Here is a 133,793-nt window from a genome sequence, read left to right as displayed (position 1 = left end):
TGGGAAGCATCCTCATGTTCTAAAAATTTTTGTAATTAGATGAACGTTAACTATTCCTGACTTTCAGTCTAACTTTCTCTTCGCTGAAAACGTTTTCATAAAATTTCAATAGATAGAGTGACCAAGTACTATCTCTCTGACAATTTTCACCATTGGAAGAGGGCTGCTTGGACCCAACTCTTCTATGCTTTGGTAAAGGGAAAGCCACTTGTGAGTGTATTTTGAAAGGGCTTGGTAAAGATTCCTGGGATTTCTAGGTCCCCGGTGGTATCTACCCTCGTCTCTTGAGTCTGACATACCTTCCTCGGCCCCTTTCAGTGCTTTAACCAAAGCCCTGAACTTGCCCTGGCTTCCCACCCATACTGGGCCCCCACCTTGATTTCGACATGACCCATGTGCCTAAATGCAGTCATGCCCCAGTAGGAGCCTTTTATTATACATCTCCGTCATTCCCATCAGGGAGGATGTGTTGAATTCCTCCTCAAGGGCCAGGAGCAGGTTTCCATAATCCTCCATGGGTCTCAGCACCTCAGTCTACAAACCCGGGACAGTGAGGACAGCCAGCAACCCAGGGCCTCCCTGCATCTAACTGTGAGATTTTTCATCTGTCTTCTCACTTTGAAAAATCTTTTCAAGGAAGGATGTACAACCCTGGCATAAAAAATTATCTTAAAAACTTTAAAAGTAAGGATAGCTAACAATTCAGCCTCCTCCCACTGCTCTGTTGGAGATTTTATGAAATCACAAATCAGTTTACCTGGAGCCAGGAAGCCAATAAATAGCTGACTGTTTCTAGAAACACTTAGCCACTTGGCTCTGATTCAAGTTGCCTAAAATGAGAAAAGAGGTAAAGGCTCCAAATCAGTACCTCCCCCCCAAATCCTTCACTGGAGCTCACCAGGTGCTCACAGAAAGGCTGGGGACAGGACAGTGACGACGGTTTGGGTCACAGCCGGGAACACTGAGTTTAGGGAGTCACCTCCTTCAGAGCAAGCCCGCTCTTTGTCTTCGAGGAGGCGTCGCCTCATTCCTTGAGCTGCTCCCTGCAGACACAACCCTGAGAAGTGCCCTGGGAAGGGGGCTGAGAGCTTGCATTCCTGGTACACGCAGTAGGAACTTGCAGGCACCCACATGGCCGAGCACCTCTCCCGACAAGGTCAAGAACCAGTCTCAGAGGACCCGGCCCAGAGAGTTCTTCCGTGGAATAGGGAAGATCCCTTTCCTGCCCACCGGGCCTGGGTCACGGACTTACTGTTTGAACGGGAGGATGTGAAATAGCAGAAATGAAAGGTCAGAACCTGCCCCTCTGGCCTTGAAGGATTGTAGGAGGGGATAAGAGACGAAGGAGGAGAAAAGAGAGGTGAGGAGGGAGGGACTTGGGTTACACGAGACCAGGGGACGCTGAGGGCATCAGGTAGGATTCTGGGAGGGGGTTGCCTCAGACACTACCCCCTCCCACCGACCTGGGGCCACCAGAGCCAAACTGCCTCAGCCAGGCCAGGAGGAGGGAGCTGGAAGGTAGCTTTCCAGAGCTGCTCTCTGTACCACTGTGCTGGGGCTCAGACCATGCAATCCCGCAACGACCCAGAAGGGGGTGCACTGGACCTAATTTACGTGCCTCCCCGGATTGCTTTGGCCACGTGCTCCTGGGCCCAGCCATGGGGCTGCTGCCAGCTGTGCTGGACCCTTTCCACCCTCTGCCAAAAGCTAGCAGCACATCCCCACCTGTATGCCTTAGTGTCTTCATCCATGGAATAGGGATAAGAATAGCACCTACCCCATAGGCTGACATAACCACTTTGTGCCTTGGTTTCCTATCTGCAAAATGAAGATAATAATATTATCTATTTCAAGTGACCGATGTAAGAATTAAATGATTCAACATTTATAAAGCGTTTTAACCATGTCTGGCACTAATAAGGACCAAGCAAAAGTTTATTGTTACTGTTATTCTACTTGCAAGTTAGATTTGCTTCATCAAAGTTTCTGTGTGAAACTTAGGAAAGTTTCATTTCACTTAGGAAATGAAAATATTTGTGTCACAGAATCATAGCCTTTTAGAGCTGGAATGAATTTTTTAAAATTAGTCAAGCCCAACACTTTTGTGTTTCAAATGACAAAAGTCAGCTCAGAGTAGCACAGCCAAGGTCGGCCAGCCCTTAACTCAGGGCTGGGACCAGAATGAAGTTCAGAAGTTCAGAGTTCTCTCCCACATGCCACACCGCATCCGTGCTTATCAAACAAAGCACCATGTGCCAGGCACCCTGAGCAAGCCAGAGCCTTTACTGCAACAATCAAGCTTGGGTCCAGAAAGCAACACAGAAGCAGAGAGGAAGAATTTGGAAATCACCCCCAACACCACCACCATCCCACTGTCTTTGGCTTGAGATACCGCTAGAAACCTGATCGCCTAATCCCAGAACCTCCGGAGCTATTGCTGAGTCCCCCTCTGGGCTGCCCCAACCACCGCAGCTTTCAGTGGAATTCTAGGGATTAAACAGGAGAGTTCTTCCGGTTCTTCCCAAATGAGCTGTGTTTATGCTACCTCTTAATTCTCCCTAAGAAGTCTCTTGCCCTGAGGAGAGTTTATGTAACTTTCTGCTAAGGTCAAAGCACTGTTTTCTTCCAGCAGCTGGATACTAATTGGTCATTGATCTTTGAACTATGCTTTTTCAGACTGCTGGGCTGAGAAAAATGAATAACATTTGTCTTTTGGAGTGCTTTCTGCAAAAATCTCTCTCACCCATCCTTTCCTCTCCTTTGTCCCAAACCCTCATTCCAGGTGGACACTTTTTACCCTCTGGGTGATATATCACAATGTGCTCTGGTGCACTGGTGAGGAGGACATCTCTGGGGTGAGATCTCGGTTTGAGCCCTGGCTCTGCTGTTAGTGCCCAGGGAACTGCTTTGGGGGAAGTGGCCTAACTCCTGTAAGCAGACGTGCTAGTGCTGGCTCCAGTGGCGAAGGGGAGCAAATTTTGTGCCTCTCTTCCCAACTGGGGGCTCACCACCACCCCTAGTGTGGGAGGATTCTCAGGTTTAAACTGTGATGGTCGAGCTTCTCCGATGGAAGGTGCTGCCTGCCACTCAGTCTTCACGGATGCTCTCCAGGCCTTTTGCTGCTATTTCTATTTCCTGTTTGGCTTTCAGCTTTCCTCGTCTGTCAGTATCATCCCCTCCGGATGGAAGAAGAGAAAGCAGGTTACGCTGAGATGTGCCCATGAGATGCCAAAAAGCTATTGAGCCTGACTGTGTACGAAAGCTAACTTTTCCCTGAACTAACCAGCCATTTATCTAGTTTGCTGGCTTCAGAAAATCTGCTTTGTGATTTGCTCTGAGCTCTAGCAGAGTGGTGGAAGGAAGATAGACCATTAACTGTCCTTACTTTTATTAGAGTTTGCAAGGTTAATCATGTATGCCAAGGCTCTGCACACTCCCTTGAAAAGAGGGAAGGGAGAGGTGTTTGGCCACTTATTCTTTCCAACTTAACCTTTCTGCCCACATCCTTACCACAGCTTACTTAGCTCTTCCATGATTTTCCAGTTGGCCAGCTGCTCACCATCCCCCCTCCCTGACTCCCCACTAAGCCCATACACCTTATCTAAGCCACTTTGTTTTCCTTAGCTAACTTGTTCCAGATACAAACAAATCTCCTCCCTCCGCAGTTCAGTGCAGCAGAGTTTCATAATTTTTTGAAAGACCTTTATTAAGAACCTAATGGACAAGCTAGTATTGAACTGGTATTCACCAGTGTGATCCTCCTGGTTATAAAGACATTGAAATATTGCAAATGACATGATCTTATATATAGAAATCCCTAAAGACTCCACTAAAAAACAATTAGAAGTGATAAACAAATTCAGCAGAATTGCAGGATTCAAAATCAACATACAAAAAGCAGTAGCATTTGTATACACTAACAGCAAACTATCTGAGAAATAATCTTTTAAAAAATCCCATTTACAATAGCGTCAAAACCAAAAAATATTCAGAAATAAATTGAACCAAGGAGATGAAATATCTATATACCGAAAACTATAAAACATTGATGAAAGAAATTGAAGAAGACACAGGTAAATGGAAATATATCTCATGTTCATGGATTGGAAGAATTAATATTATTATTATTTTTATTTTTTTGTGGTATGCGGGCCTCTCACTGTTGTGGCCTCTCCCGTTGCGGGAGTCAGAGAAGAAAAAGAAATAAAAAGAATACAAATTGGAAAAGAAGAAGTAAAACTGTCACTGTTTGCAGATGACATGATACTATACATAGAGATGCCACCAGAAAACTACTAGAGCTAATCAATGAATTTGGTAAAGTTGTAGGATAAAAAATTAATGCACAGAAATCTCTTGCAATCCTATATACTAATGATGAAAAATCTGAAAGAGAAATTAAAGAAACACTCCCATTTACCATTGCAACAAAAAGAATAAAATACCTAGGAATAAACCTACCTAGGGAGACAAAAGACCTGTATGCAGAAAACTATAAGACACTGATGAAAGAAATTAAAGACGATACAAACAGATGGAGAGATATACCATGTTCTTGGATTGGAAGAATCAATATTGTGAAAATGACTCTACTACCCAAAGCAGTCCCTATCAAATTACCAATGGCATTTTTTACAGAACTAGAACAAAAAGTCTTAAAATTTGTATGGAGACACAAAAGACTCCAAGTACCCAAAGTGGTCTTGTGGGAACAAAACAGAGCTGGAGGAATCAGACTCCCTGACTTCAGACTATACTACAGACCTCAGTAACCAAGACTATATGGTACTGGCACAAAAACAGAAATACAGATCAATGGAACAGGATAGAAAGCCCGGAGATAAACCCACGCACCTGCGGTCAACTAATCTATGGCAAAGGAGGCAAGGATATACAATGGAGAAAAGACAGTCTCTTCAATAAGTGGTGCTGGGAAAACTGGACAGCTACATGTAAAAGAATGAAATTAGAACACTCCCTAACACCATACACAAAAATAAACTCAAAATGGATTAGAGACCTAAATGTAAGACTGGACACTATAAAACTCTTAGAGGAAAACATAGGAAGACACTCTTTGACATAAATCACAGCAAGATCTTTTTTGATCCACCTCCTAGAGTAGTGGAAATAAAACCAAAAATAAACAAATGGGACCTAATGAAACTTAAAAGCTTTTGCACAGCAAAGGAAACTACAAACAAGACGAAAAGACAACCCTCAGAATGGGAGAAAATATTTGCAAATGAATCAACGGACAAAGGATTAATCTCCAAAATATATAAACAGCTTATGCAGCTCAGTATCAAAAAAACATACAACCCAATCAAAAAATGGGCAGAAGACCTAAGTAGACATTTCTCCAAAGAAGACATACAGATGGCCAAGAAGCACATGAAAAGCTGCTCAACATCACTAATTATTAGAGAAATGCAAATCAAAACTACAATGAGGTATCACCTCACACCAGTTAGAATGGGCATCATCAGAAAATCTACAAACAACAAATGTTGGAGGGGGTGTGGAGAAGAGGGAACCCTCTTGCACTGTTGGTGGGAATGTAAATTGATACAGCCACCGTGAAGAACGGTATGGAGGTTCCTTAAAAAACTAAAAATAGAACTACCATATGACCCAGCAATCCCACTACTGGGCATATACCCAGAGAAAACCATAATTCCAAAAGATACTGCACCCCAGTGTTCATTGCAGCACTATTTACAATAGCCAGGACATGGAAGCAACCTAAATGCCCATCGACAGATGAATGGATAAAGAAGATGTGGTACATATATATAATGGAATTTTACTTGGCCATAAAAAGGAATGAAATTGGGTCATTTGTAGAGACGTGGATGGATCTAGAGACTGTCATACAGAGTGAAGTAAGTCAGGACGAGAAAAACAAATATTGTATATTAATGCATATATGTGGAACCTAGAACAATGGTACAGATGAACCGGTTTGCAGGGCAGTAATTGAGACACAGATGTAGAGAGCAAACGTATGGACACTAAAGGGGGAAAGTGGCATGGGGTGTGGTGGTGGGATGAATTGGGAGACTGGGGTTGACATGTATACACTAATATGTATAAAATGGATAACTAATAAGAACCTGCTGTATAAATAAATAAATTAAATTAAATTTAGAAAAAAATTCCAAAGGCATTTTTCACTGAAATAGAAAAGACAATCTTAAAATTTATATGGAACCATGAAAGACCCCAAATAGTCAAATCAATCTTAAACAAAAAGATCAAAACTGGAGGCACCACACTTTCTGATTTCAAAATGTTCCACAAAGCTATAGTAATCAAAACAGTATGGTAATGGCATAACAGCAGATAAATAGACCAGTGGAACAGAATAGAGACTCTAGAAATAAATCCATGCATTTTCAGGCAATTGATCTTTGGCAAAGGTCCAAGAACACACAATAGGAAAGGAATAAACTCTTCAATACACGGTGTTGAGAAAACTGGATAGCCACATACAGAAGAATGAAACTAGACCCTTGTCCCATACCATATAAAAAAATTATCTTAAAATGGATTAAAGACATAAATATAAGACCTGAAACTATAAAACTATTAGAAGAAAACATAGGGGAGAAGCTTCTTGACCTTGGTCTGGACAATTATTTTTTGGATATGACCCCAAAAATCACAGGTAACAAAAACAAAAATAGACAAATGGGACTGAATCAAGCTAAAAAGCTTTTGCATAGCAAAGAAATCAACAGAGTAAATAGACAATCTATGGAACAGGAAAAAATATTTGCAAACTGTACCTCGGCTAAGGAGCTAATATTCAAAATATACAAGGCATCCAAACAACTCAATAGCAAGAAAACAAATAACTCTATTAAAAAATAGGCAAAGGACCTAAAACGTCATAAAGAAGACATATATGAAAAAATACAACATCACTTATCATTAGAAAAATACAAACCAAAACCACAATAAGGTGTCACCTCCATGTGTTAGAATGGCTATTATCAAAAGACAAGTTTTGGGTGTAGAGAAAAGGAACACTTACACACTGTTGATAGGAAAGTAAATTGGTACAGCCATTATGGAAAACAGTATGGAGGTTCTTCAAAAAGTTAAAAATTTAACTATCTGTTGTCGACAGAAAAAAAATGCACAACATGAGTTAATGAGTTAAGTTTATTTGGGGCAAAATGAGAACTATAGCCCAGTAGACAGCATTTCGGATAGCTCTGAGAAACTGCTCCAAAGAGGTAGGGGAGAGGTCAGTATTATATACGATTTTAGTGAAGGGGGTTATATGCAGTCGAGCACACATGTTGGCAGAGGCTTGCTAGTAGTCACGAGGAGCAAAGGTCACCACTAATGATTTTAGTGCTTTTCCAGATATGAGGAGATGCAAGAATTGGGCTCATAAAATCATCTCCTGAAAATATCTAACTATCTGAAGGCCTGTTCTGCCAGATTTTCCCAGAGCAGAGTGCCTCATTGCTGATCTCCACCCTGACCTCCTTTCAGAGTGCATTGAAGGTCGGCTGTACAGCAGTTTGTGACTTAATCCTTGTAGAAGCAGATGCAAATGCCTATTTTTAGTTGGCACTATGATCCAGAAATCCCACTTCTGGGTATATATCCAAAGGAGATGAAATCAGGATCTTGAAGAGATATCTGCATTCCCATGTTCATGGCAGCATTATTCACAATAGCCAAGATATGGCATTAACGAAGTGTCTATGATGGATGAATAAATAAAGCAAATGTAGTGTATATATACAATGGAATATTATTCAGCCTTAAAAAAAAATGAAGGAAATCCTGTCATTTGTGATAACATGGATGAACCTAGAAGACATTATGCTAAGGGAAATACGCAAGGCACAGAAAGACAAATGCTGCATGATCTCACCTATATGTGGAATCTAAAAAAGTCATACTCACTAGCAGAGAGTACTGAGTATGGTGGTTGCCAGGGAGTGGGGTGGGGAAGGAAAAATGAGGTGATGTTGGTAAAATGGTACCAGTTATGCAGGATAAGTAAATTGTGGAGATCTAATGTATAGCATGGTGACTACAGGTAACAATATCATATACTTGAAATTTGGTCAGGCAAAATGTTCTCATCACACACACACACACACACACACACACACACAAATGGTAACTATGTGAAGTGATGGATATGTTGAGTTGATCATGGTTATCATTTCACAATGTATCCATATATCAAAACATCACACTGTATACTGTAAATACTAGTAATTTTTATTTGTCAATTTTACCTTAATAAAGCTGGGAGGGGCGCGTGTAAGATATTGAAACACTGGTATTCATTCAGCAGTTTCCCCAAGCCTCCTGAAACCCTCCAGCAAAGGCAGAGCACCCGGTAAAGCAGCAGGGGGCGCTCCAGATCCCTGCCCCAACACTCAGCCAGCATCCATTTCACTGATGAATGGTTGTCCTTAAAAGAGTTGACTGTTACCACATGCTGAGGGAAATAAATAAGATTACACATTCCAGAGTCAGATTCCTCAACTGAAATTGAGTGGCCAGAGACTGGCAGACTTCCACTGCCTGGGGGACATAGCCAGGCTCCTCCCACAGAGCTGCCCTGTCCCAGGTAAACTCCCTTGTTGGTTGAGGCAAGGGACATTTCACTGCTCCTTCTCTGTTTCTAGCATAGAACCTTGGCTCCCTCCTAGAAGCATGAGGCCTCTTGGCCCAATGATTCCCAAACAGCCACTGAAGATCAGTGCCCAACTGCGATGAAGTTTTACCAGCCTGCTGAGATATGAGTGATGCAAGAGATACACTCACATAGGGTGGGTTTTGTTCTGTTTTGAAGAGGAGAATGATGGTTTCATTTATTTTATTTTACTTTTTATTTTTAATTGTGATATAAAACATAAAATTTTCCATCTTAACACTTTTAAGTGTGCAGTTCAGTAGTGTTAAACATATTCACATTATTGTGCAACACATCTCCAGAATTTTTCCTTGTGCAAAATTGAAACTCTGTTCCTGTTAAACAATAACTCCCATATCCTCCTCTCCCCAGCCCCTGGCAACCACCATTCTACTTTCTGTCTCTGAGTTTGACTACTCTAGGTCCCTAATATAAGTGGAATCATACAGTATTTGTCTTTTTGTGATTGGCTTATTTTACTTAGCATAATATTCTCAAGTTTCATTTATGTTGTAGCATGTGTCAGAATTTCATTCTCTTTTAATATATTATCTGGTATCTATATACCACATTTTGTTCATCTCTTTACCTGTCAATGGACAATTTGGTTGCTTCCACCTTTTGGCTATTGTGAATAGCGCTGCTATGAACATGGGTGTACAAATCTCTTCAAGACCTTGCTTTCAATTCTTATGGGTATTTACCCAGAAGTAGAATAGTTGGATCATATGAAAATTTTAATTTTTTGAGGAACCACTGTATTGTTTTCTATAGCAGCGGCATCATTTTACATTGCCACCAACAGGGAACATGGGTTACAATATCTCCACATTCCCACCAACGCTTGTTATTTTCTTTTCAAGAATGGGTGTGATCATGTAGGGTGTGAAGAGATAAATCTCTTTCATCATCCTTTATTTTAGGATTGTGTCTTCTTTTACTTTTTTAAAGGTTAAAATCACCTTTCTTTCATCAAATGGTGGCAATCATAGATGGTATTTTTTTTAATATCCTTATGTGGAAAAATTAAAAGTTGACATTGCTATGTCAATCCCTGCCATTAAAAGAAAAATTTCAGGTCATAAAATCCAAGTCTAGAAACTGTTGGGCAGGAAACAGCAATAAATGCACTAATACTTGCTTAGGGTAAGAAGAAGATGGGTTTAAAATACAAAAAGAAAATCCATGGATTCTAGCATAGATGCAATAGAGACAGAATAACACCTCCTAGCTGGAAACCAGTCTTACTCACTCTAATCCAGAAGGGGGAGCAGGTCGGATCTGAGTACGCCCTGCCTCCCCTACCCCACTTCCGGGGAGGCTGTGAGTTGAGAATGGATGCAACAGAAACAGGATGATCTGTCCAACCGGCCACTGCTGCTGTTCCTCTTTATTTCATATTCCTCTGTAGTTTCTTTCCCATTTAAATAACTTATGGAAAACTGCACTCTCTATGCGGCTAGTTACTACACTGGAATTTGTTTCAGATCACAAAACTGCACATAACAGGTGCATTTAGAAATGCTGTGCTGCACAGAGCCACCTCGTACATAGCAAAAAGCCTAGAAAAAGTAAACTAATGCACACTGTTCATCTTTTCAAGATCTCAGATATTATCCTATTGTAGACCTAAACCATTTAAATCTGTACCTTGTCATAATTCTTAGCACCAAAGAGAGAGAGAAAGAGAGATGATTGATTGCGTACGGCAGAATTTACAAGGGATAATATCTTACCATCTCTCCAAATGTCTGACCCAGCTAATATAAATGAGATGAAGCCTGATATTAGTGGCTGGTTTTTTAACCAATAAGAACACGTAGGGATGAATTGGTGTGTCCTTTTAAATGTCGTTATCCTGAAAGCTATAAACTTATTTTAATGATTTTTGAAACACATTCTTCTGAATGATTCCCCTGGCAGTAAGTCGCCATGCACTAGGAATGCATGTGATTTCTGGAAATAACTGAAAGTGGTTCAGAGCCACATCTGGTGAAGATGATTGGACTCACGCAGGGAAGTGCTAGTTTCATCAAAAAAGGAGATACGGTTACAAAATAACATAGCTGGTTTATAAACCTTTCTGAAGGCAATTCCAAAAGAAGAATTCCGGAAATGTGTTGGGCAATGAAAGCACTGTTGGTAAGAGTGTGTAGGTGCCCAACGTGACTGCTCTGAAGAGAAACACACAAGTTTAAACACTGCTATGAATATCTGAGGGAAAAACCCGAAAACTTTGCTTTCCAAGGATACTGCCTAACTTACACTCATGGAAGGCCAAACACATGCTGGCGACCCACAGGCCATATCTTGGCCCACACTTCGGTCTTCTTTGGCTTGCAGAGTATTTTTCTTTTTAACTCTGACTATTTAAATTGGGAGATTTAAAATGTTTTATTTTTAATTAAAAAATTTTTTTATTTTATATTGGAGTATAGTTGATTTACAACGTTGTGTTAGTTTCAGGTGTACAGCAAAGTGATTCAGTTATACATATACATGTATCTATTCTTTTTCAGATTCTTTTCCCATGTAGGCTTTTACAGAATACTGAGTGGAGTTCCCTGTGCTATATAGTAGGTCCTCGTTGATGATCTATTTTATATATAATAGTGTGTATCTGTTAATCCCAAACTCCTAATTTATCCATCCCCACCTTTCCCCTTTGGTAACCGTAAGTTTGTTTTCTAAGTGTGTGAGTCTGCCTCTATTCTGTAAATAAGTTCATTTTTAAATATCTGTATCATTTTTGGAATTTTTTTAAAATCTCCATTTCCAAATAATCATGCAAAATCAGCAGAATTGTGTTATCATTACCGGGCATGTTCTGGAGCCCAACTTCTCGAGTCTGAAGCCCAGCTCGGCAACTTTTCTACTTGTTTGGCCTTCAGATTACTTCACCTCTCTGTGCCTCAGGACTCAAAGCAACTCAAGTTATCATCCCCATCCGAAAAACAGGGATATAGTGATAGTAGCTCCTGCATAGGGTTATTGTGAGCTTAAAATGAGAATGAGGTGGATAGACCTAGAGTCTGTCATACAGAGTGAAGTAAGTCAGAAAGAGAAAGACAAATACCGTATGCTAACACCTATATATGGAATTTAAGAAAAAGAAATGTCATGAAGAACCTAGGGGTAAGACAGGAATAAAGACACAGACCTACTAGAGAATGAACTTGAGGATATGGGGAGGGGGAAGGGTAAGCTGTGACAAAGTGAGAGAGTGGCATGGACATATATACACTACCAAAGGTAAAATAGATAGCTAGTGGGAAGCAGCTGCATAGCACAGGGAGATCAGCTCGGTGCTTTGTGACCGCCTGGAGGGGTGGGATAGGGAGGGTGGGAGGGAGGGAGACGCAAGAGGGAGGAGATATGGGGATATATGTATATGTATAACTGATTCACTTTGTTATAAAGCAGAAACTAACACACCATTGTAAAGTAATTATACTCTAATAAAGAAGTAAAAAAAAAAAAATGAGATCATCTATTTGCCTCAGTAAATGTAAGCTATTACCTGGGAACACCACACCCTCTTTTCTGTGGGAGTCGAGGAGTGGCTGCCTGTTCATACGGGCCAAACATACTCCAGTTCACACAGTTCCCATCGGGTCCTCTTCACCCATTTCATTACCTGCCTGGCCCCTGTGGGCACCTGCAGTCTGCAACCTCTGCCTTAGAACCACGGATCTGGCCAAACAGCCACATTTCAAGATAAGAAAGAATGACCTCCCAGTCACGAAGTTAGTGAACAGCAGTGCTGGCCAGCTGTCTGCCCATCCAGGGCCACTTCTGATGTTCCTTAGACCTATAATCTTGGCTCTCACCTAGTACTCCCGTGAATTATAGCAGGGCCACAAAATCACTCAAAAGCCACGCAGACTTGGAGAGTAAATGCGCTTTCTTTCTTTCGTCTGTAACTGATATTCTTCTGGGCTAGCAGGAATGACTTAGATTTGCCAATAAAAAAATATTTCTACCTCTTCCAATCTAAATTGTCTTCTTTCTGAATAAAATTTTAGTCTGTTGAAAAGTAATTGAACTCTCTGTCAGGACTGGTTTGAGCAGCCTCGTTAGAATGACTTTCTCTCTCTGATTTTTGTCTCCTCTCTGTTCTCTTCCTCCTGTCAGTGCCTGGGTATATGAGGGACACGCTCTGTCTTTGGGGCTTTTGGGAGAAAGGGTTCTCAAACTGGGCTTTGCAGAAGGTGTCCCTTGACTGCCCAGTGGCCGCACATCTTATTGTCATTCTCTGGCTGTCCCTTCCTTGGCTTTGTCAAGGTCTGTCCCTCACAGGCCGATCCTCACCCAGGCTCTCACAAACACTGAGGTCGGCCTGACTTGCCTGCGCTTCTAGCCCTAAAGCCCTCCACTGAGGGCCACCCAGCGCAATGTCTATGATCTGCTTTGGGGCGAGATCCCCAGGAAAAACCTTAACCAACCTCTACACTTGCTGCCTGAGCCTGGGGTCCCTAAAAACACGGGTATGCAGGAAAACTTAAAAGCCGGTGTATTATTGGCAGGGAGGGATGGGGTTGGAGAACAATCCGCGGGATATACCAGAGTGAGAGGAAAAGGTCACTGAAGCCAGGGACAGGGAATGTAAATATCAGACAATGCTCACGGAAACATAGCTGGCTGCCCAGGCACATGGACATCTCCAGAGAGGCTGCTTAGATCTTGGAGTCATGAACTAGTCAAGAGGTGGGGTGGGGAGGGGGTGGGTTGAGGGGAAAGGAGGAAAGGCAAGGAATGCATCCGCTGGCTCCTTCCGCTTCCTGCCCCTCCCTGTTCAAAATCTACCTCACAAGCCAAGACTCTCCTGCGCTTCTGCGTTGTGTTCCAGGCCCCTCGGTTCAGCACTCAGGGAAGCCAAATCCCTTGTCAAATCATGCTGCATCTGGACTTGAAAATGGTGGGGCCCTGGCTTCAGCCACAATGGCTCCCATGGGGCCCACATTTCAACAGTTACGGGGTGAGGTCAGTAACAGGTCACTAACAATAACAGGCTTGCTGGAGCTGTGCATTACTGGCGCAGGCTGCCTACCACGAGAAAAGAGCAGCAGAGGGTGGAAAGGGTCCAGCACGGCTGGCAGCAGCCCCATGACTGGGCCCAGGAGTACATGGCCAAAGCAATCCGAGGAGGCACGTAAGTTAGGTCCAGTGCACCCCCTTCTGGGTCGTTGCGGGATTGCCTGGTCTGAGCCACGGCACAGTGGTACAGAGAGCAGCTCTGGAAAGCTACCTTCCAGCTCCCTCCTCCTGGCCTGGCTGAGGCAGTTTGGCTCTGGTGGCCCCAGGTCGGTGGGAGGGGGTAGTGTCTGAGGCAACCCCCTCCCAGAATCCTACCTGATGCCCTCAGCGTCCCCTGGTCTCGTGTAACCCAAGTCCCTCCCTCCTCACCTCTCTTTTCTCCTCCTTCTTCGTCTCTTATCTCCTCCTACAATCCTTCAAGGCCAGAGGGGCAGGTTCTGACCTTTCATTTCCACTATTTCACATCCTCCCGTTCAAACAGTAAGCCCGTGGCCCAGGCCCAGTGGGCAGGAAAGGGATCTTCCCTATTCCACGGAAGAACTCTCTGGGCCGGGTCCTCTGAGACTGGTTCTTGACCTTGTCGGGAGAGGTGCTCGGCCATGTGGGTGCCTGCAAGTTCCTACTGCGTGTACCAGGAATGCAAGCTCTCAGCCCCCTTCCCAGGGCACTTCTCAGGGTTGTGTCTGCAGGGAGCAGCTCAAGGAATGAGGCGACGCCTCCTCGAAGACAAAGAGCAGGCTTGCTCTGAAGGAGGTGACTCCCTAAACTCAGTGTTCCTGGCCGTGACCCAAACCGTCATCACCGTCCTGTCCGCAGCCTTTCTGTGAGCACCTGGTGAGCTCCAGTGAAGAACCTGCAAATCGGTGCAAATTCTGTAGCTCCAAGGAGTTTCATATTTTTATGCTAGTCGCATTCAGCCCTTAGCAATTCATTAAAAATCTTAGTTGGATTCTTCTTACCAACTTGTACTGTATCTAGAAGCATCTGCCCTGGCCAAGCAAGTGCTCACAGCCCATTCCTCCTTGGAGGTGCCTGTCTTTCCTTAGATTTCTTTTTTTCTTTTTTGGCCGCGCTGCCCAGCTTGCGGGATCTTAGTTCTCCGACCAGGGATTGAACCCAGGCCATGTCAGTGCAAGCGTGGAGTCCTAACCACTGGACCACCAGGGAATTCCCTAGATTTCAAGATAGTTGGTTGACCTGCAACCTCAGCTCTCTGATAGGTTCAAGAAAAGGGAATTTGCAGATTTTCTGCCAGGTCATCACGTATTTGATTAAGGCCCAAAACATTAAAGAGAAAGATAGGATAAACCAACTGAATGACATGACTCAGTAGTAAACAGAGAAATTGGAGAACAAACCATCAAACAGCAAGAGAAAACTCTTGCATATTAACTCTTGAATATTAAGCTGTTAAGCACATTCTTGCATTTGCAAAGTTTCACAGTTTGGCTTGAACTGAGCTGGGAATGAATGAGTGATGCAGGTGACTGTTGGTTTTCATTAGGATCCTCTCTGAATTATATAATTCATAACCATGCTCACTTATTATTTAAAAAAAAATTAAATTTAGGTAAGGGACAAGACATTTTATCACTAGGTAATAAGCAAAGCATCCCAGTCGTATGTTCTTGGTTGCTGCTGCAATCTGGGGACGTAACAGGAAAACAACAGAATCCAAATTCTGTTCCACTGAGAACACTGGAATCAGCTCTTCTCCAAGAAACAGAAACTAGAATCTGGGAAGGGCTGGCTCATAGTAAACTTGTCATTCTATGCCTCTTCTTTTTTTTTTCAATAAATTTATTTACTTATTTATTTATTTTTGGCTGCATTGGGTCTTCGTTGCTGCACACGGGTTTTCTCTTGTTGCGGCGAGCGGGGGGCTACTCTTAGTTGCGGTGCGCGCGCTTCTCATTGCGGTGGCATCTCTTGCTGTGGAGCACGGGCGCATGAGCTTCAGTAGTTGTGGTGCACGGGCTTAGTTGCTCCGCGGCACGTGGGATCTTTCTGGACCAGGGATCGAACCCGTGCCCCCTGCATTGGCCGGTGGATTCTTAACCACTGTGCCCCCAGGGAAGTCCTCTATGCCTCTTCTTTTTTTTTTTTTATGCCTCTTCTTAACCTATTTGATGACATTTGAGTTGTTTGTGGCACCAAGTAGGCATCTAAGAGAATCCATACAATTAGTATTCATATAATGAAGTTGCATGAAATGAGCCAGACTGGCAGGTCTCACATATTGAGATCGCTGCCCAGACAAGCAGAAACACCGCAGCAGTTACAATTCACATTGGCTTCAGTCAGACTTTACCCCGGCAAACACTTTGCCATCTGCTGACACCCAACAGTTACCTGGGCTGGAATCAGACTTCCCAGACAGCCCGGCACCCCTAAACAATCTGAGCTGTGTCAGGGTTGACTTATCTTCTCTTAAGTCACTTTCTTTAATCAACTATTTCCAGAAACACATTTCCAGAAAGAAATGAGTCATAAGGACATGATGCATAATATTTTAGCTATTAGTGTATCCTTGGACACTTACTTGCTTAGAACTTAATTTGAAGTAACTAGCTTTCAGTTACTATAAGATAAAGTCAGATCAAGCCAAAATGTGAAACTTTAGAAATGCAGAATGTTTTTAACAGCTTAAAGGAGGAGGGAAAGTGTCAAAATCTGGATTTCTGGTCCCTACATTGGCCCAGTTGCTCATCAGAGAAACAAAAAACAGATTCACAGAATTTCAGGTATCTTCAAATAAAGAGATAAATAAAAACCAAAAAAGCCCAGACCAAAAAACCCAAAAACACTTAAATGGTGTTCCACTGAGGAAAGTCTGATGTTACAAAATGATTCACAGCCTATAATCTCTCTTCTTCCTGAAGAATTAGGGTTTGAACTGGACAGGCGGCTGAGCAGAACAGGGCTTTGTAAAGAGAGGCTTTCTATTGCTTCCAGAAACGGGTAGAGTTACTCACTGTCACAGCCAAGCTCTCCTGAGGTCAGAAGCTTCTAGTGGGTCAGCAGCCTCCCCTAATCGCAAGCCTCCCCCCTCGACTAGGCAGGAAGATGAGTTTTCTATTGTAAAGCTTGCTAAAGCAAGGGCTTTCCACGCAGATGAGTTTCTAACCACAGCCAACAGAGGAAAAAATATATAATATTTTCTTTGGGAGGGAAAAACGTTCTACCAGTGCACACAAAAAATTGTATTCCTTCCATCCCATTACTGAGACGTGTGCAAGAGTAGTTTGTAAAGCTGTTAATTAGCCTGGAGCAGCTACGTGGATAGAAGTTAGGCACAGGGACCCTGTGGCCAGATTGGTGGGTTCAAACCTTGTCTCTTCACCCTGTGGGAATAGTTACACCAGTCTGTGCCTCTGATATTTTCATCCACGTCATGAGAATAATAAGGTTCTAGTGAGGACTAAGAAAGTTATTGCCTGCAAAGTGGGCCTGGACCATAAAAAGAGCTCAGCAGATATTACGTAATTTTGGCAGCAAACTTTTCATGCCTCGATTGCTCATGACCCATGACGACCAGTCAGCAGAGGAGGAGAGTGCCCATAGGATGTTTGTTAACTGAGACTTCTTCGAAGCTCTTGGCCCATAAAGGATTTTCTTAAATCATCTTCTGGTCCTTGAGGTTCCTGGCAGCCCTGTGGCTCTCTTGTGACAGCCTAGGGAATCTATCTGGATGCTTCACATTCCACATACATTGCGCCCACTGCCTTGATTCTTGGGCTATGTTAGGGTTTATATACTCACAGGATGAATTGTTGCTGCCTTTCAGAAAAAGAAGCCAGGATAGGGAATTCCCTGGTGGCGCAGTGGTTAAGAATCCGCCTTCCAATGCAGGGGACACGGTTCAATCCCTGGTCTGGGAAGATACCACACGCCGCGGAGCAACTAAGTCCGTGTGCCACAACTACTGAAGCCCGCGCATCTAGAGCTCGTGCTCTGCAACAAGAAAAGCCACCGCGATGAGAAGCCCACGCACCGCAACGAAGAGTAGCCCCAGCTCACCGCAACTAGAGAAAGCCTGCGCGCAGCAACAAAGACCCAACGCAGCCAAAAATGAATTAATTAATTAAAAAAAAAAAGAAACCAAGACAGTATTTGTATGGCAATGCAAAGATTTTACAGCTTCAGTAAAATGGACAATTTCCTATGCTATTATGTTAATATAAATTATTTTATTGAAGCAGAATATAGATACCTAAAAAGGGCACAAATATTGTGTACATCTCTACGAGTTATTCCAAGTGAAAAAAGACAATCATCCTAAGACAAACAAGTCACTACCAGAACCTTAGAACTTCATCCCCGCCCACCACCTATTCTCTCTCCAAATGACGAGTCCTTCCCTCTTCCTCAGAGGTAACGACTGCCCTGACTTCTAACACTACAAATTAGTTTTTCTGGTTTTGAAGGGAATTACAGAGAGTGAGGTGCACCTTGTTTCTTTCACTTGGTAGTAGAATTGTAATAATCACCAATGCTGTTGCACGTAGGGGTGGTTTGCTCTGAACTTGCATTTCAGTATCATTTGGCACAGGTGCGTGAGCATGTCTGGTGAGTTATACCTGGGGGGGAAATGATGAATCACAGGGATTGTGTATGTTCAAGTTTAATTGATAATGACAAATGATTTCCCATGGCATTTGTACCAAGTTTACTCACACCAGCCATGGATAAGAGTTTCAGTTGTTCCATCTCCTCACTAACCTGGGGATGGTCAGTCATTTTATGTTTCATCGTAGCCACTCCAGGGTTTGAATAAAAGCATCTCACTGGGTTCTAATTTGTATTTCTCAGATGATTAGCTGTATGAATCATCAGATACATAATTAATGAACCTCAGATGCTTGAGTGAAATTTTTTTTAACTCTTGAGATTATTACATGATTTTCCCCTTCATGTTGTAAATATAGTAGATTGCATTGATTGATTTTCAAAAGTAACTTCTCACTCTTGGAATAAACCCAACTTTATACTCTTTATCAAATTTGATTTAATATTTTAAGATTTTGCACATATGCCACAAAAGAAGTTGACCTATAGTATTCTTTCTTGTAAAGTTCTTAGATTACACTGATTATAAAACAAGATTCAAAATGTTAGTGTAATCTCTTCCTCAAATGTTGGGAAGAATTCATTGGTGGGGTTATCCAAGCTTGAAGGTTTGCTTCATTTTTTTTCGTAGGAAGGTTTTTCTGTTGTTGACTTCTTATTAAGAAGAACATACAGGGAAGTGCACAAAAGGATACAGTACTTTTTTTTTTTTTGCGGTATGCGGGCCTTTCACTGTTGTGGCCTCTCCCGCTGTGGAGCACAGGCTCCGGACGCGCAGGCTCAGCGGCCATGGCCCACGGGCCCAGCCGCTCCGCGGCATGTGGGATCTTCCTGGACCCCGGGGCATGAACCCGTGTCCCCTGCATCGGCAGGTGGACCCTCAATCACTGCGCCACCAGGGAAGCCCTCAGTTTTGAATTTTTTTAATCCTAGAATTCTCATTTTGTTGTATTTACAAGATATTCTAATTTCTCTGTTGCGATTTCCTATCCTTTCCCTTATTATGACCACATTTTCTTCTATGTTGAGCTAGTTATAATATCCACTTTAAAATTCTTGTCTACTAATTCTAATATCTGGATCATCTCAGGACCAGTCTCTGCTGATAGTCATCTTTTGAGATTCCGTTATATTTTCTGGGTTCTTCATAAGTAATTTTAGACTGTATCCTGGATATTGTGACTGTTTTGTTGTGGAAACTCTGGGTTCTGTTAAGTTCCTCCATAGAGTGTTAACTTGCTTCCATTCAAATGGCAAACTCTATTGTGTGGCAACTCAAAATTCATTTCAGCAGTTTTATCTTGAGCTGGGCTCCTTGCCAACTGCACTGCACATGCATGGTTCAGGGATTAGGTGAAGATTTGGGCCGAGTTTATACTCAGAATTTGGGCTTTCTCCTTTTGGCTCTGTTTCTGGGATTCCCCTCTTACTTTCTAGGGGCTATGGTTGCCCTGAAATCTTTCCTCTGGTTATTTGAAAGATTGCAGGATTTCTAACAAAGTTTTACTCATCCCACGTGGTACAGACTTTGGCATGCCCTAGACTAAACGCTATAAAAAATGGCATCAACTTCCCTTCAGACTCTGCTTTTGCTTACTCTCCAGTGCCTCTGGTTGTTGTTTGTTTTTAATTTGTCTATAATATTTTACAGTTGCTACCTACAGGTGTGGCTACTTTTTAAGATTTTCTTTGTTTTTTCAGAAGTTTTCCTTGTATGTACTTAAGTCTGGTTCCTTCATATTTGTCCTGCTTGGGTGTTTGTAGGACTCTTTAATTGGGGCTTGTCATCTTTCATTAGTTTTGGGAAATTATTGAACATTATTTCTTTAAATATTGCTTCTGCTTTCTCTCTCCTCTTTTTCTAGGACTCAAATTATGTGTATTTTAGAGCTTTTCACTGTGCCATAAATCTCTTGACTTGTCTCTATATTTTCTACATTTTTTTAAGTTTCTCTGTGCTTTCATCTAGATTTTTTCTGACATCATCTTCTAGTCACTAATTCTGTCTATGTCATGTTTAATCTTCTGTTAAATCCGATCCACTGAGTTGTTAGTTTCATCGAATTAAGTTTTCCAGTTTTAGAATTTCCATTTGATTCTTTTTTAGAGTTTCCGGTTCTCTGCTGAAATGGTCTTATAAATATTCATTTACAGTTATTTAAATTCCATGTCAGATAACCCTAATATCTGAATCTCTGATGGATCTTTTTTCTATGGATTTTTCCCCCTTAAAAAAATCCTTGTCCTTTTTGTAGGCCTGGTTATTTTTTACTGATTGCTAACATTGTGTACAAGAAATTGTAGACATAGCATGAGGTTCTGTATGATATTTTTTTAACTAATAAAAGACAGTTTATTTCAAGTCTTCAGTAGTCTTATGGATATTAAAAAGACATTGAAAAGCAGAACAAAGAGCTGGGGAAATGGGTTATGGACCTGGAACTGTGGGCACAAAGCTGCCCCATCCGTCTCTCAGGCAACTGTACATCCCATACCTGCTTCTTACTGTTGCTCTTTGCTAAACAGCTTTTACTTCTGACTTATTGACATGTAAACAGTGTAAAATGTCAAGCTACCCCAAATCTTCATGATATTATAGATCTCATACTCACCTATTTCCTCCTGACTGATTCAGTAGATCTTAGTTCAAATTCCTGAGGAAAAGAATAGGAAAGACTCAGCCAAGGTGGTGGACTGGTACCTGTCGGGACAGGTTTGTACCCGAGGTCCAGTCACCGTAGCTGGAGAGGTGTGAACTCACATGTTCCAAAAAGGCAGCAAGATCAAGCTTAGAAGTAAGTCTCAACAGAAACCAAAGATACTCATATCTAGTATGAAAACACCAATGTCAGCATCACTAGATTTTGTGTTATTTTCTTCGTCTGTTAGCGTTCCTGAAGATAAATTACATCTCTTTGCTTTCCGTTTTAATTCTCTTTTCATGAGTGAATAGAATTTTACTTCATTTATGTATCACTGTGGATGACGTATTTTTTCCAGAGAAAATTTACTTCTGGTTCTGTCAGGCAGTTAGACTGAGGCAATTAACCTAATCCCATGAGGGACTGAATTGATTTGGAACTGAGCTCTAGTCCTGTGAGTACTGGTCTATTTCTAGCTCATCCTTACTCGTAGACCTCACCATGCCCCCAGCTTCTCAGGGTCCTAACCATAAGTCTGGTTACCAGAGCCCATCCTCCCTGGGACACTCCGAACTCTAGTTTTGTCCCCCTTGTCCCTGTGAAACCCCAAAAAGGTCTTCTGAGCCCCTCAGCCTCTGCTTTCGCTTTCAGAATTGACAACTGTCTGAAATGAAAAAGATGAGCCTCGGATACTAGGCTCATTTCTCTTGGCTTCTTTCTTCCTCTAGATCTTACCTAACAAATGTTCACTTCCTTAGTAGCTTTTCAATCCCTTCAAACAGATTTTTATTATTTTGCCTAACTTTTCTAGTTATTCTTAGCAGGAGGTTGTCCAAAACAACTTAGCCACCGCAGGAAGCCAAACTTCATATGATATCCACATACTTCCCAAGAGTGTTATCATTTTAGAATAAGAATTGGTCTTATTTCCCAGGGTCTTTGGTCCCTCCGTATTAGGAAAGGTCTTAGAGCTAACTTTTACATTAATTGTTGCACCTGATGGTTTTTCTCAAGAGCCTTCTGAAAACATAGGCCAATACGGTACATTCTCTGCTCTTTTCCCATTGTCTCAAAGAGAGACCCCAAGTGCAGGCAGTGTTATCTAGTGTGAACACTTGAATGAATGTGAAATATGGAATATGAATAAGAATGAAGGAATATGGAAGTGTTATCTAGTGTGATATATACGTCCTCCTCTACACAACCACCACTTTTGTTTTTGATGAGGGCTGTGATTTCCTCCACTCTGCCTGCTGTATAGGTAATGACAAAGTGTTAAACTGATGGGACAGTTGAGGTAAGGTGAGAAGTTTTGAGTGGACCTGACCCACCATTATGACATGGATTTTCATGTAAGAGAAGAAACTGTCACTCCCCCACTTGTTCCCTAATAGGGTCCACAATGCATGCTGGCTGGTCTCCCACAATCACAACCACCAGATAATGGGTTCTAGACAATCTGGCTCTTATGCAATGTGTCCTTCCAGCTTCTCATCAAATAGGAGACACATTTTGAAAATGACAGAGGTTATTCAGCTATCATTTGACTTCTCGTATTGAAAAAAACCCCAGAATATGTTTTCCAACCCCTCCACTTTACTAACACCTTGAAAGAGGTACAGTCTCCTGTCTTCTGATGGGCCTGATATTAGGACCACCTGGGTCCATGGAGCTCATCCAGCTAGTCTCATCCAGCTTGGATTTGGGGAGTACAGGATGGGATAATGATGGAGAAGGTCAAGCTTTGCTTCTTCTTTCTATATTTCTTAAATGTGTTGTCATGCTTATGACGATGTCATAGTCCTGGGGTCAGGCCACCAGACCCATTCTTCCGTTTCCTCCCACTGACCGTCAGTTCCATTTCTAGATTGCTCCCCACCAGACTGACTGTCTCCTACCTAGTTAGAGTCTTGGTCTCCTACACTTCCTTCCTCCAGAACATCCTTCAAGATCTCCTAGATGTCAGGCAGGAATCTAGCCCTGGAGATGGCCCACTGGAGCACCACTGGATGAGTCCTCTTTACCTAAGCGGTCCTTAATTGTCCTTCTACCTTAGTATCTCACTCTGTGCCTTGGAAAAATGTGACCTCCTCTGATGTTTGTTCCAAATTAGTAAGGAGTAGTCTGGTATTCCTGGAATTGTAATTCTGAGGCACAGCATGCCCCTTGTCCCACTTTTCCTTTTTAATCCACCAGCTGATCCCCTCCAGTGCCCCCAAATAATCACACAGATGCCATCTTCCAACGTGCCTGCAGCTCAAAAGCCACAGAAAGCCCTGGCTGGATTACAGCACTCCAGGAACTTAGGAAGTTTCTCATGCCTGCCTCAGTCTTTCCCTGCTAACTTCTTACACTTGAGGTCATTCTGCCCCAGTCTTTTGGCCATTCCACAGGAACAGGGATGACCACAGGGCTGGTCTGGATTTGAAGACTGGTAGGAATGGCAACCCAGCTATGGAAACTTCTACTTTGTTTCGCCGTCCCTTCACCTAGAAAACAATGCAAAGTATATGCAAGCCTTCAAGGATGTCAGGGGCCATGGCTTCACTGGGTCTCCCTTATTTCTCAAAAGGCATGTCCAGAGGTGGGTAGTCTCAGCAGTCTGCAAAGAAGACAGGAGCTTCCCAGGTCAGAGGAGCCCAACGTCCAAATCCTGCCGCCTTTTATATCAATTCCAGCTGGGGGCTGGAGCCTGCTGGCCATGCCACCTGGACCTAATGTCCTGGACCCTTCACTTCTTCCTGTGCCACAGTTACAGAGCCTAGTCTTATTTTTACTTTTTATTTCTCTCAGGGCAATGAGGCCTCTTCCTTAATCATCTGTTCTCATTCTCCCCAGAGGCTCTTCCAAACTTTCATCTCTTTCCTTGAAACTCCTACCTCTTCTTTCTCCCTCTCAGCAGAAATCTTTGAGTCAGTCTCTGAGAAAATCAAGGCCGTAAGGCGAGAACTCTTTACTACGTCCTACCCATTTACAAACATCTGCTGTCTCGGGGAAAACTGGTCCCTCTCCTAAACCTCCACCTGTGCTTTGGGGTCCTTCCTCCTTCTTCCTTCAGTCCTTCACTCCATCACCATCTCTTTTCTCCTCTTTATCTTGAAAATACTCCGAATTCGAAACAGGAGGGAAAAGCGGATTGTTCATTGGCCATAGAATGTGTAACTGCTAGAACTCATTTTAAACTTGTCTCTCTTGATCAGTGACAGCCTTGTATCAGGATCCACATAAGATATTGGGATTTATAGGAAACACCTATTTGGTCTTCATCCCAGTTCCTGACACAGAGCTCCTAACATCCTTCGAATTTCTCTAGGTGACTAGAAACTATGGTGTCTTGCTATGTTAATAAGATGGGTTTTAGAAAGCCCCTAGGTAACTTAAGGAGGGGCTGGTTGCCAAGGGAACCAGCCCTGTGATTAGAGGGTTGGAACTTTCAGACTTACCCCCTCATCTTCAGAGAGGGTCTGGAGATGGAGTTCAATCACCAATAGCCAATGATTTAACTAATCAGGCCTATTATTATGAAGCCTCCTTAAAAACCCAAAAGGACAGAGTTCAGAGAGCTTTCAGGTTGATGGACACGTGAAGATTTGGGGACGGTGGTGCTCAGGAAGCATGGAAGCTCCCCGTGCCCCACATACCTTGTCCTAAGCATCTCTTCCATTGGCTGTTCCTGAGTTATATTCTTTTACACTAAACTGGTAATGGAAGTAAGTGTTTCTCTAAGTTCTATGAGCCACTCTAGCAAATTAATCGAACCTGAGAAAGCGGTGTGGGAAATTTAGCAAATTTATAGCCAGTTAACTAGAAGCCCAGGTGATAACCTGGATTTGGGATTAGCATCTGAAGTGCGGGTGCAGTCCTGTGGGACTGAGCCCTTAACCTGTGGGATCGGATGCTGTCTCTGGATAGACAATGTCAGAATTAATTGCTTGGTGCTGTTGGCCAACAGCCACACATCCCACCATGCCTCTGGAAGGCAGCCCCAAACTTCTGAAATCGGTCAGTCGGCAACAGCCTCGCTCCAGTGACTTCAATTCCGTGGCTGACGCTCACCCAATCCCTAAACAACCCCACCTCTGAAAAATTGGCCAAAACTCTCTATAAAGTTAGCAGGAGAGGGGCAACAGTAAGTCCATCAGAGAAACAAGCAGCACACGTAGGGCTTACACGCTTCCATCCGCCTCCTGGCCAACTTTCTCCATACCACGTGGGCACCCCAGCAAATTGCTGGGTGGAGACGTCCACCTGGGCTCAAACCTCAGCTCCCCCACCTTCCAGCTATGTCACTTAGGACAAGTTACTCAGAGACTAACTGATCTCCTGGAAGATCAGTTAGTAGATCTTCAGTGTAGATCAGTGTAGAGCACATTGCCTGGCTGGCCGCCTTATCTTCTGAAAGGAGCTCCACGATGTTATTAAGCCAACAACTGGCCTTCTTCACTGCACCCCTCGAATCCATTACAGCCTGCTGGCAACCAACTCTCAAGACAAAATCCACGTGTCTGCACGTGGTATCAGTGTGCTAAAGTCACGACGGTGACCGCGATGAACCAGAAAGACGAAAAGTCTCATTTTCTCTTGTTCAGGATCCTGCAATGTCATCTCATGTGGCCAGAATTTTAAAAATACTCTGCCTAAAAAGACCCATGGAAGTCTGCTCCCTTATCTCTGAATCTCCACCTCTGGAGCAAGAGATGGTTACAGGTGCCTTCAGCAACCTATTCTTTTATAGTAGCAGGGAGGGTGGGGCTGGGGGGCAGGGGGAGTTCTCAGCAATGCAGCTGCCTAGCTGCAAAGATTTTGACACTCATTGCACAGAAAAACATATGCTGTATGAAAATTATGCCCTTTCTGATGAAGAGGGAAGAGCACAGGATCTCCGCTAGCCTGCATGCCCTCTCTGTAACTGAATGCGGGCAGTCAATGCCTCTGTGGGAGGTTTGACCCAAACACAATACAAGCTCCGGGTCTCAGGTGAACTTGCTGCTCGCCCAGCACTGGCCTCCCATTGCTCCCCACCTCTCCCCACGGAGGTGCCCTCCACTAAGCTGTGCTGTCTGACCCTTCTCACCTCCCAGCACCTCGGCTCCCCACTCCCCTTCCAGAACCTTTGGGGTCTTCCTCTCATGTGTGTCTTCCCCTCTATGAAATGCCTAGCAGCTGGGCCTGGGGAGGGTGCTCCTGGAGAACTGGCCTTCCACCCCCTTCTGCAGGGACCGTGCTGGGGTGTCCTGCATCAACTCCTCCCATCAGGTGGGTGGGCAGGCTTATGGCCAAAGGCTCCAGAGGACAGCAGACGGTTATGCACCCCCTGCCTCCCGTGAGAGGGCAAAGAGAGCATCTCGTGCCTGCTGGAATCCTTGCACTCAACTAGAGCTGGACATCCCCATGGTGAACTCTGGGGATCTGGGAAGCAGATCCTCCACCAGGGACCACCAGGGAACATGCTTTATTGTCTCTTGCTTTAGGCGGCTGCCTCAGTACATTCCATATGCTTTACCATTAAAGGAGATTTCTTCTGTCGGCATCTTTTCATCAATTATATTGCTATCTCTTGGTGACAACCACAAACTCTTCAGTCAACCTCTCTGCCACCTCCATCGCTATCTTTGTGTGCACTGCTGCACCTCCCTAGGGACAGTCCTTGGATGAGTCCCCATCTGTCCCTATAATGCTCAACTCTCCAAAAGGAACTCTCAGCTCCAACTGAGTCAGTGTCTTTCTGGTCTACCATTTATAAGTGGTTGATGCCACTTATGCCCAATTAGCAGAAGACCACCCATCCAGAGGTCCTTCCTAATTCTTCAGTCTGTTGATTTTCTATTTACCCTGGTCCTCTCTCTGCACGCTTATACATTTTAATGCTTATGGTCCCAATTTCACATAGGAATTCTGCCTAAACATACAATTAAAGTTAATAAAGATGATTATATTGAGAATCTGAAAATCAACCTTGATGGAGGAGGAATAAGGTTTGGAAGGATTTACAAGCACTTTAAGACATGCATAATAGGTTGTTAAAAGGTACCTATTATTTTATGCGGTGACTCTGGGAGTACATGCGAAGGATAACCCTTGTCCAAGTCCTACTCTTGAGACGGAACATGTAGGAGCCACGACAGGTTATGAAGCCAAAATAAATAATAAGCAATTAGAGACAAAATGCAGCGGCTTTCAATATACTATTAAAAGTTGGTCCAAAACTCTTTGGTGAGTTAGTTCATTGGTAACGACTACAGCTGCAGCTCTCTTTAATCACCATACATTTATCCTAAGACTTCTAGAGAACAGTAGTTTGAATTTCAGATATTCAAATTTAGGCAATTCTGAGATGTCTCTGCTGGAAAGTGTCAGAGGAAAAACCAAACTTCCTCAGCTTACCTTCTCATGGCCAGGGTTCTTCACAATCCACATTCTTCAGAGTGATTACAAAAGAATTTCCTTCAATGGACTGAATACATTTCTTTGGGAAAAGAGATTTACATTTTAAACGGTGTTTTAAAAAAATTTCCATTTAATTACTAGAGTCACTTTTTTTCAGTTTCCCATTATTATTCTCAGCACATCCTACTTACTCACTCACCATAATTTCTAAGCAAGTACTTCTATACTTGGGATGATTTTTCCTTAAGGCAATCGAAGATAAATGTTAGGAACAAATTCAGGGGGAAAAAAACCAAACTATTTTCTGCTGAATGTGCCAAAAGTGGCGAACGTGCCTTACTTTGGATAATCTTCTGCCCTGCAAGCTTAGCTAAGTAGACAGGGCCAGAAAGCTTGATGTATTATTTCCTCACGTGATAGTTTTTTTTTTCCCTTCTAGCTATAGCAAAGTTCCACAGGCAATTCTTTTCTAAAGGAATCACAAAAGCTTTTCTCTAAGCTTCTGCCTAAAAGCTATTTTTCACATCAGAATTTGGGGATAACATTCAAATGAGTCATTTCAGTATGATGTAACCCACCTTACAGCATCATGGAAAACAGGTCCTGCCTTCCTGTACGTTCAGACATATGAAGAAAGTCCAGAAGTAGCTATTTTCCTCCTCACTTTTATAGCCCTGGAGCCGACTCAATGATCTTCCCTTTTTTTTGGGAAGGGGGCAGGGGGTTATGTGGTTCATCTTTTGGTTCTCTTTCCTCTTTGTTCCATCATTTCAAAAAGCTATCTTTAAAAACACCCTTCCTTTAGAATGACCTCCTTGTAAATTTTTCCCTTATAGGTCTGTCTGCAATGCACTTCAGCTGGGTTTTTCATCTGGAGCAGGCATTAGTGACTTAATCTCTCTACAGTCTACCTTGTTCCAAACACCTTGCTGGAGAACTTTATTTCAATTCCTGTTAATTTTTAGGTGGACCACTAGTATTGCCTGGAGAATACACCTCGTGTTCTTATTTTCTGTTAGTGGATAATTGCCTCATGACTTCCTACTGTTTGCTGTAGCCCAGGTTAAGAATTCCCTGTCTTAAGATTTGTTACCTCCCACTACTTTCCATCAATTTAGGGTCAGAATTTTCCTTTATCTACATCTACCACCCATCCCCAATCTTTGTGGATGTCTGGAAGACCAGAGATTTTCCTGGTCTGACCCATAGCTTTTGGCCCAAGCTATAGTTGAACGAACCAGCTACATCACCAATTAAAAGAGTGAGGACTTCCGGTCACGCCATCACTGTGTCGCGGTGTTTCTTCATCAAGCCGTGTGGCTGACAGTGACTTGGTGCTCTGGCCGGGTGTCAGGCCTAAGGCTCTGAGGTGGGAGAGCCGAGTTCAGGACACTGGACCACCAGAGACCTCCTGGCCCCACATAATATCAATTGGCAACAGCTCTCCCAGAGATCTCCATCTCAACGCTAAGACCCAGCTCCACTCAACGACCAGAGAGCTCCAGTGCTGGACACCCTATGCCAAACAACTAGCAAGACAGTAACACAACCCCACCCATTAGCAGAGAGGCTGCCTAAAATCATAAGTTCACAGACACCCCAAAACACACCACCGGACACGGTCCTGTCCACCAGAAAGCCAAGATCCAGCCTCATCCACCAGACCACAGGCACCAGTCCCCTCCACCAGGAAGCCTACACAACCCACTGAGCCAAGCTTACCCACTGGGGGCAGACACCAAAACAACAGGAATTACAAACCTGCAGCCTGAGAAAAGGAGACCTCAAATGCAGTAAGTTAAACAAAATGAGAAGACATAGAAATATGTGGCAGATGAAGGAGCAAGATGAAAACCCACCAGACCAAACAAACGAAGAGGAAATATGCAGTCTACCTGAAAAAGAATTCAGAGTAATGACAGTAAAGATGATCCAAAATCATGGAAATAGAATGGAGAAAATACAAGAAACGTTTAACAACCACCTAGAAGAACTAAAGAGCAAACAAACAATGATGAACAACACAATAAATGAAATTAAAAATTCTCTAGAAGGCATCAATAGCAGAATAACTGAGGCAGAAGAAAGGATAAGTGACCTGGAAGATAAAATAGTGGAAATAATTACCATACCACAGAGCAGAATAAAGAAAAAAGAATGAAAAGAATTGAGGACAGTCTCAGAGACTTCTGGGACAACATTAAACACACCAACATTCAAATTATATGGGTCCCAGAAGAAGAAGAGAAAAAGAAAGGACTGAGAAAATGTTTGAAGAGATTATAGTTGAAAACTTCCCTAATATGGGAAAGGAAACGCAGCAAGTCCCATACAGGAAAATCCAGAAGAAACATGCCAAGACACATATTAATCAAGTGATCAAAAATTAAACACAAAGAAAAAATATTAAAAACAGCAAGTTGGAAAAGCAACAAATATCATACAAGGGAATTCCCATAAGGTTAACAGCTGATCTTTCAGCAGAAACTCTGCAAGCCAGAAGGGACTGGCAGGACATATTTAAAGTGATGAAAGGGAAAAACCTACAACCAAGATTACTCTACCCAGCAAGGATCTCATTCAGATTTGACAGAGAAATTAAAACCTTTACAGAAAAGCAAAAGCTAAGAGAATTCAGCACCACCAAACCAGCTTTACAACAAATGCTAAAGGAACTTCTCTAGGCAGGAAACACAAGAGAAGGAAAAGACCTACAATAAAAAACCCAAAACAATTAAGAAAATGGTAAAAGGAACATACATAATTACCTTAAATGTAAATGGATTAAATGCTCCAACCAAAAGACATAGACTGGCTGAATGGATACAAAAACAAGACCCACATATATGCTGTCTACAAGACACCCACTTCAGACCTAGGGACACATACAGACTGAAAGTGAGGGGATGGAAAAAGATATTCCATGCAAATGGAAGTCAAAAGAAAGCTGGAGTAGCATTCTCATATCAGACAAAATAGACTTTAAAATAAAGACTATTAAAAGAGACAAAGAAGGACACTACATAATGATCAAGGGATCAATCCAAGAAGAAGATACAACAATTGTAAATATTTATGCACCCAACATAGGAGCACCTCAATACATAAGGCAGATGCTAACAGCCATAAAAGGGGAAATTGAGAGTAACACAATCATAGTGGGGGACTTTAACACCCCACTTTCACCAATGCACAGATCATCCAAAATGAAAATAAATAAGGAAACACAAGCTTTAAATGATACATTAAACAAGATGGACTTAATTGATATTTATAGGACATTCCATCCAAAAACAACAGAATACACTTTCTTTTCAAGTGCTCATGGAACATTCTCCAGGATAGATCATGTCTTGGGTCACAAATCAAGCCTTGGTATATTTAAGAAAACTGAAATCATATCAAGTATCTTTTCCAACCACAACGCTATGAGACTAGGTATCAATTACAGGAAAAAAAAATGTAAAAAATACAAACACATGGAGGCTAAACAATACACTACTTAATAACCAAGAGATCACTGAAGAAATCAAAGAGGAAAACAAAAAATACCTAGAAACAAATGACAATGAAAACACGATGACCGAAAACCTATGGGATGCAGCAAAAGCAGCTCTAAGAGGGAAGTTTATAGCAATACAATCCTACCTCAAGGAACAAGAAACATCTCAAATAAACAGCCTAACCTTACACCTAAAGCAATTAAAGAAACAAGAACAAAAAAACCGCAAAGTTAGCAGAAGGAAAGAAATCATAAAGATCAGATCAGAAATAAATGAAAAAGAAATGAAGGAAACAAGAGCAAAGATCAATAAAACTACAAGCTGGTTATTTGAGAAGATAAACAAAATTGATAAACCATTAGCCAGACTCATCAAAGAAAAAAAGGAAGAAGACTCAAATCAACAGAATTAGAAATGAAAAAGGAAAAGTAATAACTGACACTGCAGAAATACAAAGGATCATGAGAGATTACTACAAGCAACTATATGGCAATAAAATGGACAACCTGGAAGAAATGGACACATTCTCAGAAAAGCACAACCTTCTGAGACTGAACCAGGAAGAAATAGAAAATATAAACAGACCAATCACAAGCACTGTGATTGAAACTGTGATTAAAAATCTCCCAACAAACAAAAGTCCAGGACCAGATGGATTCACAGGCGAATTCTATCAAACATTTAGGGAAGAGCTAACACCTATCCTTCTCCAATTCTTCCAAAATACAGCAGAGGGAGGAACACTCCCAAACACATTCTACGAGGCCACCATCACCCTGATACCAAAACCACACAAAGACGTCACAAAAAAAGAAAACTACAAGCCAGTATCACTGATGAACATAGATGCAAAAATCCTCAAAAAAATACTAGCAAACAGAATCCAGCAGCACATCAAAAGGATCACACACCATGATCAAGTGGGGTTTATCCCAGGAAAGCAAGGATTCTTCATTATACACAAATCAATCAATGTGATACACCATATTAACAAACTGAAGGATAAAAACCATATGGTAATCTCAATAGATGCAGAAAAAGCTTTCAACAAAATTCAACACCCATTTATGATAAAAATTCTCCAGAAAGTAGGCATAGAGGGAACTTACCTCAACATAATAAAGCCATATATGACAAACCCACAGCCAACATCGTTCTCAATGGTGAAAAACTGAAACCATTTCCACTAAGATCAGGAACAAGACAAGGTTACCCACTCTCACCACTATTATTCAACATAGTTTTGGAAGTTTTAGCCACAGCAATCAGAGAAGAAGAAGAAATAAAAGGAATCCAAATCGGAAAAGAAGAAGTAAAACTGTCACTATTTGCAGATGACATGATACTGTACATAGAGAATCCTAAAGATGCTACCAGAAAACTACTAGAGCTAATCAATGAATTTGGTGAAGTAGCAGGATACAAAATTAATGCACAGAATTCTCTTGCATTCCTATACACTAATGATGAAAAATCTGAAAGACAAATTAAGGAAACACTCCCATTTACCACTGCAACAAAAAGATCAAATACCTAGGAATAAACCTACCTAAGGAGACAAAAGATCTGTATGCAGAAAACTATAAGACACTGATGAAAGAAATTAAAGATGATACAAACAGATAGAGAGATATACCATGTTCTTGAATTGGAAGAATCAACATTGTGAAAATGACTATACCACCCAAAGCAATCTACAGAGTCAATGCAATCCCTATCAAACTACCAGTGGCACTTTTCACAGAACTAGAACAAAAAATTTCACAATTTGTATGCAAACACAAAAGACCCCGAATAGCCAAAGCAATGTTGAGAAAAAAAAAAAGAGCTGGAGGAATCAGGCTCCCTGACTTCAGACTATACTACAGAGCTACAGTAATCAAGATAGTATGGTATTGGCACAAAAACAGAAATACAGATCAATGGACCAGGACAGAAAGCCCAGAGATAAACCCATGTACATATGGTCACCTTATCTTTGATAAAGGAGGCAAAAGTATACAATAGAGCAAAGACAGCCTCTTCAATAAGTGGTGCTGGGAAAACTGACAGCTACATGTAAAAGAATGAAATTAGAACACTTCTTAACACCATACACAGAAATAAACTCAAAATGGATTGAAGACCTACATGTAAAGCCAGACACTATCAAACTCTTAGAGGAAAACATAGGCATAACACTCTAGGACATAAATCACAGCAAGATCCTTTTTGACCCACCTCCTAGAGAAAGGGAAATTAAAACAAAAATAAGCAAATGGAAGATAATGAAACTTAAAAGCTTTTGCACATCAAAGGAAACCATAAACAAGACGAAAAGACAACCCTCAGAATGGGAGAAAATATTTGCAAACGAAGCAACTGACAAAGGATTAATCTCCAAAATATACAAGCAGCTCATGCAGCTCAATATCAAAAAAAATACAACCCAATCCAAAAATGGGCAGAAGACCTAAATGGACATTTCTCCAAAGAAGATACACAGATTGCCAACAAACACATGAAAGGATGCTCAACATCACTAATCATTAGAGAAATGCAAATCAAAACTACAATGAGGTATCACCTCACACCAGTCAGAATGGCCATCATCAAAAAATCTACAAACAATAAAGGCTGGAGAGGGTGTGGAGAAAAGGGAACCCTCTTGCACTGTTGGTGGGAATGTCAATTGATACAGCCACTATGGAGAACAGTATGGAGATTCCTTAAAAAACTAAAAGTAGAACTACCATACGACCCAGCAATCCCACTACTGGGCATATACCCTGAGAAAACCATAATTCAAAAAGAGTCATGTACCACAATGTTCACTGCAGCACTATTTACAATAGCCAGGACATGGAAGCAACCTAAGAGTCCATTGACAGATGCATGGATAAAGAAGATGTGGCACATATATACAATGGAATATTACTCAGCCATCAAAAGAAACGAAATTGAGTTACTTGTAGTGAGGTGGATGGACCTAGAGACTGTCATACAGAGTGAAGTAAGTCAGAAAGAGAAAAACAAATACTGTATGCTGACACATATATATGGATTCTAAAAGAAAAATGGTTCTGCAGAACCTAGGGGCAGGACAGGAATAAAGATGACGTAGAGAATCGACTTGAGGACATGGGAAGGGGGAAGGGTAAGCTGAGACGAAGTGAGAGAGAGGCATGGACATATATATACTACCAAATGTAAAATAGCTAGCTAGTGGGAGGCAGCCACACAGCACAGGGAGATCAGCTCGGTGCTCTGTGACCACCTAGAGGGGTGGGGTAGGGAGGGTGGGAGGGAGATGCAAGAGGGAGGAGATATGGGGATACATGTGTATGTATAGCTGATTCACCTTGTTATACAGCAGAAACTAACACAACATTATAAAGCAACTATACTCCAATAAAGATGTTAAAGAAATAAAATGGCCCCCAAGGAAAAAATAAATAAAAGTGTGTACCTGGATCCTGTTTTTTAGGAATCTTGTTCTCTACCTCCTCTCTTGCTTTCAAGTTTCTAAAAATCTTAACATCTGTATCAGTCCTTCCTGGATTCTCTGATCTCTACACGAGGTTTCTTATGTCCTGACAATTCCTGGCCATGTGACTTGCTTCCTTCCTCATCCATTTTCTGGGCATCCACTCTGAGCTGGAGGCCCCGCCACAGGGAAGTAAGATTCTAGTGTAGGACAGTTTTAGAAAGTGGTGACCAATGCTGACACACACTTACAAACTAAGTGGGTGGTAGCCTTGGAGATAGTAAAAATGGTCATTTCTACCTGGCTCCTGGCACATGGTAAGCACTAGGTTATTAGCTCGATGTTTAGAAATACTCCACAGTAGTAAATTTTAAATTTTATTAAAAGAATTTTAGTTTTTTTCCTCTTTGGCTGAGGACTGTTTGTACTGTCTTATTAAAATACTGTATCTGGAACTATTCTAAGTTAAAGGAAACTGAAGATGCATGACCACTAAATGCATTGCTTACCCCTGGATTAAAAATAAAATAATTCTCACGGCCATTCTTGGTACCAAGGGGGAGGTTTTCATCTGGACTGTATATTAGGTAATAGTATTGTATCAGTGTTATATTTCTTGAGTGTGAGCAGTGTATTGTGGTTATAAGAATGCCCTTGTTTCAAAATATGGAGTGTCATAATGTAACTTACTTTAGGATAGTTCAGAAAAAATTCCGTCTCTGTATCTATAGGGAGAAGTACACACATACACACACACACACACACACACACACACACACTCAGAGTGGCACAGAGAATGTGGCAAAATGTGAACAACGGAAAACGTAGGTGATAGGTATATGAGTGTTCATTATGTTATTCTTGCGTTTTTTCCGTAGCTTTGAAATTTTTCCATATAAAAAGTTGGGGAAAAGCAAAAAAGATTAAAAAACGAAATACTTTGAAACTACCGTAAGTGATTTTTAAAGAAAAAGTCAGAGAAGAGAAGAAAAAATTGACAAATCAGTTCTGAAACCAAACACAAATACTTTTTATTTATGGGGTATCGTTTTACATCAATTCCATTAAAACCTAAAACCAGTTTGCTGTACTCAAGTTAGATGGCATAACAGTATTTCAGTTAAGCTGGGAGTCACAGGACTTGCACACGTTTATGAAGGTAATGCAAATACTGACGACACGAAGCATTCACAGTTACAGGTTAGCTGCTGTTCACTAACAGTAACCCCCAAGAGAAATGACTTCATGAAAAAAAGCAACCCACGTTTTGGTCTCATTTACAGACACCCAACCTTTCAGTTGGTCAATGAATTCTATACATTTATTATACAATGTATGAAAGAATAAAAGATAAGGCGTACAGAGGTATTTTAGCAGTTGTAAGAATAAAAACCAAGGGCACAAACTAACTTTTAAAGCTTTCTGTATAAACTTCAAAAGCACTGTTAAGATGGAGACTGAGAGGCAACAGAAGTTTGTTGTTAATCCAGAATCTAGAGGTCTGTCTAGTCAGATTTATAAAAACTTAATTCAGAGGTCATGCTTCAAATAAGCTGCATGTAATGTTATAGAAGGTGTTTATGGCAAATCAAATAAGGAAATTTCCAACCTACCGCAGCAGTAAACATCTAAAAGTTGCATTCTATTATGACAGAGTATTGCAACGTGGAGTTCAAAACATGATGGAAAGAGAAAGGGGGGAAACGTAGGTGAGAAAGAAAAACCAGAAAAAGGCACCCTCATTCACTTGGCATTCACCCATAAACAAGTGCTTATGTAACTGAGGGACATTTTTAAGAAAAAGTGTCTTATTACCCTGGCCCCTCTTCTTCCCCTTAAAAATAACTGCACAGAATCAAGAAAACCAAGGGCAAGCACTCTGCAGTCACAAAGATTTATTTTTCAAGGGAGTTCAAAGATTACTTGGACTTCTCTAAATATGCAAGATTATCCCTTTGGAATACTTATTTCCATATTAGGTACATCATGAAATAGTTTTTACTTGGCTTTTCCAAAACCCCTATCATCAAAATGTCCATTGTGGTTAAAATGTAACATCTTCCCTGTAACAATCCTTTTATTTTAGGATTAACTGTGCTTTAGTGTTTAAAAAAGTCTCCAGTTTCTAACAATACCTTTTAAACCAATTTCATCTATGATTTTATATTTGCTTTAAACAAAACTAGAGTTGATCAAATTTAAGAACTGCTGCCTTTAAGGTGTAATTTTTAAACTTTATTGGATCCTTCTGAAAATGACTCAAGTTTTCAACAGATTGGAACCTGCCTACGGCCAATCGCCACTGGAGTAGCAGGTGCCCGTCAGAACGGAAGCCCTTTCAACGCGTTGGTCTCAGGAGCAGTGCTTGCTCAACATCTTCTATGCTTTGCAGATAGGAATCTGTGCAAACTGGTGCAAACTGGTGTGAATGTGTAAGGTAGAAGGGAGTCTACAACGTCTCAACAAGGAATGGTTAAGTATGCTTAATCACTACAGAGTTTTTCCAACTTCTGGTTTATTTCACAGCAAACCAAACCTTTCTATTCGGTAGAAAAAGGAAGTAATTTCATTCTACCATATCATGATTTTGTATATGCACACACACTGTATATACATACAAAATTCCTGTCTTTGGTGGTTCAGTTAGGGAAAAAAATAATATATGAAAATCTGAACACTGTTGGCAAAGAAACTGTGAAATCATGGTCAAGAGTAGCACTGTCCGTGTGCTTTACTCATTTAATGCCATTTAGAGGTTCACATTTGACCCAAAAGGTTTGGGGGCCAGATTTTGAAATAATCGGAACCTCTTCCAACTGCTGCACGTTCAATCATGGATTTTGCTCACAACTAGGCATTCACTTGTTTAAATGCACCATTAGCTTTCACTTGGTTTAAGTCGTTAGACTTTTGTGTTTTCACAAAACTTTAGGGACTAAATTAGTCATTCAATAGCACCAGATAGTTGAGGGAGAAACATGTTATTTATACATTTCCTTGAGAAGGGTAAGACAAGGGGGAAAAAAAAAGAAGACATAAAGTACAAACCTAAAACTATCGTCCTGTTTACTCTTGTTTCCTCATCCACATAAATAATGGCTATCACCTCTCTGTACACATTACTCAGGTAATGATGAGCGGCCCCTCCAGGAAAGGTCCTACCGTGCAATAGAGATTTTAGCCCAATGCTGGTGGTGTCGTGTCCACTGCCTGCAATGGACATTCTGCCAGTAAAAGCCTAGCGTGAAAGAAACAAAAATGGAAAACAAAACACCTCTCACTTATAGTATAGTTCTTTCCCCCTCAAAACTAGAGAACTAAACACCATGAAAGCTTAACTAAAAATTCAAGCCACAAGTAAAGGTGCTCTGCAGTTATAAACTGCCAGCAAACCACTAGGTTATCGTGGAGGCGGAAAAATAAATTTTACTTAGAACAGCATAGAAAGCATCAGCAGACCAAACACTGACTAGAAGAATGCACAAGAAAAAGAGAAAAAAACACGCTAAAGTTGTTTACAAAAGTTTAAAACCAATGAAAAATAAAAAGATGCAATTTTAATTTGTTCATCTGTACCTATAGGCAAACCACGCTAGCTTTCACATTAGAAAATCAAAACCTATACCCTGCATGGTGGAAATGACTTGTGGCATAGTATGTATCTGTGTGTTCAATTATTCTAACTTCCATCATTTAAAAATGCTAATATTTAAGTACACCAAATTATATTTGGCATATGCCTCTGAAAAGTTATGACTCCCACCTCCTTCCAAAGTTGGCCTCTTAAACAGTAAGGTTAATTCTGGCAACATTTGCATATGGTAACAGTTGTTCTGTCTTGTTTTCTGAAATGCTACATTTGAGACCAAATAAATGTATAATTGGTTCATCTGAAAAAAGGGACTAGAAATATGCCACAAAAATTATTTTACAATACATTTTTGCAGAAATAATCTCTAGGTGAAGCTTCTTCTTTTTATACACATATACAAAATTTAAACAGCAATATACACATAATCACAGTGAGGACGTTGGCAAATTCACCAATCTGTAGTGTAAATACAAACTGCAAAGCAGCCTTCCAAGAGAACAATGCTACACAGCAAGCAGAGCTGGCCCATTCAATAGCAAACACCAACACGTCCCTGCCAAAGGGAGACAGTGCAAGAAAAGCAGCATGCGCTTGGATACAAACAGCAATTTATGGCTAATGGTTGACATAACTGTGGTAACAGTGACTCTCTCGCTGCTATGCATAAAGTCCTAGGACATCTGTTTGTCTTTATACCATTCCACAAACTCGTCCAACAAAACTGGCCCTGAAGAGAGAGAGAGAACAACACGGCTATGAGGCTTCTCACAATGAGGCAGATGAGCAACTGTGCAGGGGCGGGGGGAGGGCAGGGGAACACCTGCCCCGTACTTACATGCTCCATCTTCATCGTAGTTGCTGAGGTCAAGGTTAATTGTTCTGCTAAACTCTAGCACATTGCACCACTGGTCTTTGTTAATAACTTTATATTTTGATTGCTGGTGGAGGGAAAAGTAGTATGAATTACTGACACACACAATTAACAAATGAGATGGTTTCAACTGCTGTAACAATCAACTTAATAAAGTTCACGAAGGTTAACTCTTTCCATCTGAGGTACGCTAAGCACCAATCTAACCACTGGACCACCAGGGAAGGCAGCCCTAATCTAGGAGAAGGGTGAGAGAGAGCAAGAGGGGAGCTTCAGATGACAATTTTCATTACAAAAATATTATGGGGGCTCAACACAAAACAACAAATACATCAAAAAACACAATTTTACATCCCCCAGAAGTGAAATTTCTAAACTGGCAGAAACCCTTTTACGTAAAAGAACGATAATTCCTATCCCACAGAGATGTGGCAAGCATTTAAAGAGATAACTTCTCTAATTCACGTAAAGTACTTTATTTAGTGCTTGGCACACAGTAAGTGCTAAATAAAGAGTTGCTCCCATTAATAGCCCCTGACATGAACGGCATGCTCACTGTCAACTGTTAGCTTACAGCGCACGCAGTGGTGGGCTGACTCAGCAAGACCTCGCTAAGTGCTGCAAGCGGTCTCAGGACCAGGCGGTCTAGCCACTGAAGGGTTACTCCTCTAATAATTCAGAACTTGACTCTGATCATAAAAGAACTCAGAATAGCGATGAACTAGTTTTTCTCTTCCTCCCAGACAAGAAATATGCCACGTGCATATTTTAAAATACAGTATTCCTGTATAAAGATTTAAAAATAAAACCCAGTCCAACAATGTTTAAAAATCCTCGCCACTAAAATCAGGAACACTGGAAAACAAAACAAGTACTTAAAAGCAAAGAGAGCTGCACCAACGGTTTGGAGGATGCAAACACAAGAAAAGCTCAAATGAAAGGATTATTGTGCCCTTTTCAAAGAAAAATGCAAACTAATATAAGAGAGAGAACAAAGCACAGACCACAAGTTTAACTTTCTAAGCAACTAAAAGCAAAACCCAGTCACCGAAACAGTTGATGGTGCCCCTGGAACTGTGCGAAGTCAAATTTGCTGGCGGCAAGGTCTTCAGCTACAGAACCCTTCACACCCGGGCTCAAATTCTGCCCAACTCTCTGAGAACAGGAACCTGTTTCTACTCATTTTCCAAACAAAGCTAACACTTCTTAAGGCTGTCAGAGAAACTGGAACAGATCACCGGTAAATATGGGTTGTCACAAGTACAAGTAAACAAGTACTTCTTATATTAAAAACTAGTTTTTATACCTTTCTTTGGGAGTCCCAGTTAGTAATGCGAAAAGCAATTTTTAGTAATAGTTCTCAAAGAATCCTTTCAGTTGGAAGTTTTTCTGGACCATTACACCAAGTAAGTTGTAAGGAAGATCATTTCAAGAGTGAAGCTGGAGTCAGGGGAAGGCCCAGGATCTTCTCAAAGATGCAACACCCTCATCCTTTCAAGCAGAAAGCATTTTTTAAAGGGGCCTGGGACTGGAGGGCAAGAAGGATGCTCTATATGACATGACAACCCATGTAACTCAAACTTACATCTCAGATTCTTTCAGGTCCTGCAGAGTTATTACACTGCAACAAAGCCAGTTCTTAATAACCAACAGCTCAAAATTTCTATCACTAATACTTAAAGCAAACGAACGACAATGAGAGAGGAAAGTGCTGGATTACTTCTTATACAAATGTGAAGAAAATTTAAACTGCAGGAGATGCTGTCTGAAGGAGTTTGCCACTTAGATTGATCTAGGTCCCCAAGTTACTTGGAGATAAGCATAGATAAGAATACATTACAAACTTAATTTAGTGAGAAGGCAGGTGGCTGTTCTCTAACCTTTGCTTCAGAAAAGTAGAAGTTCACCTAAAGCCACAAAAGAAAGTAAATCTTGTTTTACTCTTTTTATGAAGAGCAGGAAATCTAAACAAAAACTAGCTTTTAAAATGGGGACAAGAGAGGAAAGGACACAGCCGCGCTGTCTCTGATGTGTTTGTACTGGGGAGCGATGCGGCACATGCAATGCACACACGGGCACACTCAGAACGCAGGGAAGTGCTCACTGACAGCAATTACATCACCACAGTTCCTACAGGCAGAAAAGTACAACAAACAGAAAATTACATAAAAGAGTTAAATAAAGTATACTTGGTTGTTCTAAGCAAGCAAACATACATTCCATAAAATAACAATTTAGTACCTCTAAGAATTGGTGAAAAACTGGAAAAAGGGGCCAGATTTTTCCTAATAACAGTCCCAACATGCACTTGGCAGTGTTTATGTCTAGGCTGCGCTGGTCCTTTTCCTGTTTAACAAACAAAAACAAGGATGAGCCAGGTGCCCCCAAATAATAAATCCCAATAATCCAAATTTCTGTTTTACTTCAACAAAAAAATTAGTAAACAGCTCATTTATCATACACTATAAAAACCCTGAATTCAGACTAAGGTGGGGGAGGGGAGGTAGTCAGGACACAGTGGGAAGAGTAAACGGTTTTGTACTATATAATTTTACTGTGAGAAAGAGTCATGTCAACTGATTGATCACCCTAATGCAAAATACATTAGTTACATGGTAACAATCTCTATATGATTATTTCATGCGATAAATAAAAATCTGTAACTTGCTGTTTGACATTTATGATTATTATCAACATCATAATTACTGATCCCAAAGCCCGTAACTTGACTAAATGGAGTTTAAAGGTTTCTAATTCCATGCTTAGGAATCAGGTTTCCTTGATAAAAATCATTTTTCCACCAATTTTTATTTCTTTGGTAAATGTTTTTCTTGTAACCTAAAAATGTTGTTAAATTGAGCTCATAATGAATGCTGGGGCTCTGGAGGGTCTTCCCAAATCAGAGGATGCATTCACTCCCCCACTCTGGGAGAAAGCAGTCTGTCTACCTGTTACAGTCCTTACCTTGGAGTCGCTGGATGTGAAATCTCCTAGCAGAACACCCCTGACTAACAGTCAAGTGAAAGACAACATTGCATAAGGAATCCAGAAAACACATTTACATAAACCTGAATATGGGCAGATTAAGCTCATTTTACTTATACTCGCAATTAAGAATCCTAATTTCTCACTGAGCTTTCTTACAAAGTTCCATTCGGGAACTACAGGTGGGCAGTTTCTATGCAAAAGGACAGAGGACGTGGGACCCTAGGTGGTAACTTTATATATCCAGAGCTAGCCTCCTCGTGGTATCTCAACTTCAAAGAAAGTTTGCAAAAGTACTTTTCTACAAAGGGAAAAGGAAAAGTGCCTGGCTATCCCACATGGGGTGGAATCTAGATGTTCACCAAATTACGGGGTGATGCCGTGACCACCACTGTCAGCCACATATGCAGCTACACACACCTCCTCAAAAAATTGTTACCGCAAGGATTCTAACAGTGAAGTGCTCTTTAGTATACAGAGAATTTCTGGCCGTGACACTGAATTTTAAAGTGACGGACTTAAACAATACAGCAAATGTAAGGGCCTAGCTCAACAGCCAACAAAGTAGATGAAGATTCGGGAAGATGTGTGATGGGTCTGTCTTTTGGTCCTGGTGGTACAGCACAACGACCGTTCACCCACCGAGACCAGGTCAGATGGCTCCGAGTCAGCCTTCCCTGTTCTGGCCACACAACTGAAGTCTGAGGATGGCGGGGGACCCCCACTCCACAGTGCAGTGCCAATAGGGGCCTCCTCTCTACAGCCTGCTCTGCGGTCCCCGGCCACGCATATCATCCTGCTCAGGGCTGCAGTACTCACTCCGTGGAGAGGACGACGGCAGGCAGGAAAGGTGCCCTCGAGGGGGCCCACCTTCTGCCACCAAGCCTCACAGGTCTGTGGCACTGCACGGGCTCTTGCTTCTGCGGTGCACCGTGCAAGGAAACGGAAAGCTTCCTCTCACCGTGTCACGTGGGTGTGGCAGCAACAGCACACCCCACTATGGAGCATCCACAAGGAAAACGAGGGGACTGTTGAAAACACACGCGGCACCTCAGGACCGGGCCCCCAGGTCACCTGCTGAACAACAGCTCCGGCAGCACTGGGCTGAGGGCACGGGCGCTCTGGAAATGCTCTCCCTTGGAGGAGTTCGTAATCCTTCACTCAACCTAAAGTCGCTAGTCTCGCCCTGATAACATACTGTGCCTTCTTCCAACATCATCCATGTCCCCGTCACAATGGACATACACTAAGGTGACAAAAAAAAAAGATACAAAGGACCTGGACAGACTCTTTGAAACAGTGCAATCATCTGACAAACTGATGATCATGAAGGATTTCAATGCATGTGTTTGGCAGCGATGCCAAAACATGGATGAAAGGCATCAGACTCACAGGACTGGAAAGCTGAACAGCACTCACTTACTCCTGCTCTGCAAGGGTGCCAGCCAGCAGCTCGCAATCACTAACACCATCTTCTGCCTAGCAAATAAGAGAGAGATATTATGGATGCACTCTCGATCTCAACAGTGGCATCTCGCTGATAACCAACATTGCCTGTGGGTGGACGTGAGGCTACGTGCAAATGACCATGACTGGGGGCATTCCGAATTCCTGGGGACAGCACAGCTGAGAGACCCCAGAGCAAACAGCTACTGAACAGCGAAATGGAGACATGCCCGGGGGTTCTCTGACAATGATCCTAATGGCATTCTCAAAGGGCTTCCCAATTAAAAGTGAAATGAATCTCCCAGAATTCTATGAAGCAGCCATCAACATTACAAGTATTTAAAAAAAAAAAAAATCACCTTAACAAATTCAAGGAATACAGCAAAGACATCTAGAAACCCCTCGCAGGAAATTCAAATAGTACACTGTCAACACCAACGCTGTGGACTCTGCTCGTGGAGCACCATGGAGCGAGTGGCAGATTTCTGCATCTCCAGGTCAGAATTTAAGCAGAAAGTACCTTGAGACAGGCTGTCCAGAGTCAATAAGCATCCCCAGAAGGCCCACTGAGGTTAAAGGAGAAGAAGTGAAACTTTTCTCCCTGCCTGCCTCTTAACTCAACTTTCATTTTCGAAGATAACAAAATAAAAAGCAATTTTATTTTTCAAATAATAATAGGAACTGAACAGGTTCTATGCACACACCAAAGATGCACTAACCCCATACAATACACAACTAGATTCTGCCTTGTGGTCTTCCTTAAACACAGATTTTAAAATTCAGTTACAGATGAGATCAGTCCTCTTATTTGCAGCTGCAAGACCAAAGGATCCTTCTCTGAATATTCTATGAAGTTATGTTTCGTATATGGAATGCACTACTCAAGCTAAAGACTACTAACACCTAATGTAGAGTAGAGAATAATGAAGTTTTACCAAGTTCTGATTTGACGTTCAAAAATGAAAACAAATATTGCCTTTGTTTATGTTAGACTGTGTCTCCAACACAGGTCTTCCTGCAAGATGTGAAAACTAAGCATTTTTTTTCTTAAATGGCACCAATGACACAAACTGAATCAAAGTAATTAAACAGTTAATTGTCAATATGCAAATATAAATATATTACAAAATTTAATCTTCAAACATCTAGGTATCCAGATATGCTGTATCATCGACCCTTGTGTCAAATGATCTACTTCCAATTTTCACAGTTTTAATAGCTTAAAGACTTGCACTTGAAAAGGGGAATGTTGAATTACTAAAATTATAAAGAAAAAATCTTCAACATTAAAAAAGAAATCCTTAAGATTTTCGAGAGAGACTAGATGAACTTGAGAAACAGTGTATAAATGCCCATGATCACAAACATTTTAAATGGCGACAACCAAGTCATAAATCAGTACATGAAATCAAAAGGTCTTCACTGAAGACCTGTAATATAGGTCACGGAACTCTCATTTGAGACCACAGGATTACAAAATAGAAAGAGAAAATGCAGTCTTCCTTACCACAGTTCAACAAACATAAGGCAAAAATAGCGCTAAAGAACTCAAATCTTAAAGTGGTTGTTTACAAAGCTGAAAATACAGCAAATCAGTTTTTTGAATGAGAGTTTTTTTTTTTAATACACATTAAAAACAAGCAAAAAGGTCATAAAACCCATGAGTGCCCTCCCACTGGGAAAAGTGAAACTAAACCATGATGCTCTCAGAACTTACCCCAGCATAGTTTTCAAATAACAATGTTTGCAAGGCAATTACTTGATTAAGCTCAACTACTGACAATTCCTTTAAAACAAAAGAAAAAGAAAGATCTGCCAACAGGCATAGCCTCTCCACAGTGTTTTGTATGGCATAGATTCTATTACTGTATGCACTACTCTTGGAAGGTAAATTATTATTTGAAACCTAAGTAATGTCAGCGAAGAATAATTCAACAACTATTTCTAATTCTGTGGTTAACTTTTACTGAGAACTTAAACTGAGCCAGAAACTGTTTTAAGTGCCTCATACTTCAAACTCATTTAATACAACAACCGTATTAGGATAGGCATTGTTATAATCCCCAATTTATAAATAAGGAAACTGAGGCAGAGGAATGAAATGACAATCGATAAGAGCTGGGGCTTGAACCAGGAGTCTGATTCCAAGCCTGAGCATTTCATCGTGTACTACCAATCCACCTCCCCGAGAAGGAAGGGGGGAAGACAGCTCTCAATGTTAAGAGACACACAGTCCAATTCGCTTCACAAACAACTGCTGAGCAAATCTGGGCAATAACCGAACAGTAATCTTAAAGGTAAAGCTGACAAGATGTCCAGGGTAACAGACCTCAGATTAGATGACCACATATTCTTCCTACTTCTGTCCTCGCCCAGGCCCACCTTCTGTTTTCCTCATAATTTACAATGAAAGTACAAGGTAGAAGCAGAGAGAAGTACGTACGTGTGTGTGTCTGGTGCGTTGGGGGGTGTGTGGAAAGGGAAATTAGACAAACACATCGGTTAAGAAGTAAGAAACTGACTCAGGTTAGAAGAGAAAATGAATCAAATGGTCAGAGCAGATGTCAGATTAGAGCTAGGCAGAGTTCTCTGATAACAGGGGGTGTTGAACACAAGACCCAGCAAAATTTTCCTTCGCAAATTCTATGAGTAACATCCACAACCATTCCATTAAATGGAAGCAATGTAGACGTTGGCTTTCACCTGTGACCTCTTACACTTTCTTGAAACACCTCCTCAGAAACTAAACAAAAGCACTGGTACCTGGAAAAGTGGGTGCATCAAGGGACAGGCTGTGAGGACTGACTTGTAACAAGAGATTAACTGTCACAGGATCACCTCTCAGGAAGGGGGATTCCCACTGGTACCTTCGGCCTCCACAAAACCCTCCGTTACAACTTCTTCAAGCTTTACTGCAAGGAATGAAAAACAAGGACTTGCCCCTAGAGGAATCTCCCATTCTTCTCTTGCTCACTGCCCTTCCTCTCCTTCACCCTGAAGGCCTCCCTTCTCTCCATCCAGCAATTCTCCACCTCAGTCACGTGGGAGGGCTCCACTCAGCTCCCATCTCCCCAACCCCACCTCCGAGCCCACTGAGGCCTTGCCTCAGTCCTCCCCATCATTCTCGCCTTCCTACACCAAGGCTGTCGGATGCAGCACTGTTGGAAGATCTCCAATAACGGCATCACCGTCAATTCATGGTGTCCACTCTCAGCCAGATGCCAAGATGCGCTGCTGCTATCAGCACTTCACTCAGCCCAACATTCATCCTTCTCAGAACCCCAAGAGGCAACCCTCTGTGGCTTTCAGCACAGTACCCTGTCTCTGCCCCAGAGAATGCAGAAAAAACAAATTTAACTCATATTTAATAACTAGTCCCAGATCAACCAAAAAATTCACTATATTTAGTCTTTTTATCTCATTCTATTTGTCCAATCTTATTCTCACTAGGTCCTTTTAAAGGAGTCAAGGCAAAAACGGCTGTTTTACTTAAGGAATCCATACAACCATATTTGTTTATACAATAAATAAAATCTACATTAGGGGGAAAATGCTAAGCATAAAAGGGTTCAGACAAAATTCCACTTGCAGAAGGAACTGGCCATTTCAGCTCTTGAGTCTCTACCCCACCATCTTCCTGGAACAGGACACCACAGGACGGTGGACAGTTTGAGTCAGGAAGGTGGTGTGGCTCCACGGAGAGGACACGGTCTGCACTCAGGGGCAGAGCCCAGGCCCTCGTGTTGTCCCCTCCTCTCTGGCCCTCAGCCTTGTCGTCTGCATTGTGACAAGACTGGACCAAGTGTCCTCTTGTGGTTTCTTTCAACTCTCAAGTTTCAAGATTCTCTGCCATCCCTAAGACTACACATAAGTTCAAGTCAAAGTAAAATCAGGAGAAAAATAATATAACTTTACAACCAAGTACTATTTTTAATTGCCTACAAGGTTCTAAGGTGAGGGGAAAACAATCACACTCTTAGGATTATAATTTTGGTGGAGAGATGTTAAAAGGGGCATTTTATCACTTTCTGGTACTACAGTTTCTTTCCTGGTAATGTTAAAGGGTAATTCAGAATATTTAACATATGTCATTGTTATTTCCAATAGAGAATACTTAGGATATTAAGACTATAACAGGGATTCTCTGGTGGCGCAGCAGTTGGGAGTCCGCCTGCCAGTGCAGGGGACGCGGGTTCGTGCCCCGGTCCGGGAGGATCCCGCGTGCCGCGGAGCAGCTGGGCCCGTGAGCCATGGCCGCTGAGCCTGCGCGTCCGGAGTCTGTGCTCCGCAGCGGGAGGGGCTGCATCAGTGAGAGGCCCGCGTACCGCAAAACAAACAAACAAACAACAAAAAAAAAACTATAACAAAGTTCAGTTCTTACTAAAAGTTTAATTTTAAAAGATCTGCTGTGTAATTATGCGTTATTACCTCTACGAGTCATTTTTCTAGTAGGAAAAGAAAAGGATTGGAGGGAAGAAGGGGGTGGGGGGTTGAATTCTGCTTCCAACCAAGACAGAGTTAGAGAAACCAGATTCTCACCCCCCGTGCACGTCAAACAACCAGAAAACTGAACAAAATACATGAGACAATGGCTCTCACGCACTGGTCAGTGTGAAGAACAGGAGTGTTGACCCCTGAGAAAAAGGATAAGTCCCCAGTGACAGCAGCATACTGTGCGGGGGTGGCTTCCAGGCCCCAGCACAGGAGGGGGACCCAGCCCCAGCCCAGTGGAACCCCAATCGACTGAGCTGGAAAGGACAGAGTTGGTGGAGTTCAAGGAGGCATATAATTGGTGGGGCAAAATACCAGCATGGGGGGAGCTGCACAGAGAGACCTGGAGACCCGCAGAATGTCTCCCCAGCCGCTGGATGAGGACTTGTCTGTGCACATGTGAGAGGAAACCACCTGAGTCTGGGAAAGAATCACTGCAGAAGAGTACGCAGAAGTTGCCAGAGCTCACATGGGGCTGGGAATAGTTTCTATTTCCACCAGCCACAGTGGAAGAAATCTCCTAATACATAGTGCCTGGGAGAGGATCCTCAGAAGGGTATTACTGTCTTACTAGTGGGGCTAAGTCATCCCTAGACTGAGGCTGCTCTGGTCCAGTCCTTTCAAAGGATCGATCTGATTCCAAGCAACTTAACTATATACCAGAAAAAAATTTAAATCCAACATTATTTAAAGGAATACAACAAACCCCAGCAACCAGCAACATAAAACTCACAATACCCAGCATCCAACAAAAAAAGAAAAAACAACTACTAGGAATGCAAAGAAGCGGTAACATATCGCCCACAACCAAGATAAAAATTTTAACCAAGAGAAAGAGAGATAGAAATGACAGATATGATGGAACCAGAAGACAATGCTGTTAAAACACCTGTTATAAACACATTCTAGATGTTCAAGAAGGTAGAAGAAAATATTACCATGATTAGAGAAATGGATATAAAAAGACACAAATGGAATTTCTAGAGATGAAAAATATAGTATCTGAAATGAAAAATATACTGGGGCTACTAGGATTAGCAGAAGAAAAGATTAGTATTAGAAGATATAGTAATAAATATTATCCAAAGGGAAAACAAAAACAAAAAAATTGAACACAGTATCAGTAGCCTGGGGGACAATATCAAGCATCTAACATAGGTACAACTGTAGTCCCAGAAGGAAGAGAGGGGGAGAACAGAAGAAGTATTTGAAGAAATAACAGCGGAGAAATTTCCTGATTTAATACAAACTATAAGTCCAAAGACCTAAAAAACTCAACAAACCTTAACCAGAATAAACATAAGTAAAATTATGCCAAGGCACACCACAGTCAACTTGCTGAAAAGCAGTGAAAAGAGAATAAAAGCAGTCAGAAAACAAAACAAGACAGTATGCTCAAAGGAATAATGAATGACACCAGACTTATCATCAGAAACTCCACAAGACAGAAGACAATGGAGAACTATCACTAAAGTACTACAAAAATAAATGGTCCATCTAGAATCTTTTATCCAGAGAAGTAGCTTCCAAATTGAAGGCAAAATAAAAGCTTAGAGATTCATCACCAGAAAATCTGTACTATGAGAAATGCTGTAGGAATTTTTTTAGGCAGAAGGTAAATGATACCAGATAGAAATCTGGATCCACACAAAAGGAAGAAAGAGCACACAAGTGGTGTATATGTGGGTAAATATAAAAGATATTTTTGCCTACTTAAAGCAAAAATGATATTAATATATACTATGATCTGAATGTGTCTGCCCCACCACTAATTCCTATGTTGAAACCCTGATCGCCAAGATGATGGTAATAGGAGGTGGGGTCCTCAGCTGCAGAGAGCTCCCTCCTCCCTTCCACCATGTGAGCTTACGGCAGAAAGACACCTATCCTGCTGGCACTGTGATCGTGGACTTTCCAGCCTCCTGAATTATGAGAAATAAATTTCCATTATTTATAAGCTACTGAGTCTCTCGTATTTTGTTACAGCAGCCTGAACAGACTAAAACAATAGATTGTGAGATGTATAATACATGTATAAGTAAAATGTATGACAGCAGCAAAAAGTACAGAAGGGCAAGATGAAAGTGCACTATTGTAAAGGCTCCTGCATTATACATGAAGTGGTATAATATTATCGGAAGATGGACTGTGAAAATTTAAAGATGTATACTGTAAAGCCTAGAGCAATCACAAAAAAAAAATGAAACAGAGACACAGCTAATAAGACAATAGTGGAAAAGAATGATTAAAATGGAATCTAAAAAAAACCCCTCAATTCAAAAGAAGTCATGAAAAGAGGAAAAAAGGAACAAAAACAAATGGGACAGGGCTTCCCTGGTGGCACAGTGGTTGAGAGTCCGCCTGCCGATGCAGGGGACACGGGTTTGTGCCCCGGTCCGGGAAGATCCCACATGCCGTGGAGCGGCTAGGCCTGTGAGCCATGGCCGCTGAGCCTGCATGTCCAGAGCCTGTGCTCCACAACGGGAGAGGCCACAACACTGAGAGGCCCGTGTACCGCAAAAAAAAAAAAGGGACAAAAAGAGAAATGAATAGCAGGTTAGGAGATGTAAACTTTACCATATCAATAAATACATTAAATGTAAATGGTTTAAGCATCTCAAGACATATACTGTCAGACCCAACTATGCATATGCTATATATAAGAAACCCACTTTAAATATAAAGGCACAAATAAGTTTTTAAAGAGGATGGAAGAAGATATATCATACAGACTTTAATAAAAAAAAGCAGAAATGGCTATATTTGTATCAAAGTAGACTTCAGAACAAGGAATATTAACAAGGAATATTATCTTTATCAAGATAAAAAACATTTCATAATGCTAGAGGGTCAATTCTTCAAGAGGACATAATAATACTAAGTCTATCTAAACCTAATGCCTGAGCTTCAAAATACATGAAACAAGAAATGATACAAATGACAGAAGTAATTATAGTCGGAGAGTCCAACATTCCTCCCTCAGTAAATGATAGAACAGTAGGGAGAAATCAATAAGGATACAGAAGACCTCAACAACACTATCAACCAACTTGACCTAACTGACGTTTATAAAACATTTCACCAAACAGCAGCAAAATATTCATTCTTTTCAGGTACACATAAAACATTCATCACAGCAGACCATATTCTGGACCACAGATCAAGCCTCCCTGCATTTTAAGTGGACTGAAACTGTCCAGAGTATGTTCTCTGACCACAGCAGAATTAACGATAGAAAGATTACTTGGAAAGTCCTAATAGTTGGCAAATAACACAAGCAACACACTTCTAAATAACCAATGAGTCCAAAACAACCACAAGGGAAACTGGAAAATATTCTGAACTGAATGCAAATGAATACACAACACCTCGACACTTGTGGGATACAGCTAAACCAAACAAAACAAAGGATTCAATAACAAACTCATCTTAGAGCATATTTTAGCTAAACTGAAATCTATTTGGTAATGATTAAATATGGGTGGTTGTTATTCATCATTACATAAAGGGGTTTAATTTGCTGATATTTACGGATACTCTCCTTAAACGGCAAAGATCTCTGTGGGCTGCTCCCAGGGATATGACGAAAGAAAACACGCACTCCCTTAACCTGTCAGAAAAAATGTGGGCCTGTACCCAAACTCCAAGGCCAAGCTAGAGGGATACGAGGGCCATGTAAGTGAGGGCACATGTTCTCTCCGGGGCAGGATGATTCTGTGTGACAGTGGAGGCACGTGGCTTGGGCCCAGAAGCCCGATGCTGCGGAGAGCAGTCAGGGGAGAGCCTTGGCGGCACAAAAGGCAGGGAGCAGAGAGGTGGGGGCAGGCGGCAGGTTCAGCGAACTGCTCGTTCGATGTCAGCACAACACAGGCGTCTTGTGGGAGAGGAAGCCTGGGACTGGACTACGAGGGCCTGGAGGGAGCCGCAGACGCGACCTGGAGCCAGAACCTGAGTCTGAGTCCTGAACCTACTGCTGAGCAACGAGGCAGCCCTGCTCCAAGTTCCCTGCTCCCCTGTGAAGGAGGACAAAACCAGCCCGTCTGTCCCTCAGCTGCAGGGGGCGCAACCGTACCACCCACACGGTGGGTGAAGCACTACATTCACGCGGAGGCGACGGGTGTAGTGGCTTGGTGAGCTGAAGGTGCCCGAGTGGTCCCAGATGAAGGAAGATGGAGGACACCCTACCGGGGTGAGTGTGGGTGAGAAGGAAGAGAATGTGGACGCAAGGCCACGGCAGCAGTACAGGCGAGGAGCACGGCCTCAACCCCAAGGCTGTGGTGGAAGCACCGAGAAAGAGGCAACAGAAGGGGCCTCGGTGACCAGCAGAGAAGGGGATGGAAAGCCAGGGAGGAGGAAAATGGAACCCGGTTCTAAAGCAGTGGATATGTGGGAAAATTGGACCCTCAAACAAGGAAGTTAGAAAATATTTTCGTGAGAAGGCGTGATGCTTCTAAACAAACTTTTGCCCATACAATAGGACACTGCTGACTTCGGAAGGAAAAAAATCTCATGAAACAAAACATTTAATCCTAAAAACTATGCATCTATTCTAAAAAGCATCTGGCAAACAAATTCTATATACAACTACACAAACGCTGTTTAGTAAAACACTGCAACTGAATTTCACCATGTTACTTCTAACATCTATACATTTTCATGCATGTCCTGATTTTACTTGAAGGCTGCAAAAATTCACAAGTGAGGACATCACAGTGTACTACTAATGTGTTATTATAGATGCGCCGGATGTACAGATGCACCGGATGTACAGATGCACAGATGTAATAATGTGTTATTACAGATGCTCATCAGCAAATAAACCTTTGGCTGAGCTAACAGAGCCAAAGCGAAGAAAAAGTGAAAAGATCAACATGGAGGTAAGAAAAAAGAATTATTTGTCACTGAGTTCTCTGCTTAAAAAAAAAAAAAGATTAAAAAGAAATCATCAATCAAGAAAGCCTAGTCACCTGAACCCACCAGACACACAAACATAACAGAAACCACCATTCTGCAATAAAGTGTAATCGTACATATGGGCCGTGGACAGTGAATGAACACAACGCCAACTTATACCTCAGGATTCGTTACCTTACGGTGACCAGGCTGAAAAATACAGCTTTATGTCACTCCAGTAGAACCACCTATTCACCTACTTGGACTGGCTCACTGCGTGACAAACAAGATGATCACTTTTCAAAATGATGACTAGAAACTATGTTTGAATAACGTCCACTGAAATTAGCTTACGTTTGAAATTCAAACGATTTTCAGATACGATATAGCACCCAAAATGAAACTGGCTTTGATCTGACTAACTTATTCCAGTCAACTCAATGGGTGAAGCTTTGCTGTTTCGTGAGAAGGAAAAGATTTGTCAAGCTTACCTAAGAGACATTTAGAACAGTGTCTATTACGTGCCCATTTACAAGTTACTTCCTAAGCCAATCTCAAGAGCTATTAATAGTCTGTCACTAGAGCTTTTTGCTGACATACTACATTCTTGCCCAGAATCAGTTAGTATAGAAAGGGTACACATAGAGAAATTCTAACTAGCATCCTGGGAGTAGCTTATTCAACTTCCTTGCTGTAGTACGTAAAACAAACCTCAAAAGGGGAGGGAGAGAGAGGGAAACATCTGGATAGGCTCCAGAGAACTCACCCGTGCAAAGTCAAACGCATATCTGTAAATAAGTTTAAAGTTTGTAGAATCATTTAATAATGATCTTAAGTAATCCAAAGTATTTCTGAGTTTTTCTGTTGTATCACATCTAGAAAAACAGAATAAAGGCAAATTATAACCCGAGTTTTTTTTTTTTTAACGTGGGGCAGTAATATAAAACACAATACCAAAAGACAATAAAAACCCTGGAGTTGGAACATGTCCACGATGAGCTATTTTCTTCCTACACTTTTTATTTTAAGAAATTTCAAATGTACAGAAAAACTGAAGGCCTAGTAAATACACACCCACATACCCATCCCCTGGGCTCACCATGAGCACTGTCACATTTGTGCTCACTCTCTCACATACATGCACTTTTTTCTGTACCATTTGAAAGTAAGTTGCCAACATAATGCCACTTTACTCCTAAACACTTCAATGCCATCATCACTCTTAATATCCTAGAAATGTTAACTTTCTGAGCTAATATATGACCCATGCGCAAATTTCCCAATTTTCCCCCAGCTGTTCCTTTTCATCCGGGATCCAATCAAGGCTCGTGCACTGCTTTCAGGTATCTATCTCCTTAGCATCTAGAAGGTGTCCTGCCTTTTTTCTGTCTTTCTTGACAATGTCATTTTTTCAAAGACCAGACTAGTTGTTTTGCAGAATCTCAGTCTGTCAGATAATTTCCCTATGATTATATTTAGATTAAGTACTCATGATAAGAACTCTCCACGTGATGTCCTTCTCAGTATACCCTGTGAGGAGGCTCATAACGTCAGTCTGTCCCATTACTGGTGATATTAAGTTGATTCATTTGGTGAAGGTAGCGTCCACCAGATTCTCCACTTAAATGGTACTCTTCGCCCTTCTGAAATGGTGTGTAATCTGGGGGATGATACCTTGAGACTGACAATCCTGTTCCTCAACAACATTTCACCAGGTGTAACATTTTAGCATCTGTTGATGAGCCCTGCCTGAATCAGTTTTAACATCTGAAGGTACAAAATAGTGATTTTTCTAATTCTATCATGCTTTTACACTTACAGGCTGGAATTGTTCTATAAAGAGTTCTACTCACCATCTTTCTTACTTTCTAGACTTAAGGATTTTTGCCTTTTACTCAGTGTTATAATCTGCTACTGTCTTCATTCTTTTTGATGCATAAATTGTCCGTGTTTGGGCACTGGCCCCTTCAAGCTGGCTCCAGTGTCCTTCTGACATGTCCCCGTCAGTCTCTGAGCACGTACGTCCTCACTTTCTGGCACAAGATATTCTAGTTCACCTTGTACTCTCTCTACCCTAAACGTGAAATCAGCTATTTCTCCAGGGAGCCCCTAGTGATAACCATCTATTTTCACAGGTAAGAGACACACTGTTTAGTTTTCTTAAGTAGACTGATTGGTTATTTTTACAAACTAATTTTCTGTTCATAACATCTAGCCCTTAAAAATGAGAACAAAGAGTCATCATTTTCACTGACAATATTAAAGCTTTTCAATGCTGCATGTGTACCCTTGCGTTTCTCTGTAGAGCTTTTACCTCCTACTAAGTATAGACAATACATATTACAAGTATTATCAATGTAAATATTTTACGTACTTTATAAACTAAAATATGGTTCGTAATAGAGCATACCAATGTATTTTTAGCAATAAATTTGTGAAAGCTTTTTTTTTTTTTTTTGTAGCTATCTACAAAAAACTCCCCAGGATCTACTGAGATGATAAAATAACTAAAAGTCAAAAGCTACAGTAAATATTTCATTTCTATAAGTCTACAACAATTTAGAATGTGCTTTATTTCTTCCTGATGTTTTTGAAAACTAGAAAAGATTAAAATTAGACTATTTTAGATGTCAGAAAACCCTGCTTTAAGGGACTGACATGTAAGCTGAGAGCTGAAAGACAGGTGGAAACTAGATGTTTTTGGAGGCGAGGGCCTTCCACATTAAAGGAACGGTATGTGCAAAGGCCCAGTAGCAGAAGGGAGCATGCTAAGTCCAAAGACTAAAAGAAAACCACTGTGACTAGACTGGGTAGAGTAAGAGGGAAAGTGGTCCAAGATGAAGCTGAAAGGGAGGTAGGGCCAGACCACAAAGGGTTTTTGTGGTCCACAGTGGGTTTTTTTGTTTGTTTGTTTTGGGAGGTTTTTTTCGAATCCTAGAAACAATGGAAGCCACCTCCTATCATGGGAGAGACCGTGATCAGGCTTCCATCTTGAAAAGCCCACTATGGATCTCTGTGGAGAAAGGTTAAGGAAGGAAAAAAAGAGACACTGATTGATAGCCTAGTTATAGAGATTTACTGCCAGAACCCAAATTTAGGTTGCTGGAGGCTAAAAGGATGCACAAGAAAGCAGTAAGCAGAGCCTGTGAGGCAGGAGTGGGAACAGGGCTTACCTTGCACTGGGCACTCAACTGTATGGCTCGATTTTCTTACCAGGTATATAAATAATGAATAATATTTTATTAGTAATAATATGGGGGAGGATCAAAGAGGAGGGAAACCAGCTAACCCCAAAACATCTAAGGCCAAGGTTCCCCTCTTCATTTGGAAAGAAGGTTAAGGATGAAAACCACAGGAAACTGGCCAGATTTGGGCCAGTGGTTTAGTTTAGTTAGTCCTGCCCAATGAAAGGAAGAAGAGCAGTTGTTTGTTTCAACAGATTCTAGAGCAGGAACCACTCATTTAGATGACCACTGCATAGCTAAAAGAAAATAAAGTCGCTACAGGTCAATATGACGTTCTGCAGCGTGCCTGGAAGCAAGTCCAGCCACACTGGCAAAGACGTCCCTATGTCTGCAAGACGCTCAGAGAGCTCACCTGGAGTGTCAAGCATAAAATGCCCAAAGTAAAATTTTCACTTCATGTATCTATTAAGGATGGGTTAGAGACGATACTGTCAATAAAGGGTTTAATCTGCTTTAAAAGGGGTCCTGTCCTGCAGAGACTGTGGACTAACCCCCATCAGGGAGACAGGCCGTTGAGTCACCCTGTCTGAACCGCAGGTTGCCATCTAGTGGCCACTCAACAAGGCCATCTGCAGAGGGGCTCAGTTCAAACAGAGGGCCTGTGAAGAAACAGGCTTGGTCTGAGACTTTTCAGAAAGCAGCCACATCATTCAACACATTTCCCCCTGCTTTTCTGTGTACCACGTATAAGAAAACTTGTGGTAGTCATACAGTGACAGTGCCACACCACTAAGGGGCATCTTTTCCCATGAGAAAATATGCATATACTGTGGAATGAAATCATTGCTTATTTGAACTTTGCTGCTGTAACACAGTCCAAAGCAACAGGAATCAGGATAATAATCCTCAAAGGTTATAAAATCAAAGGTAGCTCTCTCCCATTACCCTGGGACAGCCTTTGCCCCTTCACTTGGTCAGCCCAAAGGTATTTTTCCAGCCCATCATCAGTTCTCTACAAAGTTAGCTACAACTCTAACACACTTTTTTGGGGTTTTGTTTTGTTTAGCTTAAACACTCTATAAGCTTAATTCATCAGAGGTAACCTTAAACCACATGTTGGAACAAGGCAATAAAAAAAACAGTCAATTAAAACAAGAGTTGGGAATTCCCTGGCAGTCCAGCGGTTAGGACTCGGTGCTCTCACTGACAAGTGCACGGGCTCAATCCCTGGCCGGAGAACTAAGATCCCACAAGCCGTGTGGCCAATAAATAAATACATAAATCAATCAATCAAGAGCTGTGCCTTCTCTGAGAACGACTGCGGGAACTTGGGGATAGATGTTCCCTACCAGCTGCTGTCACTGCTTCCAAGAGTCACAAAACATGGCCCTGGAGAGGCCAAGCACACAACTCCAGATGGCATACAGAAGACTGGTTTCTGGGTGCCTGGGGAAAGCCACATTACATCACTTCAACGTTCCTGGTTTTAGGGACATTACCAGGGACACCCAGAAAGTGGCAGACCGATTCAAAACTCTCTGGTTCCAAAACCCATGGGTTTCCTATTGCTAGCATGCGCTCACTGTACAGTTGTAATTTTTTTAGAAGAGGTTTTGTTATATACACTTTAATTCCAGCTTGAGTCCGTAAAACTTCACTGGACAGGTTTAATAAAGCCAAAAATAAGAAAAAAATCCAAATAGAAGACAAAATAGATCATTCAAAAGATGGACTACTTTCCATCTTTAGAGCATATAAAGGATTAGCCTCTGAGTTTTCTTATTTATTGGGTGCAAATACCTTATAAATACAAGTAGCATAAAGAGAAGTGACCTTATTACTTTTGGATATTTTGCCTGAACACTGCTTCCAAGCTCCTGCCTCAAATGGACTTTGTCTTGTTCATGGCTTTTGTTTCCCCAGGACCTAGAATTCTGTGCCTGGCACACCACTGCCACTCAAATATTTGCTGAACAAATGACGAATCTAGGGAGGCAGGAGGGAAAGGGGGAGGAAGCTCTTAAAACTTGAAATTGTACTATTTTTGAACTACAAAGAACCTTAAAGGTTATTGTGAGTAATCATCTTCACCTCACTGATGAGGAAACTAACCTCAGAGTTTCATCTCACAGAAGAAAGCAGATTCCTCAATTCCTTTACAGTGGATCAGGTCTGTTACTATACCGTAAATTGCGAGGGCCAAGTGGCAGCATTCTATGGGAATCCACCTGCCACTACCCGTGTCACACAAAGTGGCGAGCAGAGTTCCCCACAAAGAGCTTGTGGAGCGCCCCCCAGCCCATGAACATACGCGTAGGCCTCTTCCAGGAAACTGTGTATTTCAATTCCCAGGCAATGCAATCCTCAAAACATGGGCAAGGCCTGGCACGGGGTAATATTCTTTTGTAAAGGCGAATGTAAAAACGAATCTAGAGCTGTCCAGAAACGGACACTACACCCTCTTAAGACACATGACACTGTGCCTGAAGAAGTGCTGATGGTGCCTCCTCTAAAGCCATGAATAAAATCTTGCTTTGGCTGTGCATTCATCATTACAAGGATACTTCAAAAGGAGCCGCCATCACGTGCTCTATCCGGAAAGCAACAAAGGGAGGCAGCACGGAGAACAATGCAGGAGTTAGTAGGCTGAAAACTGTAAGGAGGAGTTTCCCTACATGACATACACAATTTTAGGAGATCCCAGAGACTTAAACCTAAAATTCGAGAGCATGCTGAGAGGAAAGCGTACCTGTAAAAGGGTGATCTGGCTTTTACCTAAAACGCACTTGTCATCAGACAATAGTTGTCAGAGGAAGAATGTGACTGAAGAATCAGAAGTCTTAGGTTTTCCTCCCATCCTACCACTTTCTTTCACAAATCACATACCCCTTCTAAGCCTCAGTTTCCCCATCTGTAAAACGTGCAGGGTAAATAAAGCCTGATCTGCCTAGGTAGCCATGAGGCGCGAACGAAAGAACAGTGAACAGGCCTCATAAAACTACTAAAGCACAACAAAAATGAAGCACTGTTACCAATGACAAAGGGACAATGATATTGAAAGTTGACAAATTACGAAATTATTTAAATAAAACCATAAAACCATTTCAATTCCAATTTTAATCCAGTAAAAACTTAAGCCTATCATTCCTAGTTAAAGGAAGAAGAAAAAGAGAAGCCATTCAAGTACTTTAGATCAGTTACTATATTAAGAATTAGCACTTCCTCTTCAAATATCATTTGAAATGTTTCATCATCCACCTCAAGTGTATCTTTCAATGAGTAACAGAGAATGACAATTTGTTTTCTTGAGTGAAACTCTTAGCAAGCACACACACGTAAACACACACGCACAGACACACATGCATGTAAGCACGAAGTAAACACATAAAACCAGTGATTTTTTTCCCCTCAATTCTGGCCCAGGTAACATAAACAGAATCTTTATTATTATTATTTTTTTAATCACTAGAGTAATGAAGTTCTAACTTTGCCCAAAGCTAGTATCAGAATATATCAAATAAAAGATACTGAATATCTTTACTTACAAGTTATACTTCACTCAACTTTTCTCACTAATTATAAACCAGATGATAATACTTTGATTTTAAACCTGCGCTATCCAATACGGTAGCCACTAGACACATGTGGCTACTGGGCACCTGAAATGCAGCTAATGAAGATTGAGATGTACCATAAATGTAAAATATACACCAGATTTTCAAGATTCAATACGAAAAAGAAGGTAAAACAGCTTTTAAAACTATTGGTTACATGTTGGAATGATAATATTTTGGATATTCTGGATTTAAGTACAATATATTAAAATAAATTTTACCTGTTTCTTTTTACTTTTTTAAACGTGGGTATTAGAAAATTTTAAATTATGTACGTGGCTCATATATATGAGAAAAGGATGGCCTATTTCTATTGAGCTGCTCTAGAAGAATACTAAAATAAACAATATATTATATAAAAACTTTAATTTCTAAAATTCATCCGTTATAGCCCTCCTCATCATAGGAAAATGGGGCTTGGTCTTCATACCTATGCACAGGTGAAGCCTGCCCGGATCCCCTGGCGGTCCTCCAGTCACCCAAGCCAGGCTCCACGAGACCCCAGGGGTGAGGTAGGCAGCCAGGGGAGGGCAAGGACACCCACCCCCCACCCTTGCCCCAGGGTAGCCTCAGGACTTACTGTAGAGACGTCATTCCTTTTAACCATTCCTGTAGAGTAAAATAACCCATGTTTTGTGCATCCAATTTCCAAGCTAGGACAAGCATAACTACCTGTTTAAAACAAAAACAAAACAAAGCAGAAAGACCAATCAAATAAGGAGGACAGACCTCAGTAATTAAATACATTAACATCAGCCAAATGCTTCGGTTCACAGTAGTTTAGTCACTGAAATATGAACAAGGTAACTTCAAAAATGAGTTCTAGTTTGGCAAACATCTAAAAGTTTGATAATTCAGTCTGCTGACAAGGGTTTGGAGAAACATGACTTCTTATGCCTGATGGTGGAAGTGTAAAGCCATTAACCTCTCCCAAGGGCAGTTCTGCAGTATGTATCAAAACTGAAACCAGCAGTTCCATCTATGGAAAGTTATCTCATAGATACACCTGCACATATACACAAAGCTGTATAGTCAACAAGACTGACTACAGTACTATTTGTAGTAGCAGAAGACTGAAAACAACCAAACATCTACTAATAAGGGACTACTTAAATACTTCTTTGCTAAACACGTTCCGTACGAAAGAATACTATGTCACCACTGAGACAAATGAAGTGGAGCCATCGGTACAAACACGGAACAGTTTCCAAGATTTATTAAGTGAAAATGAAAAGAGTGAGGTGCAGAACAGAGTGTTAAAAACCCAAACAGTAGGTGGTGGGACACGGACAGTGGATTCGACGTTTGTGAGTTCAACTACATACACTGGGGAAATGATTTTAAAGTAGTCCAACACTCCACTTCGATAGCACTGTGCCTGCAATGAGCGCAGGATGAGCGGACAATCACTCAATCACTTCTCAGTGGGGCGTCATCCTTGCTTTCAGTGCACCTTCTGAAACTGGGCAGACATGAGGAACTGTGACAACTCGGGTTTTTGACACCGCTCGTCACTTTTTCACTCAGCTGCTTTAGAGAAAAGGTGGCACCGAGGCAGTGATGGTGAGTTTAATAAATACCTAAAGGTATAAAAGACAAAATTACATTTCCAAGATGCCTCCAACTGCAAACTCTCCAGGGCTCTTTCTTACACAGGGACAGAGCTGAGGCCACCTGGACTGGGGGATGAGGAGGAAGCTCTCCCATCCTGTCTACCTCAAAGACCCAAGACAAGGTGAGGGGTAACTAAAAAAGAAAGTATGCCACTCCTAAAGAGGTAAAGAAGAGGGACAGGGCCTTCCTAGGACCGTCCTAGGAAGCTTTGCCACTCTGCAAGGCTGGCTATCTCTGGAGAGTCATTCACACAAAAGGGAACCCGAGTACAAAAGAGGAGCTCACATATACACTGCTGAATGGCTTATACGTCCATTTGTTGTAATAAAAAAAAGAAGGCAATGGGAAGGAAATAAATGTTCCTGCATACAGCTGGCCGGGGACTAGCATACTCTGCATTTGGCAGTTAATCTGATTTCTTTACCCAGGACCTAAATGCTTCATTTCATCTAACAGAAGAACTGCCCCAAACCATTAAACTACAATCCATGTGCCCAAATGGGTCAGAGGGTGGTGACGGTGAAAGGAATCCGGGTGACATAACATAAAAAACTGAGGCAAGCCAAGACATGGAAGCAACCTAAATGTCCATCGACAGATGAATGGATAAAGAAGATGCAGTACATATAGATAATGGAATACTACTCAGTCATAAAAAAGAATGAAATAATGCCATTTGCAGCAACATGGATGGACCTGGAGATCATCATACTAAGTGAAGTAAGTCAGACAGAGGAAGACAAATACTATGTGATATCACTTATATATGGAATCTAAAGTATGACACCAATGAACCTATCTATGAAGCAGAAACAGATTCACAGACACAGAGAGCAGACTTACGGCTACCAAAGGGGAAAGGTGGGGGCAGGGAGGGATAAATTAGGAGTTTGGGATTAACATATACACACTACTATATATAAAATAGATCATCAACAAGGACCTACTGTATAGCACAGGGAACTCTACTCAATATTCTGTAATAACCTACATGGGAAAAGAATCTGAAAAAGAATAGATACATGTATGTGTACAACTGAATCACTCTGCTGTACACCTGAAACTAACACCATGTTGTAAATCAACTATACTCCAATATAAAATAAAAATTAAAAAAAAAGAGCATCAACATATTTTTAGGCTGTTATCCCTGAAAATGAATCAAAAAATACAATTTCACACCTGCCTTATATTACTTTTTGTAATAGAACCAAAGTTTTTAAAATCCCAAACAACAACAAAAGGCAAAATAAAAGCATAACACTCCCCACCATAATGAGGCAAGCAGCCACTCAGACATCACTTTAGATGATTTAATTAGGCCCTGAGAGCCAAAGGGCACATGAAGGACTCCAGAACAACAGCACTCAGGAGGTTCAGAAGGTCTGTCCTTTCAACTGCCAATGAGCTCGTCTGTAGACTAAAAATCTCCAGCTTTGTTTAATTTATAACTGGAAGATTAATGCAAAGCTTTCTCTTGGTGCTGACTTTATGGTTTTCTACTTTGGAGATCAGTATCAGTGAGAACCCAGTAAATCTCTAGGACCTATCAATCAAATATCAATTCAATCAGTACTTACACCCATTTTTTTAAAGTCACTAGGTTTTTTAGGTTTTAAAAATCTAGATTACTAGGTAGATAACTAGAACTGATAAGTGAACCAATTTTTCTACATATTATGCACATCACCATAAAACATGATTGTTAAATTGGTCAGAAAATGGTGACTTAAGAGACCAGGGGCCTACTAGGAAGGATTTTCCAAAAAGAAGGCGTTACATGTTCTTCAAACTATTCACACATTAGTGGATTTTCTCCTCATCCCTAAGCTTTTCTTGGAATTCTGACTCTTATGTATCTATTTACATATTTTCTAATTCAAACTTTGTATGTTCTCAAACATTATCTATACTCAATCCTCTATTAGAAGGATTAAAAATTCCACATAAATACTTGTTAAGCTAAAAAAAAAAAAACGGTTACGGTAAAGGAACACACATACAAGTATGCATGTAATGTGGCCTAACAGCCACAGCAGATATTCACAATGGGCACTTCTTTACACAAACAGACCTTTCCCTAGCACAGCGAATAAGGAAGCTAGCTACTTAAAGGATTTTTCTGTTACCTTAGTAAATGGAAGTTGAACTGAATTTTACAAGCCTGCTTAAATTTCATAAGCTATAAATATCAGGCAAGGTGAGGGTTTTAAATACTTTAAAGTGCTCACTCATCAATGCAGACAAGCCTCTAAAAAACTATTTTTGTGCTGGTTGTTCAAACAATTTCTGAAATTGGGAAGTATCCACAATTGATGGCTTATCAGAATTTACTTTACAACATTTTTCCTTTTTAATGATGAATAAAATAATAAAAATTCTATTAGTGGCATCTTAGGCTTGAAGTACAGGAATCAATACTTTGGAATAACAGTCTGAACTCGGTCGTTCAATCTTCTATGTGATTCAACATTTCAAGACTATTTCTACTGCTACAGAAATAGAAAACTAAAGACTCATAATTGCCAAAAAACGATAATAACAGTAGCTATTTTTTACTGAGTACTGGTATTTGGGGCTGAGGAACTTTGAAGAGCTGGGCCTCCCTGTTTTCTCGGTTAGAATCGGTGTCAGCACTCCTCCCACCCGACAGGCCTTTCTGGCCCTGAGAGTAGATGCCCACCTGATCCCTCTCACACTGGCGGCCTGAGGCCTCCCAGCCTCCCCACCATTGGGCCCTGCTACCCACCCCTCTGATCACATGCCGATTACTGCCCCCTGGGTGGAACCTCTGGATCTCCTCTCAGGCCCAGCTCACTCTCGCCGCTTTTATACTACTGTCCAGAAAACACTGCCAACCTTGGCCCAGCCCCTGTCAGAAAACTTCCTTCTTAAAGTCCATGAAATGTTTTTGTCTGTCTATGACCAGGCTATGGACTAGATCAGGCAAAATACTACTGACCCACCTGTCCCCAAACCTCTGTACCAAACTCAATAATTTATCAAGACACCTGAACTAGATTACATTAAAATAAAAATACAAGACTAAAATACATGTAGTAAGTTAAAGACAGTCCAAAGGCTCTTTAGAAAATTTACAGTGTTACTGGGGGTGGGGGAGTGGGGAGACAAAAAAAAATTTTTTTTAATTAATTAGTTTGTTTGTTTGTTTTTATTTTTGGCTGCGTTGGGTCTTCACTGCTGCGCACCGCCTTTCTCTAGTTGTGGTGAGCGGGGGCTACTCTTTGTTGCGGTGCGTGGGCTCCTCTTGCTGCGGAGCACAGGCTCTAGGCACACGGGCTTCAGTAGTTGTGGCTTGCGGGCTCAGTAGTTGTGGCTCACGGGCTCTAGAGCGCAGGCTCAGTAGTTGTGGCGTGTGGGCTTAGTTGCTCCGTGGCATGTGGGATCTTCCCGGGCCAGGGGTCGAACCCGTGTCCCCTGCATTGGCAGGCAGATTCTTAACCACTGCGTCACCATGGAAGCCCAACAAAATTTTTTTAAAGAAAAAAGTGTGACGTCTCGAGGAGCATGATATGCATGGGTACCAGATATCTCACCAACAGTCTGAATGAAAGGGATGATCCCTTGAGAGCTCTTCCAGAGCATAAATTCATTTAGGATATAAGAGGTATTTGTTAAATTGGAGGCTGTTGTAATATTAAGCTGCATAGTTAATGAGTCAGAGCATTTGTATGTTTCATTTTGCAGTAAGACAAATGTGAGAATAGGAAAAAATATTCAAAAATAACATGATGATAAGACTTATGCAAAAATAATGAAGCATATAAAAAAACTTCTAATTAAATGTTTTAAAGGAAATACTTAGGGGCTTTACAATAAAAAGCAATCACTTTCTGAGCTAAATTCAACTGGAAGTGAAGGAGCTGTGAAAAAGCCTTTTTAATTATAACCTATTCAAAACCCTTATGAATAATTAATTATTCAAAGTCCTGGACAAATTCTACATTAGGCTGGAACAACTACTACGGAGGGGGACAAAGATACACAAAGCCCTCAGTCCCCCAGTCCCCAGTTATCCGTCATGGTAGGCACACATGCCCACACCACTTTTTAAACATCTAGTTTAATTACTTTATTACTATACCTTTTAGAGACAAGAAATTAAATGAGAGAATTAAATGACTGACTGTAGTTACACCATACCAATTGCAAAAAAACTTTTGCTTACAAACCAATTTAGAATTGGAACTTATTTCTTAGATTGCCTCATAAAAACTAATGCACCCTTACTTCTTCACTGTTGCTTTATTTGCCAAGAGACAAAATCAGATCAACTGATCTACCCAAATTAGTAAGTTAGACTTACATTTTCTGGTTCAACACCAATGTCTTCACAAAATTTCTCCATGCCTTCGGGACCTACAACATCATCAGTACCTGTGATAAAATGCAATTTATAGAAATTAAATCTAACCATGTACATACACTGTTACTACTATAGTAGCAGTATACTGTTAAAATACTTATTATTAAAGTAAACTTAGATCAAATAACACTTAAAGACCATAAATCCTTTCTGAAGGAAGAAATCACCAAGAATATATTGAAAATGTTCTAGAATTTCAGTTCTATCTTTAAAGGATTCTGTTCTGCACATTTAAGTCAGTTTACGGCCAAGTCCTTCAACCTGTGGCTAGATGGACACATAATTTATGTCTAAAGATAAGGCTACAGGCATTCAATTCCTGTTCTTTAAAGTAGCTTAAATCTCTATTCTTATTTTGGTAATAATTTCAACACATACAATAATTTTTGGAAACACAGCAAAGAACCACCTAATATTCTTTATAAAATTAACTGGGAGATAACATAATTGTTTCTTTTACACAGAAAAAAAAAGCAAGCAGTCTTTTTGTTCTAGACAAGGCAACCCCTTCCTTCACATTCCACGTTATCTCTGTTTCTTCCTGAAAGAACTGTCCACATGTCCCAGCTCTACTGTAGCCCCCATTCATTCTTCAACCACTGCAATCTGGTTTTTGCTCATCTCCCTCCACTGCAACTCTTCTTGCCAAGGTCATCAATAAACTCCTAATCGCCACATCCAGTAGACACAGGCAATCTTTATTTTATGTGGCTTCTCTGTGTAGCTGAGATTATCCTCCTGTAGCATCTCAACGGGGGCACCACCAGAAATAGAAACTGAGGCATCATCCTGGAGTCCCCCCTTCTCCTACATTCTCCAGAGCCAATCAGTTACCAAGTGCGCTGCCAATTTTACTTTCCAAATATTTCTTAACTGCACTGACCTGTTCAGATGTCATTCTCTCACTTAGATGACCACAGCAGTCCCCTCAGGATCTCCCTAATTCCAGAGCCTCATCCCCCTCGGACCCATCCCTTACAAAGCCACCTGGAGGGTCCACACCTCAAACACAAACTCCTTCGATTTTAAGTTCCCTACTACCTACGGATAAAGTCCAAAGTCTCTGGCATATCAAATAAGGTTCTCTATGATCTAGTGCGTCCCTTCCTCTTCAGCCTCATAGCTTTCCACCTTCATATCAAGTTTCTTGGAAATAAAAGAATCAAATAGATATTGCTGAATGAACAAAAATTAAGATCCAGAAACACCTACCCATTGTTTGCTATGCACACACATCCTGACACATACCCAACGCAGTACTAACTCTTTGTGGCCTCAGCCCATCTCCCTCTCCCCTCCCCCCATCTTCCCATGCCAGCTTCTTCAATCTTTAAGACAGGAACCATACAGGCAGTCCTCCCAATCTCCCCACCCCCAGCAGCACAGGCTGGATCAGGCAGTCTTGTGTGACTCCGTGCAATGCTAGGAATGCTTTTCTCACATTTGCATTAAGTCCCAACTCATCTACCTTTCCTTCTAAATTCCTCAAGTGTAAGAACTATTTATTCTTTTAAAAAAAAAATTATTTATTTGGCTGCGTTGGGTCTGAGTTGTGGCACACGGGATCTTTTACTTGCGGCATGCGGGATCTTTAGTTGCGGCATGCGGGATCTAGTTCCCTGACCAGGGATCGAACCTGGGCCCCCCTGCACTGGGAGCACAGAGTCTTAGCCACTGGACCACACAAGAATCACTCTACAATCTTCCATAGCCTTCAGATCTAGCAAGCTGCCAAGACCAGCAGGATCCACCATCTGAAAATGTCTCAGTTTCTTTCAAATATTATCTACTGGGCACACCCTGGAGCGATGCACTGTAGAAGTGGCTAAAGAGGAGTAATCCATGGTCCTTGCCCTCCAGGAAGGGAGACAAAGCATAAGAGTAATTTCAATACAGTAATAACTAGATCACAATAAAAGTGTAAGGTGGTTGTTCTCAACAAAGGATGACCATTAAAATCACCTTGGACAGTCTTGTGTCACTTTTCTGCTTCTAATCCTTGGCTCCCCTTGAAGTCCAAACTCAGGCTTTTCCACATAATCTAGCCAGAGCAAATACTTTTTCTGCATGTGTTGTTTTCCTTTTAATCAGAAATGTGCTACTTTGTTACAAAGAGTTTTATTTCACATATTCAAATCTGTTACTTTTCTGGGACTTTCTTTTTTCTCCTTTTATTTTACATGTTTTTCTATGAATTCTTAATTTTTTTATCTTGATTATGGAGGGAAAATCAAAGTTTACTTAGTTTTTTGGGCAACATTAATACATGAACATGATATAAAATTTCATTTAAAAGTAAAACTGTCCCTATGAAACTACCACTGGCATTTTTCACAGAACTAGAACAAAAAATTTCACAATTTGTATGGAAACACAAAAGACCCCGAATAGCCAAAGCAATCTTGAGAACGAAAAATGGAACTGGAGGAATCAGGCTTCCTGACTTCAGACTATACTACAAAGCTACAGTAATCAAGACAGTATGGTACTGGCACAAAAACAGAAATACAGATCAATGGAACAGGATAGAAAGCCCAGAGATAAACCCACGCACATACGGTCACCTTATCTTTGACAAAGGAGGCAGAAATGTACAGTGGAGAAAGGACAGCCTCTTCAATAAGTGGTGCTGGGAAAACTGGACAGCTACATGTAAAAGTATGAGATTAGATCACTCCCTAACACCATACACAAAAATAAGCTCAAAATGGATTAAAGACCTAAATGTAAGGCCAGAAACTATCCAACTCTTAGAGGAAAACATAGGCAGAACACTCTATGACATAAATCACAGCAAGGTTCTTTTTGACCCACCTCCTAGAGAAATGGAAATAAAAACAAAAGTAAACAAATGGGACCTAATGAAACTTAAAAGCTTTTGCGCAGCAAAGGAAACCATAAAGAAGACCAAAAGACAACCCTCAGAATGGGAGAAAATATTTGCAAATGAAGCAACTGACAAAGGATTAATCTCCAAAATTTATAAGCAGCTCATGCAGCTTAATAACAAAAAAACAAACAACCCAATCCAAAAATGGGCAGAAGACCTAAATAGACATTTCTCCAAAGAAGATATACAGAGTGCCAACAAACACATGAAAGAATGCTCAACATCACTAATCATTAGAGAAATGCAAATCAAAACTACAATGAGATATCATCTCACACCAGTCAGAATGGCCATCATCAAAAAATCTAGAAACAATAAATGCTGGAGAGGGTGTGGAGAAAAGGGAACCCTCTTACACTGTTGGTGGGAATGTAAATTGATACAGCCACTGTGGAGAACAGTATGGAGGTTCCTTAAAAAGCTACAAATAGAACTACCATATGACCCAGCAATCCCACTACTGGGCATATACCCTGAGAAAACCAAAATTCAAAAAGACTCATGTACCAAAATGTTCATTGCAGCTCTATTTACAATAGTCCAGAGATGGAAACAACCTAAGTGTCCATTATCGGATGAATGGATAAAGAAGATGTGGCACATATATACAATGGAATATTACTCAGCCATAAAAAGAGACGAAATTGAGCTATTTGTAATGAGGTAGATAGACCTAGAGTCTGTCATACAGAGTGAAGTAAGTCAGAAGGAGAGAGACAAATACCGTATGCTGACACATATATATGGAATTTAAGGGAAAAAAATGTCATGAAAAACCTAGGGGTGAAACAGGAATAAAGACACAGACTTACTAGAGAGTGGACTTAGGGCTATGGGGAGGGGGAAGGGTAAACGGTGACAAAGCGATAAAGAGGCATGGACATATATACACTACCAAACGTGGGGTAGATGGCTGGTGGGAAGCAGCCGCATAGCACAGGGAGATCAGCTCGGTGCTTTGTGACCGCCTGGAGGGGTGGGATAGGGAGGGTGGGAGGGAGGGAGACGCAAGCAGGAAGAGATATGGGAATATATGTATATGTATAACTGATTCATTTTGTTGTGAAGCTGAAACTAACATACCATTGTGAAGCAATTATACTCCAATAAAGATGTTAAAAAAAAAAAAAAAGTGAAAAGACAACCCACACAACGGGAGAAAATATTTGCAAATCATATATCTGGACTAGTATATATCATATATTATACATGGACTAGTATCCAAAATAAAGAACTCTTACAACACAATTAAAAAAAAAAAAAAAAAGTAATACTGAAAATAAAAATGTTAAAAAAGCAGAAGTTTCCTCCTAACTTCTCTCTACTCCCCAGAGACGACCACTTATTAAAGAATTTCTGGGACTTCCCTGGTGGTCCAGTGGTAAAGAATCCGCTTTCCAATGCAGGGGACACGGGTTCGATCCCTGGTCAGGGAACTGAAATCCCACATGCCGCGGAGCAACTAAGCCAGCACGCCACAACTACCGAGCCCACACGCCTCAACCAGACAGCCCACGTGCCGCAAACTACAGAGTCCATAAATAAATAAAAGAATTTCTTTAAGAACCCTTCCCCAAATAAGCCATTTTATAAATTCTACCTGCAGAATATATATACATATTTATTTAGTTTTTCAGGCAATTCTCTTTGGCTTTCCAGGTACACAACAATTCAATCATTTCACCTTCAACGAATGATCATTTTTGCCTCCTCCTTTCCTGTATTCATGCCCCTTCTTTCTTTCTCTTACCTAACAGCATTAGTTAATAACTCCCAAAACAATGGCAAATAAGAAGAGTGAGAGTGGGCATCTTTATCTCATTCCTGACTCAAATGAAAATACAGTTAGCATTTTATCACTTGGGTTTGAGTGTGCACAGCCCCGCATGTGGGCACTCATGTGTATATTACACACAAATGATATATGAAGACATTCACCCGATGAAATGTTCAAATAAAGAAGCCCAAGAAAATAGAGTAAAAAGAGAAAGCCTGCCTTCTTCCTTTCCTTACAAGACAGGCATGTATCCTCCCAGACCTTTTTGCTGTGTTTTTATGTATGTACAAATATACGGTGAAATGTACCCCTGAATTTGTTTATCTATACACTTGGGTTCATACTGTACCTACAAATTCTACACCTTGCTTTTTTCACCAACTGTGTCTGATAATTTTCCTGTGAGAGCACCTAGCTGACATACTTTACATTACCCCCCTGTAGGTGACTGTGTGTGTGTGTATACCATGTTTCATGGTTCTTTTCCTCATTCCACTACTGTAAAGTATTTAGGCTGTGACATTAAAGAGTAATTATTCTCATATGGAAGTATCCATCTATTACTATTTTGCTAAGAGGTTTGGTTGTAGGAACAGATGACTCTTTGGTATCTACTGATGGAACTCATTGGCAGTTGGTTGCACAGAGCTGAGAAAAAAGAAAGGTACTTATAATCTTAAAAAAATTTTTGTCTTTGGCTTCTATTCTTCGTGATTTAAAAAAGCTCTTTTACTGCAACCTATTCTTGAGCCTGGCAAGTCACCTGCCCTTCCTCTGCCTGTGCACAGGGCCCTGGGGTCTCCCAGCTGGCTGTCCCACTCACACCCCCTCCAACCTGGCCTCCTCTCCCTGTCAGTGCTCATTACAATGACAATGCTTCTCATTTGTTTGTCTGTTTGCCACACCAGAAAATTAAGCTCTGAGTACAGTGCTTCTGTCATCCACACACCAGAGCCTGGCACGTAGCAGGCCCGCAAAGGTTGGCTGAGGTACACTGGGCAGTGGTAAACATTAAGTTAGCCATGCTTTTTTCTTTTTTCCACATTTTATGCAATGCCATTGTCAGGTTACTTATATACACATACATGCACCTGTGCATTTGAAAAGAGCAAGGTTTTAACAATATGATCTGCAACGGCATGACTCATGTTACTTTAATATTTTATCCTAAAAATATTAAATATAGCTTATCAGTCAACATTACTTAAAGGCTACCCATAATCTGATATCTACAACAACTTTCCCTTTTTTCTCATTATCATTCCCTTGTACACATTTAGATCTATTTGTAATCACACTGTTCATTGGGATTATGGGTATATTTACACTAGATGTGTCATTTTACCTGTAGAACTGAACAATCTTAATCTAATAAGTAGGCCACTGGTTAACACAAAGTGGATTAAAAGTGGGTTTGAGGGAGATGGTTTAAAAGCTATAGAACGCCCTGGTGAAAGATACTAGAGATACATTTACAAGGCGGATGTACTGACAATAATCTAGAAAAAAGTGGTCCTCCCACTTTCACTGCCATTTTAAGCAGGGGCCCCTAACTAAATATACTTTATACTAAGTAAACCCTTTCATGAGAGCCCAAGATGCTCATGGCAGAGTTTCCATAATCACACCATGCTGCATCTCTGGGGCAAACGGGGCCACACTGTCTCCTTTGCCAAGAAACCTTGTCAGCAAAACTTTTGTCTCCTTTGTCACTTAGCACCTACTCCTGGTCCCAAATCTCACTTTGGTAAACCAAGAAACAATTCTGCTATAGAACCTAATCGAAAGTAGAGATGAAGGGCCTACAGTCAGGATTTGTAGAACTTTTATGACCTACATGTGTGAGCTTCAGTGTGACTCTGAAATGCTGGTACTTGTGTATCTGGTCTCATCTCTTACTCTTAGATATATTTCAGAAAGTGGAAGTTATTAGACAAATCATTTATGTAAAACTGGTTATTTTAATGAAAAGAAATGGGATTCCAGTTTCAGACGGAGGTCTAAATAAGACACTCCCCCAATCTTACCCCCAGCAATCCTTTCTAAAGTCACAGAGGACTCAAGTACCAAAGTACAAAAGGGAGTAAGCCTATAACCACAGAGAACAGGACAAGAGCCCCAGTGGAGAGCATTTCATTTATTAAATCTCTGAGAATCAGAAACTGAGTTGACAGGGATTTAAAAAGGTGAGAGGCTGCAGCACAGGATGTGCAAAAGAGGGCTGGGACTAACTGGCCAGGCAGGATCTGGGAGGAGCTGGGCTCAGGCTAAAGGAGTGCAGAGGACAGGGCAAGCGTGGAACTGAGGACTCTGGGAAGAACTAAGGTCCATCTGTGTAGCACAACTGCAGCACCAAGGCCCCTACCACCCTCCACTGCACTCCGGATTCAGTGCAGGGAGTCAACCAAAAGCAGATGGCTCTCTCCGAGGGAACAGGAGCACAGTGAGGGGGGACAGGCCCTCACTCTAGCACAGGGGGCCCACGGCCTCACTGTCTGCTCCCACAGACTTGCCCAGAGCACAACCTTCCAGGGACTTCTCGCCATGCATTTTTCTTGAATAATACTTATCTTCAGTTTTTATTCATGTAGTTGGGATATTAAAAAATGAGGACTTCCCTGGTGGCGCAGTGGTTAAGAATCCGCCTGTCAATGCAGGAGACACAGGTTCGAGTCCTGGTCCGGGAAGATCCCACATGTCGCGGAGCAACTAAGCCCGTGCATCACGACTACTGAGCCTGCGCTCTACAGCCCGCATGCCACAGCTACTGAAGCCTGCACACCTAGAGCCAGTGCTCCACAACAAAGAGAAGCCACCACAATGAGAAGCCTGCGCACCGCAAGGAAGAGTAGCCCCCCGCTCACCGCAGCTAGAGAAAAGCCCACGCCCAGCAACGAAGACCCAATGCAGTCAAAAATAAATTAATTAATTTTAAAAAAAAGAAAGCAGGTGCCAGTTGTTCTCAATTTCAAGCTATTTTCCCTGATAAAATACAAAAAAAGCAAAAACTAAAAGGGGGGGCATTAATAAAAATAGGGGTAGCCACACCCACATAAACTTCTCGCAGTGATGAAATCCCAAGGAACCACCTGGCAGGGGCCTCAAGGAACCTAAAGAATGTGGCTTAATCTTTATCCCAAATGTCACCTTTCTGAGCCAGAGAAAAGCAAACAAGTAGGAAAACTGTACCTTGCTTCCTTTTAAAAGAAAACAGAAGTGTGGCTTTTACTATGGAAAAATTCATATTTGCTTATAAAGGAAGACACAAAGAATATCAAAATAGCTGTGCTATGGTGGTGGGATTAAGTATACTTTTTCTGTTTAAACTTTCCTTTTTATAATATATTTCATAACAATAAATGTGAACCAATATGAGAAAGCAAGAGATCTTCATAATCAAAGTGATATGAACATGAGAAAACGTTCCATCATTCAGACCCAAGTACTGAACACCTGGAAACGTGCTAACCACTTTCACAAAACGTCTTCAAGAGATTCATGTTCTCAAGACCTAAAAACAGATAAATTCTAATACTACAGAAGTGTCTGTACCATGTGTCTGTGCCCTGCAAACAAAATCCAGCTCAAACTAGTTCAAATAATGAAAGAGAATTCACTAGAAGGATATTGGGGTAGCTCACAAAAATCCAAAAAACTACAGGAATCAGGATCGCATCCTTTCAAGTCTACCACCAGAAGAGAAAGATGCTCTTCTCGCAGCTTCAGTCTGAAAACCCTAGGAAATTTTATCTGATTGTCCTGACCTGGGTTACCTGGCAGCCCCTGGAACAATCTCTGTGGCCAAAGGGGCAAGATTTTTATCAGAAAAAGGGTAAGGTAGGGGTAGGAGGAAAACACTGGCCCCAGGAGGAATCCTCATTTTGATACCCAATAAAAGGGTATCAAAACCAGCTATGGGGCTTCCCTGGTGGCACAGTGGTTGGGAGACTGCCTGCCGATGCAGGGGACGCGGGTTCGTGCCCGGGTCCGGGAGGATCCCACATGCCGCGGAGCGGCTGCGCCCGTGAGCCATGGCCGCTGAGCCTGCGTGTCCGGAGCCTGTTGCTCCGCGGCAGGAGAGGCCACAACAGTGAGAGGCCCGCATGCCACAAAAAAGAAAAACAGTTATGAACAATGTCCTTCCTTTAAGAGTTCAACGAAGGCTATTAAGCTAAGTAAGCTAAGAGATGCATAGCAGCTTGTCATATGGAAAAGTGGAGAAAAACACTCCAGGCAAAGGGATGGCACTGAGTTAGTTGTCTTTTATCCTGTAGGTAGCAGGGATTTTTAAGTGGGGGGCAAGGGTGCAGCAGATTGTTAGGAAATGACATGTATGATCTGTTCCGTTTATTTATTTTTTTTTTCAAATAATACAACAGGAAACACATAGAACCTGACTGGGAGTAGAGACTGATGTCAAGAAAACTAGTTTGAAGGTCACTGGAAATGTCAAGTTGATAAGTTATGATAGGGCCAGAAATATGGTGGGGAAGAGGAAAGGTAAAAGAGCCTTCAGTTCAAACTTGTCTGAAAATTTTTCTTTCCCCCTTTTTTACACATACACAGCCACAAAAACAAACAAACCCTTTATTTCAGTATTACATTATCCAACCAATTATAATAAGTTGCAAAAATGGGATTGGATTTAAGACATTTTAAATGACAAAACAAACACTGTCTGCCAAATGATCTTTCAAACTAGAGACACAATATAAGAAATTCCATCGCGCTACATAAAGGTTCAAAGCAGCAAAGCTTATTTTAACTTGGATGCATAAACCAAATAGTCACCCATTACCAGCATTCTCAAGAGGTTTCCTAGCAATCCAAAGTATTTCTCCCAAGTACATTTCATCTTTTCAGTTCCCTTCTAGTGTTCTGAATTCTTTGGCTTAGCTGCTGGCTATAAATAGGACATTTGGTCATTTGTTTCAACAGTGTTCCCTCCCGAAAACAGGGAGACGGACGGACACACACACACACACACACACACACACACACACACACACACCGAAATTCGAAAAGTACTCCTTTTTAATTCTTTAATCTCCTCTAAGGCACTCCTTATTTTTATGAGGCTCAGTCTTAGATGATATAAATGATTACCTACCTGCATATTCATAGAACCATTCTAAGCACCTCTTACTTGAAAAGGCTTCTTCTTCAGTCTTTATTCTAGTTGTATCATATTTTCTATACATGCTAGAAATCAAGAAAGGGGTTTTAAGTTATTTAAAGTAAAGATACTGAGTTTTTTTAAGTAGCAAATAGTTTTTATTCTTTTACCCAACCAAACATCTATTCAGTCAGTATTTCATGTATATTTAAAATATTTCACTTCTTGCATTTGGAAGCTTCAGCTGTTATAACTATAGTTTTAAACACAGTCACACCCAGTATAAAATTAAATGGTAAGCACTTAATACAGGTTTTTCTCTGATGAACAAATAATCAGTAAAAACTGAAGAGAACAAGTATTTAATATACTCCTTTCTACCTCTCTAGCCAGAACTAACTACAGAACACTAGTGATACAGCAAGAAATGTGGACGGTGTTTCTTCAACTGGTGGCCCTAGGACTCGCTCATGTCTCTGCATCAAGTTCTCCTGACTCCCGTGCCGTACGAGTCAGGTTGGGCGACACATGGTCTAAGGAAGAACCTGGCAGTATTAGACACCTCCAAGGAACTTGTCAAGCAAATAAAAAGAAACATCAAATTATGTCCAAGCCTCCAGGAAAAGAACCTCAGGAAAACGAAGTACAGAGAGTCCTTGGCTTCTGCCCTTCTCCTATCATGCCCTAGCATTGTGGAGACAGACACATAAGCTGGAGAACTGAGTCAGCAAGCACAGCAGCCTCCTCCTGCCAACACTGTGACCCTTGGCAGGGACTCCTTATTTCATGATGACACGGGGCTGAGAACCAAGACAGGCCCTACTTGGGGAGGGGAGAAGCAGCAGTACTTTTAAAATAGTGATTTTGATAGAAAAATTATGAGTATTTATATATAAATTGTCTAAATAGTTATATAAACATTTATGAATACAGTTTTTATTTACATAGCATATAATATAAAATCATGTATAATTCTTTTTAAAAGAGCATTTATTCATGATCAAGACTTTCACCAGAATATCTGTATATACCGCTGATCAGAGATTCTGGGTTTCAATACCCAGAAAACGCTCAAAACATGGTTATAAAGTATTAAGATACTGAAACCGCAAACCACCACTTTTGTATTTCTTCTATAAAAAGTAGCCATCCCACCTGGAAACAAAGGTGGATACTGTCCAGGGGTTCAAACAGATTTGCTCCAACCCTGGGCCTGGACATCCTATCTCAGCTCAAAGTCTGTAACTAGTCAATATCCTGGAGACCTCTATATGACACTGTAATGACTGAATCACTTAAAAATACTCTACCTAAAAAAGGACAATGGAATAACATCACCAAAAAAAAAAAGATACCAATACATGCTATTACATGGATGAACCTCAAAAAAATTATGCTAAGTGAAAGAAGCAAGGCACAAAAAGACCATTGACGTGAACTGTTCAGAAAAGGCAAATCGTAGGGACAGAAAGTGAATCTGTGGTTTCCTGGGGCTGGGAATAAGCACAGGGATGGACTGTGAATGGGCGTCAAGGCTCCAACTGGGGTGATGGGAATCTTCTAACATTGGTTTGCAGTGATGGCTGCACAGCTCCAACAACTCCGTAATGATCACTGAACTGTACACTTAAAATCGTATACATTGTGGTATGTAAATGAAGTTGTTTTTCAAAAAAGACCAAGAATGAAACTCGGATAACGTTACAGCTCCCCATCCCCTAGGTGACCGATGAAATGCTATTCATGAGAGTAACTCGCACCCTTCTGCAACTCAATTACCAGTTTTTAAACTGGCTTCAGGGCTTCCCTGGTGGTGCAGTGGTTAAGAATCCGCCACGGGTTCGAGCCCTGGTCCGGGAAGATCCCACATGCCGCGGAGCAACTAAGCCCGTGCACCACAGCTTCTGAGCCTGCGATCTAGAGCCCGCGGGCCACAACTACTGAGCCCGCGTGCCACAGCTACTGAAGCCCGCCCGCCTAGAGCCCGTGCTCCACAACAAGAGAAGCCACCGCAATGAGAAGCCCATGCACCACAACGAAGAGTAGCCCCCACTCGCTGCAACTAGAGAAAAGCCCGCGCAGCAACGAAGACCAAACGCAGCCAAAAATAAATAAATAAATTTATTTTTTAAAAAAAGAAAGAAGCAGAAAAATCTCATCTAATTCCCTTGATTTATCGATGTGGCAATTCAGGCCACATAAGTGAAGTGAAGTGACCTACAGAGCCAGAATGGAGGCAGATGGGAAAAGGCAGAAAAGATTAAAACTATGATGTTTATTCATTGTTTTTTTTTAAAAAAAAAGAGAGAGAGAGAAAGAACCAAGAGATGTCTAATAAAATCTGGTTGAAATAGTAAAGATGCCTAAAATAAGCAAGTTTAATGGACCTTGGGAGTTACCAAAATTAACAGTTCACTTGTCTGAAAGAGAAGTGGTTTCAACAGTCTTGTTTTTCATGGTTTCTAACAAATGCTCACTCTTTTGAGAAGAAATGTCAGCTCAGCTAATATTCCAGGCAGGCTTAGAGCACTTGGTGCAGGCAGTTCTCTCCAGCCACGCAACCCAGGTCCTGGCAAAGGCAGCTACAGGATTCCTGTGGTTGTAGGTAGTGAGTGAGACCCCCTTAAAGAAGAGAAAAGTACCAATCCTGAGGTCCTCAACAGGCACAGAGGGCAAGCTCTTAAAAGCAAAGAAAGAAACACGACACCAGTTCTGGTGGATCAATGGACTGAGATAAAATTTGAATTTCTATGAACTCAGGTTACCTAACTTGTTTTTGTTTCATGAGCCCACACGTTAAGTAAGTATCACAAAAAATTACACTTTGAAGTTTTCCTGGCAGAACCAAAACAATATTCTGGTTGGCATTTGTACGCTTAGAAGACCCACACTGGGCTTGGGTAGAAAGGTGCCTCTTCAACACATATGCCACCAATGTGGTTCCACTGTCTCTGTGACGTACCTATCGTGTCTACTTTTCTTGGCAGATAAATCATCTCCAGAGGCAGGTCTTCTCTTTTTCCTCGGCGGCATCACTTTACTAAAGCAGTCCGAAGAACTGCAAGACCGCAGACTTCCTACAAAACAGAGTGAAGAGCACAAAAGTAAGGAATGCCACATTGAAACCCTTCCAAAGAATATCAGCGCTAAACGAAGAGCTTTCACAACTTACACCGCAAAGGGTTTAGATGTTCTCTGTAAACATGAAAAAATGAAAAGTGAAAAACTGGTTTTCAGTTCTTCTTTGAGAAAATGTTAGAGTCAAGAAATAAACCTAGCAATGACACAAATTAGTTAATAGTCCCCCCAAAACACACACCAGAAATGAAGTTATCATAACTTCAGTTTACTCTCCAAAAATACTAATATAAATCATCTAAGCTTCCAGCTCCCTTTACACGTCAATGTTCCTTCAGAAGGAATTGCACTGCTATCTCATTTCTGTACTTCATTAGGCAAGGCCAGCTCGACTGGTGACCTTGGGTCTAAAATACATACAAGTACATCAGTCCAAACACTCTTAAGCTTCAAGGAATATCTGATTAAAAAAAAAACAAAACAAAACAGAATTTGGATTTTTGGGGCAAAAGCCTGACATGATCTTGAACAAAACTTCCATAAATATTTTTAATTTGTTTCTGCCACTTTCAGTCAGGGTTTTTGGAAGCATTAACTTTCATTTGGTAAAAGATATTAAAATGTAACAACAACATGGAACACCTATGGAAACCTTATGGTGAGCCAGGCCCTGCTCTTAACACTTACATGTACGACACCTCACTTAACCTCACAACAAGCTTACGAAAAAAGAATAATCATTACTGCTTATGCAGATAAGAAAACGGAGGCAGAGAGGGGTCAGGTAAGGGGCAAAATTGGAATTCAAACCCAGATAAGTCTCACTTCAGACTGCCTTAAACCATTATAAATTACTAGACAATTATAACATAATTAAAATACCCATCTTGGCACAAGTACTATCAGAGATATTATGTCATTTGGTTCCCACAATAACCCTGAACGACAGGCAGGGCAGAGTTAATTATCTCTACTGACTGATGGTAAAAAGTAAGGCTTAGGCATTCAAGAGACTTTCCAAGGTCTCAGAAGTGCTAAGTGGTGAAATCTGGACTGCACGTCCTCCTCCTTGCACTGGTGCCGTGGTGGGAGGGCCCAGGGCCCTCAGTGAGCCTCTGGGACAAGGCAGCACCGGGTGATAGGGTCTGAGTGTTCTGCATTCAGTGGATGAGCTCCAGCTCCTCACCTAGTCATGTGGCTCAGTCAGTGACCTATTCTGGGTCTCTGGTTCATCATCTGAAGAATGAGAACTGTGAGATCTACCTCTCCAGAGTTTTATGAGGGAAAAATATCCATTCAACACGTGCTCACGTGGCCAAGTGTTGCGAGTAGACAGATGTTGGGATCTGAGTGCCACCAGGGAGGTGCGCGCTCAGGCTGGACCTCCACGTTGACCCAATCCTCACAACCACCCCATTCTTACGAATGAGGAAACTCAGGCAGAGAGATGAAGCAGCAGCTGGAAGGCAGGCAGGTGAAGTCGAGGATGGAACCCAAGCAGCTCGGCGACGAGGCCAAGCTCCCCACCACCACTCACTGCCGCCTCCACGCAGCCTCAGCAGCAGAGACTGAGAAGCTGGGGACTAAGGCCAGAGCCCAGGGAGTGTGGATATTCGGGGGCTGGGAAAAGAGGGTGAAGACCTGGGTGGGGAGAAAACCTGGGCGAGTGTACACTCCAGGAAGCCAAAGCAGGAGGAGTGCACAGGGCAGTGGCAGCAGTCAGATGCAGAAGCAAGAGGCTGGGGACAGGGCTGCAACAGGCTGGGGAAGGACGTGAGCGGAGGGTGTGATCTCAGTGAATGTGGACAGTTCTCTCTAGAAAGCTGTTCAGAAGGCAGGGACAGAGTTGTCAGTAGCTAACAGTCCCAACCTGGTAAGCGCAACGGTCGGGACTGGAACCTCAATCTCAGGACATACTCAGGCTTCCACCACCACGCTAAGTTCCCAGGCGATGCGCTTCAGGAACAGAATAGCCAAAACCACCTCTTCTGCCACAAAACAGGACAACAGCACGAACGAGGCGTGGGCCCAGCACCGGGTACTGGACCCTGCCTGCTCCTTCAGCCAGAGGCAGCGCCTACCAGGCTGAAAAGACAACGATCCTCAACCACCCTTCCCAGAGCCCAACAACGGAGGGAGTAGGAGGTTCTTCAGAGACACAAGGCACGCCCATATCTCTCTCCCCACAACAGCAGCAAAATCAGGAAGAGAAAGAGCCAGACAACGTGCTGCCCACCACACACGCCCCGCTCGTCCTCCTGGTGAAACGGCAGTCCTGTTTACGCTGAAGCGCGCAGAAAGGTCTGAAGAGGTGCATGGAGACCCAAGCTTTTGCAGACTGCCAACGGTCAAGATTTATTCTTGTCCGTTAATGCCTCAGGGTGGAGCTTGCAGAATGAAAAAGTGGGTCCCGCCTTGCCGGAAAGCCTGCCACGCTGCTCAGAAACAGAGTCTGCCTTCAACTTCGAGGCTTGCTTCTCCCACCTTGGACGTGCACGTCTGAAGGAAAGACACTGTCTCCTGGTACTGGTCACGGTCGGGTTCTGAGCATCTGTTCCGGGAGGAACCTCTCCCTCCCACCAGCGTTTGCAGAACACAGAGGAAATGCACTCATCTCCTCAGCGCGTGGGAAGATGAACACCATTTAAAATAATGTCTTCACCAATATTCACCAATAAAGATAAATCCACCGGCTCCTCTACTATTTGCCTCTTCATAGAAACACTGGCATAATGTCTTGCTTTCACGGATTCCTACTTGACAAGAGTATCATGTTTCTGGTAAACATACAAACATCATAAAGTAACTTTTTCAACTTAATTTTTTTTCTTACTGTTGAAGTTCCACAAATCGTTTCTCCTGGTGTAAAACTTACTCATATTTTAGCCCCAAAGCATCCCAAATTTGGCGTTTTATTCTTTCACTTATTCCCATGGCGTTCGTTCAGACCTCTCTGCTCCAATCATCGGCATAAGCGAGTGACTGTTAGGGGCCACCCTTCACAATGAAACGGCATCTGTTCGTCCCCGGTGCCCATTACAGCCCAGGCACCCACTGGCTCACTGAGCCTCTCGCCACCCACCCCCACCTCACAGGAAGGACGAGTCCAACTCGCACGACGCAGCACAGCTCCACAGGTAGAACCCTGGAACCCATGATGACAGTGAAAAGTTCCAGGCTATCTCAAAAGCAATTTTTTTTTTTTTTTTTTTTTGCGGTACGCGGGCCTCTCCCTGTTGTGGCCTCTCCCGTTGCGGAGCACAGGCTCCGGACGCGCAGGCTCAGCGGCCATGGCTCACGGGCCCAGCCGCTCCGTGGCATATGGGATCTTCCCGGACCGAGGCACGAACCCATATCCCCTACATCGGCAGGCGGACTCTCAACCACTGTGCCACCAGGGAAGCCCAAAAGCAATTTTTTAACGCTGAGGAAAACAAGTTTACCTAAAATAATCTGCCAACATGAACCAAGTCAACAAAAATACACGAAGAGCACACAACTCACGGCTCGGTGGCCCCGAAGCTGCTCCCCCAACCCCGCATGGCTCCAGGGATCCTACCTGAGCAAGAGCAACAACTCAGGTTTTTAGGTTCATGCACAAAAGTACACCTTGGTTTGCAGGGTTCTGATTTGTTCACCTGTGCAGACACAGCAGCTAATATATCATCTTAGTACAGTAGTAATACAGTATATACAGTACTGAGAGTCCCACAGTAGACTCGCAAATATTTGTTGAATAAATGTGTTCCTAAAACAAGCGTAAATCAAATTCTGCTTAGAGATCAGTATGTTTCCAGAAATTTGAAACATCTACGAATAGATAATATACCACCATTTCAGATTTTCTTTCCCATTTGTCAGTTAAGAAAAGCACTTGATTCTAAGTTTCCTGGCAGGTCGGATTTTTTTTAAACACAAATATTCTAGAATGTCTGCTTCTTAAAATAACTCTGTGATGTCTTTTTATAATAAAAACACTTACACCTAAATGAATGTTTTACAAATTTGTATTTACTCATATCATTAAATTTAGACTTTACTGCTTTAGAACTTGTATCACTTTATCTACCTTAATTAAACTTTATTTTTAGAGTAAAAAGAAAATTCAGTAAGCAAATACTGTAAACAACAATGTTATGGAACGTTTATGTTTCAAAGAAGCTTTAGCTATTTTAACCTGTTACAAGTATGTACTTAGGTATAAACGATCTGACGTTACAGGTAGAGGCAAAATATTAAGGCTGAAGTTTTAAATTAGTAACTACAAATCACTTTCAAATTTATCTTCATAAATCTGAGGTATTATTACCACCCCAATTCTACAGATAAGACAACGGGCCAATAAGTGGAGCACCTGAAAGTTCCTATTCAATAAATAGTTAACAAATTAAAGCGACTTAACCCATAAACTGATTTGAAATCATCAGAGCTGCAAGTTTTCAATATTTGCCAATCACCCAAGAAAAAACAGTGATGAAAAAGATTTTAAGGATCCATCTTAAATCTCATTAGAAACGTCTGGCAGGTACTTATGAAAGAGAAAAAGCCTTTTTATTATAATAATAAAGAAGTAGGAAGAGGAAGAGATGAATAATCTCAACTAGGAATCCCAAACTATGGTTCAGGCTCCTTCACATTATCGTGATAGATATTCTGGTGTTCAGTCTATAATATTTCTACATTGTGACAGTGACTCCGAAATTGCCTCTCCCATCGTTAGAAGCTCTTTCTTGAAGCTGAAGTGTTTAAATGATCCTTAGGAAGGCAATAAAAATTGTTTCTATTTTTTAACCAAAGGTTATGATTTGAGTTCAGGGTCATTTCTTTTTGGTTCAGTTTTTAAGAGGAACAAATAAATTATTCTATTAACTGACCATATTTTCAAATAAATCAGGAGGTCAATGAATATAGCTATTCTTCTTACATTAAACAACTAGAAATACCGCCAACATTTTTAACATATCTATTCCAATATTTGGTCCCATAAAAAATCAATTTTTAAAGAGCAATTTAAGTTCACCTGGATCAAACCAAAGGTCTTTTAATGCCTATGCAGCTGGCTGTTTTGATAATAATTTAACTAACCATGTTATTCTTAATAAATGGTATCTAAATCACTGCTCCACTGTTCTGTTCTGTTTTTTTTTTTTTAATTTAATCTTCCTGCTGTGGGCCTCAAGTGAAAAAAGGTCCTGTTCAGGATTCATTTTTTGTAAGACATATTAAATTGTGTGCCCAGTTTCTAGTCATCCTCAAAGAGGTTTATACAATTAGAGAATTTTTCTGACTTTTCCGAACTTAGTATAAATGCATGTTCCAATACAAAAATCTCACTAATTTTCATTATAATGAGTTTGTTGTATCATATAGCCTTGACTCACTTAATAACATTTTACACGTTCATTCTGCCATTTCAATACTTTTCATATAGCCATTTCACCTCACTTTTCACTGAATAATGTCACAAAGGTATAGTAATTTAAGTTGGTAAATAGGATGCATTTTAAGACATCTTACCAGTACCTAAATATTTTATTTCATTTTCTTGAACAGAGCATTGAACTACTTGCTTGCTTCAGTAAAACTAGTAGTGTCCAAATGCGCAATTTTTATCCTACTATTTAAGACCAAAAAATTTCCTTTCCTTTCTCTCTAAACAATACTGACTTTTGACATCTACCATCCTCCATCATTTTTTTTGGGTCCTCTCTGGTTTTTTAAATTCACTCCCAGTATTTTGTGCTGCTTCGCCAATTTTAACATACACACTCTCTCTCCTTTTTTTTTTTTCTTTCTTCTTTTTCTGGTGGAAGACTGAAAGCACCAAAGGAAAGTGTTAAAGGAAACAGAGCAGGAAGATACAGTCCTCTTTTGCACTTAGTTTGGCTCTTCCATATACAGTTGTTATAGAAATGGCTCAGACTACTGATGGGCCAAGAAATTCAAGGAGGCACTACAAAGAGGCACTATAGTGATTAACTTTCTCAGGTTTCCAAACACTACGGATTTTATGTTACTTAATTTTTAAAGTATACTCTGTCAGGTATGGTAATCACAAGTGATGCTATAACCAGATGGGGAAATGGACCACTCTGAGAAATTACTAATGTTAACTGACATTGACTGGCACGTATGAGGTACGAGGAACTGCACCAGCAAGTCATATACCAAATATCAGGCACATCCACTGTCCCCAAGGGCGAAAGAGGAGGCATGAGGCCAAACACACTCTCCACTTTCGTTTTCCTTAATTATAGCTTATAGTTATTAAATTGCCACATTCAGGTTAAATATTTAAATGTGAAATTACCACAGTAACAATACTCATTCAAATCCAAAGTTCAACTTTAACTACAGAATGTACAAGACTCAGCACTTAGATGTTTTATTACCTTAGCCAAGGGAAAGACAATTTAAAGGCTTTACAAACACAAAATTCAGTTTTAAAAAATCAAAACTACACTAACTCTTAAGTTTAAAAAATCTCTGATGTCTACCAATATATTGTTCCAGAACAGTAGAGAGAAATGTGTTTTTTTTTTAACTTTTAAAACTGGCCCTGAAAATTAGCTAAAAGTTAAACACACTTAAATGTGTATCAATAGAAACATATTATGATATATCCATGAAACAGAAAATCATGCAGTCATTGAAAAATAAAGCTTTATAAATGTGCTGCAATGAAAAGATCTCCAAGATATACTGAGTGACAAAAACAAGAGGCACATACAAAGGTATACTTGCATTTGGGGAAAAACATATATCATCGTCATTTGGGAAACAAATACAAGAATATAAGAGTTATCTCTGGAGAGTCAAGGGTGTAGTACTAGTGGGCATGGGAGCTAGGGCTCATAAAATGGGCCAGCAACCTTCGCTTCTTTACACCTTTCTGACATTTCTTTTAAAACCATGTGCATACACTGCTTCTAAAATTAAGGAGCTATAATCAATCAATAAATAAAATTATTAAGCAAACTGTTTTTGACTGCCTTGAGTTGACCTATATTTACTAAAACAGAAAGATCAGGTGAAGGGACCCTCCGTGGCCTGGCCTTCTAGAATACATTCCCCCTTCTCTCATTCCTTCCTCTGGAAGAAGGAATGTCTGATCTAACTGGTGATTGGGGCAGGGAGGAACTGAGCAGAGGGGCCCAGCCCCTTCTGAACTCCCTTTCAGATCAACCTGCCAGCAGAAGCTGATACCCTTCCACCATAAGTGGTGGGTTAGAGAGGGGCCGGGAGAAGTGCTGTGCTTAACTAGCTGTGGCAGTGATTGCGTGTAAGGCTATCTAATTAAGTTGAAATACTGAAAAGCCTCTGCATTTTTGTTGCTCTTCTAAGCTGTGCTTTCCAACACAACTGTTACTTCAATCTCCATCTTGTGCCTAATTTTCAATTGATCCTGAACCAATCTGGAGGGGAAGGGCGGGGAGAGTTCTAAATCCCAACAACCTCAAAGATACACCATTAAGTTAAAAAATTAAATGAAAAAAGAACGATGCTATATAGTATGTAGAGTATGAGCTCATCAATGATAAATTAAAAAAAACACTACTATAAAAATATATGCAGGTACAAAAATGTCTGAAAGAACAAACATTAAGCGGCAAACTGGGGGAAGGCTGGACTGGGAGACGTGAAGGAGGATTGTGGCTTTTTACTTCCTTTGCTTCTGTGCTATTCATAATTCTCTAACAATCATGTATTACTGTGATAATTTTCAAAAACTTTAAAATATATTTTAATCATTTTTGCTGGAAGTTTTCGTAACTACAGATCAAGTGCAAGTTTCTGAACTTTATGATCATTACAGTTTAGAGAAGTGGTTCTCAAGGTGTGGTCTCCAGACCAGCTGCATCAGCATCATCTGGGAGCTGGTTAGAAATGCAAACTCTAGGGCCCCACCCCGAACCTACAGAATCAAAAACTCTGGGGGTGGAGCCCAGCAATCCATTGGAACTACCCCCCACCTCCGTGATTATAATGCCAGCTACAGTTTGAGAACCACAGGGCTAGAGAACTGTTTACGATTATCAACTTTCAGTTTTCCCATTCATAAATCCTCAAGACCTATACAACACATACACACACAAGCCCCTACCAACCTATCAACTCATTTTACATCTCAAGTCAACAAATATTTATGCAATACCTTCCAAACTGCACAACTGTAGCAACTTTTTAGTATAAACTAAACACTTCAGTAGAGAAATGATTATTTTGAAACCACTGGGGAGACTCCCCAGCCCCTTTAAAGGAACTGAAGTACTCTGTAAGCCAGAGCCCTAGAACAGATATCCTCCAGGGAAGGAGCTGTGAGATGGCTACCTCCATACACCCTGAAGAACAATCCTCAACCAAGTAACAACTTGCTAATGGAATGCATTATAACTTTATATTAGGAAGTTTATTTAAAATTAAGTAGTGTTAGCATTTATAGATACCTGTTTGGTGATCGTCTTGGCCAACGTCTTCTGTTAGATTCTGCAAGAAATATGTTCATCATTACCAAGAAATCACATACCATACAGCAAGCTTTAAAATTCAATATTTTCATAAACAGCTGATATCTTAATATCCATAATCTAAATTTTATCAAATCCACTTAAAACTACTACTTTAAACGGCTGGTAGTTTTGTCTTTAAAAGATTGACTTACTAGCTTATTAAGGGTGTGGTAGATCTTATGAATATTTGCCAGTGTTGAGAGATGAGAGTTCAGCTGAAAGTCTTTAAAAGAAAAGGGGAAAATTCAGTGTCATTTACTTCTCATATTGCAAAAAGACTATTAAAAAAGAAAGCTCAGAAGTGAAGATAAACAAATGTTTTGATACAACTGAATTCTATCTCCATTAATTTGATACTTATTAAATAAGATACAACATGCAACTACCAACCTATCTGCTAGAAATAAAGTCTGACAATTAAATTCCCAACCACATGTTAAAATAAAGTTCATGACATTTTCATGTGAATTGTAAGGTAAAACAAAAATACTTCAGTAGTTATAATAGCCTATCAGCAATAAACTTGAGCTTAAAAGAAAAATATCAATAATGCTAGCAAATTAAACAAGTCACAAAAATAGAAGACAGATCTCAAATGAAACTTGTTCACTTTCTCTTTCTCTTCCCCAGAATTACTAGCACAATATCAAGCTCCTGGCAAGAAAATAATAGGAAAGCATCTCAACCATTCGGCATTTCTTACAATATACTTATTTTGTTGGCTCTTATATAACATAGAGCAGAAATGGAATCTAAGCCCCTCCCCTTCCTAATTTAACAAACACAGACAGATCAAAGGACTATCCTGCAAGCTCCCAGTCTGAAAGGCCAGGGCTCTGGGATGTATAGTCTATAGTTAGCTGCATGGCAACAGTAAAATGTGCCACAGAACCAGAAACACAGAGGCAGAACTCACACTCACAGAGAAACATGGCCAAATCAAAGACTGTCTCCACATGCCATCTCTAATAACTGCACAATGAATCACACACACAAGACGAATTAAGTTGCTCCATCATACAATCCTGCACAACATAAAACTTTAAGTTAAACTGTTAGGCTTTTGAATCTCCAATTTCAAATGTTTTTTATAAAGTTAAGTATGCTTGCCTACATATTAGGCTATGCAAATATGGGTTAAAAGTCTCTGAATAATTTCATATTTGAACAAGCAATAGAAGTATTTTCATAAAGTATCAAGATTTACAGTAGTTCCTTTTCTTTACTATCATAAAGACTAGTAAAGGTTAGTCTGAAAATAACCTTGAAAAGATACTGTAACTTTCCAAGTTATGCCGTTCGGATAAAAAAGAAAATAATCTCCCTTCACTGGAATTTTATGTGGGACACATATCAGATGCAAAGCGCGGACACTACAGCACGAATTGTCTCTGCTGGGGCTGGACTCTCTGGGCTGCTGCTCCGAATCTGGAAAGCAAGCAGACTTGTCAGCATTTAGAAAGCTTCACTTTCTTTTCTAAATTGTGCCAGGAATCCAGGTCTAGGCTGGCCTGGAGGGCAGAGGGGCCAGCAGGCAGCGGAGACCCTAACATGCACACGCCGCTGCCGGGAGCAGCGGGCTGCACGTGTACATGCGCACATGCACGGCTCTGGCACATGCACGCCGCAGGCACAGCCACCGAGAATGGTCCAAAGAATCAGAGTTGTTGGCTGAGAGGCAACCAGAGCAGGGCCTCAAATATAGACGTGTTAACTATTTTGCATTATTAATTATTTGGCATCTGAATGGTTTAGCCATATTTAAGGTAAATGATGACATAATGTACACAGACCTTGATTTTCCATCTTAATTAGTACGACTGCACAGAAAAGGATTAAAAATCATTTGGGGTATCCGAGTGTCTACATGTGTGTGTATTTATTTACTTATGCTTCTATTTCATAAAGCTGTGTAGGGGGCTCTAAAACTAGAAGCAACAGCCTCCTCCTGACCTGCAAAGGCTTTGGGGAGCTTATTCTTACACTGCCCCCCTCCCCTGGCACCTACGACCAAGCCATAAACCCCCTTTTTGTACTCTCTCAATTTAAAATTTGGAAGACAAATGATATACTACATTAACATCCTGAAATATTAATTAAGCTCCTGGGCCCCCCAAAAAAACAAAACCAGAAAACTTAAGGGTCTAGATTCTCTCTCACTGAGGCCACACAGGAGGGGTTTGCCAAAGATCATTGCAGCAATGAGGTCTCCAGAACTCATGCCATACCACCCTGATGTTAATTCAACTGTCAAGATTCACACAGGAGAATCTAAACAAAACTGCTAAATCCTTCTATATACATGCGCGCGCGCGCGCATACACACACACACACACGGTTTCTGCCAAAACACCACTCACTGAGCTTTACAACCTGACTCTGGAGTCTAACAGTCAATTTGAATCTCAGGCCTACCAGTTATTTAACCTAAATTTCAACGTCCTCAGTTGTGAAGTGAGATTACAATGCCTAGATGTGGCAGACAGCCAATGTAATGCCTGGATCACAGTGAGTGCCGAATAAAAGACATCAATTATCACACTATTCGATCATACCATTTTCCACACCACACAGCTATCTACAATGGTTTCTACTTTCTGTCGGTCCAAGTCAAGCCCCACATCAAAGATCTCAAAGTTGGAGCTCCCTCTGTGACTGAGGCATGTGGCCTGATACATCTCTACTGTGTATGATGGCATTTCTATCTATATTCATATACCACCAACTGACGTTCATAATGATGGTGGAAAAAAATATACAAAAGCATATAAGATCAGGTTCTATACATGAAGCTTCACTTTACAGATAACACAAGCAACAAGGTTCATTTCACAAGTCACATAATATATGTCAGCAATTCTCTATTTCCATATCCGGCGTCTACTACCATAACCACCTTATCATCGCTTCACCAAAAAGAAAGGGAAAAAGAAAAGGAACAGCAGCATGAACAGAATAGTTCTTCTTTAGTTTCACCAAGGTAAGAAGCTGGGGAGTAGACACAAATTCAGGAAAAAAAGACCAAAATGGCATTAAAAGATAAACCCACAAAGGTTAACACATTGAATTTACGGTTCATCTGTTCAGTGCTCAGGGCAAGTAAGAGACCTTGAAATCTAAAATAGATTTCACATCCTTTAGGAATAGATGTTAAGGATAAAGATCAAATGCTTTACAGAGAACATATTTAGGAAAGTACTAACTCATTCATAAAATCTCCTTCTGCTCATATTTTAATTCCAAAGTATAAATGCTTGGTTAAGTAAACTTTAGTCCATGATCAAAAGGCCCTCCACAGTAGTCACTGGGTTTGACTCTCCTGTCTGACATGCGAACCCTACATTCTGTATTAAAAGCGACAAATGGCTCTGCAGAAAGGCATAGCCTGCTTGATAAATGGTCTGCCTAAATTATCTTCTGGGCATTCTTAAAAATGATCAACAAATGCTGACTGGGCATAAAGTTTTCCGGGGGGGTTTTTTTTTGGTTGGTTTGTTTGGGTTTTTACATAATTACCATTTGCTGTGACCTACATAATGGAAGAAAGTGAACGTCAATGAGAGTCAAAATTCACTTCCCCCAAACTACTCTTGGTATAGAATCCCACAACATAGGCAGAGACATAAATATTAGGAATAAAACAATTATTGGTAAGTTCAGACAATGACCATCAACCAAAAGAATCAAATTTCAGAATTAACAGTCCTAAGAGGAGTTTACTTCCATAAGAGGGTCAGAAACAATTTAAATACATAAAAATCCAAACCTTTCTTTTATGACATAAATAGTCACTTGTTAAATATAGCTGGGAGGTGATCTTAATTACAACAGCAATGAAAAGCAATAATACACATAGGAATAAACTTAAACATGCAACAACCGAATGAAGAAACAATGAAAGTTTCCTGAAAGACAAAAATGCAGAGATATTATATTCCTGGAATGGAAAGACCCAGTATTATAAGGCGATCACTTCACCCTTTACTAAAGTATTAATTAAATGCAGTCAAATTCCTATTCTCCCTGCCTCCCACTTCCCTACCCCAAAAAAGAGGTGGGGGAAAAGGAAGGGAGTCAGGCAAGCTTGGCAGATTGATTCTAAAGTTCATCTGAAAAGAACAAACGTGCTTGACTTGCCAAGAAATTGTTGAAAAAGAAGAATGAGGAAGAACTTGCCCTATCAGACAATACATAATATAAAGCAGAGGTTGGTAAATTCTCTGCAGAGGGCCAAATCTTAAAATATTTTAGGCTTTGTGGGCCATCCAACCTCTGTTATAACTACCCTGCCATTGTAGCTCAAAAGCAGCCATAAACAATACACAAGCAAATGAGTGTGGCTGTATTCCAATAAACCTTTATTTATAAAACTTTATTTATAAAAACTTGGTGGTGGGCCTGACTGGGGCCATGGGCTGTAGTTTGCCAATGCCTGGTATAGAGGTAATTATAATTATAATACAAATCAACGGAAGAGCGCTAATAAACATATGTCTGTATGTTTGTAAGTATGCATAAACACATATAATTAATATGATTAACTGGCATTTCAAATCAATGTAATACTCTGGTTTCTCTTCAGATCGAATAAATCTTTTGCCTTTTTTTTTTCCAAACCAATGGGCAAGAGATAATTATTTAGCAAACTGAGGGGCAACCAACTACCATGTGGAACAAATTAAAATTAATTTCAACCTCACCCAAAGCATGGAAGGGGAAGGCATCCAAAGCAAAAGAAAAGTCCTCCGTATCATGGACTCAGGGCTCTCTCTGCACATTCCGCCTCTACCCATGTACCCAATCTCGTCTCTTACTCATCTTCCCCTTGCTCACTCTTCTCAGTTGCAGTGAGCTTCCTGCTATTCTGTGAACACTCCAAACATGCTCCTACCTCAGGGCCTTTGCACGTGCTATTCTCGTTGCATTGAGCACTCTTTCCTCTAATAATAACATGGCTTGCTCTCACACTTAATCAGGTTGCCACTAAAATATCACCTTCTTACAGAACCTTGCCAGACCCAACAAACAGGACCCCTTCTTCACTATCACTTTACCATGCTTTACTTCTCTTTATGGCATTAGTACCTCGTCATATATGTCATATTTGTGTGTCATCTTCCTCTTGCATTAGAATGTAAGCTTCACAAAGGCCAGAACTTGCTTGCTCTTGTCCACTGCTGTATCCCTCGTACCTAAAGCAATACCTGGGAAACATCAGGTGCTCAATAAATACTCAAGGAATAAATGAATGCAGGTACAGAGGCATCAAGACTTAAATTCAATATGTTCAGGGTATTTCAGTGCATTCACACCATTAGATCTTCATATGTGAGAAGCAGCATGGTATCAGGAGACTCAAAAGGCAGGCAAGGTCAGAAAAAGGCAGCTCTGAATCCTGCTTGAGAGTTTAATCTCCTAAGGACTTGTATTTCCAATTGGACCATCAGAGGGTATGCAAATGTAACAGATAAACATGGCACATTCAAGCAGCATCAGTCCTACTCAAAGGTAATCCATGTACAAGTGTTTCACATGAAAACAAAAAAATGACTATGGCACAAAATTTGAAAGAAATTTCACCAGACCAAGTTACGCTCCCAGAACCCAGAGAGTCCTTAATTCTGCCATAGCAGAACGCTGGCGGAGGAGTCTGAGAAGCACTGCTGTGAGCCTGGGTGCCGTGAAAGTGTTTTAATCAGTTTTTTAGATAAATTTCCCTACGGCGGGTGTGTGGCCTGGATTTAGAGCGGCCTTTCATGAAGACTGCTGGAAGTGGCTGAGGTGGGAAATGATTAGGGTCTTAAGGTAGACTGTGGCAGCAAAAGTGGAGGGAAGACATCCCGAGTACAACCGGATTGCAGGACATCCACATTCAACTCACACAAATTCAACTCAATTGCTTGGCAAAATGAAGAGGGAGAGAGAAGAAAAGTCAATTGTCCCAGTAACTGCCCTCAAGGCCTCTACTTAATGAGTGGGAGCTGGGCAACAGGAATCTGAAGGTCACTGGGTCGGCTCAGTTTCCACGTGGATCTCACAACCTTGTATGAGTCAAGTATTTAAAGAAATGTATTCTTCATAAAACACAGTCCCTAAACATAAGCCAGCTGCTGCGACTGTGCTCAACTGAAGAGCCTGCGACCTGTCCTAACGCTAGAGGAAAGAACTGCTGTGTTGGAGACAACCTCTGAGGAGGGGCACCTTCTGAAAGTATTTCCAGTGATATTTTTAATACAGGTGATTTTCACCTTACATGTGGACTTTAGAACTAACCTCTACACAAAATGTGATGGTACTGGGAGGAAAACCAACAAGATTGTTTTTAGGGGCTGAGAGGGAAGCTCAACATTTCATGTCCTTTTGTCCAAGTCTCAAAAATTCTCCTTGAGCCACGAAAATTAGCCCAAGCAGGGTCAGGTAACTAGTTGTGGCCAAGCTGGGGATAATTCACATCTTCTAATTCCCAATCCAAAGCCCCTTCCTCTATTCTAGCTTATTTCTGATGGGAGCAAGTGTCCATGTATCTTCACACTCCATCTGGGGTAAAAAGCATTTCCCACCCAAGGTTGTTAATAAGCAAGCACACAAAGTTAGAGAACTTTAATATTAAATAAAAAGATACTAAAGCTGGTAAAATCTAAAACAACCTACCAACTTCTTTTTTTCCTTTTTGGAGAAAAGATGGTGCAGAAAAGATACACAACGCCTATATTATTTCTATTAAGTACACCTCTTTCCTCTTGTCCCTAAAGATTCACAGAAGTATTTTATTATTAGCTAAACTCCAGGTGGCCAATCAGTGAGCAATGCTGTCGGGTATAAAAATTTTTAATAAGCCCTATGCACAGATATGTACTAATAAATACATTCTGATGACAATGAAAATGAAGAACTAAATCAGTGGTGGCTTTTGGGGTGCGGGTGGGGGACTGAGGGACTGCTGAGTTTGGGCTTTATGATGGCGAGACTGGAGCACGTTTAAAATGCTGAGATTCGATTTGCTTAGTACCCTGGAAGGTTACAGAAGCCAGTGTAAAGAGGGGGTCAGCTTACAAGTCAGGGAGGATCTATACACGAGCTCAAGCATACAGAGTATAAGTCATTTTACAAGACAAGTACAAAATGCAATTTTAAGTAAAAAAGGTCATTAGAAATGAGTTTTATCTCAAAATAACTTGACAGACAAAATCTACCATAAAATGAACTCTACTTTTGACGCTGTAAAAAGTAGTATTTTCAACTGGGATTACAGACACCACTTTACACTTCTGCATACCAACTGATCGTCATTTAGCCATGTGAGATGGCACAAGTACACATCTCACTCGTTAAAACAAACATATTCACATGTGAGGCCAAATTATTAAAACAAAAAGATCCGAAACGAGTTTTCCACAGCTAGGAAAAAACCAAAAGCCAGGCTGTGGGTCAGCTTCATACCACACGCCTGTCTAACTTGTCAGAAGTAGGAATTTCTTGGTCTATAAAATGGATGGTAATAGTGCTTGCCTCCTAAGGACGCTGTGAGGATCAAACTAACCCGTGCCGCAAGGTGCCCAGCACGGTGCCTGGCACACGGCAGGCGCCACCTGAGCGGCAGCTCCGCGGCACTCTGCTTCACTTGCACAGCGAGCGGGGTGGCCTGTGCTCTCCGCCCAGGGCAGGGCCCGAGGGGGGCAGCCGCAGCTTTGGAGTCCTCTGACCCCCAGCCCAAACCAAACCCCAAGCACCCAGGAAGCTCCTGAGCATTAATCCAGTCGCTGCACATCAGAGTCACCTGGGCAGTGCGAATACCTGCCAGGGCCCGGGCCCCAATCCAGACCAACTAAATAAAAACAGGAGTGGGGTTGTCAAAGGCTTCTCAAGCAGTCCAGGTGCCTCTACCGTGCAACCAGAGAGGAGAGTTCCGTCCCCACCCTCGCCTCGACCCCCAGCCTGCCGCAGCCAATCCATACCCACATCACAATCTCAGCACGGGCCAGAGGGGAGTTCAACTCATTCACCGCAAGCCCTGCAGCGAGAAAAAAAGATCAAGATCCAGGCTTTTCACGGTCGAAAAGCTAGGTGAAAACCAAATGAAGCAAAGTAGCAGTGAGGAAGGTGTTAATATCATTCTCCTCATCAATAAATATTTGCTATTTATAAGGCACAAAGCCAAAAAGGTGAGCATGGAAAGGGGAAAACTGACAAGGAAAGGGAGCAGGTCATCACAGGTGACTCGGCGCTTTCACGGAACACAAGATCTGAAGTTAAAACCAACCAAGCACACCACTGCTGCTGGCTTTTTCCTCCTAACTCTCACAGGACCTGTAGAAGCGGCTGGGAGAGAAGCCACCCGCCCAAGACAGGCGGCGTGCCACCTAACACCCGTCATCCACTGCACAGCCTGTGCCTGCTGGTGGTGTCATCTCAACGGAGTCGGCCACTCCAGGACAGCCGGTCTGGCTGCTCTCCCACCGTAACAAGGTACACAGGGCCCTAGATTCACTCTCTTCACCCTACCCTACCCACGGAAGAAGAGAGATCCGTCCACTCCATCGCTCAGAGTAAAAATCACCCTCTCACCTCACTAATGTCAGAAGAGGCCAGATTTACGGTAAAGAGTGCAGCTCTGGCCTCGGAAAGCCCTGGGTTAGAGTCCCTGCTCTGCGGCGTCCTAGCTGAGGGCCCTGCCTATAACCCAACCTCACTAGACCAGAACAGCAGGCCCCTCCTCACAAGGGCTTGTGAGGACTCCTGAGACGGTGCATGCCAAGCACTCAGCACAGTGCTGGCCCATACTGTGCACTAATGAAGGTTTATTATTTTAATCCCTATTATTATTCAACATAGAAGAGACTAAGACAGACTGAACCCAGAAGATCAAAGAGTAAAGACGGGGCAGAAGGGATGACAAGAGGACAGGTCTTTAAAACTCTCACTTCAATAGCCAGTTGCCTGGACTTGAATGTACAACACTCCTTCTCAGTTTCCTGTTTAATTAAGAAGAGTAATCTGCGGTCTAATAATTTTGGGAATGGAATCTGTACAAAGAGATCTTAAAGGGGAAAAAGACTTAAACTCACCCTCAACTACAGGAAAAGGAAAGAGAATCATTTCAAAGATGTTACGCAAAAACTACATTAGTAGCTCTACTGAAAGAAGCTTTCTGGCTTTTCTGCAATCTTGTTAGGTATCTCCTATATATAAAAATTATGTGTTTAAAAAGTGCTTAATACAAACGTCTGTTTAAAATAAAATCTAAGACTAAAAATGACTATTTCATTAGTGAGTAACGAAAAAGTATGGAAATACTCTTCTTTGCCACAATCAGTTGCCCAGCGAGAATCCATTTTTAAACGCCCACTGTCACTGTGAGATGGCAGAAATGAGGGGAAGAAGAGCAGTGGGAAGGGAGGAATTCATCCTACACCTTATTCTGTTGGGACCCATTCCAAGAAGAAAAGAACCAACTGCAAAACAAAGATAACAGTGACAAAATATGGAATTCCAATATACCTGCCAGGTTACCACAGGATTAAATGAAAAGCACAGATAAAACAGTGAGTATTATTTCATAGGCAGTGGAGGGAACCTAAACCCCGGAGTCAGAATGCCTGAGTTAGAATCTCAGTTCACCACCTATCAGCTGTGTGACCTTGAGAAGGCTAGTTAACCTTTCTGTATCTCAGCTTCCTCATCTGGAAAGTGGGGATGATAACAGTACCTACGTAACGTACTTCAGAGCGCTGTGGTGAGGATCACATGAGTTAAGGCAGGCACGGCAGCTGGAGCAGCCCAAGAATAATCACTGCATATAAACACGTGTCACTCCCTCCCCTCCCCATCCCACTTTGTTCCTCTTCTCTCCCCACGCCCCACCTCCTCTAACTTCTCTCTCTCCCCTCACTTCCTTTCCACTCATAAGCCCTCCCTGGTGCCTCTTTTCAGCCCTTCCCCCATGGCTCCTGACCATCCCTCCACCTCGCCTCCCTTCGCTCTGGCCTATCCAAAACCCATGCTATTGCCAGGCTGTTCCCTCTGCTTGGAAAGCACCCTCCCACCTCACCCCTCAGGCACACACCCATCTTTTTCTTCACATAATAAAACTTCAAAAGCTAAACCCACATGACAATAGCTAACCCTTCCCTGAAGTATAATTTTAATGACTCCCTATTTGTTCCCAAAGCACCCTGGGCATCCAAATAACCTTGCCCTGCCCCATACTTCAACTGTGCAGGACCTCTCTGCATCCACCACTAAGCCTGCTGGAAGGAAGCTCCTTAAACACGAGGACCAGGCTCAGTCATGCTGTTACAGCAGCACCCAGCAGCAAGAAAAAAGGTTTGGTGAGTGACTAAGTGAGGGAACGCTTCACTTGCTTCTTTTCTTTCTTATAACCTGTTTTCCTCTCAAGGGTCTCCTTTTAAAGCCTAATGAAGGAATTGTCATTACACAGTAATCATTAGAAAAGGGCCAAGCGTTTCTCTAAATACTTTGTGTTCTATCTAATTTAATGCTCAGGATCACTTCTGATCTTGCCTCCTACTTCTTTCTCTCTGCCCAGTCCCCAACTCTACTCCTAGCACACCAGCCTCTTTGCTGTTCCTCATTTACAGCCTTGCTCCCCTCCTCAGTCTCTGAATTTGTGTCCCCTCTCCCTGGAATGCCCCCTCACCTCCACCAGCGCTTGCCCGACAACCCTCTTAGTGAGGCCTTCCCTGACTGAGCCTCGTACAACTACAACGTCCCTGCTCTTGCTCCTCTGCCCCCTGCACACACAGGGGCACCTGTGCACTGCCCTTCCCTGCTTGAGTTTTCTCAAATGAACCGCTCACCATCTGACATACTACATGATTTACCTGCTTGTTATCTGCATCTTCCCCCACACTGGAAGGGGAACTTCATGACAGATGAAGAAGACGGCCTGGTACGTAGTAGGTGTTCAATAAACACTGTTGACTGAACAACTCCATACCATACAGGAGGTATTCTTTATGCATGAGGAATCTGAAGCTTATACAGAGTAGTTGAGTAATTTACCCACGGTCACACAACTAACAGAGGCAGAACCTAGAACCAGGGCCCACGCTTAACTACTATGCTTTCCTGCTTCTCAGCCTGACCCAGATAACAACTAAAAGAAATCGTGGTATCCAAGGAGCAAATCCTAGCATTGTATGCCTTTGGCCCACAGAGAAGCAAGAAAAGCCATCCACCAGAAAATCTTTCAAGGGAACAAGTCATCTAATTCAAGCCCATTCTATGTGGTAAAGTATTAATTACCAGATTTATAATTTATATAGCACTGATAGTTTTTCTTTGGATTTAACAGTTCAGTAAAAAGACAGAGAGAGATTATTACACCTTTTTATACTGTACTATCCCCATGAACAGCAAAATGACAAATCATCAACTAACACAGAGGAGGCCTAAGATGATATATATTAAAAGCCAAATATTGTGGTGGGGGACTTCCCTGGCGGTCCAGGGGTTGAGACTTCACCTTCCAATGCAGGGGGTGCGGGTTCGATCCCTGGTTGGGGAGCTAAGATCCCACATGCCTCTGTGGCCAAAAAACCAAAACATAAAACAGAAGCAATACTGTAACAAATTCCATAAAGACTTTAAAAAAAAAATGGTCCACATCAAAAAAATCTTTAAAAAAACTGTGGTGGGAGGTAGAGAAGTACAGACTGCAAGGGGATACAAGGGAACTTTAAGGAGATAGGAAACCATTCTATATCTTAATTATAGTAGTGGTTACACACACACGTATTTATCAAATGGGTACAATTTTATAGAATGTAAATTATACTCAATAAAGTCAATTAAAAAGCAATTAAGACTGTCAGATATAATTTTGGATAAACAAAATAAATATTCTACCAATATTATTTCCATACCTAATATTCTCAAGAATTTTGGGGAGGGGGTGGGGGGACAAAGATGGAATCAGGCAAAGACAGCAGTAAGACCTCCATAGAGTGCGATTGGTGGGGTGACTGATGCGTGCCTCAGAGTCCTGCCTGACCACTGGCAAAGGCAGCTCCGACTGACACTGCCTGTGTCCCCCTTTAGCCTTTTGGGTCACCTCGAGCCAGTACTCTTGGACTCTGAACAGAGACCAACCAGGGTGGAAAGGCAGACCACTGCTCTTCTCCACAAGGGCCTCGGCCAAGTACCAACCCAAGACGGGTCTGGATGTTGGATTTGTCCGAATTCTTAGTTGTGCGCATCAGAAACCAACTAGCTATATGAACAGTGGTTTTTTTTTTTTAAAGGTTATTGGGTAGTTCACAGAATCTCTAGGAAAACCAGAGGACCAAGCACATCAGCTGTACAACCAAAATAATGCCTAAGGGCATACTGCACCATTGACACAGCCTGGACCTGCCTGGACTGCAGCTCCCACGGCCTCTAGAAACAGCGGTCACCACTGTCCATCCTCTTTAAATGGCCCCCAGGCACTTCCAATTTCTTCCCATGTCTTGCCTTCAGCTTCAGATTCACACCCTGGTGTGGGTGTATCTGGGCAGCTCTGCCTTTGATGGTAAGAATTCCCCAACCAGAGGAAGAGCCTGGGCCCCGAAGACTGGCAAAGGCCATCATGGACATAGATGGATGACACACCATCTCTGCAAGTACTACTGATACAGCCAGCAAGTAATGAAAGGTTTTCAAAAAATATTCACAAGGAAAATATCTTTAAAGATGGAACTAAAAAAAATCATACCCAGAGGTAATGTTATTTGGGGAGGGTGGGGATCTTCTTCTGCATCATTTAGTGTTTTACTCAATATATTAATTAGTAGTTTCAAAAACTACAAGCCTACCTTCCTAGATGGAAAATAACTCATTAACGGCATCTTCTGATTAAAAGAAAAACAATTAAAATCTAAAGCAGCAGTTACTTTGTCTACTAGAATACTGAACATGATAGAAAAAAGATCCTTAGATCTGAAACAGTCATGCAACAATTGCTAAAATATATGATTCTATTTAAAATTTCAATACTTTTTCTATTTAAAACATAAGCCACAAATTATAGCCTCTTTTATAGCCACAAATATTTTTAAATGTACATTCTGCTTAACAGAATAACCCTCAAGAGGTACTTCTCCTAACTTGAATCTCAGAATAAGAAAAAAGAATAAGCTGTGGAAAGCTATTAACTCTAATTTAAGCTGACCACTTACGAAGAGATGTTAGCATTAACATCAGAGGCTCAGAAACTTCACCTCCAACTAACATAGTTCACTTTCTAAAGAAAGCAAGCCTTTAGTGAGCCTCAATGTATTGTTAACATTAAGAAATAAGCCCTTTGGACCAGAATCTGGTCATAAAACAAGAAGAGGGGAAAAACAGACACATCCAGGCCGTCCAAGCCCTGCCCAAGCCTTCCCCACCTCGGCGGCCTGTTACACACCAGGTCAGAAGCAGACGCGCGTACTCTCACACGCACGCTCTCGGCCCCTCAGCATATCACCAGCACTCCGCTCCCTCTCTGAGAACTGCTCCATGCCACAGACATTCTTCAAAACTGGTATCTGCATGTATTTAAACATATATATTACTTAAATTGGTTTGCACAGGACAACTTTGTCAAAAAAGGGCATAGAATGAATAAGCATAAGTTTGTATGCCTGGAAGATAAATCTAAAGACAATGAAAGACACCTCGGAAGCATGCAGGATAGCAGGAGGAAACATTAAAATTTTCCAGATAGTTCACCAACTGCTCAAGAGTTGACCATTTAAGTTCAATTCATTACATATCTGAGGTCCTAAGCGAGGCATTCTGAAGAACCATAAAGTGGTTACTAAGTAAGACACAGTCCCAGATCTCAGGGGGCTTATCATCTAATTGGGGAGGGGACAAATAAGTGAACAAGCAGCTACTGTTAAATAAGATAAAACTGAGAACAGAAGTAAACAGTCTTTGGAGATTCAATGGAAGGAGAGAGCCTTCAAGAGAGGGAACAAGGAACACAAAACTCCCACTGAAGTAGCACTGAAGGCAGTGGGGAGGGAGCAGTGCTGGGGGAATTCAAAACTGAGCTTAAACTACAGAACAGGTTCAACCCCAGCTTCTGAGGAGTCTTATTTCAGTAAGCAACTAGGAGCCTCTGAGGTTTTGGAGTAGGGGGATAGTAAGGACAAAGATATTCAACTGGTGATGGAGAGGATAAAAAGGAGGCTGAGCCTGGCAAAAGGATTACTGGTTATTACAACATAAGAAAGAATGGATCAGACCTAGGGCAATGGCAATAGGTATGGAAAAGAAAGGACAGGCATGGGAAGAGATACAGCCTCTCTCTCGCTACTGACCAGGGAAAGAGGATGAGAAATGTCTAAGCTTCCAGCTTGGGTTATTAAATGAACTGCAGTTTCATTAACCAAATGAATAAAATTAATTGGTCTTGTTTTCCTCTTTATTTTGGCTACTAGGAAGCTCAGAACCAAATATATGGCCCATTTCTAACATACGGCAAGCATTTATGTGTAGCCTGTAAATCTGTATTTTTCTCTCGACAGAATTTTATCTATATTTAGTAAGTCACCTCTATTTTAGAATGAAACAGAAAATAAATCAACAGATTAAAAAAACTGAGTCTAAGCCAGAGACAACTGGACAAAGTAGCTGATTCAGGGAAATAACTGCAGGCTACTAACCCAGAGCATTCTCCTCACCCTTCTTCCACCCTAGCAAAGTCCACATCCCACAACAGAAGCTGAAAATGCCAGACTTTCACTTTCTCCACCTCCCTCACAACTAGCAGTGGCATGAGGTCAATTCTACCCAGTGAGACTAAAGAGGAAGTCACCAAGGTGAGAAAAAGACTCCACTCTGTTAAGAGGGAACTGTAAGGAAGTATGTTCCTTCCCTCCTTTTCTTACATAGGCATGATGTCTGGTGCTGCAGCAACCATATTGCACACATGAGGCAATGAGCCTGAGGCTCTTGATAAACCAAATACTAAGAGAGGAAAAAAGTATACAAAGAGCCTAGATTCTTAAGACATCATTAGGACTCTGCACCAGCCTTAGAACCATCTATCACTAAACTTCTTGCTAACAATAATAAGTTCTACTACTTAAGCCATGTTTGATTGAATATTGTTATTTGCCAAAGGCATCCTAACTGATACAACAAAAGTCATCATGAGGTCAGTTTCTGAAACCATGATTTTTACACTGCTAAGCAAGACTGTTATTATCAAGATGAGAAAAATGCAAGCATATATTATTGTCAGGAAGCAAGCAATAAGCTAATAAGAGCTTCTGGGAGCAGTTAAAGATGAAAAGAGAAAAGGATATAATGATAAATAATATTTGAAAAAAATGTGATCAAGTGTTAATAGGGGTAATTCTTGGAGGCAAGAACTGAGGAAGAAAAGAGTACAAGTACAGAAATCCTCTGAAGTGGAGAAAATGAAGGGCTTTCTTTCCTGGCAACGTTATTGACAAGATAACCTGAAAATTCTTACCAGTACAGATCCTCCTCCACTTACCTTGAGTAAGACCACTGCAAACTGAAAATATCCTAGGTCGAAAATGCATTTAATATGCCTAACCTACAGATAACCGCTTAGCCTACCCTATCTTAAACATGACCAGAACCCTTATTACCTTAGCATATACTTGGGTAAAATCATCTCACGCAAAGCCTATTTTATAATAAAATGTTGAATATCTCAGGTAATTTATTGAAAACTGTATTGAAAGTGAAAAACAGGAGGGTTGTCTGGGTACAAAATGGTAATAAGCGTATTGTGTCTGACTGGGAGCTGCTGTGTCTGACGGGATGCCGCCTGCTGCCCAGCATCAAGAGAGTTATCATACATCACCAGTCTGGGAAAAGATCAAAATCCAAAATTCGAGGTACAGCTTTTATCAAATGCATATTGCTTTAGCACCAGTGTAAAGTCGAACCATCATTAAGTTGGAACCATCTGTTTAAAACAGTCAAAAAATTTTGTTCATAAGAAAACACAGAACCTCCCCAAAGGCCAAAAATCAAAGAGGAACCTAAAAACCAGAGCAGAAAGTATAAGGTGATTATGTACAGGAACCCAGGGTTTGGGGGCTGGGGGAGAGGGAGTGTTGTGTGTGTATAGGGCACCTGCCCTTTGGGATGAAATTGAAAAAAAAGAAAAGGGAAAAAAATGACTAGCCTAATATTTTCTTTAAAAACACCATCTTGTACAGCTCTTGTTTTCAACCTCACACACTTCACCCTTTACAAGAGCAAATTCCAGTGATACATGCACATTAAAACAAACAAACAAACATGACCATGTTACATATCACAAAGGATTTCCTGGGTATTTCACCATAAGCTTAAGTAAAATATAAAATAGATATAAATCTTTTCCTGATAAAATCACACAAGTACTCAAGTTCAGTTCATTTGTAACCATACCAGTTTCCAAATCTTTGGACTTCTTGGTAAAATTTTTATCATTAGGGTCATCATAATACTCTTCTAGTGACCATGCTACCAACAGTTTCAAAATACCCTATACAACACATAAAAATACTCTGTCATCTCTGAGTTAATCATTACAGGTTTTGGAGTCATCGCATATAAATGGTAAAGAAAACTTGGCAAAGGATGTGATGTTTGGAGAGTCTACAGTCTAAATGGATGGTTTCTAATATTAAAGAACAGAAACGAAAAAACATGGAAACCTCTTAAGGTCCTGCACTGAGTTTACCTTCCTCTAGTCTCATTTGCTTCCCATGCTTCTTTGAAAACTGAAGACATCAAATATACCCTTCCCTCATCTTCACATTTTCACGCTGGCTTAAATGAATGGGACCATGTCCACCCTCAATTCCATTAAGCCGTCTCCAACAGTCATTCATTTCAAGCCCATCCTTTTTCCAAAAGTCCCCTTCTCCTTTGGCAATCCAAACAGCCCAAGAACTACAAACACATAATTTATACTATCTTCAAAAGGTTTACATGTGTCTCCACTGCATTCCCAGATTTGTCTAAGATGGAACATTTTAACCTAGTGTTTATATACTAGGATGGCACAAATATACACCATCCTAAACGCTGCTTTAGATTGTGTTGCATCTTGAACGTTTTTCCACAACCTATGGACTAGATGGTTCAAAACCAAGCATTTATTCTATAAGTAAGGCCACCAAACGCAGAGGGAAATAGTCAACTCGGGGATCAAGAACCTAAGTGCGAAAGGACTGCGTCTGGCTTGGTTCTCTCCCCCAGCCGCTGACACAGGGAGAAGGTCCCAAGGGACAGGAGCACCGCCCTACAACGCGCTCGAGTCCGCGGGGAATAAAGCACGAGTTAGCAGAGCTGGGAAGCTCTGAGGGGCGCGCTGCATTCTGGGACTCGTTTCCACAGTTACCCACGTGCACCCAACCCAACCGCGGCCCGGACTACAAGTCCCAGAATGCCGCAGGACTGCTTTTCCCCTTTCCGCGGGACTGCCTTTCGCCTCACACCCGGCGACTGGAGCCAGACCCTAAGGGAAACCCCTAAAGCGCCTTCTCCGCAAGGCTGGGAGAGGTCGCGCCCCGCGGGCGCTGCGCGGGGCCTGTAGTCCGACCCTCCCGACAGGGAATTGGGTCCCGAGGCACCAGCCTCCACACCTGACGACCAGAAATTAGACAACTGCGTCACAGACTGCCAAATCCACGGACCGCCAGGGACCACCCTCCGCCCCACGCTCCTGGCCTCCAGGGCCGACCCCTCCGTCTCCCGCCACGGAAAACCCGCAGCCCGCTCCCCTGCCCCGCCTCCCACTCCCGCAGCCAGAGCCCGCGCCAGCGCTGACCTCGCTTCCCGCCGCTCGGGGGAAACCGCGGCCAGCGCCAACCTCTGGGCACCTCCCCCGCCCCCTCCACCTCAGCCCCGCCCCCTCCTTTCCAAGCACCCCAAACCTCAGAGCTCCCCCTCAAGGAACCCGGCCCTAATCCGGGGGAAGATACACCTCCCCCAAACGCGTAGTCTGACACCTTCCCCCCAGCCCCACGCGGACCGAATCTGGACAAGACAGTTTTACCCCTGCCCCGGCCCCTCCCAACCTCCCTTCCCTCCCAACCAGCTCTTCACCCCCACTGCACCTCCTCTACCCCTACCTCCAACCCGTCACCCCAAACCCTCCCCACCTTCTTCCTCTCCACTCCCAATTACCCTACCTTCCCAACACCTGCTCCATCCTATTACCCCGACGTCTGCCTCCTCTCACCACTCCCAGTTACCCCTCCACGCTTCCTAAGGCCCTACCGCCCGCCGGACTCCCCAACTATCCCATCACACCCCAATCCCTCCCACCATTCGCTTTCCCATTACATCAGCCCTCATCTCCTCGCCCGCCCTCCTGCCCCGCACGGCCGCTGCCCCCAATCCCCCACCCCATTGTTCCCCCCCCACCCCCGCCATCCAGCCCTTCTTCCCATTGTCCCCGCCCCCGCGCTCCCCTAGCACTCACCCGCCTTTCTCACGGAGCCGCCCGCACCGCTCGGCCCCTAGGAGAAATCCTCACCCCTGCGCCCCGCTCGCTCGCTCTCTCTCTCTCCTCCGCCGCCGGTGCCAACCCCCAGCCCTGCTCGCTAGCGCCCGCCGCCGCCTCCACCTCCATTCACCCGGGACACTCTGGTCCCGGCCCTTCATCGCACGTCCCGCCCCCCCTTCCCCCAACACTGAAATGGAGCCAGTCCCCACCCCCCTCACCTCCGCCCTCCCCCGGCAGGCCGGCCCCTTCCCCCCACGCCCGCCCCCGCCCCGCGCCGCCCGCAGCGTCACCGCCCGCCCTGGCCCCGGGAGGGGAAGGGGTGGCTCCCGGGCAGGGTCTCCCGGTGCGTTTTGGGACTGGAGGCGCAGAGCGGGGACTGTGGGAGATGAGCAGAGAGTGTTGGCAGCCGCCCGCTCCCGGCCGGCTAGCTCTCTGTTACTCACTGACAGCGGCGGCATCCGAGTGCATTTTCGGGTAGCTCACACCGCGCTCGCCGCCCAGGCTCCCGCGCTCGCCTCGCGGTCCCCCCACCGGCTCGCCGCACCTCGGCTGGGAGCTGAGGACCCGCCGCCAGGCACTCCCGACCCGCCCACCTCTCCTCCTCCAGTGGCTGAACTTTGACTGAACGACCGCCCCTCCTCATCTCTCATTTGGCAAAGGGAGTGCGGAGAGCGCCGGTCTGGAGCTGGCAAAGAGGCCCCGCCCCCCTAGGTCCAATGCGATTGGTTCCGGCGCCTCGTTCCCTAACGCCCCTGGCGGAGGCCACGTTCTGGGAGAGCAGGTTGGACCCGACCAGTGTCACTCAGCCCCGGGGGTCCGAAAGCGCGTGTAGGGGCGAGGCTGGGGAATTGGTCCACCTTGACCCTGAGGCCCCGCCCTGGGCGGGCGGGATTGGTGGAGCTGTAGACCAACCGAGAAAGATGGGTTGGCGTCTGAAACAAAGCACGCGAAGTGTTTCCCGAAGAACCGAACAGGGGAAGAGCAGTTGGGGCGGCTTGCATCCCGCTGCACAGAGTAGGGGAATCAGCTCTTCCCTCGCGCCTGGCGCGACGCGTCGGAGTCTCCTGCTTGTCTCCACGCCTCCGAGCGGCTCTCTGAAGGAGCCCAGTCCGCGCCGAACTTGGACTGGGACTTCTCTTGCTAGCCGTTTCGTACAGCTAGAAACTGGATAAAGCATCGCCGCGTCTTCATTTCCAGCAAACTCTCTGGTGAGGAACAAATTCTTTCTTGTACAACAGCCCATCCTCTCCTCGTTTTCGAAATGCACTTTTCCGGAGACAGCACATTTCTTCCTCCTTCATCACAAATGGGCTGTTCTAAAGGCTTCAAATGCTGCGTTGTCGGTGATACACAATGTGCGCTCCCCCAGACAGCGTGCAGGAAACCCAGGGCCACCCTCTGAGCTTCGGGCTCAGTCTGGCACGTCGGCGAGTTCAGGGGCCAAGTAACCAGCCCTCAAAGGACAATTAGCGTAAGCGCATAAGTCAGTAACGCCAAGAAACTGTCCAGAAAACAAAACTGGCTGTTATTTGGCAGAGGAAGGCGTTAATTTAGGTGACTTCTGACCATTTGAGTTTCCTAAGTCAAGAATTCGCACCATTTTCATGAGTTCCGACCAGTTTTTCTTAAGGCTTTCAAACCAACTCATCACACTCAACCATATTATTGTAGCGGAATGATATTTTGAGATATTAACGGAGGACTGTCCCCCTCCTATCCCAGCCACAACACACAAACACCGCTTCTCTATATGCAGAAGCCCTGCGCCATCCTGCAGCGGGGCCAATCCACCCTCCTGCCTCAGAGGATGGATGACACTAAGAACGACCAGTAACAAAACAGTCGTTTTTGTTTTAGACTTATACAGCCAAGGCTTTTGACTTGCAGGGTTCTGAAATTTAAGTTTCAAATCAGGGCATAAATATTACGGCTAAAAGCAACATATTTGAAAGAACAAGATGAAACCAGTTCCTCTGTCCCACACCACTCCCCTTGTAATATACTCCATCCCTCTTAATCCCTAATGTCTCATTAATAAGTTACATCCTTATAATTTTATATCTATCATGTTTCTGTCATTCAAACACTTATGGATCACTTCATCAAATCATAGATTCTCAGAATTGAACCTGATTTATCCACTTCAGGTTTAGTTCAGACAAGACAAAAATCTCATCTCATCATTGGTGACCTTTAACCTGACAGAGCGTCAGCTGGGCCCTGCAGAGGTGGGTAGGTGCCTCTGGACTCTGAAATACTTGCCTGTTTCAATGATATTGCAGTAGGTGCAGTATGCTGAAGGGTGGATCATTCACAGAATCAGAAGATACTTTACATCATGACACTAGGATGTCCGGCACCTTACCGAAGGCTAGGAATAGGAACTAAAATGTTAAATCATGTCTTAAACATCTGTGAAAAAGATGGCACTTTTGACAACATCTATCTGCATGTCCAGATCAGCAATGAGTCTGCAATTGACTTCTACAGAAAGTTTGGCTTTGAGATTATTGAGACAAAGAAGAACTACTATAAGAGGATAGAGCTCGCTGATGCTCATGTGCTGCAGAAAAACCTCAAAGTCCCTTCCAGCCAGAACACAGATACGCAAAAGATAGACAACTGAACAAATTACAGATGAACTTTCTTGCACTTGCTTGTCGCCAAATAAAAGAGAGGCCCATTGATTCCCCCCTCCACCCCTTTCTTTTGAAAAAAACAAATTAGATCTTTTGGGGCAGATCTAATTGTCAGCATGTCTGTCCTTAGTCTGAGCAGAAAAACTGCTCCTGCATTCTTTACCCCATTTGTGTTTTCAACCTATTCTACATCTAGGAAACATTTATAGTTTATACAAGTTTATGATATTTTGCATATGTAATATTTGTATGGCTTTTTACGGCTTATCATGGTACTTCAAGGGCTGAGACACATTATTTTGCACAGAAATGGACTTGTTTCTTGAGACCTCTACATTAAAATAAGGCCACAATTAATTTTAGGTAGTCATTTGCTATATTGATTTATTTGCAGCAAACTGTATAATAATGTATATAATGGTTAATCTACATGAGGTACCTGCCAGCTGTTTTGCCCCAGCACCCAACACTCCTCTGGCCCATGTGGTCCATAAAAATGTATAGAATATACAACTTTTGTTATTTTCCAGCATCACTTTCAGGGTCAGTATGATTATTTTCAAAGAAAAAAACCGATGTAGAAAGTAATTTACTCAGATCTTTCTAGTGAGTTGGCTATAGCCTGAGGATTGAGAGGCAAAGCTCATAGTCTGCTAAGCCTCCCTGCCCCACATGTGTTATGAGTAATAAAACAGGTATAATTAAATGACTGCATAATATTCTGCAAATATTACCCTGCCATTTTAATAATCTATAAGATTATAAACCTTTGAGGGTAGGAAGCTTGTTGTATTTATCTTTATGTCCCTAGCACCTAGTACAGTGCTTTCAAATAGTAGGCACTAGTTAACTCTTCCTCAAAGTGAACTGAATGTTGACTGTAAGGTGTAATTTTAAATCTTGAAGGAACTTTGGAGATTATCAAATCCAACTTCCTCATTTTAGGAATATGAAACTTGAGGTCCAAAAGAGTTAAACATGTAGTCGAAGTCACTCAGCTAGTTAATAGCAAAGCATTAATTAAACTCAAGTATCCCAACTCCTAGACCAGGTCTTTCCCCTGTACCGCACTGTCCAATTAGCAAGGCTTCAAATTCCAAAGGTGGGGAAACAACTCTCCCTTTCCATTTGAAAGTTATTATATCAATCTACTTCAAATTCTGTACTTCAGAGCTGGAATATTGCCTTCTTTTTTATGAAGTTCAGTACGGAATTTTTTTAATATATAATACATTTCTATTTTTTCTCATTGGTAGCATTCCCAAATCACTCGATCCCTGTGGGGATGTCTACTGAGATAATGATGTTACGCTTCTGTGCACTTATATTCATATCCTTGGAGAAAAAAGTTAATAATTGTCTTGGGACTGTGGTGGGTAGAGATATTTGGGAATGCAGTCTCTATGCCATTTTGCTTCACCCAGTTGCTGCTTTAAGGTAATATTAAAGCAAGTTACTTTGTGTCAACCGATACCTAATTTAATTGGAATCTTTCCATATTATGTGTTGCCCAACATTAATTTTAATCATGTATTTTTAAATACCTTAAGCCTACATTGAAATTTGATATGGAAGAGTCTAGTGAGAAAGAATAGCAGTGCTCTTTAATAAAATTTTAGAACTTTTCCCCAAATTCCACAAATTCCATTATAGCTTGCTTTTCCTGCATGTATTAGGGTTGGGGTTACAGAATGGAGAATGGCACAGTCCTTAAGACTGAAATAAAGTTGGGCCTGCTCAGACAAATAGATAAATGTGCCCCGTGGAGATGTGAAGAGAATGAGAAAACAAACTGCAGGAAGGAATTAATTCAGCCTCAGATTACAGTGAGAGAGTGTGTAGAACTCCACTAGTTACAAAAAGTCCAGCTAAGTGGGTTTCCAGGATATGGGGGGTGGGGGGAGGAGTAAATATATCCATAGAGATCAGGATGCTTTATTTCTCCAAACTCATAACCAACTGACAATTTGCTGACCCAAAGGATGACGGCTTTTTTTAATGTTTCCAGTGTGATAAGCTCTACTCTTACAGTGCTTTGCTTGTTAATTATTCCACCTAACTTCACAACACCCCCAATGGAGTACTAATATTATCCTCAAATTACAGATAAGTTAACTGAGGCTTAGAGAACTTCAATAACTTGCCACTCACCTAGTAAGTAATAGTGCCCCCTAAGTAGCCAAACTCCCTGTGTTATATAGTGTCCTCATGCTGGGCTTCAGTTCTCACTCTTCGTAATCAGGTTAATATATGCCCTACATACGTGAGAGATTTATTTATAAGGATATAATAATATGGATATGAATGTGCTTTTAAAAGAGTGTGTGAAACCTGGCCTTTTTCTGGAGTTGAATATCTAGCCACTCAAGCTGTCTTTGTAGATATATATTATGAAAAATATGAGTCAGAAAGATTATTTCCAGGTTACTTCACCTTTCTTATCTATTTTATCCTTTTGATCTTATTTCAGAAGCAGCTGTCTACTTCATGGTATATTATTATTGAGGTTATTTATCCAGAGTATCTAATGAGGTCCTACTAAATGTAATAAATATATATCAGTGAGAGGGGGCAGCCTCTTCAGCCTACTGGAATTAACCTTTTAACCACTGAGGCCTGTGTTATTGGGAACCAGTTTCAGCTCTTAATTTAATTACATATGTCACTATAACATATGTTGCTTTTCACATATATACATAGAACAGTTTTGCAAATAGCCACTTGCCAGATGCTACTAGGGTAATAAAAATGTTGGTTTCATTTCTCAACACCTGCATATAGTCAGGTTCCAATTATCAGGTTAAAGGAAAAAGCATAGAAGTAGACATTTTCCTCATTGTTACCAAAAAGGACAATCTCTGCTCTTACACTAGAGGTCAGAACACTGACTATTAAACAAGTAACAGTCACTACTGGTTACTTCATAAAATTGATATGCTTCTGTCATGTGGGCTTATAATGCACATTCAAGAGACTTCCATTTTTTTCATCTGCCTCCACTGGGGCTCTAATGTGTGTCCCAGTATAAAAAAGCCTTAACAGATGGAACTTTCTGGAACCACCTCTACACCGAACATTTTTTAGCCTTGGAGCACTTTTGCCATTTTTTTCTGAAGCAGAATTTAGGCTTTCTGGAGCTAGATGGCCTGGATTAAAATCGTATTGGTTCCTCATCAACAAAATAGTGAAAATAGTAGGACCTACTTCATAGGAATGTTGTGAGGATTAAATGAATGAGTAAATACAAGTAAAGCTCTTAAAAGTGCCTGGCACATAGTAATGCTCAATAAATGATAGCTGGGCTTCCCTGGTGGCGCAGTGGTTGAGAGTCCGCCTGCCGATGCAGGGGACGCGGGTTCGTGCCCCAGTCCGGAAGGATCCCACATGCCGCAGAGCGGCTAGGCCCGTGAGCCATGGCCGCTGAGCCTGTGCGTCCGGAGCCTGTGCTCCACAACGGGAGAGGCCCCAACAGTGAGAGGCCCATACACCGCAAAAAAATAAAAAATAAAAAAAATAAAAAATAAAATAAATGATAGCTGCTGTGGTCTGTGTGACACTCTCTGGGACTCAGCACATTCTGGAATATACTCTTCCCCCTCGCAGTCAGCTTGTCATCCCAAATCTGTCTTTTCCTCTGAGCTAGTCCCTGACTCCGCAGTCACTATGTTCTGTTAGCTGGGCTTCTTTCCTCCCTTCTAGAGTTTACGGTGAACACTGAATTAGCATACAAGAGCGTCCTTCACTAGGACATGCCACCAGTGTGAAATTAGTCTAGTTTGGAACCGACATGTGAGACTTTATACATTAAAAAAAAAAATGAGTACCCAATATCAATGCCCGCCATTCAACCTCTTTAAAAACTTGCTTAATGAAAGTTGATACTGGAAGTTCAAATGGATATAGGAAATTCCTGCGACTATAGAAAGATGGTATCCCAGACAAGTAAACAGGTCGTAATAAATTACAGGGGATTCTACCTGAATAGACACATATTGTGTTCCCATAATGAATAATTTCTCTTCCTTGTACTTTGATGTAATACATTTCCCTGAAAGCCACAGTTACTGGTATAAAAGATTTTAAATCTGCTATACTGGGCCAGCCTGAATTAAGTCTCAAGCCTCACCTACACTTAAACCCTAGAACCGGCATTAAACTTGTCTGGGCCTCAGTTCCTTCATCTATAAAAAAATGGGAGTAATACCTTCAAGGGATAAATGAGATAAAATATATAAAAGCATTTATAAAAGTAGGAGGGGAGCAGGAATGACTGCTTGAGCACCAATTATGTGATGGCATCACATTTTTCTGTGTGAACCTAATGCGATCTTGTGAGATGCAGTAGGCTAATTTTTATGCTTGGGACTATTTCGGGTAAAAATGAGTCTGTATGTTTAAATACCTAGAAGATCCTAGTTTCTTCCTTTATGAAGCAGCCATCTTAGGGATCTCTCAGAAAAGCTAAGAATTTTTCAGTTACACTGAGATTTGATATCAGTGTTTAAATTTCAATTTCATTTAGCAATGAATTTTTTTTTTTTTTGCCTCTCCTAGATGTAGAGAAAATTTCATTTATTTTTGAAACTATTTCTAACCTTCAAGATTTCTTGACACATGACTATTAGGGTAGCATTAATAAGCCTTTTTTTTTTTTTTAACTAATCTTTTCTCCAGCACAGCTATAAGATGCCTAAACCGACACCTCTCTTTTTTATCCAGGGCCTTTTATTTTATGGAAATCACACCTGTCTAGGGATTTAACAGAATATTTGAATTAAAATGTATTCATTCATTACCACATGTTCTTCTCTGAATTGGGTGTTTCCACCTTAACCGCATTGAGCTAATCAAGTCCTAATGATGTCACATTAAATTCAATCTCAGAAGGTATAATTTTCCAATAGAATCTAAACAATCCATGACCTTTAGAGTGACTTTCATAAGTACAGCATTGCTTCAGTTACCCCAGCTAGCAGGGCACAGACAGAAGGAAAAACCATTTTACTCCAGCATCGGCTCCTGTGTGTTGTTGAAATGAGGCTCTTCATTTCTCCTCGCCTTTTCTAGCCTGCTTCCATGAATACAGTATCTTTAACATCCCTCTCAGGGCAGTACAGGAGGCCCCATCCATCTCCAGACGTCGTGGCTGCCGAGCATCTCATTATGGCAAAGGGAAGCATTCTGGGAGAGTGGGTGGAGCGGCAGACAGCAATAGGAAATGGGGGAGGGAAGAGGGGCACGCGCGCTGCGGAAATATATGCCCACTTCCTTGGTGATGACAGCATGCTGTGGAAGTATGAACTTCCTGTTTTAGAAAGGAAGATGATGTAGGATGTCGAAAACCCATGACTAAGCCGATTCCAGGCCCTACAACCTAGTTACACCTGCCTCAGCTACCCCATACCTCCCAACAGTCGCGCCTGAACCCCAGTTGAAGCTACCCCCGAGCCACGTTGGTGGGAGGAAAGCAGTGAATCCAAGCATTTAAGGAAAACATCTATGGTTCCAAAACAGAAACAGAAAAGCATTTGGAGACACACGTGCGCGCACACACAACACACACACACACCACTAACTTACAGAATTGAAAACTGTTTTCTTCCCACTAAGCTGAATGCTTACGTTTTACTTTATTCCTCTGCCTCAGCCAAAATAGGTCAAAGCAAATGCCTTTAACATTTGGGGAATCACAGACTCCCTTTAAGAATCATTGAAAATGATGACTTGTCTGTCAAAGGCCAGAAACCTACCAACGCCCACCCTATCACCCCCTAAATTACGAATTCCTAGATTAGAAATTCGTTTTAGTTTACGAGTTTAAACTTTTTAAAATCAAGGCACCTTAGGGACTAGTCCGTGGCTATCAGTAATTTTGTTAGTGAGAGACTAGTTCCACTCTTAGCTTTCCTCGAGGCAGGCTGACTTGGGAGCCTGCGCTCAAATAATGGGAGGTTTGTGAGGGCAGTGGAGGGGGAGGGGAGCAGTTTCAGGTGGGGACGGGGGAGGCTTGGCTCTGGAGGGCAGCATTTTCAAGGCAATGTGGAGGTATCAGACATAGAGCAAAAGACGAGCAGTGTTCTCTGGAGAGGAGATGCCAAAAATAAACTTCCTTTCTTTCCAGATTTTGCTCACCTCCAGTTCCAAACTGGTTGCAGTCAAAACTGCTCTTTCTGCAGCCAGCCACACCCAGACCCTGGGCCCTACCCTGCCCACAATCGTCCAGTGCCTTGTCTCTCCTTTAATTGTTTCTTCCCCTCCTCCCGGACCCCAGGCCCTCATCAGCCCCTGCTGAGCTCTAGGCCTCCCAGCCACCCTGCCTCCCCACACCCCCGCCCCGCACGGTCTGGTGGGTTTACCCTGAAAGTCCAGCCTCGAGCCCTTGCAACGGCTTCCATTTTATTCTCCATCCCTCCATCCTCACAATCACTTTTTCTGGCTTCCAAGCTCCATCACCACAACCTTAGTCTGTTCTAAACCTCCATTCAAAGTTTATAACTTCAGCTTTGGGAAACATTTCAAACCCACAGACAATTTTGGGGGGACTATAAATATTGGCAAACCCTTAAGTACCACTCACTTGGCACCAGGTACTGTTCTAGCACCTGTATGAACTCATTTAACCCTCCCAACAATGCCACAAGGTAGAAACTTGTGTTAAACTCATTTTACAGATGAGGGCACAGAGGCACAAGTAGGGAAAGTAACTTGCCCAAGCTAGTGAGAGGCAGGACCAGGAGACTTAAACCCTCGCAGACTGACTTCGTATCTGTATTTTCAGTCACTGCTGTATTACATCTTCGTAGAGCATTTTACAGAGGGCTGCTTACCCACCCATTCCCCTCCCCCGACACACACTCCAGGGCCTCTAATGTGGAAGCTGGACCGATTTTTCTGGTACCAGTAGGCAGTCACATCTTGCACAGTTCTAGGGGTCCAGGCAATGTCCTGTGTTCTCTCTGTCCATCATTAGTAGTAACATGAAACACAGTTTCCCCAGTTCCAGGGTATGGAATTTTATTCTCGTACTTGTGAAACAGATCCAAGGGTGCGGCAACAGGACTATGTGTTGGGGTGTGTGAGAGCAGGGCCCAAATTAGCAGAGTGTTGTTAAAGGATTGCCACTGAACCCAGCTCCAAACTGTGCCACTTGTCCCCCCTCTTGCCATATCCCCTTGGAAGCCTTCTCTCCCTCTTGCAGCCCCGCTCCCACGTTCCCAGAGCTTCCATTGTGGTGCCTGGTGGATGGCCCTCTTGGACAGACTGCTCCCACTTTCAGGACAAGGCCCATTCTTAGGGAGTGAAGGCAAACCTCGCTGTTCCCCAATAGGAACAAGATTGACAAAGATTGAAGTGAGCTTAAACAGTATCCTTAAGGAAAACCAGAGGGGTTGCTTGAAAAACTAGAAGGGGAACAGACAGGCACCGAGAGGTTATTGTACTTAATGATCATGGGAAGGGTTTAGGGCTAGTTGTGTATGTAAGAGCCTCATGCATTTTAAGCTTCATGAAAGGGGGACACTTCTTTCCTTCCTGCCCCCCTGAGTCCCCTCTCCCACTATTGGAGCAAAGCTATCCTCCACCCCCAACCAGCACACGTACAAAGCACAGTTATTCTTTGAACTACTGGGGGTGGGATCGGTTGGGGGCACCAAAAATTTGCATATAACTTTTGACTCCCCCAAAACTTAGTTGCTAATAGCCTACTGTTGACTGGAAGCCTTACTGATAAACAGTTGGCTAACATATATTGCATATTATATGTAACATATACTGTATTCTTACAATAAAGTAAGCTAGAGAAAGGAAAATGTTATTTAGAAAATCATAAGGACAAGAAAATACATTTACAGTACTGTATTTATCTATACTATAAGTTTACACCATCTGTTTACGAGTCGTCTGTCAGCACCTACATCAATATTGTCATATAATACAAAACACTGTAGATGTTATGTGTATTACTAACACTAGGCATCAAAAATGAAGAGATAATGTGAAAAAGAAGTTTGTATATATTTACAGGTATAATGATTCATGCATGGATAATGAAGAAGCAGCATTATGATTGCTTTATGGTAGCCTAGTGTAATTGATACGATGGCTTCCCAGTAGCCTAGCCTATGCACTAATGAATGAATCATTGTAAAATTTTTATGGCATATGGTGTCATATTCATAACACAGTGCTGGAAACATTGTTACATGTTTTTTAAAAACCACTTACCTGTGATGATAGGCTGATACATAGTGTCTCCAATTATGAGAGACAGAAGCATACTGTACAATAATGTAATTCTTTGAGAGCAGAGTTATAAAACAGTAAGAAAACTAACACATTATGAATTTTATACTATCACTCACTTCGTGCCTGTGTAAGGATAGGCTGTCCACTTCAATACAAGTCTTGCACACAATATTCTACATGTATATTTTTGTATATCTATTGAAAACCACATAAAAATGGACCCGTGTAGTTCAAACCATGTTGTTCAAGGGTCAACTGTATACATCGACCCCACGGTGATCAGCCTAATTCATACACGTGAGAAATGCTTGTACTCAGGACCTATTTTGATGATCAAAACTTACCTGTTCGGGGCTTCCCTGGTGGCGCAGTGATTGAGAGTCCGCCTGCCGATGCAGGGGACACGGGTTCGTGCCCCGGTCTGGGAAGATCCCACATGCCGCGGAGCGGCTGGGCCCGTGGGCCCGTGGGCCATGGCCGCTGAGCCTGCGCGTCCGGAGCCTGTGCTCCGCAACGCGAGAGGCCACAATAGCTGGAGGCCACAACAGGGAGAGGCCCGCGTACCGCCAAAAAAAAAAACCTTACCTGTTCAATGTCTCATTCCCTCAGATACTTGTGGATGACCGGCTTGCTGTTCTTGGATAAGCTAATTCAGGAGAAAATATAGTTGAGATAACATGGTACCCCTTACAAAGATATTTACTCTTAAAAAAAAAAAAAGACTTCTAGCAAACAAATGGCTCAACACCAGTCCCTAACAGACTTCTCCCAGCCAGCCTCTCACCCTGAAAAACCTCCCCTCCTCCCTGTCTCTCCATATACAACTCCCCTGCCCTTCCCACTCAGCATAAAGCTCACCTCCATTAAGCCTTCCTTGACTGAGGCTGCCCACAGTCATGTTTTTTTCCACTTGACACACGCAGCACTAGAACAGAATCTGGCAGGAGGAGACAGAACCAAAACCAGAAGCAGAACAAAAGGAAGAGAACATTGGGCCAGATGATCTCAGAGATGAGCCCAGCTCATTCCCTCGTTTCACAGGTGAGGAAACAAAGACAGAAGTGACCAGCCCACGGCAAGTCAATGGCAGTATGGGGGCCATCAGAGTTGTTTCTGCCCAGCCTTCCCCTCTTTCGCCAGGAAGAGTCTCCTCTTCTTTTGGGGTACTGCTCACCCTACCATTCACCAAAAAGAACTTTGATAGGAATTGCCAGTCAGGGTGCCTACCACTCCCAGTGGACATACGATCTCAAATGGGCCACTTAGCATCCTTCCCTGGAATTTTAAAAATCAGAATTAAAAAGAAGCAGCCTTCTCTGTCTGTGGGCTTATAAGCTGCCCTCAGCCATGGCTCCCCCCTCATTAAAAAAGCCAGTCTCAGAGGAATAAACACACACTCATTTGTTTGCTCATTCATTTATTCATGAAACAAACTATTTAGTAAGGGCTTTCCATGTGCAAGACACTTCTGGGCCCTAGGAATAACATGTTGGGCAAAAACAGGCCCAACTGCTGTCCTTGTGGGGCTTACAAGTGTGCAGGGGAGACATTCCTTAAATAAACATGCAAACAAAGTAAAACTCCCATTTTGACAAGTAGTGAGAAAAGGTAGTCTTCTGAGAATATACAATAGACTACAGGGTTTTTTTGTGAGCACCACATCACTTTATTTCTTTGGTTTTCCAACTTCTCTCTCTTCGACAATGCAAATTCAGTCTCTCGCCTGCCACTGTGTGGTCCCTCACTGAGACGGGCACAGGCTCTGAGGAGAGGCTCAACAGAAAGACTAGGGTCTCCAAGAGCCATTCAGGCTAGCTGAGAACTGCAGGGTCCACAGCTGATAAGCCAGTGCGTACACTGCGCAAAGCAGCACAGCCAAGGGGACAAGTGGGCTGAAATCCCATCTAGAGTCTTCTCACCAAGCCATGAGGCCTGGTGTGAAGCTGTATGTGCCCAGAGGAAGGGGGACCCTATTCTTCACACCCTGACGCTGTCCATGCAAAAGGGTCACCTTTTTCTAATTTGCCCCAAAGGCTTGAAGAGACCAGCCAGGTCTCTGGGTGAGATTCAGTCAGGGAGCTGAGTCAGGGGAGGGGAGGCTTTCCTGAGGAAGTGACTGGACACAAGAATAATGAGTAGCTGATAAACTAAGTGGGAGGGAAGAGCTCTCCAGACATAGCCAGTGCAGTGACCTTGTCTTGATGGCTATCTAGTCCCAATTGCTTCTGAAGCCTGGCAGATCCCCTCCCTTCCAGGGGATTGGTTTCATGACAATACATTCCCTCTTTGTAATTCAAATTAGGTTTCTATCACTTGCAACCAGGAGAGTCCTGGCTCAGAGCTAAGCTGATCCAGCTCTCCTTCCTCCCAAGTCCAGTGGGCCTCCCCACTCTGCCAGGCCCCACCCTCCTGTGTGAGAAACCTCTGCTCTGTATGGCCGCCTTACCTTCAGAACAGGAGCTTTGTCTTTGATGATCTAGCGCTGTCTCCAGCATGTAACAGAACCTCAGTAAACATTTCATCTGCTGGTGATCGTTGTGTCCACTGGGACTGGAAGAAGCGGCGAAGTATTAGAGGGCAGAGTAGATTTCTGTACTTTTCGCATCACCCACCAAGTTCCTCCATGGTTTCTGCTGGCCCTGAGCATACACAGTCTCCAGTTTATACTTACGTTACTAGATGGCTCTGATTTGTCTAGAATTTGGCTGTAGGTAGCCAGCGGGATTGATTTCACAAGGAAGAATCAACGGCTTTTATTCTGTCTCTGCGTGCTACATGCCAGTGGGCCACCTTTAAGATGAAGCACAGTCCAGATCTGAAAGTCTATAGCCGAATGTTAAAGATGGTTTTCACTCTGTGCTTAATATTTGCTAGGACCCTGTCTAGAGGTGTCGGGAAACTTGAAATCCTCCATGGTTTTATCAGCCGGGAACAGTCTGCTTTCCCACTTGGTCTTTGTATTATCCCTAAATTAAGGGCAATCACTTCTTGGTGCATATCCTTCCCTTCCAACTCCAGGATCTGAACAATTTCAGCTTCATGCTACATCTCACGCTGCTGCTGCTATTAGTTATGTTTTTTTTTTTAAATAAAAAGCTGGTATTTGAGGCTTTGTGAGACTCATGTCCCCTTTTAATAAGTCAAATTCTAATGGCTTGAGCTGCACTCTGTTCTATGGAGGTTGCTGAATGAGCCAACGTTGGGAATAAGAATCATGGAATTATCTTGCTTTTTCGTCACTCTGTCTCAAGATCCAAGGGTTGAGGAACGGCAAGGTTGGTGTGGCTGAGGAGACTTCATATATGTCACGTTAGCTGGTGTCCCTCGTGCTTTTTTTTCACACCTCTGAACCAGTTTTTGGTATGCAGGAATCAGGAATACATCATCCTATTCTCGAATCTGGACCCTTGGTCTAAAAAAGCAATTTTCAATCTTTTTTTTTTTTTTGCCATGATATTCCTGAAAAATATGTTCCCATGAGCAACTTGTTCCCACAAACTTATTAAGATTAGGAGCGAGGCAATATATACCACAGATTTATATGTATTCACATGGTCCTAACTAGGTCTTCCACTCAAGAAAGCACATCAGAACACAAGGGAGTGAAACTTATGTTAGTATAAAGATAACTGTTAGTCAATTCAACTAATCTTTTTAAAAAACAATACAGCCTACAGAATGGAGAGAGATTTTTGAATCACACATCTGATAAGAGCTTGGTATCCAGAGTATATTTTTAAAAACTCTTATAACTCAACAACAAAAAAGCAATCAACCAAATTTTAAAATGGGCAAAGAATTTGAATAGATGTTTTTCCAAATAAGATATACAAATGACCAACAAGTGCATGAAGAGATGCTCCACATCATTCGTCATTAGGGAAATGCAAATCAAAGCCACCATGATATATCACTTTATATCCACTAGGATGGCTGTAGCAAAAAATAAATAAATAAAAACTGTGGGTGATGATGTGGGGAAATTGGAACCCTCACCTTTTTCTGGTGGAGGTGTAAAATGGTTCAGCCATGGCAGGAAATAGTTTGGCAGTTCCTCAAAAGTCTAAACATAGAATTATCACGTGAACCAACAATTCCACTCCTACGCATATACCTAAAATAAGCAGATATACTTGTACACAAACAGCAGCACTATTCACGGTAGCAAAAAGGTGGAAACAACAACCCAGATGTCCATGGACAGATGAATGAATAAACAAACCGGGGTATATGCATACAGTGGAATATTCTTAGCCATTAAAAGGAATGAAGTACTGATACCTGCTACCACATGGATGAATCTTGGACACGTTATGCTAAGTGAAAGAAGCCAGACACAAAAAGGCCACATATTGCATGATTCCATTTATGCAAAACACCCAGAACAGGTAAATCTATAGAGACAGAGTAGATCTGCATTTGCCAGGAGCTGGAGAGGGGTGGGGCGGGGGTGGGTGGAGGGATTGGGGAATAACTGCTTAACGGATACATGGTTTTACTGTTGGGTGATGAAAATGTTTCAGAACTAGAGAGAGGCGGTGGTTGCACAACACTGTGAATGAACTGAATGCCGCTGAATCGTTCACTCTAAAATGTTTAATTTAATGTTATGTTAATTTCACCTCAATGAAAAGCATAATAAAGCATTCTAATTTAGGCATTTTATTATCAATAAGAAATAACCTAGTAACACAGCTTTGTCAAGACACTGTAATCTGACATGCTCTACCATGACAATATCGCTTCTATTTCTGTTTTCTTTAATTCTCAACCAAGTGTTCACCATTGTGTATCACATAAAAATCCATAGATTTTGGTGGGAAGGAGGGAGACGCAAGAGGGAAGAGACATGGCGATATACGTATATGCATAGCTGATGCACTTTGTTATGAAGCAGAAACTAACACACCTTTGTAAAGCAATTATACTCCAATAAAGATGTTAAAAAAGAAAATAGAAAAAATAAAAAGGAGTTGAAAGAGGTTAGCTCTTGGTAACAAAAATGTGTAGTAAATAAATCAAAGGATTGTTATTCATTAAAAAAATGCATAGATTTTTAGGTAGGTATGTACTTATACAGTTCATTGTGCTTCCTTTTCTATCAGCTGGCTTATTTTGAAGGGGACATAACTCTTGATTTCTTTAGTTCAATTATCAATCCTGTTTAACCAAGTCTCAAAGATACCTATACGGTCTTATTTCCTTCCACATGTTAACATCTCAAGCTCACTTTATTTATCACCATGCCACTATGTTAGTGTTTCCCAAAAGTGAAATCTGTGGACCATTTGCATCAGAATCACCTAGCCCCAAATCCAGACCTACTTAATCACACTATCTGGGGGGTGACCCCAGGAATCTGCATTTTTATTAAGCACCACTGCCAGATGCTTTTGTGTGTAGATACTTGGACCATTAGTTTTGTTCTCGATTTACCTTTAATAACTAATTTACTAATTCATTCAAACAAACATTTACTGAGTGCCCACGAGGGCACTATGCGAGATACTACAGTGAGAAAAGAAATGGAAACCACAGTTTGCAAAAAAACAAAAAACAACCTGCGTTGTGATTTGCAAAATAGATTAACTATGCCAGAATATCGTGTGTAACATAAACTATCTAACTTCAAATTATTTTAACACCTGCTTATTCGGACCCATATATCCCAATATAAGACCACAGTAACAATAACTCCACATGGACTTATGTGTTCCACAGACCACGGACAGTTCTAGCAACTTTCCAGATTTACAAATTTTGTCAATCCCTGACCTAAACCACCCTATGACTAATTCCAGCCCTCCAAACTCTACAAGTACCCTTCCCTAACTTCCCCCTTTGGACACCCTACCGAGACTCCAGAAAAGGTTGTTTTCCTTGCTCTGCAATTGCAGTAGACTCAGCTTGTATAAGCAGCAAGTTTCCCTGGTGCACTTTCTGTGGGACTTCAACAGCAGGTACAGATATAAAAGTTATTTTGCTCTATGAATGACTGTTTACCTACCTTACTGTTATTTTGCATTCTGTTGTATGTGACGCTATTCCTAGAATCTAAGTGTATAATGTTTCTGACATTTTCCTCTTTTTCTTTTTTTTAAATTTATTGAGGTTTGTTTTGTGGCCTAGCATGTGATCTATCCTGGAGAATATTTCATGTGCATTTGTAAAGAATGTGTATTCTACTCTTTGGGGATGGAAAGTTCTGTAGGTATTAAGTCCATCTGATCTAATGTGTCATTTAAGGCCAGTGTTTCTTTATTGATTTTCTGTCTGGATGATCTATCCATTGATGTAAGTGGGGTATTAAAGTCCCCTACTATTATTGTATTACTGTCAGTTTCTCCCTTCGTGCCTGTTAATATTTTCTTTAGATATTTAGGTGCTTCTGTGTTAGGTGTGTATATGTTTATGAGTGTTACACCCTCTTCTTGGGTTGACCCCTTTATCATTATTGCAGTGCCCTTCTTTGTCTTTTGTTATAGACTTTGTTTTAAAATCAATTTTATCTGATGTGAGTATTGCTACCTCGGCTTTCTTTTAGTTTCTGTTTGTGTGGAATATCTTTCCATCCCTTCACTTTCAATCTCTCTGTGTCTTTCACTCTGAAGTGAGTCTCTTGTAGGCCATGTATAGATGAGTCTTGTTTTTTTAATCCATTCAGCCACTCTGTCTTTTGATTGGGGCGTTCAGTACATTTACATTTAAAGTGATTACTGATAGGTACATACTTAATGCCATTTTGTTACTTGCTTTCTGTTTGTTTCCGTGGTTCTTTTCTGTTCTTTTCTTCTTTTGGTCTCTTCCCTTGTAGTTTGATGATTTTCTTTAGTGTTATGTTTAGGTTCCTCTTTTGCTTTTTGTGTATCTATTGTAGGTTTTTGGTTTATTGTTACCATGAGATAGATAGATGGATAGGTAGGTAGATAGATAAATTTGTTTTAAGATGATAGTTGTTTAAGACATTCTAAAAGCTCTATATTTTTCATCTCCCCCCACCCCATTTTACATTTTTGATGTCATATTTTACATCTTTTTGTGTCTCTCTTAACTATTTATCGTAACTATAGTTGATTTTACAACTTTTAACCTTGATAGTAGCTTTTAAGTTGTTGATCCACTGCCTTTACTATAAATTTGCCTTTACCAGTGAGATTTTTTTTTCCTTCATATATTTTCTTATTTCTTGTTATGGCCTTTCCTTTTTCACTTAAAGATGGCCCTTTAACATTTCTTATAAGGTCAGTTTAGTGGTGATGGACTGTTTTCTTGTTTGCTGGCCTAGGAAACTCTTTATCTCTCCTTCAGTTCTGAATGATAACCTTGTTGGGTAGAGTATCCTTGGTTGTAGATTTTTTCCTTTCAGCACTTTAAATATATCATGCTACTCCCTTCTGGCCTACAAAAGTTTCTGCTGAAAAAATCTTATGGGAGTTCCCTTGTATGTGACTCTTTGCTTTTCTCTTGCTTTCTTAAAATTTTCTCTTTAACTTGTGCCATTTTAATTATGATATGTCCTGATGTGGACCTCTTTGTCCTCAATTTGTTTGGGACTCTCTGTGCTTTCTGGACCTGAATATCTGCTTCTTTCCACAGGTTTGGGAATTTTTTAGCCATTATTTAATCAGATACATTTTCTGCCACCCTCTTTCTTTCTTCTCCTTCTGGGACCCCTATAATGCGAATGTTAGTGTGCTTGATGTTGTCCTAGAGGTCCCTTAAACTATCCTTGTTTTTTTAAATTCTTTTTTCTCTTCTGATTGGGTGATTTCCACTATTCTGTGTTATGCATTCTTCTATATCACCTAGTCTGCTGTTGATTCCCTCTAGTGCATTTTTCATTTCGGTTATTGTATTCTTCAGCTCTGATTGGTTCTTTTTTCTATTTTGTAATTCTTTGTTGACGTTATCACTGTGTTCCTCTATTCGTCTCTGGAGTTTGTTGAGCATTTTTATGACTGTTGCTTTGAACTCTTTATCAGGTAAATTACTCATTTTCCATTTCATTAGGGTTTTTTCCTGTGGTTTCATCTTGTTCTTTCATTTGGAACGTATTCCTCTGTCTTCTCATTTGGTTTGACTTTCTGTGTTTGTCTCTATGAATTAGGCAAAACAGTTACCTCTCCCAGTCTTAAAGGCATGTCCTTGTGTAGGAACGTCCCTTTGCAGATTGAATGTGCCAGTGGCTTTGATGGGAGGGCTGGACCTCAAGTGGGCACAGGACAAGGCTTCTCCTGGGGCATGTTGGGGGTCACCACCTTGGTGGGTGGGGCTGTAGCCAGAGCCTGGTGCTGACAGGGACTTCTCCTGGGGCCCACTGAGGGCTGCTCTATACCTTGGCAACAGTATAGGGGCAGTTATTTCAAGATTCAAGGTGCTGAAGCAACAACTCACAATCCCACAGTCTTAAGCCATTTGAAACCTCTCTGGATCCTGCGGCAACAAGGGCTGTGGTTTCTGAAATGGTGCCCGTGTGTCTCTTGATATTGATTTCGCCTCCTTCATCCTGTTCAGGATTTGGAGGATATGTTCAGTCAGAAGATTCCACCTTTTCTCAGCCTTGGACATTTTTCTTTCTATTATTTCTTTGATTATTTCTTCCCCTCTAGTTGGTTCTTTCCTCTGCCACCTTCAACACATACTTTCCTCATCACAGTCCAAGACGGCTGCTTTAACTTTCACCTCCCATTCCAGCCACAGAAAGGAGAAGAGGCATGCCCTCCCTTTAAGGACACTGCCTGGAAGTCTCACACACTAATTCCTCTTATATCCTATTGCCAGAAACTTAGGCCCATGATTATTCATAGCTGCAAGAGACGTTGGGAAATGTAGCCATTTCTTCCTCAATGTCCATGTGCCCAGCTAAAATGTGGAGGTTCTTACAGAGCACAGAGGAAAAGAAGTATCAGGAGACAACTAGCAGACCCTGCCACAAGGGCGTGTCTCCACTGTGATCTGTATCACCAGGAAATCTGTTACTGATAAAGTACTCAAAATTACTAATGACTTATTTCTAAAACCGGAGTAGATTCAAGATCATCTCTGTATTAACACTTTTTCTCTCTCCCTCATATTTTGATAAGTTTTCTTGAGAGGTACTGTTAAATTCCACAGTAGGGAATTGAGTAAAACACAGTCTTATCAATGCCTCGGTCTGCTGTGAATTACTGCTGCTAATAGTTGTGGCATGTTTTAGTCTTTCCCAACCTTTGTGGTTTTGTCAAATGTGAATATATTAATGAGAAAGTGTCATGCATTTATCTTAATGGCAATCATCTTGGCTTTCATGAAGGGAAAAAGGTTAAGAAATATTACACCAAATGAGCTCTAAAGTGCTAATCAGCTCTAAAACCTCTGCGATTCAGGGCATATAAAATCTACTGTGCGTGGACCCCTTGCAATAGAATCACGTGGGAAGCTTGTTAACAATACAGATTCTTAGGCCTGCCTCAAACCGATAGAATAAAAATCTCTGGGGATGAGGCCCAGAAATGTGCCAATTGCACAAGCTCTCCAGGTGATTCTTATGAACACAAAAGGTTCGGCACATTTCCCGGGTCTTGCAGAGAAAACCTTTGGCTAATACTTTTCATCATCTCCCACAAACTAACCCAGCTGTGTCTGGCTGCCAGGCTGAAGCATGCACAGCTTGAGTCGGAGGCTACTTGCTCTAGAGGATAATCAGTAATGGGTTTTACTAGCTGTTCCTCACAACAGCATGATGTTGAACTGCTACGGTCTGTAGCTGACACTGCTGACACTGACACTGCTATTCTTTGCAGCTTGGAATGTCAATGGAAAATTACACACAACTCTCGGAAAGGGTAACTATGTTGAATAAACTCATTTACTGCCCTCTCCATCTGTCTGTATTGGCACGGTGTCACAAAGTGTAATATACAAGCTTATAGTCTGTAGACCGTAAGAGATTTTTTTTTTTAGCTTCCATACATATGCTGATGTGTTTGGGGACTAATAGATCTACCAGAGCAGGAAGAAGAACTTACACTGCTGATGCTGTGGCATCCACAGCTATATGGGAAAAGAGGAACGAAGCATCTATTTTGTGCTCAAGGTTCACTACATGCTTCTGGTATACACGAGCTTACTTAGCTCTCCTCAACAGTCCTGTGAGATAAAACATCTCATTTTCCAGAGTGATTAAGTAACCTGTTTAAATTCACCTAGAAAGTACAATAAGAGGCTAAATGATACCTCCCCCCCGATCCCAGGGTTAATTAGCAAAATAGAAAAAAAGGGAAGCGTATGTTCTTGAGTCAGCAGGTTTCCATCACTGCATCATCTTCCAGCATTTTTATTTGAGCATCCCATCAGTAAAAACGTCTGAGTGCATCTCCCATGTGTATTTATTTATAAACATATACACTAAAAACCAGTTTGCTCTTCAAAGTCTCCTGGTTATCAGAACCACCTAGAGAGCTTTTTCAAGCACAGCCCATGGGGTCCCAACCCCAGAGCAGCAGAGATTCAGTAGGTTTGAGCTGGGACCCAAGGATTTCTATTTCTGACAGGTTTCCAGGTGACAGCGATGCTGCCTGTGCTGGACCTCACTTTCAATAGCATTGCTATAAACATATCCCCCAAATCAAGATTTAAAACACTAGAATACTATGGAATAAAATAGTAATTCTAATTAATATTTTTCCTGCACCCCAGGAGCGAAAGATCCCATTTTGCAAACCACGGCACTCATCTGAGCCACAGTGGCTTTCCTTGACAGAGAGGCAAGCTTGGTGGTACTTCATAAATCACAGAAATTTCCCAAGCCTCAGACATTGTGGATAAAGGATATAATAAAGGCACACATCAGATGGGCACAGCTCATGGTCCCACTAATATTCCCAGGTAGTGCTCAAGCACTCTGCCTTTCATTTTCAGCTAACTCTACTCCTATCATCTTTCCTCTGCTTTAATTTTTTTTTTCCTTTGTGATAACAGCCACCATTGCTTTTAGGTAATGCAATCTAGCTCTCCTGTTGTTCCTTTTATGGAAATTCTAGCCACTGCAAGTACATGTGGTACTTGATATCCACAAAGCAAAAATGTTCCGAGTGAAGGATGCTTTGATTGAACTTTAATTTTGCTGTTACTTTGAAGTCCTGGGCTACGGGTATGCAATACGCTGTTCAGCAGGGTTACATTCAGGTGTACTTGGAAGGGAATTTTTCCCTGCTTACATCTGATGTAGATTTCCAAAGTGCTTTTGTAGATTTCTTTAGTGCTTTTGCTGTCTGGTAAAAAATAGGGCAGGTTTCTTTTCAGTAAATAAAACGAATTCCAGCACTTTGGAAGAGGAGAGAGGAGGTATTTGCAAAGACTTGGTGCACAAATTTAAATCTAAAGGATCCTATAGCAGTAGGCTATAGTAGCCATAGCAATAGGCTATAATTATAAATAAAATATTACATAATTAATAATATAAAATAATATTGGATAATATAACAATAGGCTCTGCTATAATAAGAAAAAAAGGAGAGGGTTAGTATAGCCATTGCTTCACTGAGAGAGGAAAAGAAGCATCTTTTGACATTTTAAGATAAAGCAAAGTGAAAGCATAGCTTATTAGTAAAGACAAAGTGCCTTCTACCAGAGAGAACCCCAGGATTTCCTGTGACCAAATCTGAGCAATAGAGCAAATGTCATGTACTGGGCGGTGCTTTTCAAAAAAGCCATTTATACTGTACAGGAAAACTGCTGTGAAGCATGCTCTGGCTTTTGTTAAGCAATGTCTCGATTTAAAGCCAGATTCCAGAGGGCTGATTTTTTTTTTTTTTTTTTTTTTTTTTTTTTTTTTGCGGTACGCGGGCCTCTCACTGTTGTGGCCTCTCCCGTTGCAGAGCACAGGCTCCGGACGCGCAGGCTCAGCGGCCATGGCTCACGGGCCCAGCTGCTCCGCGGCATGTGGGATCTTCCCGAACCGGGGCACGAACCCGTGTCCCCTGCATTGGCAGGCGGACTCTCAACCACTGCACCACCAGGGAAGCCCCAGGGGACTGATTCTTAATGGTCAATGAAGTAGCTCATACTTATTTCCTTGTCCCCCAGCTATTTGTTTCCTAATTTCCCACCCACATTAATCTCAGATAAATGGTGCTTCTTGCATGAGTGAAGCCCCTTGCTTGCTGAGAACTCAAGGTAATGGAACCAGCAGCCAATGCTAAGGGCAGCATCTGGCGCTACTAAATAGAATTATCCCGACCCCCATTTCTTACAGAAAAACTTCCACCTTTTCCCTCTTGGCCCTTGCCTCATTCCTGCCTCGGGAAGAAAACAGGTCAAATGGGAAAAAAGAGCCACTGGGCACAGGTACCATCAGAAACACAGACACTTAAGGGCTTTTCTGAGCCCTCAAATGCCCTGAATTCCCCCAATAAATTTTAAAAGCTAAGAAGCCAGAAGAAGAGGGAGGGGGGAGGGGGAGGGGGAGGGGGAGGGGGAGGGGGAGGGGAGGGGAGGGGGAGGGGGAGGGGAGGGGAGGAGAGGGGAGGGGAGGGGAGGAGAGGGGAGGGGAGGGGAGGAGAGGGGAGGGGAGGGGGAGGGGAGGGGGAGGGGAGGGGAGAGGAGGGGGAGGGGAGGGGGAGGGGAGGGGAGGGGAGGGGGGAGGGGAGGGGGAGGGGAGGGGGAGGGGAAGGGGAGGGGAGGAGGAGGAGAAGAAGCACTGTTGCATATTATGTTCTTCAGAAGATGTTTATTTGAGCCCAGCAAGGTCTCCAGCAATGTAGGTATACTGGCCTCGGAATCAGCAGTCCTGGGCAGTGTCCCACCTTTCCCACCTACTAGATATGCCCTTCTGGGCAAGTCAACTCAATTAGCCTGAGTATTAGTTTCCTCATCTAGAAAATGCAAAGAACACCTCCTGAAATCTAGCTGTGGCAGACTAAAGATGGTCACATACGTTTCGATACCTGTCCTATTGAGAGGTGGGGACCTGGTCCCCTGTCCTTGAATTGAGCAACTACTTTGATGGATAGGATACGGCAGAAGTGACTGTTCCATCTGAGCCTATGTCTTAGTCTTCTGGACGCTTCCATATTCTGACTGTTCCATCTGAGCCTATGTCTTAGTCTTCTGGAAGCTTCCATATTCTAACTCCTGGAATACTCACTTGGGAGCCCTGAGCCACCATATACAAAGTCTAGCTACCCAACAGCATAGAGAAGACAGCTAAGGGACTCAGATGAGTCCTCCTCTCCAGCCTTCCTCATCAAGACACAGTCACATGGGTAAAGCCAGCTAGGACCCTCTGGTCCACCCAGCCACCATCCACATGCCAGCAAGTGACCCAGGCAATGCCACATGGAACAGAAGGATTGCCCCGCCGAGTGCTGCCCAAATTTCTAGCCCACTGTAAAAAATTAATAAACAAACCTCAATTAAATAAAGTCAGGAGACCAGAAGGGAGAGCTGTCACACCCCGTGATGATAGCAGAGCCCAACAGGAAGAAGAAAGACTCCTCTTCTTTCCTGGCAAGGACTCAGCCTTGGACTCTTTGTTTACTGTAGCCCTCCCAAGTTCCTTTTCTCTGCTATACAAGTGGTCTCCTTCCCGTGCCTTATTGGGACTTGCACGTGGCTTGTCGTGGTCACAGACACCAAACTGCAATCCTCTGCTTATCCAGAATAAACCCATCTTTGCTGGAGAAATATCTGGCAGTCTATTTGTTTTAGGTCAACACCACAAAATCATGAGACATGTTTATTATACAATAATAGATAATCAGGACATCAGCTAAAAAAGATGACTATGATGATCAAAAAGAAATTGTAAATGCAAAAGGACTTGCAGACTACAAAGCAACATGTTTTGTCAATATTAAAGAACAGATAGTCTCTGAACACAGGTGTTTACAATGATTAATTTTTGTGACATTTGCCATTACTGTTTAGGGATGCAAAGTCACTTGCCATCAGGAATCTGTGATAGAAATGAACAGAAATACATTCAACTTCTAGTTCTTTACTGTGATGGGCTCCAGGGCTTTGTGAGTAAGGGATATTAATGTTATCTCCAGCTGGGAAAGAGTATGTCATCAGGTTTGAAGTTATTTATTTCATTAAGGAATTTGGGGAAATGATTTCTTTTCCTATGACTCTATTCACCTGAGAGTATTTTGAAGCAGTAATCTCAGTTAACCAGAATATTCAAAGAACATGGTACTCTAATTACCTGAAAATTTCATCAGTGCTTCTTGTTGATCTTTCTAAAATGCTATAATAACTTTGTTTAAGTATGTTGTTCTGGAAATCCAAACTCCTGAAAAAATTGTGAAAAGTTAATTTATTAAAAAGTTAGTTTATAAGTTGAGTGTTTGAAACTTAGAATGCATTTTCCCATTGAAATAATGCTATAAATGATAAGATTCCAAGACTCAGAGCTAACAGAATTCCAAATGTGCTACAATACTGCATAATTATACATTTTAAGGTTTAAAACAATTCCTACAACAATTCCATGCTGTGAACCTTTTTTTTGTAAAGCCGCAGAAGATATACTCAACCTGATCAAACCCTTTTCAGTCAGATCTAGGGAGCTCCCCAGGACATCAGAGCCCAGTAGGATGGCAGTCTTACAAGGGCAGAGGCTGCGTCCCTGTTCTCTGTGTGTGTCCAGGTCTCAGCACAGTGCTTAGTCCTCAATTGCTTGCTGTCATCCCCGAAGCAGCACAGCACAGTGACTAAGACGTGCTTCAAGTCAGAAGAGACCTGGCTTTGATTCTGCCCTGCTTCTTGCTAGTGGCAACTGTGGGCAAAGCTTAGCATCTCTGAGCCTCAGTTCTTCAACAATAAAATAAGAATCAAGAGTACCTACCACATGGAGCTCCTACAAAACTTCAGTGGAACATTTTATGTAAAGACATGGTATCATGCCTGATACACAGTTAGGGCTCAAAACGTGGCAGCAATCGTTATTACGGTTACTGAACCCAGACTTATTCCATGTGTGGCTCCCAGAGCATCTACTGCCCAATTCGGCAGTTCTGGGGTGTGCGGGGGCGGGGAGGAGGATGTACAAAGAGAATTTGTGACAATTTGTATTTCTTCTTACCCCCAAGATATTGGAGATAAATTAAGCTTTACTTATATTTAACATATGGATTAATAGTACTACATGTATGTCAGTTATAAGTAAATATGTTGACAGTGCATGCTCATTTTTTTTTTTTTTTTTACTGTTAGGGCTGCGTACATCAAAACATTTGGAGAGCATTGACCTAATTCTTCAAATAAGTCACTGGATCTGAAGCGGGGCAGGTAAGTCACTGGATCTGAAGCGGGGCAAATAAGTCATTGGATCTGAAGCGGGGCAGATAAGTCACTGGACCTGAAGCCGGGCAGAGGTGGACATTTGCCTCAAAGAAGAAGCCCAGCCGTGAGCAGAGGGAGCTGAATGTCCTTGATGACAAGAAAGATCTTGAGTCTCTATCTTCCAGCCTCCAGCGAAGACAAAGGGCCTGCCTCCTTAACGAAGGGAATGACCTTGGAGGAGTAGGAGAGGGAGGGAGAGGAAGAGAGGAAGGGAAGAACTCTAACAGCCAACCAGCCAGCCGGGCAAAGCATAAGTGACAAAGTTAGCCAGCGAGTGGGCTTGGGGTCCCTTTGGTCCGAGCATCTCACAAAATGGGAGGAAGCAGAGTTTCCACGGAGATGCTGACAGCAGGGTGAACAAAGTGAAGGGAAGAAATGAGGTCAAAAAGGTGGTTCGGAAAGCAATCTCCTCCACCGGAGATAAGGGCCCTCTACTGGTGCCGTGGGGAAGGGGGAAAGGAAGGAGAAGCAGAAGTAGAGGGTCAGCGTCTGTCCCTATAGGGTGGTGAGTGAGTCCAGGGCTGGGGCACCATCTGTGATTAGAGACGTGTGTAAGACAGACAGACATAACTCAATTTGGAGCATCAGTTTTTATGGTGTAGAAGCATGACTGTATCAGATCCTCATGATATACCCTGGAAATGTTTCCCACCCACCCACCCTGCCAAATTTTATGAGGCAATACTGTAGGGAATGTAGAATTCTGGACCAGGGAGTCAAGAAAACTGTGTTCTTGTTTCAGCTTTTCTGTTATTCAGCTACGTCCTTGTGTAGGCACCTAGCTTCTGAATTCATTTTGTCATCTGCAGAACAAGAGAGCTAATTTACATGATCTCTAGATTCCCTTCCAGCCCTGTGATTATGAATTTCAGGATTCTGAAAGGGGCATATTCTCTGAGGAATTGCCTCTTATGCCTACACATTGAGGGCAGAGAAAAGCTATAGTTTATTAAGGGTGTCTGGTTATTTGCATTATCAATCAATGCTTGACTAGGTGGTTCCCATTCTAGAGTCTTCTTTAATGTCTTTACTCTGAAATTACTTGACTATGTTTCTGCTCCTATGAGCTGCTCACATAATGAAGGCAGCTCATGGCATTAACTCAGAGCTTCTTGGTACGGATTAAAGTGATCTAACTAAGAGAGAAAGTGGGAGAGAGATTGTATTATTAGCTCATAAGAAGCTATGGCTAAAATAATCAGATGCTTCCCAAATACACTGAAATCAAAATAACTACTGACCAAACTGTATAAAATAAGATAAATTCACCACTCCACAATACAGCAGATCAGCACTCTCCTTTTTTCTTGTCTCTTCCATTGTCCCCAGAATCCATATAATCATTTTTAAAGTGTACTAGTATTCAAACAACAAATGAGAAATGAATGGAAATCAAGAGGACACATCTCTGAATTGTCAGATTCCACTAAGTAGAAAATTGGTTGGAGAGCAAGCAGGGAAGAAAGGAGAGCCTGGTCTCCAGAATGGAGGAGACAGTGGCTGTTAAGAATATGTCCACTATAAGAAAAGGGAACCCTCTTGCACTGTTGGTGGGAATGTAAATTGATACAGCCACTGTGGAGAACAGTATGGAGATTCCTTAAAAAACTACAAATAGAACTACCATATAACCCAGCAATCCCACTACTGGGCATATACCCTAAGAAAACCATAATTCAAAAAGAGTCATGCACCAAAATGTTCATTGCAGCTCTATTTACAATAGCCCGGAGATGGAAACAACCTAAGTGTCCATCATCAAATGAATGGATAAAGAAGATGTGGCACATATATACAATGGAATATTACTCAGCCATAAAAAGAAACGAAATTGAGCTATTTGTAATGAGGTGGATAGACCTAGAGTCTGTCATACAGAGTGAAGTAAGTCAGAAAGAGAAAGACAAATACCGTATGCTAACACATATATATGGAATTTAAGGGAAAAAATGTCATGAAGAACCTAGGAGTAAGACAGGAATAAAGACACAGACCTACTAGAGAATGGACTTGAGGATATGGGGAGGGGGAACAGTAAGCTGTGACAAAGCGAGAGAGAGGCATGGACATATATACACTACCAAACATAAGGTAGATAGCTAGTGGGAAGCAGCTGCATAGCACAGGGAGATCAGCTCAGTGCTTTGTGACCGCCTGGAGGGGTGGGATGGAGGGGGAGACGCAAGAGGGAAGAGATATGGGTACATATGTATATGTATAACTGATTCACTTTGTTATAAAGCAGAAACTAACACACCATTGTAAAGCAATTATACTCCAATAAAGATGTAAAAATAAATAAATAAATAAAATAAAACTCAAAAAAAAAAAAAAGAATATGTCCACTATAAAGTAGGGGGAGAGATTTGGATGTTTCCATTTCC

The 133,793-nt window shown here is 41.9% G+C and overlaps 1 protein-coding gene across 1 annotated transcript; it reads right to left on the bottom strand.

The window, feature by feature from the left end:
* Window positions 1–35,284: 35,284 nt before the first annotated feature.
* DCUN1D4 (defective in cullin neddylation 1 domain containing 4) lies at window positions 35,285–105,325 on the bottom strand. The gene is given in 12 exon segments (XM_030880510.2): window positions 35,285–38,597; window positions 38,706–38,808; window positions 40,983–41,087; window positions 53,323–53,431; window positions 59,936–60,027; window positions 65,297–65,367; window positions 75,134–75,225; window positions 78,102–78,216; window positions 86,665–86,704; window positions 86,880–86,950; window positions 105,176–105,212; window positions 105,215–105,325. Coding segments are annotated over 12 exon segments (1,002 nt in total). The 3' UTR covers window positions 35,285–38,541.
* Window positions 105,326–133,793: the final 28,468 nt, after the last annotated feature.

Source organism: Globicephala melas, chromosome 5, assembly GCF_963455315.2.
Source record: "Globicephala melas chromosome 5, mGloMel1.2, whole genome shotgun sequence".
Taxonomy (NCBI): domain Eukaryota; kingdom Metazoa; phylum Chordata; class Mammalia; order Artiodactyla; family Delphinidae; genus Globicephala; species Globicephala melas.
Note: the sequence above shows the minus strand (reverse complement) of the source record. Positions and strands in the feature narration are given on the sequence as shown.